Source organism: Sciurus carolinensis, chromosome 15 (assembly GCF_902686445.1).
Source record: "Sciurus carolinensis chromosome 15, mSciCar1.2, whole genome shotgun sequence".
NCBI classification, from domain to species: domain Eukaryota; kingdom Metazoa; phylum Chordata; class Mammalia; order Rodentia; family Sciuridae; genus Sciurus; species Sciurus carolinensis.
The window spans coordinates 76,128,724-76,272,902 of record NC_062227.1 but is presented as its reverse complement, the minus strand read 5'-3'; positions in this window follow the sequence as shown (position 1 = coordinate 76,272,902).

The window sequence follows — 144,179 nt, the reverse complement described above, 5'->3', positions numbered from 1 at the left end:
TATTGAAATAGGAGCAAAACCTTCCAGAAAGACAAATGTTGTTCTTCGAAATGAGTGTTCTTTTCATCTTACCGCACCTTCCCAAAGCAAGAGGACAGGATGACCATAGGAGCAGGGCTGTCAACAGAGACAGGGAAAGAGGAATACAGCATCTGGCTCTGTGCCCCTTAGCTTCCTTGGGTGACAATAACCAGGCATTGTTCGCCACATTCTTAATCAACCGAGACCCTCCTCTCTTGTACAAGCATTTTGAGGGTTGGTAACTGAAGGGAAAATATAAAAGTAATCATAAAAAATAAATGGAGATTTCCTGCTCAGACAATTTTAGTAATTTCAATTACTAATTTTTTTTGAAATAGTGATTTTGAAGCCCGAAATATATTCATTATTGTTTATCCACTGGATAGTTCACTGTAGTATACATACATATATATGTGCATTTATATATATATACACACAACCACATAAATATATGTTAGACATCCACTTATATGTATATATGAGAAATATTGGCATTAGGCAAAAATAAATATAGAAACAGTGGCAGACAGTGATGTCTTAGGATGTCTCCAACATCGTCTTCAATACTCAGATGTAATATACAACAACTAAAAACCTCGCACTGTTAATGGATATTCACTGCAATGTGGTTTTAACCTTCAAAGTATAGATCAGCTGTTGTAGCAAATATGAAACATTTATTGTTCTTATACTCAATCATGATTTTGTGAACAATGATGCTATTTTCTGGGAGAAATATGTTTTCACACATAGTTCTTAAGTGTGTCAGGCGTTCACTCAGTTTTAATAATGTACAATATTCCTTTCTATGGATATACAATAATGTATGAATCCATTCTCATTTTGATGGACATTCGGGTCATTTGATGTTCTTCCTATGTCCACTGGAGCACACACACAGATTTCCAGCGGGTATATAAGTGAGACTGGTTTAGCAGTGTCTCAGAATGAGAAAGTTTGACCATCACCCTACCTGTCAGCTCATGGAGCTGCTGCTCCCTAGGTGGGTGTAATTCTTCAGAAAGTTTCCTATCAGCATGGTAGATAGAGTCACCGAAGCCATCCCAGGGAAACCTGCAATTCATCAAATTTCGATTTTATGCCTACAGGTCTAGTTCATGAACATCTGCTTTGATGATTTAGCAGATGCAAATGATCTGTCACAGGAGACCAAAAACTAGCTGCAGGGCTTCCTCCCTTTTGCTCGGCCTTCCTGGTGCCCCCAATCCCTCGCATACAACCTTTCCTCTTCCTGCATTGCCCCCCTAAATATTTGACAGTTGTTTCCCATGTTGTCTCTCCAGGGTGTCTTCGCTGACCTCCTCAGTTCAGTTTGTTGATTACACCCCACCACTCCTGTCTTGACAGACCCTCCCAGGTCTGTTTTTCTTGAAGGTCCTCCTCTTTGCCTACCACCCCTGGTGCACGTCTTGGTGACCATCACCTGCTCTCTTGTCTCCCAGTCACAGGCAGCTGTGTTTGTGGGTGGACGGCAGATCTGAGGACTGCAAGCATTCAGTATTTGTTTATTTAATGGATGACATGCAGACTGAGCTGGGTGGTGGCCTCTGCCCCCTCGTCACAGCTTCTGACCTCCTCTCCTTACCCCAGGATCCCCCCCCTTATGCGCAGCCTGCTTCCAGTAGTTTCCAAGACGCCACAGAAAGCGGAGCTCCCTATATCAAACACCTCCTCCTCTGCCTCCTTAGCTAGGTATCCACAGCCAGGACGTTCTTCTGTTTAGTTTACCTAAGGGTTTGGTGTCACTTTGTCATTTTCTCCCTTCCATGACACACTCATTACTTACAGCACTTGTTCAACATATATTTATTGACTTAAAATTGTGTTGACCAATTTCTTGGTTATTTAAATGATTTTTTTTTCTAGACTCATTTTTCTTTATAGCCTTTCTTTTAATAAAATATTCAAGTCAAACTGTGTATCTTCATTTTCTCTAAAAATTGTTTCTATTTTTCCTTATGAAAATAAAGAATTTCATGGGATTGAATTTTGCATTGTTTTTACTTAATAAATTCTTACTATTCCATGTCATGTCCTTCTTGCTCAAAAATACAAATCCTGAGACAACCAGGTTCACCAGCAGTTGCATCTCAAAGCATCTCTCGGCATATGAGATGGATATTCAGGGCCTCGACATGTCACTTCTTAGAGTATGCTCATATTTTAAAATAACAAATCCCCAGGAACTGACATCTTAACATTAAAGAAATAGTCCAAAAATAAGAATAAGTGTGGAAAGTACAGTTGCGCTACAGAAATATAGAGAAATCTGGAGAATATGAAGTCCTAAGAATGCAGGAATAAAAATGTGACAGGAAGTTCTATTGACTTGTAGCAAGTTCAGGAAAAAACAGAGAAGTGAATGAAATGTTTAAATATGTGAATTTAGAAAATATTACCAGAATTTCTGATGAATAGATATAGAATCCTTAAGTAAAATTGGATTTTCTCACCATGATATAAAATTCCAATATTTTGTAGGGAGAAAAAGTAAATGGAATATTTTTTTTTTCAAATAAAGACTAAAAATACCTTGAAAATAATGCTTGGAACAACTAGAGGAGATTAAGCTTAATGTCTAAATATTTAATGAATATATTTAAAACAATATGAAATCAAAGAGAAAATGAAAATGTGAACATTACAAAAGGGTAGATGCTAATTGTGAATAAATGTGAACAGTTTTTAACTTTTCTCATTATCAACAAAAGTAAATGAAACATTAAAATGAGATGAGCAATACTTATAATTCAATATTTGAAAGTATATGAAGATATTAACTTAATATTTACAGGCATACAAAGTGATAGGCTTTTTGAAGAGACTTTAGAACTGTGCACCAAACATATGAAGTATTCTGAGACTTTCTGAAATTCAGTATTTAGGACTGTAGTAGAAACCTGACACGCAACTGTATAGAATACTTTTTATCACCTTACTCATTTTTTTACTTGTAGATGAATTTACCGTGGCAAAGTGAAAAGGCAAGAAGACTCTGAAAATTCAAAACATTTTATTAAATTTCCAGGGAAATATTCATCTATTGTGCCATATCTATTCGCCAATTATTTGATTAATCTATCATCTACCTAAAATGTGCACAGACCTTAAGTACTGTTATATCACGTGAGTTTTTACACAGATAGTTATAACTGGTTTTTCATTGTCAACGCTACCTTCCAGGCAGCCAACGAGGATGTGTGCAAAGCTGGGTATGCATGTCCCTTCACAGAAGTCACTCACGGTGGGGCCCAAACCCGCTCCAGCCACCTTCAGCGTTAAGAGGAACTCACACCAGGTTTGTAAGAGGGAAGAGGTTCACAAGGATGCACATTTATTGTATTTTTCCACTTTATAAAGTATTGGTGGCTATAATTTTGTTCATATACAAAATAGAATAGAATGGTATGTAGTTGTCTAACAGCATTGCGTCTGTTCTATCCAAAGTATTCTTCCCAAGTGACAGTCACCGGATGTCATTGCTACAGACCAAATATAAGTTAGCAATCTTATCTGACTGGCCTGTCCCTGACAATATCAAGACTGAACATCGTTTTATGTTCACCTATGTTTTTTTTTTCTGGTAAATAAGTTAAATATCGTTTCTATTTTGTAGCTTGTTATTCAACATTTTAATTAAAATTTTCTTATCAAAACATTTTTATATGTTTAAAAGACTCAATCAAGAATTTTCTTTTTATTGTGAGCTAAAAAAGTTTGTAAAAGTTTTAATTTGTATGTGTTGATATTGATATTCTAATAAATAATTTCTTTATATATGCATCTATACTAACATGATTATAAATAGTTATCTCAATATGAAAAGATCTGCATTTATCCAACTCCACTTACATATTTATCTATAACTATTGATTTGCACTAAATCTTAACAGTTGTAATTTTGTCCATGGTAAGTAAATGGGTAATCATTTTTGTTACTTGTATTCATATCTTCATTCCTTGTACTGGAATGATTTTAAAGCATAGTTCAGCTTCATTAAAGCGCAGGGACACTAATCAGTGGAAAGCAATAGTGAGGTCACTTAAAGAATCAGGGTAATTACTCAGTAATACGATGTATCCTCTCGAGGGCCCAGAGGGAAATGGATTTGGCAACCTGAGTACAGGGAGACTCAGAAAATTAGATTTCAAAGAATTCAACTATTACTTCGTCTTTTTACTTTTAAAGGGTCAAAATATTCACCTGCCGACAAACATCTCCACCAGTCATTTTCTGGTACACTAGTGTAGGTGAAACTTAGAAATCCGCAGGCCCAGGGCCCTCTGGCTGCAGGTGGAGGGAAGGAACACGGAGTTCACAAAACCCACAACTCTGGGGAGACAGAGCAAGGAAGGAAGTCTGCACCAGCACAGAGACCCATTTCCTGGCTCGTTGCTTTGTATTTAGACTTATGAAACTGCTACAGAGATTAATCCATTTTCTCTGAAAAGTCAGTTTTTAATATACATGTTTAACTACATTTTAAGAATGTACTTTATCTTCTAAAAGCATGCAGAGTTTAGCCCAATTGTCTGATGTGGGAATGAGAGATTGTCCTAATTCATAACCAATGAGAAGCATGCGCACACAGCCTCGCCTCCAGCCTGATTAGCTTGAAGACTGACTACATACCTGTTTTTGTCATGATGAAGTCTTGCATTTAATTTGTATAACAAAAATCACTGCTTCTAAATTTTATTACAAATTCAAAAATTTTCAATTAAATTGCACTCAATTTAAATCAACAAACCTAGTTATAGAGATAATTCTCACATTCGAGTTTCTGAGATAGGTGTACCTCAAGAAATGTGCACTTTAACTTTTCTCTGAATGTCAGTCACAATTATTTTGCTGTGTGAACCCCATCTGTAATGGTTTGGGGGTGCCAGGAGCCGTGTGGCACACTTTGCTAGGCTCCAGGCTAGACACAATCAGAGGTCTGCTGTTAGTGATAACATTCGTAAAATAAGGTTCCTTTGCTCACAGGGTCTGACTACCAAAGCTGCAGGACTTCATTTTTACATTGTTCTGCATTGCCCCAAGCCCTTCTGGGTCCAGAAATAAGGGCAATTCTGTTTCCCTCAGAGGGTCAGAAGTCAGACACGCATTGTTTTCTTAAACTTGCGTTCTTCTTTGAGTGATAATGCTCCACATTGTTTAAATTCATATCCATTACCTGATTTCAGCCTTTTTCCAATGTAACATCATAAGTACCTGTGTGACATTTAAAAGTGGGAGGGAAGGAAGAACCTGGAAAAGATATTACCAGTGGAAATGGACTGAATTGCTAATCACAGCATCTTTGGGTTTTATGTCATGTTTTCTTAGAAAGAACTGACATCTTAGAACATTCCTCAGTTCTTTCTCACCCTGATGGAACAAGACATCTTGTTATTTGTGACTCTTGTTCTGGTATAGTGGGTCCCAAAAATCACTCCTGTGAATAAAGGTTCAATATAAAAAAAAATAGTGAGACTTTTAAAAACGATTAAGAACAAAAGAATGGAGGCTCCTTATTAGAAACACCTAGTAATCATGACAACCTGATTTCCTGTCCTGGTTGGACAGTGACCATGACCTAATGGATTATAATTTGGCTTTCAGAGACCCTGTTGGGTTTCCTTCCCCCACCAGGAGACTGAGGGAGTGTTTGCACTAAACAATGTAGCTAGAAAATCATGAAGCCTCTCTTATCCTGGGTCCATAAATAAGTAGGTATCAAGAGGACCTCATGGATTCATAATGGACACGCAGAGTGAGAGAAACTTGTGTAGTACCAATGCTCTCGGCTTTGTGTTTTTATTTGTATAGTCCTTTTTATCTTTTTAAATAAAAAATGTGGCATAAGCTGGTTTATTCTGACCAATATAGTTTTTATTATTGATGGGTCTCTTTGGATGGGAATGAATTTTTCAGGACTTACAGTTGCAGACATTTTATGTCAAGTACAGAGTCATGGTAGGTCCTGTTCTAGGAAAAGACCAAGACGTGAAATCGGCTGTAGGCTTCTTTCTGTCCATCTACTACATACACCTAGATATTTGTCTACCTAGGCTGACACTTTATGTTATCTGTTTGGTAGTGTTTGTTTTCTTTTGTTTTAGTGAGAAGTAGCCATTTGTGTACTGTAATTTTTCTAAAGAATAAAGTTTACCATCTGATCCTTAAATTGCAAAAGCATGTGGTCTTACTTAACAGTGCTTTGGGGATGACTTCAAAATTAAATCCAATGGATTGCATAAAATTAACTAAGAAATCAGCAAAACAAATATTTAAGCAAATTGCAGTTTTAATATGACACGCCCTCTGTTAAACTGCAATTTCTCACTTGCTGGTACTCCATAGGACATTACACAGTATCTTCAAAGATAATGTTCCTGTAATATGTTAAGCTGCATGATATAATTAATATACAGTGTCCATGCTAATAAACTATCTTTGGGAGATAAACACTGTACTTTAAATAACCTACATGGTTTAATACTAGTATGATAGAAAAACAATTTAAGATGCACATTTTTGAAGTAATATACATATATATTTCATTAAAATAAAACATGATTTTAAAAAATTTCTATTTTAGAAAATGTGAATTAGTCAACAGTAGCATAAAATAATATAGGTTTTAATAGTGCACCCACGTATAAAATCTAATAATATTGACATATTTTTCACTTCAGGAAAATATTTGCATGCAATGCCACTTCTCAGTAAGCTAACAGTGAAAGAATTATATTCTACATGAGTAAAATCTGTTTTAGTGAAAGTAAGAGGGTTAAACCAACTCCATAGGCTAGTTATAGGATAAAATAATATGTCTGAAGTGCTAATAAAACCGTCAATCACAGTGACAAGAGCATTCTACCCAACACCATAGCATTGTTACAACTTAACTCAAACAAAAGCAAAAACAAGAATTATAATGCAGTATGAACATATTTAAAGTATATCATTACATTATCAAATATATTTAAAGCCTTTAGGTTTTAAATGAGGAATTAAAATATAGAGTATTGGAAAGTTTTCCAAACCTTAAGAAACTAGGCAATAGTTCAAATTCAAGGGTTAGACTCAAATAACTGGTTTTCAAAATATTTTTTAAGATATTGAAAATTAGAATTTGAAAATATTAAAGGAATAAACATACTAAGTATATATTTATACTACATAAATATGTGCATGTGATAAATATAGAATACATATTTTATCCATACACACTAAAATGTATGTACATGTACACTATTTTTCATAAAACATTTTAATAAAAACATTATGACCTTAAAATCAAATTTAGGATAGACACCAACCCTACAAAATTAATTTTATATAATGGTATCACGTCTAAATTCTCAACTTTGATTTTTAAATTCCCATGGATGTTGTCTACAATTCTCTTCCTTTTCTCTTCCTTAATAATGATTAGGAACAAAACCAAAATAATAACACATAATATATAAGAAGGATGGTGCTAAAAACAAACAAAAAAGTACAGTATTCAAAAACTCTTCATTAAAGAAAACCAAGTAAAATTATTTTTATGAAACCAAGTAAAGAGGCAAGATAAAGAATAAAAATAGAACCAGATTTTGATCACACTGAAGATAAAAACTAAAATAAATTAATCAGACAAGTGAGGTGGATCAGAAAATAAGTTAGACACCTGTTCTGTAATTTACCATAAAATGAGAAATAGGACATAAGAAAATATAGATCATTGAAAAAGTGCCATCTTACTTCATCAAAATTAAGAGCTTTTCCTTCTCAAAGACAAGCAAGAATATGCAGAGGACATGTCATTACACTCAATGATAAAACCAAAAATCACATTTAGAAAAGGACAAATAAAATATTTTCTGACAACAGTCCATTAAAAGGATATGGAAATGTGATAAACCCATGTAAATGTATGCAGAGTTGGGCATAAGAAAGGCAAAAATTAAACCACAATGTGATACCATTATATACACAACAAAAGAAATCGAATACTTGCATTAGCACCACCACGGAAAAAGAAAGATACCCAAAATACAGACTACAAGATATTTTACAAAAAGTAAAATTCTGGAAAATTCAGACCTGTTGTGAGAGAAAGCAACCAGATAAAACCGTGGAGGAGAAAAGACTGGCTGTTGAGGAACAAAAGGGTAGCTTTCAAGTTCTGAGAATATTCTACATTAAAATTGGGAAAGTTTCTAATGGTGTCTGTTAAATTGTCAACTTTTACCTGCTCCATGCTATTTTAAAATAAGAATCTATGGCAAATTTACACTGACTAGAATCAATATAGTGGAGGAGTTAAGAAAATTAAATAGTCCATTTATGTATTTTTTATTCACAATCAATAAGTGGATAAAAGTGCTCAACAAAGATTCACTTATACCCATTCTCTTCTACCTCCACTTAGAGAACGTTAGTTGTAACTCCTTACCCAAAGAACTGTCCCTCCTGAGAACCTAAGCTATCCTCCACTATCAGAGGCCATTACGATTTGCAGAAAAAGGAAACTGTTTAGAAGTTGCTCAATAAACAATCATAATGTGGACCAAGTTACAAATCCAGACTTAATATGGGAGGTAGACCTCTAACAAAATATCATGAGCACAGAAATTGCAACTGACATCTCATATCCTATCTTTAAATTATACCTCCCTATCCCTCAATATAATAGGAAACACTTATATAATACATATATAACTACTTACAGTATCTATTTGCATAAGTAGTGATACATAACAATTATACATACAGCAATACAATTCTATATTCATATATAATACCTATAGTTATGTAGTTTACATAACTATATATGTGTTGTATGCATGTGTTTATGCATTTATACACATGCATAAACATTGTATATATATATAAGGTATATATAACAGTTTTTTAATATATAATATCACTCCTCGGCATACACAATAAATATGGATACATGTGTGTATGCCAGTGATATTATATATATAATTGTTGAACACACAGTAATACAGGTCTACAGTATTTATAGAATACCTATGGTTATATATTTTATACAGATATACTCTTCTATGTACATGTATACACACAGTCTCATATGGGCACGTGTGTGAGGTGGTGATGGTAAAGAGACAAAGTCTCTCCATCCTTTTCCATGAGACCCCATGCAGACACTAACAATTCCACAGTGGACACAGGCCACACTCTCCCTTAGGAAGAAAAGGATTCAGGGTGAGTCAGGTAACAAATGAGAGACCACTGACCCACTGACCAGGACTTCCTTTTGTAAGTCAAATCTTCCAGCAAACACCACAATCTTAGGAACTGTTGGTTCCCCAAGAGGCAGAGAGGAACATGAAGTCATGCATGAGGGAGAAAAGAGGAGGCTGGTGACCTTCAGGGGAGAGCCATTGTGCCCGTCCTTTACCAGAGCTGCGTCATGATTCAGGAGGCCTAAACAGGGGCTCCTGAACTTGGGCTTGGAGGTCCACATTGGAATGAGTTGAACTGCTGCTGCACAAACATTGCTGTAGGCAGACTGTGGCTGCGGCTGGGCAGCTTGGGAGGCTGAGCTCCGCGGTCCAGCCTGGTCTCATTGCCCATTCGTTGCTGTTTCTAACCTTGCCTGGGAGATTCGCAGAGTCCTCCACATTCAGGCAGGCAGAAAAGGGAGAGTCGGGAAAAGGCTTGGGTAGCTGATGGCGTACGGATGGCAGGGTGGCATTAAGTATCAAGGTGAAAACAGATTCCCAGCGGGAGCCATCCTCGACGCGGACCATTCCACAGCGAGAAGTGGCGAGGTGGGTGTGCTTGGGAAGCCTGAGAGGGGGAGCGCCCTTGGAGAGCCCTGTCCACGTCGGGCCCTGTCGGTGAGGACAGCCCCAGGCCTGCGGCGGCGGCCAGGGAGGTACAGTCTTTCATCGGTGGCACCACTTCAGTACAGGGACAGTGGAGGGCAGAAATCACCGAGTCTGCGGAGCACTGACCCATGCTGCGCTCAGGACAAACAAAATCATTTGTATTTAATATTTAATCGGAAACTTGCTTGGCATAATTCCTGAAGGTTACTTTCAGGCAGATGAGTTAAGTAAGACTTTAGCTACACAGCGTGGTATGAGGAATGTTAATATGCTCACTTGTAAAAATTTCAGAGGGAAAATAAAAAATTAAACATGGTTCAAATAAAAATATTGCATTATAGTTTGTATTATAATAAAAATCTTGATTGTTACACTATATGGCATATTCTAGAATTACTTTGAACATGTTTTTCTAACTATTCTGAATTTTATTTTTTCAGTTATAGTATAATTCCACTTATAATATGTTATAATGTATTACCTAACAAAACCAATTTCGATTCATGAAAGAATTGTATATTAAGAAATTTAACTTTCTGATTATCCATGTTGCTAATATCATATTATATATTTTTTCTTTTATTTTGAATTTTCTGATTTTTTTATAGATCTTATAAATTAATTCTTAAAAATACTCTTAGAAATCACATGATAAAAGTTAAAGATTATTTCAGCATAGCCAAGTAAGTAATAAAAATACATTTGTTTCTGAATTACATCAAAACGCTTTTTGCTTTTTGTTCATGGTAAGAAATTTTATCAACATATGGCATTTAGATTGCTTATTGATAGATTCATTTCTTTATCATTTTCATGTTTGTAGATTGACAATTTAACTGGGAATCACAAATTACTCAGATATTTACTTTAAAATGCCTACAATAATTAAGTGTATTATCACTATTCTGTATTCACTATAATTACATGAGCTGTATTAGGAAGAATGGATTATAGGTAAGATGAGTAGTTAGAACTATAAAATGAATCCAAGCATGTTTAATAATCAATTACACATGACATTTTGTGGTTTTTATTCCAAGAAGTTTACAGGATATGACCATGGAGACAAATAAATTTTAAATGAAAAGAAGGAAGACTCTTTATCAAGAACCATCAGAGAAGCAGTGCCCAGAAGCATTGTTAGGAAGCTTAATAGTTTCTAGGAAAGGTCAAATACTGGCTTTTGCTGTTATTTTAAAAATATGAAGTATACTTCATAGAGGATCATTAGTTGAATAAATATATATATAATTAATATGGGATTTTACATTAGAAATTAGCATGAAACTAGTTTGAAATGTTATATTTTAGAAAACATAATCAACTGTTAATTTAATTAATAACCAATAAATTAACATTTAGCATGGGACTATATAAACTGCTTAAAATTGTATGTTCAACCAGAGAAGGAGAGGAAGAAACATACTAATCACCTACCCTTCATGGAGAATCACCTGTTAGGATTTGCAAAGTTGGAAGATGTTATAAAATTAGATATTTATATACTGTGCATGTCCTACTTTATCTCAATTTTTGATAATAGAAGCAATATAATCAAATAGCAACTAGACTTCCACATTAATGTCTAACAGCGGTACAAAATAAAGGAAGAATACTTGGTAAATGATAAACTCCTCGATTTCAGTATTTCCATTAATAATTAAATGAAAGCATATATAATTTCATACTCTTCTCTTTTTAATAGGATAAAGTTCATGTTTCCAAGTGAAAAAAACTTAATATAATTATTTAATGTAACAAATCTTATTTAAAACTATATGCCTATGTATAATATTTACTTGCCATATGAGTGTAAATTACTTGACTATGAAAATACAGATGTATAGTGTCCATGTCGAATAGTTTTTTTGGCTTTCACTATAAAGTTATTATATATACCTATTTGTGTTTTCTATTCCCTGTTATGTGCTTTACATCTTTGTTGGAAAATATAATTTTAAATCACTTATAAATGACTTAATTTATATTGATTTTTAAAAAGATGTTTTCAATGCTATTACTATTTTATGAAATAATTGTATAAAAATTAAGTTGAGGTATAATTGTTCCAGGGAATTTAGAAAGATTGCTGTCAGAAAGCAAAACAGCCATTTCATGGCAAATTATTGATTTCTAGAATATGAGTAAAAAGAAGCTATATTTAACTGATAATCTTTGAACAATAGGAAAACTTTAAAACAGCATTAGCTTTTAAGTTTTCAAAGAAATCTTAATATTTGCATAATTTTAGAATAAATGTTCTTCTGTGACCAAATAATCTATTCTCCTTTTTGCAAAGTCTTCTACCAGATGTTCTTAATGGACCACAAATAAAAGTCTCATCTAGGGAGCCAAAGCATTAATTCATTTTGTATAAGTAAATGGAAATATAATGGAATTTGGCCATAAAAAGGCCACAATTACCTGTAAGTAGTTTACAAATTATTGAAAAATATGAAAACGAGTTGGTAGATGCAGGAAATGTATTATCCTGATGAAGTGTTTGCCATGATCTTCCTGAGAGTACCTATACTTTCCAACCACCTAAGAAGAGAGAACAGAATTTTCCTGTGAGTTTCTCAAGTAGGTATTCAAATTAGCATGTATCTGACATTTAAAGATTCCACTGCCCGGGTGTTGTCTGTAGGACAGGGCAAATCATGGGCCCATAATCAGTTTATCACTTATTTTTCACTGAACACCTAACTCAGACATATCTAGCAAATCTGCACTCCTTCTCACTTGCACAATAGTGTTTTACTTTTAGGAGGATCCACTGAATTGTTATCAAATTTGTTATAATACTTCTCCCCTAAAACTGGGAATTTGGCCTTTGAGAATATTTTTCTTTCTTTTTAACTTTAAAGAGAATAGATTCATTTATATCAGTCCTCATTTCTCTAAATAAAGTGAAAGTGCCAGGAAAGGGCAAAATGAGTTTGACAGTTTTACTCATCATTCAAAATAAAAGACTTTTTTACATACTTCATCGTACTTTACCGAAAGATTAGAAACTCACATGGTTATAGTTAATAAAGAGGTGAGAATGTAATTCAACAACAGTCTGCAGTAGGTAGACAGGGGCGATGAAGCACATACGACTCCCCAAACGCGTCATTACCACGGAGTAGCTTGTTAACGAGGTGAAAATTAGAGTTCTCTAAGTGTCACTGAGACACTGCAGAGTAAGTTCACAGCAAGGCTTAAAGCAATCTGACTTCAGTGGGACAGGAGTTGGTATGCTATTGCATCTCAATAAAAGACACAAAGCCACTGAATGGTAGTTCCAAAGGGGACCTTCTGAAATCACTTTTATTTTTTCACATTTATTAGTACATTACAGCTACACATAATATTGGGGTTGATTCTGACATTATCATACAGGCACAAAATAATTGGTTCCGTTTCATCTCCAGTGCAGCCTCTTCTCCGCCTCCTCCCTCACCCTCTCTGCTCCTCTGGACTTCCATTTATTTATTTATTTATTTATTTATTTATTTATTTATTTATTCTTTATAATCTGAGTTGGTTCTGATGCAAATTTTGAAAAGAGGATTGTGGACAATGAATCAAAATGTAGTCTGTAAAAACAAAAAAATAAATTAAAAAAGGAGGATTTCCTTGGTCTTCTTCTGAAGTAATTGCCGTGCAAAGGGAAGGTAAAATAACTACATAAGGAAAATGGGAAGAGAAGGAGAGTCCATGTAAAAGCTTCTTCCACATTATTTTGAAAACATTTTGGCAGGAATTATATATATATATATATATATATATATATATATATATATGTATATATATTTTTTTTTAAATAAAAAGGAACTATGCCTCTTGTAGCAGCTATAACTAACTTTAGAAGTAATTCACAAAAGTAATAATTTGATGAGCATTGTCATTATTGATGTAACATTGGCAAAAAATGTCTATCACCATTCTCATCTCTGAACTTGATAATAGTAATAATTCCAACCTTTAAAAGTATATGTCTATGTGGAAAAATATATAATGATGTGAATATCCCCTGCAAAATTATAAACAATGAGTATGTTTTATTCATAAATAGTTAATAGTATATATAGATTACTTAACTTTGCAAGTATACACGACAGAATTAGTCAATAGGTCTAGGTGGAACTGTGGGTCTGTGAAGTTGGTGACATACCTGTCCATCTAATTGCAGATTGCTCGTTGTGGGGAACATTTAACATTTTAAATAGTAAATATTTTATGCTGTAAAATAATAGTTATAACATTTGTTTTCAAATAAACAGTGCTACATGCCTCAAATGCCTCCTCTGGAGACCGTGATAATTATCTCTTTTGTCAGAAGTCCAACAATTTTTGCTAGCATATCTCATCTATCTGGCATATATTTTCCTGCACAATTTTACATTAAAATGTAAAAGAAGGAAAGAAAATAGTATGCCATAACTAAATGTACACAATCTAATAAAATTAAACAATGCATTTGAGGTGAATTTAATCACTCTACATGGTGAAATACAAGTTAAAAATATGCATAGTAGACACACATGTAATCAAACAAGAAAATACACATGGTATAATGTATTGTTTTAGTTTCACCCCACGGTTGACACTAAGCTTTTGTAAAATCATTAGACAGTATTGTATATACGGGGAGCCTACCTGCCTAGTGAATAATGTACTGGATTTAATTGATTTAATTGCAGATGATTATAAAATTTTTGTTGTCATCCATAATTTTCTTCTTGACTTCATTTTAGTCTCTGCTCCCTGTTTTCCTTCCTGTACAATCCATCCTGAACAGCCATGGAATAGGAACAAAGCATATACTCTATTCATATATGAATGAAAAGGCATCTGCTAGGGAAGCCACAAGAGACCTAGCAAACTGTCAGAGAAATAAACACACCTATTATTCCGTTGGCTTTCAGTGTGGAACTTGAGGCAATCAACCCAGTGACTGAACTGGGTTTGTTATTTTTATTGCTGTACCTCCTCCACTTCAACATAGACTAGGGGCTGCACAGTATTGGACTGTTGTTACCTTTTCTTGTGCAATGACTGAAGTGCTGGGTCTCTCCTCCCTGGCTGCTACGTGTCTCAGCCCAGAGGGAGCTTCTTACAATCTCTTCCTTCCCTTCCTTCCAATGTAAGTGAAGTGCCACTGCACAACTATTGGAAAATTATGTATTTGCACCTTCTGGAAATAATAATAATAATGTTTGTAAATTTTTCTTATGGTGAGGTTAGAAAGCAAAAGTTCAGAGCAGCTAGCCCACTCAAAAGGAGCACAGGAAGAGTCAAATGGGGGAATACCTTCTTGAAATTCTGAAATGTATGTCAGACAATCTGCACTAGCTCAGAATTTTTCAGCAATATATCAGAGCCATGATTGAGAGGGAGTCCAAATTAGCTACCTGAGCTTAGCCTGAAAGCAACTTCTGTTCATAGAATCACAGGCTGCACAAAGTAAACAACAATAACAAATAATCTAATGTTATTCATTGTGGTTTTCTACTCAAGATATCAACTGGATGTGGTTAAGGACTGCGTCTACACTTCAAGTTTATCTCTTGTGTAAAATGCACAGAGATAACAAATTTGGTATTTTTTTCAATTAATACTAGCTAGAGAATCTTATAGGTATGTAATTTGGGATAGAAATTGGGAGGGGCATTTTTGTGTAGGAGATCAAGTGTATAGCTCATTCTGAAAAAGGGCAGTTTACAGAAAGTTTTTTTACATGAGAACAAAGACAGAATATTTTATATTTAAATTTAATTAATTAATTAAACAGATATGTACCAGATATATTTATAAGGAATAAAGAAGATTTAAAATTAGACAATTTTTCTGTCTTCATTTGGCTTATATTCTGCTGAGAAGTTTGTGTAATTGTATTTACTAATATATGATATGAAAGAAAAAATGGAGGGAGGGAATTAGATAATAGGCATTATCAAAAGTGTTTATAGTGTATATAGTATCATCATTACTGAGAAATTAGTGTGGAGAGTTGAATGTGTCAGGGAGCATTCTAGGAAGAAGAAAAAAATATTAAAGCACTTAATTCAAGAACATTCTTGAATGATGGGTAATCAGTAAGGATAAAATTACTTTGTAAGAGAAAACTAAAAGATCAAATAATCATAAACAGGGAAAGAGAAGGTAAGTCACATCAGTGACTTTGACATTTATTTATTTATTTATTTAAACCCAGGGGGACTCAACCACTAAGGCATATCCCCAGTCCTTTTTTCTTTTAATATTTTATTTGGAGATGGGATTTTGCCAATTTCTTTAGGACCTTGCTTAGTTCCTGAGGTTGACTTTGAACACACAAACCTCCTGCCTCAGCTTCCTGAGCTACTGGAATTACAGATTTGTGTCATTGACACCAGCAACTTTCTTTAATTTGTTCTAATTAATTTTACATGACAGTAGAATGCATTTATGCACTTTGATATATCATACATAGATATAGTATTATTTCTCATTTTTCTGATAGTACATGTTATAGAATCACATTGGTCATGCAGTCATACATGTACATAAGGCAATAATGTTTGTTTCATTCTACTATTTTTCCTATCCTCATATCCCCTACCCTCCCTTCACTCCTCTCTACTTTAAAGTAACTCTATACTTCCCTAGCGCCTCCCCCCTTGTGAATTAGCATCCGCACATCAGAGAAAACATTCAGCCTTTGTTCTTTTGGGACTGGCTTATTTCACTTAGAAACCCTGCAACTTTTATTCTTTTCTGAGTGAATTTGGTATGTTTTGAACCAAGATTGGTATATGGTTTAAAATGATCATTTAACTGTTGTTTTGAGAATATACTGATGGGAATTAAGTGTCAAAAGTAAGGATAATCTTTAGGAAGGATCTGCAATATTTCAGGTAAGAGTTAAGGGTGACTTAGACAAGGGCATGGACAGTGATAATAGAAACATGTTTATATTCTGAATACAGTGTAAAGGCTTATAAAAATACACTATGTGATACACAAAGTAAAAGAAGATTTAAGGATGATACCATGGTTTTTGTTTGAGAAAGATGAAGGAAGAAGGCAAGAATTTGTAAGTTGCATTTTGATGGTGGGGATGACAATCTTTCCATCCAAATGTAAATATAGATTAGGTGATGTAAGTGCTTATACCTTGGAATTCAGAGAAAACATTGAACTAGATACGTAAGAAATGCAAGAATAGAGATGGCATCCAAAAACAAAAACTTGATAACATCACCTAGAGACTGAATATAGATCAAAACTTAAAACTGTCTTTGGAGAAAATCCTGAAGATCTCCAAAATTCAGAGGTCTGGTTTATTAGAAGAAACCAACAAAGGAATTTTAAATTTAAAAAAGAACCCCTAAAGAGATAGAAAAGCAAATGTGACATCCCAGAAGCACAATCAAGAAAATGATTCAATGAGAGCATGATTAATAAAGATTTCTGATAAGTCAAATAAATGATAAATAAGAATTCAACACTGGGTCGATCCAGAGTGTGGTAGTCAATGTTGGTCTTCATAACAGCAGTTTTGGTAAATTGATGGATAAAAAGTCAGGAATGGAATTTGTTCAAGAGAAAATAAGACGATAAAGACATATGACATACAGATACTAGAGTCACTTATACCCAAATAGAGATGACCAGAAAAGAACTTGTATATTATTGTTAAATTGTCAAAAATTGAAAGCAAATTAAGAATTTTAAAAGTTGTATGAAAGAAATGTCAAGTCATTTATAAAGATGAAACTCTCAAAATAACAGATTTCACAGCAGAAAATCTAAATGCCAAGAGGACATGGAATGACATACTTCAAATCCTGAATGTAATAGTAATCAACATATATTACTATGTTTAGAAAACCTATCCTTCAGAATCAAATAAGAAACAAAGACTTTCCAAGATAAGCATAAACTATAAGAATTCATCACCAGTAAGTCAGCATTTCAGAAGATACTTAAAGAAATCCTACACACAAGAGCAAGCTAAACACAAACAAACAAGCATAGGAAAAACAAGTCTCATTAGAAGAGCAAATAAACAAATGGGAATTAGGAGTTGCGCAAACATTAGAAAAATAACAAAATGACAAAATAACAAAATAAGGAATTAGTACATACCTTCAATAATGATACTGAATGCAAATGACCTTAATTTACCAAATTTTGCCTACTAGAAGATTAAAAAACAAACCTGGTTATTTCCTGCAAGAAACACACCTAAAGGCAAAGATATACACACACTGAAAGTGAAAGCATGAAAAATGGTATTACATGCAAATGGGATCTGAAGGCAAGCAGGAGTAGCTATACCATATTTGACAAAAAGAACTTCAAACCAAATTTAATTAGAAGACTTCACATTGATAAAATTTATCAATAGAAGAATATCACATATTCATAAAGAAAACTATCCAACCAGAAGATATCATATATTATTATATGCACACATCCTGAGCATTGACCCACCTAATTTCATTAAATAAACAACACTGGACAGAAAAAGACAGATATGCCAATACAAAAAATATGGGTGTCTTCAGTAATCATACATAAGTAATGCAGATCAAAAAAATAAAAATAAAAAAATCAACAGAATTAACTACACTTAGATCAAAGAAATTTGACAGATATCTACAGAAAACTCCATCCCAAATGGCAAAATACACATTCTGTCATTAGTTCATGCAACATTCTCCAAAATAGATCATATTTCATGCTATAAAGCAAGTTGTAGTATATTAAAAAAAACCTAAAATAAATTTCTCCATCTTATCATATCATAATGGAATGAAATTAGAAACCAATAACCAAAGAAACTACAAAACCTATACAAACACATGGTGCTTGAGCAATGAATGTACTTTTTATCAATCAGTGGATATTGAAAGAAATCAGGGGATAGTTTTTTTTAAAAATTTCTAGTATCAAATGAAAATGAAACACAATATATAGGATCTGTGGGATGTAGGGAAGGGAGTTCTAGGTGGGAAGTTAATACCTACGGTTGTCTAACATTAAAAAAAAATCATTTCAAAGATTGCTTTTTGTTAAAATAAAACAACTGTCTTTTGGAGACAGAATGATCAAAACACTTCTCTGAGCAGCACATATCATATCTGTGCTGGGTCAAGGGGGAAGAAGGAAAAGAAAATGCAGAGGGCTTTATACCAATGTGTTTCCTGTGAAGCAAAATTGACAACGGTCTCTTGTGTCTGAATTTTGTTTTACAGTAGACTGTGTAAATAGTGTACATGAAGGACAAATGCCTCCTAATTGACATCTAGTCTATCTAGATGTTAAAGAGGTTTCCAGTGTGTGACAGAAGCAGAGTTGGTCAACTAACACATTGACACTGTGTGTCAAATTTATAAGAAAGACTGTTCTTAAAACCACTTTGGAGGGCTGGGGAGATAGCTCAGTCGGTAGAGTGCTTGCCTTGCAAGCACAAGGCCCTGGGTTTGATCCCCAGCACCGCAAAAAAAAAAAAAAAAAAAAAAACCACTTTGGAAGTGAAACTGTCCAAGTCATCGCTAAGCATTACAGATGTGTATATGACTCTGGGTTCTGGGCCAGCATGTTCCTGTTTGGAAGACACTTTCAAATTCTAGTCTTTAAAAAGGTGGGGGGTTTCTTCAAAGAGTAGCCTTTGTTCAGTGTGTGTTGCCCTCTATTCAGGGATACTGTGTGTATAGATGAAAACTTAAGTCCTTGTTGGAAACACCTAATGTTTCTAAATGTTTAAAAGTGCACAATACATGGCAAAAGTAGAAGGCTAAAGTAATGCCCTTTCAGTATTTTTTGTTACTACATAGGAATGATTGCCATTAGGGGAATGGGATTGTTGAACTTGATGTCTAGGAGATTATGTTGAAGATTTGCTGGGTGATTATGTGGAAGGTGGGTGGGGGAAGGGGAAACTATGAATAGAGAGGCACTCTGTGCCTCTTAGATTAGTTCAGATTGTCTAGCCATTGTTATATGTGCATTTTAGTTAATATTGCTGGGTATTAAAGGATAAATCCTTAATGCCCAAGGTTTGTTAGAAGTAACAAAATTATCCCTATATAGATATCCTTGTGTTAATTTTTAGGAAGAACTGTCTTCTGGGAATGGCCTTTGTTAATCCACCTCTTGGAGCAAGGGGTGGTCCTGAATTGAGTCACTGGAATGGCGAGGAGAGAGAAGAGGAAGGGTGAGGGGTATTCTCTTTGCTAGTATCTCCATATCTGGAAGACATGTTTAGATCATAACCATAGATTTATATGTGCATTTTTGGTAAAGTACTTGTGTTTACTGTGCACAAAATTTACTCTTTATTTCACAAGATCTAAGCTTTCTAGACATCCTGAGGTGACAATGAATCATAAAAAGTAAAGCTAGTGAATTTGCCAAAAAAATATGTTTTGGTTATAATGGAGAGAAAAGATGCATCTTGGACATGGAATTGCTTTGTCTCTGGGAGTGTGTATCAGGACTTGCTCGTTAGACTGGCAGCAGAGAAACAGGGACGCACACAGGGAGAGATGGGAGCAAGTGTTCGAGGATTGACATTTCGATGTGAGCCATTGGTGTGAGCATCCTCTGGCTGTATTGTAGGAATACTATAATTCACCGGGAACATGCATTCTTACCAATATTTTAGTAGTAGAAATCTGGTAATGAAATAAACTGGGTGTATTCTCTTGTTTTGTTTCATTTTAAATTGAGCATTAAGGGAATACATTATTTTAGTTGTAACTCTGCCAATATGTCTATCCATAGGCCTGTTGCCATTTCTGTCTTCAGTGAAATTTTTGCCCCCAAGAGAGGATAACAGATTGAGTTAGTGTATTCTTGGTTATCAAAAATGCTCATGTAACTTTGGGATTTTGAATTGGTGAATATTCACGATGTGTGGAAAAGTGTGATACACACTATGATCTCAGTCACACAAAATGGGATATTGTGTGTGTATACGCATGGCCTGGAGGGACACATCCAGCTAAGCTGCTTGTGACTGGATGGCTTTGTTCTTCGCTGTTTTTAAATTTTTCCCATAGTGCACATATTAACTTTTAAAAACTAAAAGCTATTCTAAAAATTCAGGGATATCTCAAATAAGTAATCTAATACTGCTTCTGAAGGTGTCAGAAAAACAGGAAGAAACCAAACCCCAAACCATTAGAAGGAATGATGTAATAATGCTCAAAGCTAAATAGAATGAAATAGAAAGCAAGTGAACAAAACAAAGAATCAATGTCTTAGAGTTTGTTTTTGAAAAAATAAATAAGATTGAAAGCCTCATAGACCAAAGAAAAATGATCCAAATTAATAAAATTATAGTTTTAAATGTAGATACTGTAGCAGACACCAATGAAATTAAAAGGATCATTAGAGACTTATTTGAAAACTTTTATTCCCACAAATTAGAAAATCAAGAAGAAACGGACACATTTCTAGATGCACATGATCTATCAAAATTGAATGAAAAGTATCTAAAAATCCCAAGCAAATCAATTATAAGCAATGATTTTGAAGCAGTAATGAAAGTCTCCCAACAAAGAAAAGTCCAGAACCAGACAGACTCACAGATGAATTTTACTGAAACTTTAAAGAACTAATGTCAATTCATCTCAAATTATTCCATGCAGTAGAAAGGAAAAGAACACTTCCAAACACATTCTAGTATTACCCTGTCATGTAAATCAGATAAGTACACACAAAAACAGAAAATTATATTCCAATATATTTGTTGAATTTGAGTGCAAAAATCATCAATAAAATACCAACCGAACATTATAAGGATCAGTTCCTTATAATTATAAAGATTAATACTCCATACTCAGCACCATAGTCAAGTTGGTATCATTCCTGGGATGCAAGTGTGGCTCACTGCATGTCTATAAATTCATGACTATGCCACACAAATAGAAGCAAGGATAAAGTCACCTAAAAAGATGGAGAAAAGGCCTCTGATAAAATTCAATATTCCTTCCTGATATTGGGGAAGCTAGAGACAGAGTGATCTCACCTGCACAGAACATAGGTTATGACAAACCCAAAGCCAACCATCCTAGTGAATGGGGAAATAATGGAATCATTTCCCCTAAAACCAGGGGTAACACAAGATGTCTACTCCTACCACTCCTATCCCATTTACTACTTGAAATTTTAACCAGAGCATTTAGGAAAGATCTAGAAAGAAAGGGTATACAAATCAGAGAGGAAGAAGTCCAATACTCAGTTTTCGTAACTGATATGATCCTCCAATTACATCTTGATTGTTATGAATAAAACTGCAATAAAATACGGAAGCTGAGATGTCTCTTCGACTTACATGTTTCATGTCCTTTACAAACGTACATTAGTAAGCATGTGGACATCTTAAACCTTGACATTTTCTCAAGGTACCGAGCATTCACACCCAGGGTTGGTCGACCAGTTAAGGGACAATTCCCACTTTACTGACTTAACCAGGACAAGTCCTTTTCTTCAGGCAGCTCCCAGAGATGACTATGTCAGCAGTGGTCAGTGTGTGTGAGCTCTCTGACCTGCTGGTCTCCAGGGTGGTGAAAATCGGCCACACTCTATTCCACTTCCACCACACAGTCAACTGACAGAGGATTGGAGAAAATTCCCAAGGTACTATTAGTTTTCAATAATTTCACTATTTCTTCCTCTTACTAAATCTGTGACCCAGGAATTGGTTCGATATCTACTTTCTTCAAAAACACAGTTAGCCAGGCATGCTTATAATCCCAGTCACCTGGAAACTGAGGTAGGAGGATCCCAAGTTTCCAGCCAGGCTGGGCAAATTAGAGCGAATTTTGAATATTCTTACCAAAAGAAATGATAAATGTTGGTAGACGTAAGTTAATGACTCTGATTTTATAATTTCACAGTGTTTACATGTATAAAAACTTCACTTTAGACCCTATAAATATATATTCAATTATTATTTGTCAATTAAAAATAAAATAAAACTTTAAAGAGGAGGCTGTCTGGAGAAATGAACTGATTTTCCTTAATTGAATGAGTGTTTTGACAAGCATGAATTGCTTCAAGGGCCTGAGCTGAAGTATCTATCATGGTTTTATTATACAATTGCTAATATGCCAAATGACACAGTGTAACTGACTTTTGAATCACTACTTAAAATGTGATAATGAAAAGAAATACTCATTCCGTGCAGTTTGATAACAGGTTCTAATGCAAAAAGACATGAAACTATCCTTGACAGTGACTGATATTTCAAATAATTTTACAGATTGAGAGGGTGTCAGCCTCTTCATGATTTTTGTGATTTGTCCTATTTATTAAAAATTTAATTGTCAAAATTACTATAAGTCTAAAAAAATAAGAGCAGATATTATCTTCTACTATGAATTTTTGATGGCCTATTAATTAAATCAGTTGCTTTTTATGAAGAGGCACAAATATAAATATGCAGGATATCTTCAGAGGTAGTAGGGGGGTCTTTAAAAAATTATAAATAATGATCTGTTATTATTTTAAATAGTTTTCTGATTTTTTAAGATTAAAAAAAAATGCTTTGACCAGTATTCCTCAGGGAAACTGATCATGGTCAGGGCAGAGGAGAATTAGAACCCTCCTGGGCTATTCTCCGATGCCAGGGAGCCATTGGTGCTATCTAGGCAAGGGCTGAGCCAGTGACCCAGGAGCAAGCCACATGTGCGCTCCCTGAGCAATGTGACAGATCCAGAGGCATAAACTAACAGCTGATGATAAGTCGGAAACTGTTCTTTCTAAAGCTTGATAAATAAACAAGTGATCTTTAATTAGGAACACCTAGGGATTATTACTATTATTTATTTATTTATTTTTGCAGATTGTGAGTGATCCCAAGGGAATTTGTAGGTAATTGTTTAAAAAAATTATTTTATAACACCAGAATGTTGTCTGAGGTAAGTTTGATTGGAGCGTCCCTATTGAAAAAATACTTAGCAGTTTTCAGTACAATACTTTCAATCTTAAATTGAATTTTTTATATTATGTATTGTCATTGTATTTTTTATATTATGATTCAAAATGAATTTTACCTTAATTTTTCCAGTTCCTGATTTTGATTATAATTTTAAAGGTAACTATGTATTATTTGTGCAACAAAGATATTTATTTCCAGTTGTCTTTATCACGTCATGAGTATCCACTATTTAGCTTTTAACATAACATTCAGTATTAGATTGCCTAAAGAAAGAGTTAATAAGCTATCTCTACATATACTTATGTGCAACTAATTAATAATAATTAGCTAATATGTAAATAGATAGAACATTTGCATATGTTTATGTATATAAAATTATAGGTCATAATTAATTCTATATAGTATATAGATATATATAACATAACTAAATGATACATGTAATGTATAACTATACATAATCAGCATATTAATCAATATATGTAAGTACTGGTATCATCACAGTATATGCAAAATTAATTATATATATAAATATATAGCTACTGGCTTTATCACTAGTTTTATTCTCTTCTTGTTTTCTTAGAAAAATAGATAAATTGCATTGTGTGGGTTGTGATTTCCTTATTGTTAAATAACATTATATCTGTGCAAAGCCCTCCCAAGTGATTGATTTGTTGACTGGAAAGTCCTCATCCCATTTCCATTTCCCTGTTTTCTGTAAAATCCACTAATGTATTTGGTACATATCATTAAAATTTTATTCAGTGGAAATCTTGTGGTTTTCCTCAACCAAATCTTGTTTTTGAATATCTTCTTGTACATATCTTACAGGGTATTTCTCACCACTCTGTAGTATTCCACAGAGGACGGATGAGTAGATAATTCATTTTACTTTGTTCCTCCAACAATGATGGACAGCTCAGTTGTCCTAACATGGACTAGCACCACCACAGACATGGTGAGAGCAGCTGCTCAAGTGGACCACTAAAGACCCGGGAGAGTGATCAGGGGAAGAGTTCTTTCTATCCATAAGGTGCTGAATTTAGGATCACCACTGTTTTACTTTATCTTGTGAATTAAGGTAAGCACTCAATCAAATATGTTGGCAACTAAGCGTGTGATATAAGGATAATTAAATGAGAATTGAGAACCAAAAAGGAAAATAAGAAGAATTACAAATTGTATTTGCAAAGAATTTTGCCAAAAGTTGATATCTTAATTGTTGTTAACAATGCTCAGTCATGAGAAAATCTATAAAATTAGGAGGTTAATCATTAAATCAGTTTTATGACTAAATTATCTCATCTACAAACTATCAATGGAATATAGTTTCTTGGCTGTTGATAATAATTTGTAAAAATTGTCTCCATTATTATGGTATAGTGTTGTGGTAGTATGATTTTATTGCATATTTGATTTTAATAGCAATTACATATTTAAACATATTTATTTCCATTCATAAAAAATGAACAAATATTTTTCAACATGTAGGAAATCCATTTTAATGAATATAAAATAGGTAAAGTAATTTTAAAACATATTGGAGAGGCTAGCATGCCAGCTTTAAGGATTCTTAAGAGCTAAATTTTTTGCCAGAGAGTGTGCATGTACATATACACTTTACAATTAACCATGTTTTACTACTAAGAAGTAGTTTTGTGAAAATTTAAAAATTATATTATGTTCTTTAATATGATTATGCTGAGCTGACATATTGTGTAGCATATTTGGTGATTTGAAAATAAGTCTAGTTATAGCTGTAAGGAAAAGAAAAAAAAACACATCTTCAAACTTGTCAGAAATATTTTTTGTGAGATTTATGAAAAGTGAAAACTTTGACATGTCTCCAGAAATTTTGGCAAAGGCACAAGATATTTCTTGAAAGTAAAAATTGCCTTTTGTTCTAGATGTGTGTAGCCAAAAAGAAAAAGCAATTAGGAGAGGAAACAGAGGATTTTATTTTCTTCTCTTTTATCTTAAGTAAATGTCAAATTTGGCCAAATGTCCTCTCTGATTGTGACCTTACATGTAGGAAATCGCTTTAGAAATTTTACAAATATGATTTTATAAGCTGCCAAAGTAGCACATATATGAATTATTATAACCCATAAAATGATGCTTTGGAACTTCACCAGGTTAAGCAGGGGATGCTACCACACATCAACTGGCCGGGCAACATGCTCTACTCGTGCACTCTTTCGCTCCAGAAATGATCATGATTCTCTATTTTGTGTTTATTATTCTCTTTCTTTCCCTAATGGAAAAAAAAAGAGAATAATATGTTTCTTTATGCAGTAAACTTTGAGAATTTGCCTGGTGTGTTATACTTTTAAACTTTATACAAATTTTATCTTCCATGTTTTCTTTAGGATTTGCCTTTATTTCTCCTGAATTTCTCACCACTGAAAATTTAGCACATACTTGCTAATTTTGCATGTAGAATTCAGTAGGACTTGTATGATTTGTTAAAGAAATGCATCATTTTTCTCAAATCTGTGCTTGTTCGTGAAATGGGAGTTCTTCCATGTTCATTTTTTTTAATAAAATTATTTTTAGTCATATTGATTTGTTGGAGGTGCTTATTTTAGAGCCCCAGTGGAATAAATTGCCAAGGTAGGTTCAAATGAAACATGGATCTTACGGAGCATGGCATCCCCAGTGACTTGGAGATACAAACAAGAGCCACACTCTCACCAAAGGGGCCTCCTCGAATCTGGCCTAACTCCCCAGCAATGTCAGTCCTCATGCTATGATGCCTTTGGTTTGCATGTGACAAACAGATGCCTGATCCTAGCTGTGAAATGTTTTCAGAGGAACATTGTCCCTGTTGAGGGGCTTCCTGGTTCTAGACTTCATCAGACAAAGAGGCTGAAATTATCCCTGTTAAGAATGTCCATTTCCCATACTGCCCTGGCCTCACCAAATCCACTCATTCCAGGCTTTTTACATTAGGTCGTCTACCTAGAACAGGCATTGCTTTGCAAGGCAGATTGTTTTTCATCTTTTTCTTTTTCTTCTCTTTAGGTAAAGTTTCTCATGTGATATCATTCTGGTAGCACCATATTTTCCTATTTCCTAAAATGTCTGATCCAGGTTTATCTTCCTCTCAAAGCCTCGTGAAGGAGGGAACATTTCAACAGACTAATGGACGACCAAGATGCTGACATTCATTTATGTCGAAAGTATTTTTTCAAATATTTTGGTAGTATGTTTGGAAGAACAGAAGTTCTTTCATCAATTTTTCAAATTTTCTGTTAGTGAAAACTTGACACCCATATATTTAGCACCTACGTATCCTAAAGCGTTGCAGCTTTCTTTACCCATGTCTGACTTCCGCTGCACTTGGCTTTTGTGTACTCTCGCAAAGGAGAACTGAGGAGGGTGTGAGTGCAATAAATAACGAGAGCGGCATGAGAGCAGGCGGGACGTGTGTGGAGACCCCAGGCGAGGTGCATTCCGCGGGGGACGCAGACACAGGCTCCAGCAAGTCCACTAGTGGCCTGCTGTCCAAGCAGCCTGGGAACTGCGACCCTTGAGAACCATGACCTTCATCAGGCAACCAGCGGTGCTGGCTCAGTGATGCTTCAGCAGAGAGCTGAAGCACCTTACGGGGATGATCGGCAGCGCCAGCAAAAGCCACGTGTGCTCCGTTCCAACTGCAGGACCCCCAGTTCCTACTGGAAGCCTCCAGCTTCTAAAGTTAGAGCTGGAATTGGTGTTGGTGCCACTGATGACATTACATAGTGGAAATTAAAGTGCTATTTTAATGATTATTCTTGTACTACTCAAAACAATGTACTTGAAAAATAATTGTAAGGCATTCTGCTTGTTCATTTAAGGTCCACTCATTATCACGAACAAATGCTCTGTCTCCTAATTCTTGCCAAATATTTTTGTCTCACTGAGCCTGTCCCCAACTGTGCTGCACAATAACACTTCTTTTATAATTAAATATTCTCCTGGAAACATCAGCTAAAGGCATTAATATTTAATCATTTCATGCCCTATATTTTGTGTGTTGAAAAAGAACTCTACAAGTCCAAGAGGTTTTTCTTGTGCTGGAATCTCAACTGAACTCCAAGGTTAGGTGGGTTTTTCTTGTCGCTTGATGAGTCTGTGCCTTTCTGTTATTTTGACATTCTCTTGTAAATAAGAATTGGAATCTTCCCCTTGTAGATGAACTTTCCATTAAGTCTCAGCAAACTGTTTCCCTTCTCACATTTGCCATCCCGCACACAGGCACACCTCATTTTTTCTCTTTAGACAAAATGATTCCCATCCGTCTGGTGCCGTGGATGGGCCTACCCAGGGGCACAGCGCACACTCCATCAGTGACAGGCACCATTGTACCTGCAATGAGACTGTGCTTCCTTTGGAAGACGGCAACACCAGCCTCGCCCACCTACCATCACATTCTGACATTCCAGAAAGATCTGGCAGAAGAGCTGCAATTACATTTGATTAAACACATAATTACCGGGTGGCTGGCATGTGTGAGGCATATATCTTTAATGTCTGTGCTCATGCCCACGTATGGTATTTGTTGTCCACGGGGCACATTCAAGTGATTACATTTGATATCTGTAGCCAGCATCAGGGAGCAGGATGACTCCTGCCAGCACCAGCCAGGTACTAAGAGGAGGGTACTTGGTGATTACTGTGGGTAATTATAATGAATTACCACGTCAAGAAGTGTAGACCCATCAATTTTCACTTCACAGGGAGAGTCGCATGAAAAGGAAGGTATAGTGTCAATAGACATTATAATTTAAAAATTCCAGAAATTTGTTAACTAATATGAACCAGAAGTACCTCCTAGTTCATTTTTCGTAGTTTGAGGTATTTTTCCCTAACTTTTTAGAAGACTCACCATAGTATTCTTGTAAAGGTTTTAAATGTATTCATGGCTAAGAAGTTTTGCTTAAAGTGAAAATTAGAATAATAGCAATATGTATGATGGGTAGCCCATTCTCACGTTCTCCACTATCATATACACAGTATTTTGTTCTGAATTCCTTAAAAGAAAGTCCCTTCACAAAAGGGCAATTCATATGTGCTTGCCTCTTCAGTGTATTGTACCATAACACATTTACCGATTTGTCATGGTAGTGAATCATGGATAAAAAGTTTAGTTATTTTACAAGTTTTAAACTTAAGTTTTCAATTTCTTTTATCCTATTTGTGACTTCTAGATTACTCAATAGGAATAAAGATAGAGATTAATTAATTTAAGAATAAAGATTTCTAGTTACAAGGCATAAGAATAGTGTTTCTAGGAAATCAAACTGAAATAAGAGAATTAAGTATTGTCACTCTTAATAAACTTTGTTGATACAATAGCCTTAAATTTTATACATGGAAAACACCTTATCAGCTTATTACAACTCAATTAGAAGAAGAAGTTTCTCTGAGAGAAGGGGGATAGTTGCACCTCTAAATTTAAAGTAAAGCAGCAAAATTCATTTCCTAAAAACTTAGGTGGTGTAATTTGAAAAGAATCTACAAAATGTGAAGAAACTGTGTGTGTAAAATGAAATAGATTCCTTGGTACTACATGGCAACTAAGCAATTGAGAAATTGTATATGGTCCTTTACACATTTCAGCAGAAACTGAAAACGGTAGTGTCCTAGAGACATAATTATGGGAAACATTGTAGCTGCAGAATTGTGTTGACTGAGGTAGATACAGGTGTACACATGCACACACAGAACACTGGATAGTTCACTGGAACCAAGGAGGTATTTCTGTGAGAGGAGGACATAATTATGTATGTCTTCTTTCCCATACAGTCTTCACTTTAACCAAAGACAAAGCTGAATTGAATCCATCACATCATCTAATAAGCTAGGCTGTGAGTCGAAATGCCAGAAACTATCATATCAAAGGACACCATGTAATCAAAGGTGTTCATCAATGTAGGAATATGTTTGTTGCAGAAATATAATAGTCAGCAAGAAGAGGCAGGGCCTCTGGGGTTTGCTGAGAGTGGAAGATCAACGAGCAATCCTCAAAAATTCAGAAAGAGAAAACCACTTCAACAGAGGGATGTACCTGGAGGAAGAGGAAGAGGTAGAAGTAGAGCCCATCGGTGCCAGCAGCACAAAGAAGATTAAAATATTGAGAGCACAGTAAACTACACGGAGGTAAAACACAGCACAGCCAGCACGTATGAAAGGCAACAAGATGATTCAATTGAATGCAAACAGCAAGACTAAGAAAGTAATATAGGATAAGAATTTCAAAATGAAACAAGATAAATACTGAAGGCCCAAAAGCAGTATGTGTAGTATTGACTCTAAGTGGCATAATACATTCCAATAGAAAATAGAAAATTCACAATTTTTCAAACAGGGTAGAGCAAATTTCTCAAAAAGCAGTTAAAAAGCTATATATATATATATATATTTAATAAAAGAAAAATAAAGATACACAAATAAAACAATAAAAAGCAGTGAGTGAATATCGCTACATACTAAGGACTCAAAATATTTTTAAATTGATAATTGTCCAAAATGAAACGTAACAGTGTTGACATATTATCCATGATTTCCCCCACTCCTTTATTTCTGGGAACCTGGATAGTAAATGTCTTGGAATTCTTTTTCCCCTGGAAACAAAAATTTATCTATTCTTATGCTTATCTTAGGTGTAAATGTAGGCTAATGTCCTAAGACATCAACCTTCTCAGAAAAGGAGGAAACATCCCAGATCTTCATTTTCCTGAATTCCAGCGCACAAACCACTGGCCAGTCTGCCCAGGCTCATACCTCTTCTGATACCCCAAAGGCAGCCATCCTTACTATAGAGCTCACAAAAACAGCGAGGACGAAAAAATGAATTCTTTGCAGGGGATTCATCTATAATCCAGCAGATTAAATAAGTGGCACCTACAGGCACAATTCACATTTTAGGAAAATAACCAAAGACTGTCCAGTACTCGTACGAACATTCACAAGGGGAGGCCAGCAGGGTGGGAGGGGACAAGAGAAAACTGAGGCATGGGCAAGTCACATGAAACTAATTCAGAAAAAAACGCTCTGCCCCACATGAAGCTCACTGTACATCTACCTGTTTCACAGGAAAAAGTAACTTTTGAACTTCTGAATAGCTGAGTCAAATCCAAGTCAGAGATGAGGCCAACCAACCGTAGAATTCAATGGTCACAGAATGAGGGAAACAATTCAAAATGCACAACACATAGGCACAGACGAATAGGGAAAAGTAAAACCACCAGAAACAGAAGAAAGGCGATGTCAGCCTCAACCAGGACTTAGGACTCAACACAGCCACAGTGGAATGCAAGGCCAATGGAGAGTTCTAGAGGACAGGACAGGCAGAACAGCCCGCCACAAAGGCAACGGGGGGCCCTCAGGGAGAAAACCCAACAAAGGTAATGGGTCTTCCACAGAATTTACTTTTTTCCAGAAACACAGTAAACCATATTTATATACTGAAGATCAATGAACAATACTCAAAAAAAAAAAAAAAAAAGAAAACAAACAGAAGGAGAAAACCACTTATACAATGCCTTATTAATTTATTCCAGGTGATGAGTTAAGACTTCAGACATTCTGGTTAAAAAACTTTTGTAACTTGGGTAGTAAGGGACACACAGCATGCGCTTCTCAAATTTAGCAAGAATATATAATCCAAATGAGATGAAGCAGTATGTACAGTTTTTGGAGGAACACTGAAGTTTATTTGGAAATAATATAAAGCTGTGCCATCATGATTAGCCTTTTTTTCAGTTACTGTCAACACTGGTTTGCTGTCCATCCATGTTTCCCCATCCACGAAATCAAAGGATTCCCAACATGCAAAATGAACTCTAAAAAAATTATTGTCATGTAAAGGAAGCCCCTCACAAGTCAGTTTATGAATGAGGGGATTAAAGAAAATCATGCAGTTAATTATAAAGGCCTAGTAATGCACAAAGCTTGCAGCCTGAATTCTGGGTTCAGCATTCATCCTTAAAGGGTTTATTAAGTGTGTTGAAGTAGACTAGAGATTACAGGGATCTACAAACTTTGAAGATCATGAACACTTTTGTAAAAAAAATGAAGTCAGAGGATTTGAGGGAAAGGGCTGCAGTAGAGAAGTCAAAGGGTCACTTGGAGGACCAGACAGCAGCAAAGCCTTAGAAATCTAGAAATCTGTGGAGGACCAGTTCATGCCAAGAGCCCTGGGATTGGGCAGAACAGGTAAGGTGAAATTCACAGTCACAAAAATGTTCTCACATAGTGTCCTCTGGCAATTTTTAACGCTTTAACTCTATTACCAATTCTGTGTCAATTTTTGTGTGTGGTGTGCAATAATCAGCAAGCATTAATTTTTTAAATAAATATCCAATTTTTTCAAGACATTTGCTGAAAAAATTATTCATTCCCCATTGAATAAGCCTATGTCCCATTGTTGAAAGTCAAACTGACTATACACACCATTAACTCTTTTGAAGTCTACATTCTAATTCTAGGATAAACTATAAGTTTATCATTATGCCAACTCAAAATAACTTGTTTGCTTCAGGTTTATAATCAGTTTCGAAATTAGCAAGGTAAAGGTATCCAACTTAATTTTTTTTATCAAGTGTTTTATATATTTTTTTTGGTGCACGGTTTTAATCTACTTCTCAATTTCCATAAACTGTGACTGGGTTATTCCTTAGAGTTGCATTGAACTTATAAAACATTAAATCTCCTATGTCATAAAACAAATCTATCTCCAAATGTATTTGATTTTTCTTAATTCCCTTCAATGAAATAATATCAGAAAATTTCCCAAACCTGAAGAATGAAATGGAAAATCAAGTACAAGAGGCTTACAGAACACCAAATGCACAGAATCACAACAGATCCACACCAAGGCACATTATAATGAAAATGCCTAATATTCAAAATAAAGATAGGATTTTGAAGGCTGCGAGAGAAAAGCATCAGATTACATATAGGGGGAAACCAATACAGATAGCAGCAGACTTCTCAGTCCAGACCCTAAAAGCTAGAAGGGCCTGGAACAACATATTTCAAGCTCTGAAAGAACATGGTTGCCAGCCAAGAATCGTACACCCAGCAATATTCTTTTGAGTTTTAAGCATACAAGAATTACACACACATTTGCACAAAGAATTATTTTTCATACATCCAAGAACTTTTTATTTGTCTTTGCTTTCCAATTTTTTTTTTATTGTAAACAAATGGGATACATGTTGTTTCTCTGTACATGGAGTCAAGGCATACCATTTGTGTAATCATAAATTTACATAGGGTAATGTTGTTTGATTCATTCTGTTATTTTTTTCCTTCCCCCCACCCCTCCCACCACTCTTTTCCCTCTATACAGTCCTTCCTTCCTCCATTCTTGCCCAACTCCCTAACCCTAACTCTAACCCTAACACTAACTCCTCCCACCCCCCATTATGTGTCATCATCCACTTATTAGCGATATCATTCGTCCTTTAGTTTTTTGAGATTGCCTTATCTCACTTAGCATGATATTCTCCAATTTCATCCATTTGCCTGCAAATGCCATGATTTTATCATTCTTTATGGCTAAGTAATATTCCATTGTATATATATATATACCACATTTTCTTTATCTATTCATCAATTGAAGGATATCTAGGTTGGTTCCACAATCTGGCTATTGTGAACTGAGCAGCTATGAACATTGATGTGGCTGTATCTCTGTAATATGCTGATTTTAAGTCCTTTGGGTATAGGCCAAGGAGTGGGATAGCTGGGTCAAATGGTGGTTCCATTCCAAGTTTTCTAAGGAGTCTCCACACAGCTTTCCAGAGTGGCTGCACTAATTTGCAGCCCCACCAGCAATGTATGAGTGTACCTTTTTCCCCACATCCTCGCCAACACCTGTTGTTGCCTGTATTCTTGATAATCGCCATTCTAATTGGGGTGAGATGGAATCTTAGGGTGGTTTTGATTTGCATTTCTCTTATTACTAGAGATGTTGAACATTTTTCCATATGTTTGTTGATTGCTTGTAGATCTTCTTCTGTGAAGTGTCTATTCATTTCCTTAGCCCAATTGTCGATTGGATTATTTACATTCTTGGTGTAGAGTTTTTTGAGTTCTTTATAGATTCTGGAGATTAGTGCTCTATATGAAGTATGATTGGCAAAGATTTTCTCCCACTCTGTAGGTTCTTTCTTCTCATTGCTGATAGTTTCCTTTGCTGAGAGAAAGCTTTTTAGTTTGAATCTATCCCAGTTATTGATTCTTGCTTTTATTTCTTGTGCTATGGGAGTCCTGTTGAGGAAGTCTGGTCCTAAGCTGACATATTGAAGATCTGGACCTACTTTTTCTTCTATAAGATGCAGGGTCTCTGGTCTGATTCCAAGGTCCTTAATCCATTTTGAGTTTAGTTTCGTGCATGGTGAGAGATATGGGTTTAGTTTCATTCTGTTGCATATGGATTTCCAATTCTCCCAGCACCATTTGTTGAAGAGGCTATCTTTTCTCCATTGCATAGCTTCGGCCCCTTTTTCTAGTATGAGAAAATTGTATTTATTTGGGTTTGTGTCTGTGTCCTCTATTCTGTACCATTGATCCACCTTTCTATTCTGGTACCAATACCATTTTGTTACCATTGCTTTGTAGTAGAGTTGAAGATCTGGTATTGTGATACCCCCTGCTTCACTCTTTCTGCCAAGGATTGCTTTAGCTATTCTGGGTTTTTTATTCTTCCAGATGAATTACATAATTGCTTGCTCGATTTCTGTAAGGTACGTCATTGGGATTTTAATTGGAATTGCATTGAATCTGTATAGCACTTTTGGTAGTATAGCCATTTTGACAATATTAATTCTGCCTATCCAGGAACATGGGAGATCTTTCCATCTTCTAAGGTTTTCTTTAATTTCTTTCTTTAGTGTTCTGTAGTTCTCATTGTAGAGGTCTTTCACCTCTTTTGTGAGATTGATTCCCAAGTATTTTATTTTTTTTGATGCTATTGTGAATGGGGTAGTTTTCCTAACTTCTCTTTCTGAAGATTCATCACTTATGTATAAAAATGCCTTAGATTTATGTGCATTGATCTTATATCCTGCTACTTTACTGAATTCACTAATGAGATCTAAAAGTTTTCTGGTGGAATTTCCTGGTTCCTTGAAGTATATAATCGAATCATCAGCAAATAGGGATGGTTTGAGTTCTTCTTTTCCTATTCGTATCCCTTTAATTTCTTTAGTCCGTCTAATTGCTCTGGCTAGAGTTTCAAGGACCTTATTGAAAAGAAGTGGTGAAAGAGGGCATCCCTGCCTTGTTCCAGTTTTTAGGGGGAATGCTTTCAGTTTTTCACCATTTAGAATGATATTAGCCATGGGCTTAGCATAGATGGCCTTTACAACGTTAAGGAATGTTCCCACTATCCCTATTTTTTCTAGTGTTTTGAGCATGAAGGGGTGCTGTGTTTTATCGAATGCTTTTTCTGCATCTATTGAAATAATCATGTGATTCTTGACTTTAAGTCTATTGATATGGTGAATTACATTTATTGATTTCCTGATGTTGAACCAACCTTGCATCCCTGGGATGAAACCCACTTGATCATGGTGCACTATCTTTTTCATATGTTTTTGTATGTGATTTGCTAAAATTTTGTTGAGAATTTTTGCGTCGATGTTCATTAAGGATATTGGTCTGAAATTTTCTTTCCTCGATGTGTCTCTGTCTGGTTTAGGTGTCAGGGTAATATTGGCTTCATAGAATGAGTTTGGGAGGGTTCCCTCCTCTTCTATTTCATGGAATAGTTTGAGGAGTATTGGAATGAGCTCTTCTTTAAAGGTTTTGTAGAACTCAGCTGAGAACCCATCTGGTCCTGGACTTTTCTTTGTTGGTAGGCTTTTGATGACTTCTTCTATTTCATTGCTTGAAATTGGTCTATTTAAATTGTGTATGTCCTCCTTGTTCAGTTTAAGCAATTCATATGTCTCTAGAAACCTGTTGATGTCTTCGAAATTTTCTATTTTGTTGAAGTATAGATTTTCAAAATAGCTTCTAATTATGTTTTGTATTTCAGTCGTGTCTGTTGTGATATTTCCTTGTTCATTCCAAATTTTAGTGATTTGGGTTTTCTCTCGTCTTCTCTTTGTTAGTGTGGCTAAAGGTTTATCAATTTTGTTTATTTTTTCGAAGAACCAACTATTTATTTTGTCAATTTTTTGTATTGTTTCTTTTGTTTCAATTTCATTGATTTCGGCTCTGAGTTTAACTATTTCCTGTCTTCTACTACTTTTGATGTTGGTCTGTTCTTTTTCTAGGGCTTTGAGCTGTAGTGTTAGGTTGCTGATTTGTTGAGTTTTACTTCTTTTATTAAATGCACTCCATGAAATAAATTTTCCTCTAAGTACTGCTTTCATAGTGTCCCAGAGATTTTGATATGATGTTTCTTTGTTCTCATTTACCTCTAAGAATTTTTTTAATTTCCTTCCTAATATCTTCTGTTATCCATTCATCATATAATAGCATATTGTTTAATCTCCAGGTATTGGAGTAGTTTCTCTTTTTTACTCTTCCATTTATTTCTAATTTCAATCCATTATGATCTGATAGAATACAAGGTAGTGTCTCTATCTTCTTGTATTTGCTAACATTAGCTTTGTGGCATAATATATGGTCTATTTTAGAGAAGGATCCATGTGCTGCTGAGAAGAAAGTGTATTCACTCTTCGTTGGATGGTATATTCTATATATGTCTGTTAAGTCTAAATTATTGATTGTGTTATTGAGATCTATGGTTTCTTTGTTCGGTTTTTGTTTGGAAGATCTGTCCAGTGGTGAGAGAGGCGTGTTAAAATCACCTAGCATTATTGTGTTATGGTCTATTTGGTTTCTAAAATTGAGAAGGATTTGTTTGACATACATGGATGAGCCACTGTTTGGGGCATAGATGTTTATGATTGTTATGTCTTGCTGATTTGTGCTTCCCTTAAGCAGTATGTAATGTCCTTCTTTATCCCTTCTGACTAACTTTGGCTTGAAGTCCACATTATCTGAAATGAGGATGGATACTCCAGCTTTTTTGCTGAGTCCATGTGCATGGTATGTTTTTCCCCATCTTTTCACCTGTAGTCTATGTGTATCTCTTTCTATGAGATGAGTCTCTTGCAGGCAACATATTGTTGGATCTTTCTTTTTAATCCAATCTGCCAGTCTATGTCTTTTGATTGATGAATTCAGGCCATTAACATTCAGTTATTATTGAGATATGATTTGTATTCCCAGTCATTTGGTTCATTTTTTAAATTTTATTTATTTACTTATTTTTTTGACACAACTTGGTTCCTCCTTTATTTGACAGTTCCTTTAGGATAATTTCTCCCTTTGCTGATTTGCTTCTTTGTTTTTTATCTCTTCCTCATGGAATATTTTGCTGAGAATGCTCTGTAATGCTGGCTTTCTTTTTGTAAATTCTTTTAGCTTTTGTTTATCATGGAATGATTTTATTTCATCGTCAAATTTGAAGGTAAGTTTTGTTGGGTATAAGATTCTTGGTTGGCATCCACTTTCTTTCAGAGCTTGAAAAATGTTGTTCCAGACCCTTCTAGCTTTAAGGTCTGGATTGAAAAATCTGCTGATATCCGTATTGGTTTCCCCCTTAATGTAATTTGGTTCTTTTCTCTCACAGCCTTTATAATTCTGTCTTTATTTTGTATGTTATATATTTTAATTATAATGTGCCTTGGTGTGGGTCTGTTGTAATTTTGTGTATTTGGAGACCTATAAGCCTCTTGAACTTGATTTTCCATTTCATTCTTCAGATTTGGGAAATTTTCTGATATTATTTCATTGAATAGATTGTTCATTCCTTTGGTTTGTTTCTCTAAGCCTTCCTCAATCCCAATAATTCTCAAATTTGGCCTTTTCATGATATCCCATAGTTCTTGGAGATTCTGTTCATGATTTCTTACCATCTTCTCTGTTTGTTCCACTTTGTTTTCAAGGTTAAATATTTTGTCTTTAATATCTGAGGTTCTGTCTTCCAGGTGTTCTATCCTATTGGTTATGCTTTCTATGGAGTTCTTAATTTGGTTTATTGTTTCCTTCATTTCAAGGATTTCTGTTTGGTTTTTTTCAATACCTCTAACTCTTCATTGAAATGGTCTTTTGCTTCCTGTATTTGCTCTTTTAACTGTCGATTGGTGCTGTCATTCAATACCTGCATTTGCTCTTTCATCTCATCATTCAATGCGTGCATTTGCTCTTTCATCTCATCGTTTGCTTCCCTGATCATTTTAATAATGTACATTCTGAACTCCCTTTCTGTCATTTCTTCTGCCATGCTGTTGTTGGATTTTATTGATGTAACATCTAGATTTTTGGGGGGCATTTTCTTCCCTTGTTTTCTCATATTGTTCAGGAATCAGTGGATCATTAAGATATTGCAGATTTCCTCTATTGACTTATAATGTCCCTGCAGATTGCTAGTATATCCCCTGTTATCCTTCAGTAGCCTGAAGTCTTGGAGGAAGTTGATAATGCGGTGCTCCCCAAGGAAGCTGCCTCTCTAGTGGTGGTGACCCTCAGGTGGGGTATATTCCCTGATAGTGGGCAGAGGTGCCTCCACTTGTTGACCAATGATCATCCAAAGGGGAACTAGGCTGTGGGCTGAGGCAAGGCCTGTTTATGTCTGTGTCTCTGGTTTTACCGTCCTTGAGGGAAAACCTCACCCAGGCGGAGAAGACTCACCCCGTGGGGAGGTCTCACTGGTCAGTTCCCCTCCTAGAGGTTCCCCTCAATCTACAACTACCGCCTGGGCTGGGCTGCCTTCCTCTGCAACATTCCCAGGGACCTGGACCTACCTCCTGGGCCTGGGAGCCTCACCCTTCGCAGACGAGTCTCCTTAGGCTGCCTCTCCTCAGAGAATCTGCCCGCAGTCCTAGAAACTTCGCTCCGCCCCTAGGCGTGTCTCTGTGTGGCTCTTCCACCAAGAAGATGCCTAGTTCCTGGGACCCTGCTCTGCACCTAATCGCCTGGCTATGCGGCCCCTCCTCTGAGCCACCACCTGGAGCCCCGTACAATAGCTCCGATACCTAGAGACCCGCCACACACCTCTTCCCCCGGACAACTGCCCGATGTTCAGACGCAGTCACTAGGAGTCCAAGCAACTCACTTCGCGTCTCCTCCTCCCGCCAACCGCCTGTAGCCCTAGGCAGTCACTCTGAGTCCAAGTGACCCGCCCTGTTCCTCCTCCTCCTCCTGGGGTAGCCCCCTGGGTGTTCAGGAGCGGTGGCTCCGAGACCAAGCGATCCACCGCGCTCCTCTTCCAGTTAGGCCACCGGTGTTCAAGAGCGGTCGCTTTGAGTCCAATCAACTCACCACTCGCCTCCTCCTCTGGCAACCGCCTGTAGCTCTGATGCAGTCACTCCTAGACCAAGGGACCCGTCACATTCCTCCTCTTCCTCCGGGCAGCCCCCCGGTTTTCAGGAGTGGTCATTCTGAGTCTAAACAGCTCGCCACGCAGCCCCTCCTCAGGCAGCCGCCCGGAGCCCCAGTGGTTGCTCCGAGTCCAAGCGCTGTGCTGAGCCGCCTCCTCTACGATGATCCCAGTTGTCCGTGTTTACCGCTCCAGTGGGGGGAGGGGCGTCTCGCCGAGCGACTCTACTTCATAAATTCCCTGCGTTCCGGGGCTACCGCCCCATCCGGGACGCCTCCCCAATGGGAGAGACTCACCCGGCGGCTTTGAATTGTCCCAAGTTTCTCCCTATCTCCTCTTTTGAATCCTGCCTCAAACTCAGAACTTTATGCATGATAGGCAAGAGCTATGTCATTGAGTTACACCTACATTTAATTTGAAAAAATAATTGTACCTGATTCTAAGGGAGTCTGTGGATAGATCGATCATTAAGGAGGAAACACAGAAAACTGAAGAAATTCTTGACTTGACTCCCTGATATACAATCAACAAAATCCAGACTCTGGTAAACTTTAGAGATCAAACAACCCAGATTACTTAATAAAGACATTCTATGGAAAATTTAGAGAGAGAAGAAATCTATCAGTTAACAGAGACTTACCAATAATTTATTTAAATAAATAAGAATAGAAGTTGTATATGATGTGTAATCAAATACATTTAAAATGTTAGGAAAACATGCTATGAGGGTAAGCATGGTAGTCATAAATAAATTGTTAACAAGCTGCACAAAATGAAGAAAAAAATAGACATTTTGTCCTACATGACTGAGTTTTATTTTTTAAAATGATGGTATGATTTTTATTTCTGTTTTATATATAATAATAAAATCATAGTTCTAATGATGGTGATTACAAACATTATTATTTTAATACATGGAGAAAATAAGAAAATAAAGTGTGCCAGGGTTGGTGGCTCACCTGTGATCCCACTAACTCAGGACCTGAGACAGGAGGATCATAAGTTCCAGGCCAACCCAGGCAACTCAGCAAGAGCCTGTCTCAAAATAAAATGTAAAAATACTTAAATACATAAAATAAAAAGGCTGTGGATGTAGCTTAATGGTAGAATTGCCTGGGTTCCCATACTAGGCAAAAAAGAAAATAGAAACTAAAAAATAAGGAAAGGAAAGGAAAATTTCTCAACTAAAGCTTTCAAATAATGTCAATGGAAAACTTTCATGAAAACAAATATCTGGTTTCCCTCCAGTGCAAGACAAGCCAGAATTCCTTGGACATGTGATCTGTCAAGGAAATATTAAAATGTTTTTTAAAACCTATGTTCATGTTTGTATGTGCTTTCACTTGAAAATCTTCTCTTAACCTTTGGACTTAGTACAGTGGTACTTACAATATATGAGATAGGCAAACAAAGTAGATAAAATAGAAGGAATCTTAGTTTGGTATTGTTCCTTGTAAGAGTCAAAGTATTTTGTGGTTTAAAATATAATTGAGACAATAAATTTGTAATCTATCAATTAAGTGAATATATTTACCTTTTTGTACTTTGGTACACACCACCTCCTTGTTAATATAATTACATCATTTAGGTGCCTAATCTCCCTGTCTGGTAACATCAGCATATGTACATATTCCCATAGTCAAATATGTTCATAAGTATAAGCAAACATTCATGATATTTTAAAGACACTTATCCTAACCAGAACACTCCACCTTGTCTTTGCACTGATCACAGGTGTGAACACCACTTAGCATTGCCACTCCATCAATTCCCCTCCATCTCCTGCCACCAGTTTTTTCAGTGATAAGGAAGGAGCTCAGAAGTAACATTTCCTCTTGTGCTGAATGAGTGATATTCTTCTCAATGTAGCACACCTACAGAGGGGAAAAAAAAAAACCTCACTAGTGTGCATTTCAAGTGAGCCCTCTCTTTATGTTATCACTTAAACTATTGAATTGCAAATGAAATTCGAGGCAAGATGTGATACCTCCATTTTCATTTAACAAGATTTCTTTAATACTCATGAGATTCATAAGGAATTGGATGCTATCTGAACAGCAAGGATTTGTAATAATGGCCCAGGTATTATGAGGATTAGAAGAATCTGAATGAACAATCCCTTAGCTCATAAAGAAAATGATAAAGGATAAAAGGTAGCATTAACTGTGCAGGGATGTGGGCTGCTCACGTATGTATAGCTGCATCAATTTAAAAGCACTTACTTGATTAGTTAGCTAAATAAAATAGCTTTTATTTTGCATCTATCAAAAAAACTCTGAAGTCACTAAGGGTCTATGTATTATAACAGACGAGGCAAGTTTTAAATGCAGTCAGAATCTTGACCAAAAAATAGTACTTAATATGTTTTCCTTGTGATTACATTTTAATCATTTTTAAAGAATTTTACTAAAGACTTGGAAGGTTGCTATCTCCGAAAAATCAGACCCAATGTTTGTTCAGAATTTTATTTTAGGTCATCTTTTTGATAGAAATATACACCGTCATCAATGTGCCTGTGCAGTATTTAATAGCATCCTCCATATTGTTAGTGATTTCCTCAGCAACCCTCCCACAGGAGATGCCTGTCCCTCTGAGTGGAAGTCTTAGGGAACTGTCATTATGTGTAATTTTGAACTTGAATCCTAATTCAGAATGAATCCTATTCAAAATGATCCTTTGTTTTGACTATTGACTCTGTTGAAAAATATTCATGAATTTTTAATTTAATTTTAAAATGTAGTAGAATCTTTACTCAAAATAGTATTCAATACATTTTCCTGTGGTTGCCCTCCTTACTAATTTTTAAAGAATTTTACTGAAGTCTTGGATATATGCTTATCTATAAAAAATCCAATCAAATATTTGGTCCAAATCTCAAAATATTGGCCCTGGTGTAGGAACTTACTCTGGCATTTGTAAAGTTGAAATAACCTACAACATTCAAATATGTTCTTCACTGTACTCTAAGATGGTATTATAGATTATGAAATGGCAGCTAGGAACTATTAATAATGTAAATATTAGGAGATAATTCCTGACCTTCCAAAGGATTCTGATTTAATTTGTGATGCAAAGAAAAAAATAAAAAAACAGATATTGGAAAGAAAAAAAATTTGGGGGGAATTTTTATATATTTAGGACATTTGCCCCATTCTGTAATTTCTCTTTATTTAGCACATGAACTCTTTCTATCCAACAGTGGACTGAACACACACTTTTCACATGAACCCAGTCTTAATATGTAATCAGCTTTGAATTCCATGTATTCTTGATGCCATTGTCATTATTATCCTGTGGGAAAGGTATGTGACCTCCACCAGGGGAGCAAGATGGCAGGGCACTGTGTGCTCTTGGCTGGTCCAGGACACAGCAGTTCCACCTGGGTTAGCACACTTGCCTCACTGTGTTGTGTATTTTTGTGGATTCAAGAGGAATGCAGGAAACCTCGTATGGGGAGCAATACCTGAAAGCAGAAGCCAGGATAGGATGCTCAGCACTAGTGCCGAGACACACCTCTAGGAAGCAGGGCGGGTGGTCCAGGCCTGCTGTGGGAGCCTCAGAGGCTCCAGACCTGACCACTCACACCCAGGCCTCTCAGTCCACCTCACCCGGAAGCCAGACTCACTGAGCCGGGGTCAGCTCCGGGGAGCTTCAGCTTACCTGAAACAGCCTGCATTGCTCCTGACCGACCTGGGACAGACCTGTGTCCTGCCTGGCCTGGCTGCCCCGGGCACCACCTCTAGCACTGCAGCACAGGCCAGGGGTCCCACAGAGACGAAGTCTAGCACTGGGAAGGGGGCGTCCCTGTGAGTGTCACCCTGAGCTCATCTCTACCAAAGACAAAGAGGCATCAACAGAGGCTGGACCAGGCTGACAAGGTCACCTTGTGGGTTCTGGGCTCCATCCGTGACTTTCCCTTGAGTTTTGGGATTGTTATAAAAATAAGTTTAAGAGTTTCTAACGTATGGCTAATGTCATTTACTATATATTTCCGTAATGGTGTTAAAAATCTGATAAGGATTCATAAACCAGACTGGTGTGGGTTCTGATGAGAAGGTTAGATAGATTAGATCATTTTCAATGGATGACCATTTTAATTTCAAATAATTTTATAATAAACAAAAGGAATTTGAAATGTTTATTTCTGATAGTTTCCATCATATGACTATATTTCACTCTAAGTCTTTGATCCTGTACTTTTGACTTCCTTATATGTTAATACCTCATTTCTAACTTCTGCTTTTAAATGCAGCATCAAATAGATGGGTGTGTGTCTCCCTTGGCATGTATTGAAGTTCTCCGGACACCTAGGCTCGGCCTATAGTCACTGTAAGTTTCTTATTTTATTCCTTTGCATACCCTCACCTCCAACCAAACTGCAAAGAAGTAAATAAGAGTTTTATACCTCACAGTATTCCAAAGAGTCTTCTAACAATATGTTGCCCCATTTAATCCTCATTTTAAAAAGACACTTTAGTTGGAATCAGATTTATGGACATTCTTTAGAAGAATATAAAACTTAGATAACTTGATATGATAATTTATATATAGCAGCAGGATTCCAGGGCAGATAGCCTGTTCCAAAATACTTTGCTGCACTATGTAGCTTTATTCATGGACTCAACCCCTTATTGCAAAACATATAACACTGACTTCTTAACCACTTTCTGCATTTGGTGAAGGAAAAATGACTTGTGAAGGACTGACTCCTGTTTCTGTAAAGAGACTGCATTTGTAGATAGGACCCATGAAAGAGTGCCAAGTTTAGATGAGGTTATAAAGGTGAGGCCCAAGTCCAACAGAACTGGGGTCCTTTAGAGAAGAAGATGCCCGACTCTGTGAACAGACAGCAAGACTGCAGCCCAGGGAAGAAGCTGCAGGGGAAACGAACTGACACCATGAACTTGAACTTGCAGCTGCAAAACCTGTCCTGTAAGACACTGTAGTATTTAATGATGATCATCCTAGAAAATTAATAGGAGACTGCATAAAATTTGAAGGAAAACAACAAGAGAACCAGGTAATGTTAATACCTTGCTGATAGGCCTGGAGTATAAGAGCCTTCTAAGTCTACACTGCATCCTTGGTTCTCTAGGGAAAACAGATTCTATTTCCTCACTCCATCCCTCCTTTCCTCCCTCCCTCTCACCCTTTCTTCCTTCTGTTCTCCTTTCTCTCTCTCCCTTTCACTTATTCACTGAAGGCATTCTAAAGGTATGTACACAAAAACATTGCTCTGGTTAAATTTACAAAATCCCACAGCATGTACACATCATGTCTGACCCATTCATACTATCGAGGACCAACACATGTTAGGGATCTTGAATGTAGACATCATGAGAATCACGGTAAATTCACTTTCTGTGCCTTATAATTTCCACCAGAGCATGGGCAATTACTTCTGATTCTATCAAGGTCATCCAACTCTAATCTAATTGTTTGGTTAAATTTTTGTTTCTGTGACCAAAATACCTGACAAGAACAACTTAGAGGAAGATGTGCTTATCTGAGGATCAAGGTTTCAGAGGTCTCAGTCCATAGACAGCTAACTCCATTGCTCTGGGCCCAAGGTGAGGCAGCACTCCATGGGGAAAGGGCCCAGCCAGTGACACTGCTCTGTACATGGGGGTTCAGGAAGAAGAGGGGGTGAGGGAGGGGCCACAGGGAAGATGCACACTCCTAGGACATGCCTCCAGTGGCCCACATCCTCCAGCCACACCCAACCTGCCTAGAGCTACCACTCAGTCCATTCAAACTAGGATAGACTAATTAGGTCATAGCTCCCCAGTCCAATTATTTCACCTCTGAATATTCCTGTATTAATAGGAGCTTCTGAAGAACCCCTCACATCCAAACCATAACACACCATCCAAATATTTTCTGCTAATAACGTTTTTTCATTTCATTGATTTCAACTTTGTAATTATTTCCCATCTTCTGCTTTTTTTTTTTTTTTCATTTTTCACTTTCTAGGGCTTTGAGATGTAATGTTAGGTAATTTATTTGGTGGCTTTCTATTATTTTCAGTGTGAACACAAAACACATCAGAATAACATCAAGTCACCACCTTTATAGCATTTTGCTATCCAAACCCAACTGTTCTCTCTAAAGCCATTGATTAAGGCTTTACAAATTCAAGGGGTTCAATATATCTTGACTTAGCTTGATGCTTTCTACATAGTTGTCATTATTTTGAAATGAACTGATATCCTGTAGTCTAATTACCACCTTCAGTCCTCCAGTATTTTTTTAAACACAATAATAATATTTGAGGAATCATGGAAAAAATAACATTTTCCCTATTTACCCACATGCCTTGATAATTGTAATGCTATGTTTTTAAACTTTGGATGCCCTTTTCCTGCTTCCTCCTACTTTGTTCTTTCCATGACTCAGTTAAATCTCAAGTGGTCACTGGAACTTACATTCATCATTTTAACATTCCTCTTTTTCTCATTCCCATAATCACAGTAGACTGCACAATGGTGTTTCTGACTTCTAGTCTCAGTGCCAGAACTCTGCCCTTCTCTCCTTTTTTTTCTTTTTAACAACTGGACAAAGAATTAAAAATATATATATATATTTATAGTCCTTCTCAAGTTTCACAAATTTCCCACGGAATCTAATTCACAATCAATATGCCACAGGTACTCAATGCACACTTGAGATGAAGGCTAATTGTAGCTGTTTATAGTTATAACTAATGTTTTTAAAATCAACCTTCTTGCAGTTACTAGATTATTTTTCATTAAGCATCAAGTGTCTTAAGACACTGACAATAATCAATATTGTCTACTTATTTTTACTTCCACTACTTTACATGTTAAACTGATAAGCTAAGCATGCCATCGTAGTTTTCCTTTATTTCAACAAAGAATCGATGATGCGATGAACATCTTACTTTCAGAAACACAACTAGTCAATTGTGTCATGCCATTTTCCTAGGTCAAATCAAAACCTCTTCCTCTCACTGCCTTGGATATCTTAGAGTCATCTAAGGTTCTGTATTGCAACATACAGCTACTGTTTTACCTAAAATGGTCCATTCTAGTCCAGGTTTGCTTGAGGATGACCCAACTATAATTTCCTGCTTCTTATTAGGAGACAATTTGCTGTAAGCCTCTAGTCATTTCTATGCATCTTGCTTAGAGTCACTGACTGCCTTTGGTCCCAAAGAATTTTTTCAAGTATCTATGTATGTAGGAAGCAGCCTTTGAAGAGAGAGAGTGTTTCATATCAGAGTGACGGGCAGGCTTACTTGTACCCTAGGGAGTTAAGTCAGAAGTAAGCATGATTATTGCCCAAAATAAAGGTTTCAGGTGCCGTGAACACAGGGCTTCTTTTCTGAGGGAAACCCCTACGGGATGGCAATCATTTGAGTTAATCACATTGCCCTCATGAGACTTGGATGCAAGAGAAACTGACACAACATGATTGCAGACTGCTTGCTTTTCCTTCAGCAATATGGTCTCCAATCCAGGAATCTTGTTTCTCCTGCCAGTCTGTGTCAAACTGAATGTTAACTTAGCTCACAAGTAATGTAAAACCTCAGATCCTCAAAGTTCTTAACAGAGTCTTTTCCAAATGTTGGTTTGGGTTTTAGAAAATTTCCCTTTTGCTTAGTCATGCACTGCCTCAATCCAGATGTTTCTTTTCTTTCTATGTAGCTAGGCGATAGCTGCTTTTACTAAGGCTTATGCCATATTTCTCTATGCATATGATATTTCTAGCAAAATATGAGCACTTAAAATATATATTTTAAATAATAAGCTATGGGATTGGAGTTGGGGTTCAGTGGTAGAGTGCTTGCCTAGCACATGTGAAGCACTGGGTTCAATCCTCAGCACCTCATATAAATAAATTAATTGAATAAAGGTATAAAAATAATAAACTGATTATTTTGTCTGGATTCAGGATTGAACCATTCTGTTAGCCTTAAGGAAGAACTTATATTGTCTCAGTCAATCTTGAAACAAGCTCCGGGGACAGGTTGACATGAGGAAGTTTGAGGTAGAGAACCGCTGCTTTAGAGATTGGCAGAGCTACAATACACCTAATGGCCTAGTTTGCATAGGCACTCTATGTTCAGGTGTCTTCGAACATTGTTTTGATGGCAAACAACTTCAGTGTTTCTCAAGGAACCACAAAAATCTTCACTATCCGGTGTGCCTGACGGATGATGGCCTCTCTCATGTTCTCTGGAGAAGAAAGCATCCACATGGAAAATGCACAAGTATGATAGCTTAGGCTCAGTCATTTAATTTCAATATCTGAAATTAACCAACATTTGTCTTCCTCTCCCACTTCTCTCTCCACTTGCTACAGGAGAAACTGGAGACCCAAAGAGAATATATATCTTCTCAGAGTCACAAAACTAGTCAGTGACAGAGCTGACTTATGAAGAGGAATAAGAAACAAGTCTACTGCCTGATTGACCAGGTGTGGGCCTGGGGCCTAATTGATTCATTTCATTTTGCTACAATACTAAGCAGGAGCTAAGGTACAGGAGAGAGCAGCTGAATAGGGCCTCTTCATAATTTTTTACGTTCTGTAGATTTATCTTAGATCTAACAATGGATCTTGAGCAAATATTTAAGGTTATCCTCAAAGTATATAACTGGAAGTTTCTCTAATAATTATTCATGTTGAAAATTCCTATTCATTCATTTCAAATTGGTTGAGGTTTGAGCTACCATTGGACTTTTAGAGCACATTCACTCTTTCCATTTAGTTCAAACACTGAGGTTCTATTTAGAATTCTCCATTTTCAAGGTAATATAATAAGATATTAGAAATTCTAATGTTCTCTGAAATGTTTTCCAAGGCATGAAAATCAAATCTGAAGAGAAATGGTTCTTAATTTCTTTTCTAAATCTTTTCAGTATAGGTGATAAAACTATGAACTAGTTTGCAAGTTATTGGAAGCCTGAAGAAGGTGTTGAATGGTAGTATAGCATCCAAATTAAGGCATGAAGAGGATAATAATTAACTATAAAACCACTTAGGAGAAAAACTTCCCAGCAGTAACAAAGTGTTGTATAGAAACAGCAGCACATTTTGGGCCAAACTGCAGTCATTAGCATATATTAAAAAGAAGTGTTCTCACCTGCATTCTTCTTAGTTTAATATCATTTCAGTGTATAAAGCACAGATATAAAAAAAATAACTAAATGCACAAAATCTATATCGTGCCCAAGATTTTCTTCATTTTTTAGTTCATAAACATCTCAGAGTCTAATGGATTTCAGGATAAAGAAGAAGCAAGAGTTATAAAATAAAAGGCCTGGGTATCCAGAAAACACCTAAGATAAAATCCAAGGAGATCCTGGGTTCTTCAGGAGTTTCTGGGTAGCAAGGAGGAGCAAGGTTGCCTTGGTTTGCATCCATCCGCTCAGCAGTATTTCCCATGAGACTAGCTCCCTGTTTACTTCAGGGGACTGCCTGCCTACAAGCATGTGATGGAGGGTCTTTGAACTGTAATTTCTATTTGTGGAATTGACTCAATTTATTAGTCTTCTGAATAGAGATTTTACATTGATCCCAAGAAAGGCCTTCTAGCCTTCTATCTTGGAGGAATACAGCTGTGTATCATTTCTTTCTAAAGAGATATAGACCAATAAAAGTAGCTTAAAAACACAAATCTTTTAGAATGCTTTCCCCCTGTTTTGAGATACTTTCTTGAGTGATACATTGGATAGAATTTTAAACAATATATGAACTTTATTCACATCTTTCCTAATCCACAATCAAGTAAAAATACATACTGCCCTCGGGGTTCAACTAATCCTAAAACAATTCCAACTTCACAAGGAGAACATGCATTCAAGAATACAAAGTTACTAAAAGCAGAAATATGACAGTCTTTTTATACATGCTCTATACCATAGAAGTTAAAAATATACAATAAATAAATAACAAGCAGCTTTGACTTTCTATAGCTGCCAAGATGGTCATTTCACTTAGATCAAACTTGTCCATCAATGCGGACACAATTCTGAAGGTTGATTTCACTCACAGAATGACAAATGTGCATTTCAAATCAAGAGAAATTGCTTTTTATCAGAACGTTAATTAGTTCTGCTTACTTTTTTCACTTTACCAAGTATAAACAAATTTAAACATATTTTATTTTAAATGTGATAAAGCAACCAAAGAGAATACTCTTTGGAATTAATATTGAGCAAAAGACCAAATAAGTCATGCACCATGTATATTCTTTTACTCTTTCACAGTTAATCAACTAATGATGAAATCTAACTTTGTAGCAAACACAAGCTATATTTAATTTTATTCATGTATGTGCATGAAAAAAATTTAAATTTTGTGCCAACTTATACTTGTGCACAACTATTATGTGTATGTGGTGTGTATTCATTGTGGATCTGTAGTGACAAAATAATTCAAGAATCACATACCCTGTCCTTTGCTGATCTCCAACAATTCAATTAGTGAGAAAGAATAGACAGTGCTACAAGGGAAGCAAGAGCAGTTAGTGAAGAAAGTATCAGAACATTCACCCCTGTAAATTAATCCAATGATTAACATTGAGAGAGATTCTGTTGGAAGAGAACTCATTTCTGAACTCTTCACACATGGCTTCTTGCTTTTCTTTCTTGGCATGGTCTGAATTCACTTCAGAATACACTGTCAAAAGAAAATATTTGACAACATCAATAATTTTTTTAGACCTAAGACAACTAACAGTTAAAATGAGGTGTGTTTTCTAAAACTAGAATTGTCATTGTCACAAAGCAGACCAACGCAGGTTTTATTCCGTCCTTGCATATCAGCATCACTGAGAGGATATGCACTGGGGGCAAGGTACTGTTTCAATGTGGTGTTTTCCAGTCCCTATCACGATCTCAATCAGCTGGATCTCAAAATGTAGGATACAATTGGGGACCCTTCCCAACACACACTCAAATTTAAGAACTCTGTGTGTGTACATATATATAAATATATATATACAAATAACTACATATATATCTATACACACACACATATATATATACATATACATATATATCTATACACATATATATACATATACATATATATCTATACAAACTATATATGTATAGTTTGTTAAAACTTAAAGCAATGGTAAGTCCCACAACACTTTACATCAGCAAGCACTATGACATATGCCATACAAGGCCAGCATTTCATAGCAGTGCCTGTCTGGTCATGAAGGACCCTGCTCTCAGGAAAGTCCTACACTCTGATTCACTGTCTTGTTTTAAAGGTAAGATTCGATGGAACTGTGAACATCTCCTGGGGCATGATTTGTTGACCTGCATGCACAAACGTGATGTACCCTTCTGTGATTCCCTTCAAGGGGCTCTTGCCTCTCTCTTGCTTGCCCCTTACTTCCTGATTCCCATCTGACCTCCTTTTACCAGCTCCAACCCTATTACATCTTCCACCTTTCCATACCCAGGGAGGAAACAGGCCACTTGCCTGTGTGGACTCATATCCTCTCACTACTCTGTGACAGTCCGGGCAACTTGGGCATAGTCTGCGGAGGAGAATGAAAAAGATGATGCCCATGTCTGTCCCAGGCTGTCCCTATCCAGGATGGTGGAGCCAGGAGTCATTCATGGAGGCTACTCGGTGGGTCCCTCATCCAAATTGCATATAATTTCTGAATATGTCAGAGGTGGTGGTTACAAATCCATGGAGTTTTTTATCAGCTCCGAGTTGAGAAAATGAGAAGAGAACATTGACCTCTTGGCTCTGGCTCAGATCATGAAATTTCTTTTGGCTCTAGATGACAAAAAGTATGTTTCTAGAATGGAATTAATATCAGAATAATGTGCTCTTTAAAACACAGGTATAAAAGATGCACTTCGAAGATGTGCACATTTAGAATGGAGTATGGTCTACTGAGGGTATTATCAAATATTGTACAAATAACCCAGGACAAACAACATTAAGAGTAGAGAATTTAATCTATTACTTAGGGATCTGGAGAAAACAAAATGAGTTATGTGGATAAAGAACATGAAATAGTTTAAATGAAGGTTTTCAAAAAGTGAATGAAGTTCAACTGGCAGACATGAAACAGAAAAAGGTTTTCTAAGTATTGGAAGCAAAATGTGTCTAACTAAAGAAGTGAGGAATCTGAAAAAAAGACTGTGGTGATCTGTCTCTTTAGAGTCTAGCATGCCTGAAGGTGTAATAGATAATAAGATAATGTAGATGTGGACAGATGGGAATACTGTGTCACTAGTCACTAGAAATCTATTTTGAACAACAATAGTGATCAAAACTTCATGGAGAAAAGACATGGTGACCACAATAGAAGCAAATGTTTCAAAATTGACTGTAATAGCTGGTTGGATCTCCCAACAGCATGCACATGCTCTGGGTCAAGTTGCTCTAAGCACGGATGTGCCCTGGGTCAATCTGTTTTTTGTAGGCATGAACGTGCTTCAGGTCAGGTGGTTACCAGGCCTGGAACCACGTTTAGCCCCAAATCTTCCCTCCTAAGAGCTCTAGTCTGAACAAACGCACTCTAGCACACAAATCAGAGACTTTTTCACTGGTCTTTGAAGATTTTGTCTTCAGATTTCTGTCTAAGAATGAGATATGCCAGATGCATTCATTTGGAGGAAATCTGTGTTTAATAGGAATCATTGTGTCTTTTCTTGACCAGATAAGGTTTTAAAGGTTTGAACGGTCCAAAATTGTAAGTACTTGAACCCTGACATATCCCGAGTCAGGGATTTTCACACTCAATGGTTGAAAAACAAACCTGCATTCAATAAAACGTTATGATTTTACACAGTTGTCCTATAATGGTGAATGAACAATAAGTAATGTCTATAGTAATTATTGCCTACAACACTGGATCCTTGTCATTTCTGAATTTCTGACACAGAAGTAAGCCTGTCGACTATTGCTTGGACTTTACTGGTATGTTTATGTTTCTACAGAGCTCTGGAGTAACAGCTGCATGTTCAAAAGTCATTTTCTGTTTTTATGCCTTTAGTATCCACTTATATACAACAGGAAACACCAGATTCAGAGCTATGGAAATGATTTGCTATTGGAAAGCCAAAGCACCTTTCTGGGTATACTCAGTTAAATGAACATAACTATTCCTTTGAACACAATTATGTGAGGTAAAATAAAGACAATGACAAATGCCCCATTGCTTATTTTTGTGACAATAATTAATTTCTCAAAACAGAACAAACTTCAATGTACTGGAAAATTCTAGCATACGCAATGCATCTATGCAAAATGCTGATAAAGCTACAAAATCTCAGATTCATTTAGGTTTAAAATCAAAGTCATATATTATCCAAAATCAAGAATCATCACAGTGGACATGAGAGGTGGCCTCTTGAAGTTGGAAAGTTTGTTCAGACATTTAATATGCTTAATATTTAATTAATATTCAGTATAAAAGTAAATAGGTTATATTTATATGTATAAATACATACATATATAATATAATATATATTTAAAATATATTTAACAAATGATATAATACTTATAAATACCACAGCATATTTATAAATATAAATATTTATAATATATAGAAATATAAATAATTGTGAAATAATATATCAATATTCCAAGTGGACAGTGTTTCCAGGTAGGCTTTTAGAGGTTTATTTCACACCACTTAAATGTCCTTGAGTGAATACAAATGCCAATGCTATAAACAGAATGTTCTCAGGGCTTACCAAGATTCTTCTGTGAAACTCAAGAATTCGAGTCAGTTATGGGTGGGATGGTGGTGGTTAGGACCCCGGTAGTCACAGTGCTGTCAGGGTTCACTCAACTGTGCAGACACGTTTGGGGACAAATGAACTCGAAGGCTGCTGCTGCTTTGTCCATTTCTGCATTATCTAAGTCTCTTGTGAATCCCTCCAACTGACGGTTCTGATCTAGAACTTTACTGGAAATCACACTGAGAAAAGTGCTTTCCAGATTTTCCTCTGACCAGTCCAGAAGAGTCTAAAGAGGAGTGTCAGGACAGCTCAAGCAATCACAGAAACCCCAGCTCAATCCATCCCCTGGTTGACACAGCATCTGAATATGACCACAAACAAAATTTAAGCTAGTGAACCACTATAGAGGGCATTTTTGTCCTGCTAAACAAGAAATAAGTTTTCTTTGACAACACAAATCATTATCATTACACTCTTTTGATTGAATAATCTTCACTTATTTTTCTATTTCATTTACAAAGCATGTCTTGAATATCAAGTGTCATGGTTTGGATATGAACTCTTCTCCAAAGCTTCCGTAATGGAGGAGTGTTGGGAAGTAAAGTTATTAGATTGTGAAAATTGTAACCTAGTCATCCATCCTGGTTTTAATGAACTGACTGGGTAGTGAGTGTAGGCAGGTGGACCAATGGGGCCTGCCCTGGGAGGGTGCACCTTTCCTGGGACCCCTTTGCTTCCTCATCCCACCATGACCTGAGCAGTTTTCTCCTGAGCCCTTCCCCCATGATGTTCTGCCTCATCTCAGGCCCAAAGAATGGTCTTGGCTGCCAAATGAACTTTTCCTCCTCTAACTTTTTCTTGCCAGGTCTCTTGGTCACACCAATGCAAAAAGGGACTAAAACATTTACTAACTTGAATACTGAGCTATAAGGTAAAAAATCAGCAGTGCTTCACAGAAGAGAGTAACAGGAAGAGATTTGGTTAAAATGCAAGGTACATGAAATTTCTTAAATACGCTATTTATGTGTATAAATAAAGTTTATGTTTGTGTGTGTGATTTCTCTTTTTAATCACACATCCACACTTGAGACGAGACTTGAGGTCTCCAATACTGTTTTCTGTAGCTGCTCTTAAGGCACTAGTTGGTCTCCATAGCTTTTTTTTCCCCTCCCTACAAAATCTATGTTCCCTTTAGTTTCAGCAAAATCCTCAGCTCACAATATTTGATTACCTTAAACATGGATTCCAATTTCCTGTTCCTGAGTGGACTATTATCTGTGTCCTACTGAAATTGGTGTGCTACTACCTGCTAGCAATGTTTACAAAGGAGCAAACGTTAGTGTAGGGAATGCCCTGGTTTACAGACACTTAAATCACTTTCCTCTGTGAGGCATCTGTTATTTTTCATGATAATCAGAATCTATCATCCAACTCTACAGCAATCTGGCTCATTTTTTGCTCTTGATAGACAGGTGTGGAGAGTTCTGTGTGGCTAGTTAGCAGTCTTGTCTTTGTATGCATAAACAATTTGGGGTATCCTGATGGAAGCATTTCTGCTTTGTCCCAAGGACACCTACGTCAGCAAACTCCAAAGACAGAAGCAGACTCCTGACAAGTAGGAGTCTGTTGTGGTGAAGGAGAAATCCTCCGCCCCTTGCACCCACTGGTTCGCCATCTGTGTAGAAGGGGCACTCTGCATGATCCACAAGGCGAAGACACACCACCTCGTCTGCCTCAACATCGGGCTGGCTTTCCTTCATATCACCCCATCAAGTCAGCTGCCAGAGGAGGGCACTGAATGTTGGATCTCATGATCAGAGGACGCATTCTTAATGATTGTCTTCTAAGGGAGTTCTAGCTTGTTCTTCGTAGACATAGAAACTGAGGAGATGGTAATGATCACATCAAGAAGCTATGGAGCAGGGCAGCTGCTTCTGTGTCTTATCTCCCACCTCAAAGCTCTGTTCAAACTACTTTAACTCTGCTATACAAAGCGCCAGTTCCTTCTGCTCCCAGCTGTGCCTATATTTACCCTCCTTTATTTTCTTTGGTCTTCCCAGAGTGATGTGTCTCTCACAGGCTGCACTGTCTCCTCAAGGGAATTTGATCCTCTTTGACCAAAAGGGGCTCCAAATTTGCAGCTCTTTGTGCTTAGTACATTCAGTTTTCCAACAAAACTTTATCTTAGTGTACGGCTGACCTCAAGTACAACAACTTAAAGGTCAGCGTGGAAAGCACAATTTCTCTCTCTCTCTTGCTCTTTTTTTTTTTTTCTTTCTGAGCATCCATACACTGGAGTACTGAAGATATTTTTCTTTTCGCTACTAAAAATTGGTAGTCTTTCCTAATACTACTTCTCCTCTTTAATGATACTCTCATTTTTTTTTCAAGCAATGTGATTACCACTAGTCTTAGTGAAGCTTGTTTAGGGGATTTCAAGTTTATTGAACCTCATACAAGCAATTTTAAAGTACTCACAGTTGCACCCTGATGGTGACAGTGGTGACAGCAGTCAGATCCATCTGTCATGACCGCAGGTGATTTTCTGCCACCAGGATCAAAGGACTCGCAACAGCAGCAACACGAATTAGTCTTTTCAAATTAATTCTTATGACTGATGCCACTTGTTAGCTGAAATGTATAAAATGGTCAACAACTCTTCAAGGAAAAATCCTTGTTTTCATTAACTAATTTCATTTTGTGAAACTGCTTCGCATATTTGATCATTCTGTGTGTTTGTGTGTGTGTGTGGTACACATATATACATATACATTTGCAATATGATATGCTGTTTCACCCATTTTAAGTGTGAGATTCAGTGGCATTGATTACGTTCCCAAAGCTGTGCTTCCATTATTCCTGTTCTCAAAGTTACTGATCACATTCAACAGGCATTGTGAACATTTTGAGTAGTATTTCTCCATTTCTCACACCCCTCACCACTTTCTAATCTTTCTACCTCAACAAATTTGCATACAAATGGAGTCGTTCAATACATTTTCCATTTGGTCTGGTTCCTTTCACTTAGCAGGGTGCTTTCAGTATTCATTCATGGTTCCTGCCATTGTTTCTGTGACTAAGAATCCCTTGTATGTACAGATTAGATTTTGTTTACTCATTCATCTATGGAAGATCATATGAGATATTTCTTCCTTTGGTGTTGTGAATAATGCTATTGTGAATATTGGCATACATATATTGGCTTTAATCCCTGTTTGCAGTGCTTTTAAATAGATACTAAAAATAGAATGAATGAGTTATATGGTGATTCTGTGTTTGACTTGTTGAAGAACTACCAAACTTTTCCACAATGGCTTCATTGTATTGCATTGCCATTAGCATTTGAAATAATTATGAAATGAACAAAATAAAGAACATTCCTAATATTCAATTTTTAAATGTACAATTTAAGGTTTACTCATATTGTAATACATGTACTTAGTGAAATGATTACTATTACACACAAAGAAATGAACATACTCATCATCTTGCAGTTACCATTAATTTTGTGTTGAAAAGTACCTAAATTTGCACTCAGAAAACCTCCAGGGTAGAATACAGCATAATCAGCCATGGTGTCCAGGCTGTGCACTGGATCTCTGGACTCTCCACCTGCAGACCTCCCACCCCATCTCCTCTAAATCCCCTGTAATCACTGCTCTACTCTGTTGCTCTGTGCTGGATGTTTTGTTTGATGCTCATTTGTCTTTAGGTTCCTCCTAAAGCATATGGTCTTTTTGCTTCCATGTCTAATGATCTCACTGAGCCTACAGTCTTCTAGGGACGTCTACGTGGTTGCAAGTGGCAGGCTCTCCTTGTTCTTCAAGGCTAAATAATGGTCACTGTGCCTGCACACCACATGTCCCCCGTCCATTCAGTCATCAATGGATGCTATGGTTGTCTCCCCATCTTGGTTATCATGAGGATTCAGCAATGAACATGGGATGCAGGCATCTCTGCATGGTGCTGACTTTCTGTCCTCTGGGTACATGTGCCTGGAAGAGGCATTGCTGGGTCACGTGACAGTTCTACTTTGAATTTTTTGAGGAACTTGGTTTCCATAACAGCTGTACCAATGCTGACTCACAACAGCAGCCTTTTCCCACCCTCATCAGCACTTGTTATCTCTTCTCTTCTGGGTGGTGGACAAATGGACAGTTGTGAAGTGGTATTCCATTAGGTTCTGATTTCCCCTTCCCTGGGAAACACTGTTCATACACCTGTTGGTCAGCTGTATATTCTTAGAGGAATGATCACTCATGCCCTTCGCTCATTCTCTTCATTGCATGTGTGTGTGTGTCTGCTTGGCATTGAGCAGAGTTCCTCATGTAGTTTAGTTATCAACCCTTTATCTAATACAGTCTCTGAATCCACAGGCTGCCCTTTCATTTTGTTGACTATTTTCTAAAGTAAAATATATAGAGAAATATATATGTCATGTCAAGTTTTGATGAATAGAAATAATTTGACAGAATCTATGACTTGATAATAGATTGAACCACGTGGGCATAGCTCAGTGGTGGAGCACTTGGGTAGCATGCAGGAAACCCAGGTCTGATCCCCAGTTTATCAGAAAAGATTTAATAAGAGTGAATAATGACTAGATGGAGTATATGTAGAGATGTACACAAAGGGGAACAGGAAAATAGTTCATGGAAAAATATGCAAAGAATATTGAGTAAATTAATTACTCTTATAAGTGTTGCATCAATTTTTACTAGAATAATAAATTCAATTTTACTCTATATATTGAGGGTGTGTATGTGTGTGTTTGGGAAATAGAAGTTTATAAAAAATTATTTTCAACATTTTGAAGCGTTGATTGTATAGAATGGAATACAAAAATGAATTCAACATAACCAGGGTCATGAACACTATTTAAAATCTAGTAAGATAGAGACAATGTCAGATAGGAAAAGCATGCACAATATTCATAATAATAAGACAGTATCCTAAAAGCACCGCCCCCTACACACACATTTAGCCCACAGAACCAAGTTACATTTAGAAAGTATGTTGTATGACAGACTGCATGATGCATAACTCCTCTTATGTGCCTAAATTTCAGAAGTAAAAAGATTTTCAAAATTCAACTAATTTAAAACTATAAGACAAATCCCAGTGTTAGGGAAGGGAGTCTCTTCATGATAATGCTCTCACAATGATGCGGTGGATCCTTCCTGGAAGCAGTTCAAAATTCCACGTTTGCAAACTCCTCAGGAAATCTTTATATCTGGAGCTCTTACACACATACACACACCCACATGCACACACTCTCAGGATCCTAGAAAAATAGGCTCATCCCTTGTCCCCTGCTCCCAGGGTTTTATTTCTAGTTCTAGGTGACAGAGAGATAAAGATGGTGTCCCTTGCGAACTCTTCTACCATCTTGCCAGGGCTCTGAATCCTCTGCAGATGATCTGGTCTCAGCATGCCTTGGATTAGAGGGAACTCTCCTACTCCTTGACCAAATGTGGTCTTCAGAAGCTAGAGCTGTATCTTTTCTGCTCAGGTCAATATTGAAAATTGTGAAAATATGGTGATTTTTCTCTGCTAGAGCAAATTTGGGTTCCATATTAAAAGTAAGTTTTGCATTTTATGTACCTAGTTTTAAAACAATCTCTGTATTAGCTCTACATGTGCAGTGTGTCACTTGCAGAGCATTGTCCTTTCAAATTCATGTGATTTCCATTTAATATAAGAAAATATGTCACTGCCAAATCATAAATGGGAGGCAAGTGTCCTTGACCTTCTGCACAGTATTTTCTATTTTCTCTGTCTATTGAGTTGATTCTAACTTATGACTACAGTTTTCACTGAATTCAAAAATCAATGTTCAGACCCATAATTTACCTCATAAATTTGTTTTCATCTAGTCAATAATGTATGACTCCATCAATAATTCAGAGGAATTTACAAGCTCCCTTCTTATCCCCCATTTCCTTTTTCCCAATTTTATTATCTTGTACTAAGAATTTTTTCAACCAGTGTTTTATGTTCTTAATTAGCAGTATACAAATGCTTCCACATTCTGACAATGTATGTCATTGTGTATATGCATGTATGTGTATCTGTGTGTATAAGTGTATATGCATGTGTATCTGTGTATGTGTGCATGTTTGCGTGTATGTGTTTACATCCATGTGTATATATGTATGTGTACCTGTGCGTGTGTTTATATATACGTGTTCATGTGTATGTGTGTATATGTGTACTTGTGTATATTTGTGTGTTTTGTATAAGCATGTATATTAATTTATACGCATATGTGTGCAAATGTATATGTATGTTTGCATATTTGTGTGTATGTGCATTCATTTGCATATATGTGCATGTGTGTATGCATGTGTGTGATTTGAGCTTGCATGTGTGTATTCATGTATATAAGTAATTGTATGTATATGTGTGCAAGTGTGTGTTTCTATGGGTACCCATGGGTGATTATATGTGTTTATGTGTATATATGCATGTGAAAATGTGCCTTTTTGTATGTTTAGGTGAATGTGTCAATACATATGTGTATGCATTTCTTGTGTATGTGTGTATATTTTTGTATATTTGTTTATATGTGTACACATACATGCATGTGTATGATAGTTATGTGTGTGCAAATATTTATGAGCATCTTCCTTTGTGTGTATAAATGTATATGTATGTGCATGCATATATATTTGCTTCTATGTAGGTATGTGTATGTGTGTTGTGTATATATTTGTATTGGTGTATATGTGTGCATGTGCATATCTGTTTATGTACATGTGTGTATGTGTGTGCTTATGTGTGCATACATTTGCTTGTATATATGCATACATATTTAATTTTGTTTTAGTTGTCAATGGTTCTTTTATTACATTTATTTATTTATACATGGTGCTGCATATCAAACCCAGGGTCTCCAACATGCCAGAGTGGTATTCTCTCTACCACTGCGTCACAACGCCACCTGTATATAGGCATATCTATGCATATATTTGTCTATGTGTACATATGTGTTTGCATTTGTGTGTATATAAGAATCTGTGTTTACATGTCCATTTGTGTGTATGAGTATATATGTGTGCATCTTTATGCATGTGCATACATGTGTCTCTGGGTCTTTCTGTATATATATGTATATATAAGAGTATATGTGTGTATCTGGGTATATGTATGCATACAAGTGTGGGTTTGTGTGCATATGTGTGTTAGTGTGTATATATGTATTGTGTGTGTGTCTCTCTCTATATATGCACACTTGTGCTTTTGCCTATATGTGTCCATGTGCATGCATTTGTTAGTGTGTATGTGCATATATGCACACATTTCATTTTGCATGCATGTGTTCACACATGTATGTGTGTTAGATGTGTGCATCTCAGTATGCAGCACACATTTTGTGTATATCTGTGTATATGTGTGTATGTATGTATGCATGCACGTGTATTGTAGTTATATGTCTCTATGTGTGCATGCTTGTGTGTATAAATTTGTCTATATATACATATGTCCTTTTGTGTATGTACATGTTTTTGTGTATTCATATATGTGGGTTTATCTATATAAATGCATATACATTTGTATGTGAGTGTATATGTGCGTGCATATACATAAATATACATATACATATAGATGTGGATTTCAAAATAGATTATTTTCCAGTGTCTTCTAATGTTTCAATACATAAAACCTTGTTTATTTCTCTAAAATCACTTTTATCTTTCTCTCCACCCTAGGTTGGATTTTTCCAAGTAGTTTTTGTATAATTGCTCCTAATTCCTATATCTATGTTCCTACGAGAACAATGGCATATTTGTAAACCAAAAGTAGTAATTTATTTAGTCTATATTATACAAATAATCTTCAAATTGCTGCAGAGATTTCTAAAAGGTTATTTTAAAAAATGTAAGCCAATTAACTCTATTATTCCTATTCCTCTATAGTTCTCATTTATGATCGACACGTCACACTTAGAAACCATATAAAATTTCTACTATAAGCTAAAAAATATCAAGATTAGGCATGTAGGAGGGGTTAGTAGTAGAACTCTGCTGGGCATGTAAGGCCCTGGGTTCCATCCCTGAAGTACAGAAAGGAGGCACACACACACACAAACACACACACACATACACACACACACAAGCACGAAATCCACCCAAACTCTTTATCCTACTTCATTCCACTTTATTTTCCCATGTAACTTCCCATTGCTCATCTGCAAGAAAAGTTCTTCAAATTCTTATAATATGAATCTTCTTTCCCATTACTCTGCTGATACTTTTGTATAAAGTTGAAAGTTTCTTGTTATTGAAAATCATGTTCATATGTCTCCCACTGTTGTCTGAGACTGATGGTCAAATAGTGAGCAAAAGTAGTTTGATAATGAGTCACTACAAGCATATTTATATTTGTTTATCTTATTTCCTGAACTGGATTCTAACTTCCTATGTGGTAAACAAGAAACCAAAGCAAATATCTGAGAAGATAAATCTGTGACCTACTTTTTGTAAGCTAGAATATTTCTCTTTCTGTGAAAGTTGGGGTCACATAACCCTTTAAGTAGATTTCAGGACTTGTGTGGGACAGGCATCCATGTGAATGCCTCCAGAATGTCAAAAATAGCACTCCATAATGTTCCCTTATGGATATTCTTGCAGTCTCAATGGATGCTTCTGAGTCTCTCATTACATCTGGCACATAAAAGATTCAAAAGCAGTGCAGAAATGCACTTGAAACTTTCCTTATATTAAAGCTCCTGTTCAGTATGGACTTTGAAGGTCTTGTATTAAGAACTGTATTATATTAGCTGGATACAATAATAACAAACAACAGTGCTAACACAACTTGATGAATGGGCACTAAACTTCCCATATTGCATTAAGAGTATATTAAGGGTACCATAAGAGAACAATAATGCATTGTGATGGATGAGATCCATGCTATTCTCCAGACTTTGGTGTGTAAAGGGAAAGTGCCTCTGTGTATTCCTCAGTGAGCTGAATTATTGCATATCATTGCTGGGTGCACCAAGGTGCATTTGTGGCTGTTGATTTGCCCCACACCCACTCATAATGTGTTTAACATGTTATTGCAAATGTACCTCTTGCCCTTTAGGGTGGCTGGGGCCTACTGAATACTATCAAGGATGACTTCCTGAAGTAGGTTTCAGAGACCATTCTCCAACCTAGGACTGCTTGCTCTCACTGTTCAGATTTGCTCATGATTCTGAAAACAGATCTGGGTGCTAGGAAGGTTTCTATGTAATGTAGAGGTTTCAGACTCCAAAATAACCAATTGGAGAGGAAAACATCTTAGTATATTCCATTGAATGAAACTAAATAGAGGAAGCGTCACAAAAACATTTCTATCCAACTCCAAATCAACTCTTTTCTGAGATTTTATTTCTATGAAGTTTGGCAATCTCTCCCTGGACACCTAAGTTCAAAAGCCTCATATTACTCTCTCCCATGGGCTTCATTCTGTGCCTGTGTGATAAACCCTGCTGTTTTCCAGTTGGAGGGGTAGTGCACCTCTCATGCCTGCCTCTCCCTTCCGCTCCCAGTCCAGGCTCTGGGCTTGTTGGTGAGTCCCCTGGTCCTCCCTCTTCATGGCTGTGACTTTGTGCTACTTCCCTCCACTCCAGGTCCAGTCAAGACAACATACTTTCCCGTACTACATCTTTGGCAAAATCGTATCCCAATGTTCATTTCTTAACTCTTGCTCAGACTTTTAGATCTCATTTATCACCATGTCAAGAATAAGTCTCGGCTCCCAAGACCCAGTACCCTCTACAGTGTAGAGCCTTGTCTTGAGGAGTTTGCTTTATAATCTCTTACAACATTATTCAGACACTTAAATATCTTGACCTTTTTTTCCTATTTTTGTATGGTACTTCCCACAATTTGAAAATCGACTTTCTTCTATGATTTTTGCCTATGGGAACTCTATTTATTTTTCAAGCATCACACAGATAACTAACTCCTATCTTCCCTGCTAGAAGGATTGGTGCATCAACAACAGCTCTCCTGTCCTATGTCACCCACTCTGCTCCTGCTTACAGTCTACCTGGCTGCTTCTCCTGATGAGATCACAGTATTGTCCCTGAATTTTAAGTCTATCGGGGTAAATAATACATATTAGTGAATGTTTTGGATTGGAATTCATGATGATCTGGAATAATCTAAGGACTGCTGAGTGATGCCTGTGGTATAAATACATGTCTTGTTCACATCATTATGCATAGTACCACAAAGCAAAGGTGATGTTCTCCATATATCTAAACCAATGAGGGAAGATACTGTTACCTCCTTATTAGGAAATATTTATTAACAACTGACCACACACATCCTTTCTTGATCAGAACCTCTTAATTCTCTATAAAACCTGGTTTACTATTTTGAACACAATGTCTTCAGTCTTTAGCCTTCTAAATATTCATACTTTGCATCCACATTTAATCTTTTGGGTTTTTTTTTTTGTGTGTGTATATCAATAAGTATCATACTTATGGAAAACAGTCACTTAATATTTTTGGTTATTTTGTTCAGTTTAATAATCATTAGTTATAGAAGAGCAAAGGTGCTTCTATTATCTTAAGATCAATAAGTTACAAGTCGATAGTTCAAATTTCTGAACATTTATGATTTCACAATATACTTAAATATCTGATTCTATTAGCAATTTAAAAGAAGGAATACGAATTACCAAAAACAATTCAATAGAAAATCTCACAAGTGGTAATAAAGTACATGCAAAGTAAAACTAGAAAATGATATAATTTTTCAAAACCCAATGTTGTTCCCAATAGTGTGGGAAAGTCATGTGCTCATGTTGGTGGGTGGGTATGTAAATCAGGGTGACATATTTGGTATACATTTTGGAAGTATCTATGAAATTTAAATGAGTGCTTCTTGAGTCAGCAATATCATCATTGGGCACAGATGGACGCATTAGGATGTGAGATCCGTGGATTTATGCAAGGATGCTTAGTGTAAAACTGCTTACTTTTCAAGAGAACATGCCAACAGTTAAGTTGGAATGCCATCTATTAAATGCATGCCTATACATATCCTGTATATGAAAATATAATTTCTCTGGACACATTAAAATTTTCAACCATTTGACCTGATATTGCTCAGAATGAGCCACTTGTCTATAGATGCAGGTTCCTAAAAACTCATCTCGTTTTATTTTAGTAGACTTCTAAAATGAACGCTCCTCTATTCACTGATGAACTTGAGTGATGGAATGTTCCTCTGTCTCTTGACTGAAATATCTCTATGACTATAACTTAATTGAAAATTTTTCCATTTGGGTATTCATTCTTGGGTAATTATTCACTTAATTGTGCTTAGAATAAATTGGCGGTGAATTTATTTGTGAGTTGACACCTATAGATCTGCAGTCACTGTGAGAACGTTCATTTCTCATACAGTGTCAGCCCACAAAGAGTGGGGAGAGGGTGTGTTTGCATTCCAACAAAAGTCATATGGTTTTCCTTATTCTTTAGAGTGTCATTCACTCTAGAAGGGATTTGTTAAATTGTATTTCCAAGAAATGAATTTAAAGTTTCAAATTAATATGCAAATATTACCTATATCAAATTTGAGCACTGGATAAATACCAGTTCATGTTCATACGATGACTGTCTCTTCTTTTTACTGCTTTAATAAGGCATTTACATTCAAAATCATCATTCATTATATTCAGGATTTTTTTATCCATGTGTTTGGAAAATTTTTATTTTTATGATATCACTTAAAAATTCATAAACTTCTAGATAAAATTATGTTTTGTACATTTTTCTTGAGAATTTTCAAACACTTTCCAGATAGACTCCAAATCCTCCTTCTGATGAGTAGAAGTATGACTCTTGAGATCTGAAGGAATGAGGAAACCAGCCACCAGAAAGCACCCGTGATGGGGGAGGCTGACCGGGAGTTTCTTCACTTCCGTCCCCATGACAAATGGAATCCTGTACCACCAGGGTAGTTACTGTATGGATGGATTCACTGTCTCATTGAGCCCATCACTTGAGTTCAAACTCACATGAGGAATTACTTCACTCTACTCTCCCCTTTCTGTCCCCTGTGGCCTCTCTGGGCTGACCGTCTCCTGGGAGCAGCAGGAGGAAGGAAAGGAGGAAGGGAGCCGTAGCCTTTTTTAAAACATTTTATTGATTTTTTTTATTTGTTACAGACTGCATTTTGATCCATTTTTGGCTGTTCTAACATGCATGTTATGTTTCTTCATTTACATCAAATTGTCAATCGTTTTCAACCAACCAAATTACTTTGTCTACTTCAATTTTTTAAGATCAACAAACATTCAAGAAACATTTTTGAAAACCATAAATAGTTCAAATAATAGTAGGATAGTGATCAAAGCAAATTATCAGATAAAATTACTTGGTTAAGAAAACTAAATACTTGAGGGTAGAATATTGTAGTAGATAATTAATATATTGAAAAAGTGTTGTTTAAATAAATTGCTCAAATTATGTTTATATTACCATTATTACCAAAATACCCCACAAGCAAATTAAAAACTAAACTACTCCTTTTTGTAATTTGTGATCCTTAGACTGGGAATACACTGTTTGGTGATTCCAGTTATCTACTTCACACAACAGAGTAATTTCTAGATCAATTACTAGAATTAGTGAATAATTTTAGCAAGATCTCTGGTTTTAAATTAGATGTATGAAAATCAATTTTATTTTATAATTATAACACAAGGATAGAAAATTACATTTAAAACACATTTTGTATATAAGTACAAAAAAATAGCAAAGGGTAAACCTCAAAGGAAATATATCTCCACACTATTAACTACAAATCATTTCTGAAAAGGAAATCCATACATTCAAGGATGTTTTATGATGTTAATGAATCAAACACATTATATTGTAAGGATATCAATTTTCATTAACTAGGTTTATAGATTAAATATAATTTCAATTACTAACCCCACTGTTTTTCATGGAACTTAAGAAACTAATTCAAATTTTATGTGGAAATCTATGAGAGTAGAAAAGCCAACTCAACCCTTATGAGAATAAACAGAGTCTCTGTATCAGCAGATATCAAGAGTTACTTTGAGGCTGGCAGTGAAGATGGTATGGTGTTTGTGTTTCTGAGGGAACGAGACACTCACCTACATGCATGTGTGGCTATGGACTACCTAAGAAAGCCCAGGCCTGGATGGATCCTGGACCTACATATAAATGCAAAGATAATGAGGCTTTTAAAAGAAACTGCAGTGAGTATCTTTATGACTCTTAGTCAGAAAAGTTTTCTTACAAAAGATACAATACTGGGATGAATAACTATAAAATATTAATAAGGTGAATCACATTAATATCAGAATTTCCACTGGAGAAGTACACTATGAAGAGATTAAATTTCCCCGGTGAAGACAGTGGCCTAATAATACTCATATAAAGATAATAAAGCAAGGCTACCAAACAATGAGAAGACAGACAATCAAATAAAATGTGCAACAGAATAGACCTTCGACGAGGAGGTTATGCCCAGAGAGGCTAAATTAAAATAACTGATGGTAAAAAGTCCTATAAAAAATATGTGTGGGGATGTAACTCAGTCATAGAGCACTTGTACAGAGTGGGCAAGGCCCTGGGTTCAATCCCTGCACTGAAAAAAAAATTATTTTTCAAAGAATTCTGTGTAGTGATTGAAGCTTTCATAATTCACTGGTTGAAATTTAGGTGAAAGAAGCACTTCAAAAAACACTTCCATTATCTAACAAAGGTAAGTTCTATATGAAAACTTTTGAGTATCAGATGTACCTCATTAGTAGAACATATAAGTAATGTATAATAAAATGATAGAGACCAAAACCACAGAGCAGCGGAAAGAGCCGACCACTGGATAGATACAGTAGCTTGGATGAAGTTCATATTCAAAATGTTGAGTGAAAACAATGAGGATAAAAAGTAGTATACACTGCATGACCACATTTCTATGAATTTCAAAACTAGGGAAAATAATATATCATTTTCAAAAAATACAAAAGTTATTAGAACATTATCCAGAATGAGGACCTGAGCATGCTGGTTGAGGTACTAAAATATAAAGCCCATGTTTCTAGGATGGTTCACTGAAAGTAAACATTAATGCAATTAAGATTTACCTGCTAAATTATATGTAAGCTTTACTTCAGTAAAAGAAAAAAAATTGTTAGCAAACAAATTTTGAAAAATTAGAGCAGAATTTTAGATAAAAGTGGTTTCAAGAAGTTTTGACTCAATACAGTGGTCACCTTATTAGATGAGTATTTCTTTGCATTGCAGGAGCTGACTATGGGGTATTTCTAAGACTGCTAGTGAAAATGCAATATGCATAGCTAATCATCCCTATGTACACAAGACCACACTCAGATTTGTTCCACAGTAGTTCACTTGGACTCTGTTCCTGTTTTTAGCACTACGTCAGCAATGCACTTAAGAACATACCAGGGACAATTCTTCAGTGTCCATCCCAAAGACTCATGGAAACTACAGGGGATGGAAAGCAACACCCTATCATCAGAGTCCACAAGCTTCCTGGGTTAGTTCAGGACTGGTCCTCAGACCTCAGATAGGGAAAACGTCGAACCAGTGGGGTTGTTCTTGGAAGGCATAAGACTCACTGTGTGGTGAGTAAGATGGAGAATATTTATAAGCACTTATATTTACAAACATTCCTGACTTTAACAAAAGAAGGTAGCTTTCAAATCTCATAGGGCACTCTACAGTCTCACCAAATTAGCAAGTGGTATTGTAATATTGTCACACTATGCACTAGAGTTCAGCAGGTTTGGTGTCTACATGAAGATCTTGGGGGAGGAGAGAGAGAGATCAAGCAGCAATATTTTGTATCACTTTGTCTCTGATGTTCGTTTTGATTGCCACCCTGGGATTTTCCTCCTACTCTCTTGTAATACAGCAAAATTATGCTTAAATATATCAACTAACATTATTATTTATCTTCTTTTTTTCAACTCATACTTAAAATTAAGGACCCCAGATGACTAGCTCTGCCATTTTCTGATGATGGTTTCTGGAAACATTTGTAGACTTGTATAAACAACCCACCCCGATCCTCATCAGTCTGTTGACCAAGTGAGTCGTCTATAATAGCTCATGTGTGTTCTTACCTGTCTGTGCTCATAAATGCCTTGTTAAGCCGTTCATTGACATGGTGCCCTCTCCCAATGTGTTCATGAGCATCTGAGAGGAAGCTAGCGGGAATGTCCTCTTGGTGGAGAGAAGCAGAGGCTCTGTTGCAACACACGCTGCTGCTGGGATCCGGGGGTGGCACTCATTTCCAGATCTCAGTGGTGAAGTCAGATGGCTTCACTGTCTTCCAAAGGGCAGTTCCCTGTCTTTCCACAGTCTAGGGAAGGCTTCCTTAGATTTCTCCTTAATTTTTCCTTCAGAGAAATTTTAAAAATCATGTTTTCATTAAAACATGATGATTTCCTGAGAACATGCTATCTTTTGGGTACTTTGCTGTAGTACAGTACAAAGAAGTCAAAGAAAATTAAGAACACCACAGAGTGCTTCAGGTGTGTAAAAATGGCCCCAAAACAGTTAATTTCTGCCTATGAAAGTTTTACTCTCCAACAGGAAGAAATAAGTTGTACTTTCCTTTTATTGACTACTGGAAATATAATAAATCTTCAAATCACGCAAAAAATATGCATTCATGTGTACAGTTGTGTAGATGTACACAATACTATTCTGTCTTTTGTAGCATCCTTAAAAAAGATGAAAGAAAACTAGGAAAGACAAAAGGATTTCAAGATATAATAATCTATTCTTCTTATTAGTAATGAAACAATTAGCTCTAATTTTCACATAATTGCTTTTTACAGCAGATGATAGATTTGTGTACCCCTCTGTCTCTATTTGTATATTTAAAATAAAAATTTATATTTAAAAATAAAATAAACATGATTATTGGAATTAACTTTCATTTGTCTTCACATTAATAAGCTACTTTTGCAGGTAGCATTTACATTGAATAGTAATTATTAATATTCAGGAAAGAAAAATTGAAAATTCCTTTCCTTTCACTTTTTGGTGAGGGGACACTGACAGTATAAAATTTGGCACCATGAACTGAAGCTGAAGTGGCCGTGCGATGGGAGATAGGCAGAGCCAGGCTAACAGAAGGGAGGACCTCCAGTGTTCCTTCCCAATGGACAGTCGGTCCTACTAATCATGAGGTTGCAAAATGGTTGGGAAATTTAAATCACGTCCACCTTGATTACTAATAAGCCTGAGGACATGCTTTATAAATGGAGATGAAAAGAAAAATCGGGGGATCCCTTGGGTAGTTTTTGGCTGTCTTCTGTTGCTTTCAGTAAGGTTTTCCTTGAACACTTGGTCTGTCTAAATGTGACATGGTAAATTGAGCAAAAACAGGCTACAAGATTGGGAGAAATCAAACTCTTTTTTCTCTGAGCACCTTCTATTTGGCATTCTCTAACAGCTAAATGATCGGGTCAGAGGAAGTGGGTGCATGACAAAAGAAGGGAGAACTTCCTGACTCCAACTGCCATTGCTCGCTCTCAACAGGTGATTCTGCTGAGGAGCTGGAGAGTGAGCAAACACCTGCCAGCATCGTGGATTCCTGGAAAAAAAATAATACCTGTGTTTGAATACACATTTGTTTCGGGTAGGCTCACTAGCAAGTGATGGAGGCAAACAGAACTGAAATATTTGAAGTGTTTTTTGAAAATGTTCTAAGTGTTTATGAAGAAGATGTTACTTGACCTGTGTGAAGACAGCTCCTCACTAGCATGGAATCCCACGTTGCTTCATTTCCAGGGACAAGAACTGAATTCCTCAAGTGTTTTAGTCTGATCAACATAGATCTCAGATTTCACCAGTTTGGACAATAGACCAAAAAAATAAATACATAAAAAAAAAAAAATCCCCAACCACCACTGAGCTCAGAACTATAGAAAGGCAGAGAATAATAAGATTCCAGCTGAAATCAGAAGTTACACATACATATTGGTGAGGAAAACAAAAGAAAACAAAATAGAGAAATGAACCCTTATACTCTTTCCAAAGAAATTTCACTCTTCCAGTCCATTAGGGGTTGCTCCTAATCCCATGATTTATGCTCTACATCAGGAAGGGGTTGGGACAGTATGACCCATGGACCAAACATGGTCTGACTCCTATTTTTGTAAATAAAGTTTTCTTGGAACACAGCTAGGTACTTGAATTCACTCAGTGGGTATGGCTGCTTTTCTGCTCTGAGAGCAAATTAATATATAGTGAAGCAGATTGCATAGCCACAAGCCTAAAAATAGTAATGATTCCATTATTTATTGAAAATAGTATGCATAGTTCTGTAGGACCATGGATTTTATGCAATATTTTCCTTCTATTGTCGGAATAAAAATTTCTATCATAATTGAATTGGCAACTTCTATAACACAAACCACCTAAAACTTCATGGCTTAAAACAGTACCCTATTATTGTTCATGAATTTACATTTCATTTAACATTCTTTCTATTTTCAGAACTTACTTGTACACATACAGTCAATAAGGGTTGGGTGTCTGGATCTTTTTCTCTAAAAGTTTGAGTATCAACAATTTTGCTACAGGGTCCAGTTAGTAACTATTTTGGGCTTTGCTTTTCCCATATATGCTGCATATTCTCCTTTTGTTTTCTAACCACAATTTACAAATGTAAACACATTCATAACTTTAGGGATTTTACCAAAACAACTGTGAGCAGGATTGGGTTCACGCACCATGGATGGCGTACCTTTGTTCTACGCTGTCTTTCTCATAGATGTGAGAATTGCTTGTTTGTAGTCTGGGTCATCTGAATTATCTCCCATAGGACCTTTCAGTTTCTATAGGATTCATCTAGCTTTGCCAAATGTTAGCTATAAGATAAAGCAGAAATGTCCAGTGTCCTATGGTCTAGGTTCATATAAGGAATCCAAAAATTCTACCATGTCCTTTGATCAAAGCAGGTTTTAAAGGCAGCCCATATGTGAGAGTTGGGAAAGCAGCCTCCTGCTCCTAGCAAGAGGAACTACCAAGACCCTTGCAGGTTAGATATACATGGAGTTTTAAAAAGCATGGCTACTTTAGCAAGCTGTATAGTTTCATTTTTCTCCTATGCCTACATTTATTTTCTCAGGGATGAATAGCGTGTCATTTAGCAAAATACCTCTATTTAATGAGGAGGACTTGAACATAGGCTGGATCATGATATGGTAGAAGGGAGAAGCTTTTCCCAGTGGAGCTGAGTGAGTACCTTCTCTGCATGTGTAAGTGTTATCCATATGAAGAAGTGCTTTAGTCCCCCGTTTCACTGCTGTGACTGAAGGACTGGACCAGAACAATTTTAGAGGAGGAAAGGTTTATTTGAGGGCTCATGGTTTCAGAGGTCTTGGTCCCTCCATTCCTCAGGGCTCCAGGTGAGGCTGAACATCACGGTGGAAGAGTGTGACAGAGGGAAGCAGTTCACCCGGTGACCAGGAACAGAGTCTCCACTCAGCAAATACAAATACATACCTCAAAGCCCCCAATCCCCCACCTCCTCCAGTTACCACTCAGTTAATACCATCAGGATTTATGTCACTGATTGGATTAAGACTCTCACAGCCAAGTCCTTTCTTATCTGAACTTTCTTGCATTGTCTCACATGTGAGTTTTTGGGGGACCCTCCCATAACCCTTGGGGTGTGAGGGGTGTTTAGAATACACTAGGGCATTTTCTGCATGTCTGTCCTAGTGATGTAATACTCCAGCTCAACTAGTCAAGGGGTTTTCAGCGTTCTAACTAGCAATCTGTTAACTTCAAGGAACATGGAGCTATCGTGGGTAGGGAATCAGGCCTGCTGCTTATGGGGGCCACTGTGAACTATCCTGATGAGGAAAAGAGAAAGAGAGAAAGGTGATTTCTTTCTTCTATGTTCTGCTATGTCTGCACATGGTGCCTGGGCCACTGCAGGTACTTTGCCATCCTGTGTAAATTTAAACCAAGGGCATTGGCAACAATCACAGTGTAGCTGGAAGATTAGGAAGTCGTCTGTAGTATGCTAATTCTAGGTCCATTAGGTATAAACCGAGGAATGGTATAATCGAGTCAACAGGTGAGTTCTTTCCAAGTTTTCTTAGGATTCTCCACACTGCTTTCCAGAGTGGCTGCACCAATTTGCAACTCCACCAGCAATGTAAAAGTGTGCCTTTTTACCCACATCCACACCAACATCTATTATTATTTGTGTTCTTGATAATAGCCATTCTAATTGAAGTAAGATGGAGTCTTAGAGTTGCTTTAATTTGCATTTCTCTAATTACTAGAGATGTTGAACATTTTTTCATATATTGATTAATCACCTGTATATCTTCTTCTGTAAAGTGTCTGTCCAGTTCCTTGACCCATTTATTGATTGGGTTCTTTCTATTTTTGGAGTAAAGTTTTGTAAGTTCTTTATAAATTTTGGAGATAAGTGCTCTATCTGAAATGTGTGTGGAAAAGATTTTCTCCCACGCTGTGGACTCTCTTCACATTATTGATTATATCCTTTGCTGAGAAAATCTTTTTAGTTTGAATCCATCCCATTTATTGATTCTTGCTTTAATTTCTTGTGCTTTGGGAGTCTTGTTAAGGAAGTTTGGTCCTAAGCCAACACGATGAAGATTCGGGTCTATTTTGTCTTCTATTTGGTGCAGGGTCTCTGTCTAATTCCTAAGTCCTTTATCCATTTTGAGTTGAGTTTTGTGCAAGGTGAGAGATAGAGGTTTAATTTCATTTTACTGCATATGGATTTACACCCAAAGACTTAAAATTAGCATACTACAGTAATGCAGCCACGTCAATGTTTATAGCAGCTCAATTCACAATAACTAGAGTGTGGAACCATCCTAGATGTGCTTCAGCAGATGAATGGATAAAGAAACTGAGGTATATATACACAATGGAATATTATTTGGCCATAAGGAAGAATAATATTATGGCATTTGCAGATAAATGGATGGAACTGGAGAATATCATGCTAAGTGAAATAAGTCAATCCCAACAAACCTAAGGCCAAATATTTCCCCTGATAAGTGGATGATGATATATAATGGGGTGGGGTTTGGGAGTGAGAGAAGAATGGAGGAACTTTAGATTATGTAGAGGGAAATGAAATGGAGTGGGGTATGAAAAATGGTGGAATGAGACAGACATCATTACCCTATGTACATGTATGATTACACAAATGGTATGAATCTACGTCATGCACAACCATAGAAACAAAATGATGCACCCCATTTGTGTACAATGAATCAAAATGCAGTCTGTAAAAATAAAAAAAAAATTAAAAAAAAGAAATACTCTGAGTCTCAGTGGTGTCACTGACAATGCAAGTGTCCAGGTGTACCTCTGCCCTTCTGTGGAGTACATAATGATGCATTCTCTGATAATTTAATGTCATTGGTTTTCTCATACACAAAGTCAAAGTCACTGTATCATCTTACTCAGAGTAGAAAGAGAAACAACAACAAAATCAAAAATTGGAATGGGTTTAAATGAACTCACATCTCTGAATATCAGGTATGGTAGAAAAATGCATGGTAAAAAGAGATGGAGTGTGTGGATTACATCCCTTCCTGGGTTGACACTGTGGCATGTTGGATGAAGAAATACAAAGAAGGGACTAGAAAATGTGGTATATATGTGTGTGTGTGGTATATATGTATATATACATATATATATATATTTGATGTAATATTATGCATCTCTGAAGAAGAATGAAATTCTGGAATTGCTGGTAAATGGATGGAGTTAGAGAATATCATCCTCAATGAAATAAGCAAAACCCCCCAAAAAAAGACCAAATGATTTCTCTGATATGTGAAGCTAATTTACAATAAGGGTGGTGGATAAGGAAGAATAGAGTTACTTTGCATTAGGTAGAGTGGAGTGAAAGGAGAGGAAGAGGTATGGGGGAATGAAATGACAGTAGAGTGAAACGGACATTACCTTATATACAGGTATGGCTGCATGACCCATGTGATCATGCAATATGCACAATCAGAAAAATGAGAGATTACCCTCCATTTATGTATGATCTACCAAAATGTAGGAATGCATTCTACTGTCAGGTACAACTAATTAGAACAAATAAAATAAAATATGAGACTAGAAAGAATTCTGATTCATGATAACAAGTCTATGATAGTCAAGCCAAAATACAAATTTCTCCTAAGGCATATTGATGGAAAGAAAGGGCAGTAACAGAGATGTTCATGAACAAGTTTCATGGAAGAAGAAAGGTACAGAATTTCAAACAAAGTGAAAGTTCCTTGTCCCAAAGGTGCACAAATGTGCAGAGTGTAGGTATAATGCAGCCACTACCACTGCGGCAAAATTTCAGTCAAAACCTCTCCATTCTAAAAGGTTGGAATGATGAATTCATTGGATGATTCCAAAATGGGTGAGACTCCCTAGTTCTTTACTCTGCAAGTCTGGGTTCAAAGTTTGGCTAAGGCTTCAGGGCAAAGTCTAGCATCCCTAGTTGGCAAGAGAGGAAGGATGCAGAATTTGTAAACCGTGACAAGCCTTAATATCAGCTCTGATACGGCATCCTTAGCAGAGAACCACTCTGTGTACTGGTGAATGCCAACATCTCACTCTCTAAACGAGCAACCTTTTAAAGACTGATTAATGATGGAGGTTTGCCACAAATATATGAGAAAACCCCTTCAGCATGTTATCACTCTGTAATCACCATGAAATACTTCCATGAGGAATTGAAAGTACTCCTTTACTCTAAATCCCCTATTTGTTATACTTTTCAATATTTTGGAAATTACTACTGAGACTATGCAATTTTTTGGTCATTTATGTCTTGTCCAATTTCTGCACTAAACCATATCTTCTAGAAGCGAAGAAAACCTATTTTTCTTACAAGAAAAGGAAACTATTGGCTTCTAAGGAATCTCTTTTTGAGTGTGCAAATGTTCCCATTATTTCCTAAGGGAGAAGGGAAAACTCAATTTCATATAGAACTTGTTCACTAAAAGTGTGAAACTAATGATAAGTAAATTACTTGGTGGAGCGATGTTTTATTTTAGGAAAGATTAGTAGGTCACAAAATTAGTAGATCACAAAAACTAATAAAAAGAAAAGGCAAAAGAATATTATTTAATTCCAGAAGCCCAGTGGCATCTAGCAGGTGTAAAGCAGTCTAAAAATGAAAAATGTAGAAACCGTGGAGCACCAGGAAAGGGTAACATGGAAAATCAATAAGCTCTTGCCACACTCTAACGAGAGTACTTCATTGATTTTTTTAAAACCTTAGTCGGTTTTCTTTGGAAACTTGCCTCTTGGTGTGTAACTGGAGAGGTTTATTAACATACAGGTGTTATATAATATGCAGCTGTCCACCTGCCCAATAAAATGGTGTTAAATTGTGACTCTCAGACACACGCCAACCTCAGGTGACATGTAACAGCGTTCCCTGGGACATCTCCTGAGTGGTGTGTGTGCCCTGCTGTGTCTTGTCACCAGCAGCACATGCACATGCACACACACACAGGAGACACTTCCCAGAATATCAACGCACCATCAGGTTTTGTTTTCAAAGAAATGTTGGTATCAACACAAACAACAACCAAAAAATAGCAAGGGTTACTTAACCTCTTACCTGCTATCTGAATGTATTGTTCACATTTAGGAGGCTATTTGGAGATATCTTTGTCCATTTGACTGGTTATATAAATCAGAATTTTCTTTAAAGAGCTGACAGCATGACTATGAAAGAAATAAATTTATTTAAATTATATGAACCATCGCACCACATTGAAAATAATTCCACCCACATAATTTGGCTTAGAAATCAGTTTTCCATAAAATTGAGAATATCAGTAGTGATTCTTGTGTGGTAATATAGATTATTATTATATTACTATGCAAAATAGCCACGTAGATTTCAATAGTTACAAAACATTCAAAATAATTTTTATCTTTTTAATTATGTCATATATAATATTATAAAAATTTGGATAACAAATTGTTATCATCTATTACATGAACATGAACTAAAATCTTACAATCCAGAAAAAATGCATTATCTAATCAATGTTTTCATACATATAACTTTAAATTTGAATGATAAAATATAATTCCAAAACCAATAAACTTATTTGTGCAACCTACATTTTCAATTGCATAAATTGAGAGATAAACCACACTTTTGTGGTTTTCATATTATAAAATTTCCTGTAAGTTAGAAAGAAGAGTAATATTATTAAATTATTTTATTTATTATCTACTTTTTGAGAATATTTCATCATTTTCCTTATTCTGTATTTACGATGACAGATTACTTAAACTTAATTGTAATTGTTATTGGACCTTGATTCTTTAAAAACTGTATGACTCCCTATAATTTATTCTGACTAAACTCTTAGAACTGAGTCTTCAAAAATGTGCAGCACCTTGTATCTAAGTAGGTGTGAACTCAATAAATAACTCTAGTCATCAACTGAGGCACATATTCTTGGAAATTTTATTCTGTTGAAGATTATAGAACAATATTTCTCCATGCAACCATCCATAGATAACTTGGAATTGCATACATGTTTTTATTTATTTGAATCTTTGACTATATATGTATATATATTATATATAGATAATAATTTATAAAATTATACATATATATTAATAATATACATATATATTATTTTTCTAGAAAAACTGTATCTGCATTCTTTTCTCACACTTGCCTGGCAATCAGGAATTTTCTTCAGGTTGTAAATCAAAGAATCTTTCTCTCCTTATATTATTGTCAGTTATTATATTTTACCCTACAACATTCTTTCTATGTTTGGGCCTTGATACTGAAAGACACAACCTCAAATGCCATAATCTAAATGTTGAAATCTGAGGATAGATGTCCCCAAAGTTTAAAATCTCAAAAGATCAAAATTCCAAAACTTTATTTCTGAAAAATAATTGAGATTTCTTTAAATGAGATCTAACTTATTTTTAAAGGAGATTTATATGGCAAATGCATAAAATATGACAGATCATTTAATGGACTACTTTACACAATAGAGTAAGTAAGATAACATGCATATGTGTGCATGTGTCAGCACCCAGGTATGGTAACAACAGTCTCATTGGTATAACAGTTGTGAGTAGAACACCCATAAAGAAATAGGTTAAGAGGCAAAATGCAATACACACCATTCTGGTTGGTACTTGTGTTCACCAAGCTTTATAACTGTAGTCATCTGAAATACTGTGATGGGCAACCTAAGCCACTTGATGAAAGAGACCCAACATGTTGGGTGGGCCACCACCTCATATGCAGCTTGTTCCCAGATCGCTGATGTCTTGAGAAATTCCATCTTTCACAAGAGCAGGTATATGAAAACTACGCATCTGCATTTAGAGGAAGTTTTGACATTTGCATACAATGCTTACGCACAGCATTCATATTGTGAAACAATTTCATGAAGCCAAATTCATACCCAAAACATACAAAGCACTTAGAAATCTCTGTTTCTATACAATTATGCTTTCAGTATTGAAAATGATTCAAATATGGAAAACACAGCAAATGGCAAATAATAATTAATAATAATAACAATAATATGCTGACAATGTGAAATAGCAAAAACAATAAACTTTTAAAAATTCTGAACCAAAAATCTGACTACTAGAAAAGGTGATTACAATGTTAGACAATGGGCAATGCATAGATGTCGTTGTAAATGTGGAACGTGGGGCTACTCTCATGGTCTTCAGCTGTTTTGCACCAAAATGGATAGCTTCTTTAATTTTTTTTTTCTTTTAGGGCATTGGTCTCTTCCAAATATATTCTCCTTTTAAATTTTTACATAGCACTGGTCATTTTGAAATTCTTCCATGATTTGATACACACTGACATGAGCGTTCCAATTAAATCTGGTGTGTGTGTGTGTACGCATGTGTACATGCACACATGCGCATGGTATTTTGGAAACATGTAAAGTCAACTTACATGCACTCATATATGGAGCACAGTATGGCAGAAACAATAAGGGTTATACAACTGCAGCACAATGGCTATGTCTCTTTATCCTACCATGCACATAATGATTTTATAAACAGCCATTAACTTCATTGATTCCTTAAGGCAAAAGTCAATTTAATTAATTATACGATTCTGAAATTTGGTGATAAAATTGTTGCTAAGTTATAGCCAGAAGTGAAAGAGAAGTTCTGACATTGTATTGTCTGAAAGCATGACTATAGATATGTTGTGTGTGTGTGTGTATGTGTAATTTTTTAAGCTATAAGAAAGGATGTTGAAATTTTTCACCACAAAGGTAAGATAAATGGTTGAAAGGATGGGTATGTTTGTTTAAACTGATTTAAACTTTATGCAACATATATACAGGAATCCATTAATATGTACATTTTTATGTTTTTATGTTTCAGTCAGAAACAAATTTAAAATATAACCACAGAAAACCCTTGATTGCATATAATTCCAAATCTGTCATTATACTTCTGGGGAAGACATTTCAGAAAGGTTTTACTTTTTACATCATTACTACATAAATGAGTGGATGAGTTCTAGAATTTTCAGATCCAACAGAGTTAAAATTGTATATATTTGATTTTTTTTAATGGGGATAGTTTGAAAGTGGCATGCATCAACCAAAGAGCATGCACTAGCCTTTTTTAATGTTAGATTTGATGGTAGATATGTCTATTCTCTTTGACGGTCAAATTCCAAATCATTTACCATTAGATATTCTGCAACAATGGAGTACCCTCCATATTGGCAAGTGCCTTTGATCCAGGAGGTCACTGAGCTCCCTGAATTATTTTTATTCTCTTATGAAGGACTTTTTCTGAAGGCATGTACTGTGCTGTATTAAGGGCAAAAGTAATACATGACTGAATAAATTGGCTACTATGCTGTGTACAAAGAAAATCACACTAATTCCTTCCCCAGAATTCAACTTTTTACCCACCATATCATATAGCTCCCTCTGCCTCTAATGGGAATTGCAATTTTCTGAATTTCAGCATTCAGGATTTCAACATGCAAAATTTAAGATTTTTTGAATCGTGATTTTGGGGAATTTAGATTTTTGGTATTTTGATTTTTCAGGATTTCAGTATTTGGAATTATGGTGTTGGGGACTGTGTCTTTGTGAGTTATGATCTGTACATGTGTTTTTCTTCAGAATAGCAGTCACAGGTAGCAAGGTACTAGTACTGTGTCACTCATGGATTTTAGTTCACACTGAGGTCACTGAATCTCACCCGAGAAATGTCTCTTCTACACTTGCTCCTTTGCTGGTCTGCAGCCTCTGAGTGCACCAAGGAGAACCTGGACCCCCACCTTCCGCCTTCCTCTTCCTTGGTTCTTTGATTCCACTGTGCATGTGTGCAGAATCAGAATTCCTGCAGGGCACTGTACTTATGAACACTTCCTCTTCCCTTCAACCTTGCAAACGCCATCATTACCAATTTTCTCAGTTACCTGGGTAGACAATGTTTTTTCTCATCACTTTCCATGAGGGTATTTCATACAGTTCTGAAAAGATGAAACTCTTTATAGTCAGTGTTACATTTTTTTTTAATTTACTGTCCTCTAAAACATGTTTGATTGCCTATCTTGATTCATTTATTTTTATTAATTTTTTATTCATTCTAATTAATTTTACATGACAGAATGCATTTATACATTTTGATAAATCATACATCAATGAAGTGCAATTTCTCATTTTTCTGACTGTACATATTATAGGTTCACATCAGTCATGCAGTCATTTATGTACATGAGGTAATAATGTCTGTTTCATTCTTTAGGTTGTAAAGTTTATGATTTTTGAAGAATTCTTAAATTTCATCAATTGAAAAATAACAATAAAAGTAAACACAAAACCTTATTTCTATTATCCAAATTGTTTTCATAAGTAGAAATTTAAAATAAAAACATGCAAATTGTTATTTGCCTTAATAGATCTACAGGGGGATACACTGTTGTGTACTTTATGTAAATCACAATTAATATGTAAGTGTAAAAATTAATTTTAAAAATTGTTAAAATTACAAGTGTGGTGATGCACACCTGTAGTTCCAGACACAAGTGAGGCTGAGACTGAATGATCACAAGTTCAAGGTCAATCTTGGCAATTTAGCAAGACTTTGCCTCAAAAAAAAAAAGTAATAATAAATGTGTACTCTTGGGAAAAACCACTAAAAAATTATTTGTTTACTATCTCTGAATTTGCCTTTGAGTCCAAAACATAAGAGTTTATAACATTGAATCAGATACACTTTGCATGATTTGCTAAATTCTATACAAATGGAAATCCCACATTTGATATTGTAGCAGCTTTATGATTATATGCTGATTATTAGTAACATCTCAAGAGTAAAAAATCATTGTGCAACAAAGTAATTATTTCTTCTACTACATCACAGATGAAATTGTTAATTGTTATATCAATTAAAATTAATCTAGTAAATGTATAACTAAAAGTGATTGTTTCATATTACCTTTCTGTTCAAATAATTTTTTAGGAAAAAAATTGATTTTGGCATTTGTATTCAGAGTTTTTGGCATTAAGTCATAGAATAACATTGCCTTAAAAGATGAATCACAGGCCGTTTTTCTGCTCTGTTTATTGATTATCCTTCAGCTTATAAAGAGCTTGTAAGGTTAAAAAGCATTTAAAGATTTATTACCAGTATTGATCTATTTTTTGCAGTGTTGAAAGAAAATATTAATCTGGTTCCAGCAAAATATACAGTAAATATCACTGTTTAAATGCCAGAATTTAACAATTTCAGGAATATTTTCACTATGTAATAAGATAGACAACTTGTCTACTTGTTACATATATAAATTAATTCTTATTTCATTGTCAAGAGTGGTCATTTCCTTGGTTTTTAATTTATTACCGATAAATCTAGCTAAAACTGTATAAATTTCAACTGCACTCCATAGAATGCCGTTTTGATTATGGGTATGTTTTCCTTAATTGGACCCAACTTCCCTGAATCCTGTTAGAGATAATATTTAGCAAAAGTATGAAACACCATCTCTGCCTCTATTTCTCTATCTCTGTCTCTATTGCTAATTTCTTTCTCTCCATAGATAAATATAGATACAGATAATCTATCTACGTGTCTCTGGGGTTTGCGTTTGTGTGCCTTCCCTGTTCTTTTTCAGGTTTTTATTTATTGCTGTTTGTTAGTTTGGTTTTTGGTACAGGGTGTGATCTTGTTGCTCAGGCTGTCCTTGAATTGGAGGCCCTTAGGTCTCAGCCTCACTACTAGCAGAGATTACAGCTGTGTGCCCTTGCACCTGGCTTTGTTTGTTCTCTTTCTCTTCTCAGTCACTATACCCAAAGGATTCTTTCTTAAAAATGCATCCACATCTCTACTTGCATCACATGTGTCTTTAGGTATGTACATGTACTATATGCCTCTATATATATATATATATATATATATATATATATATATACATATATGCATGTTTAAAAGATATATATGCATAAAACACATCTCACATGTGCTGCTAGAGTGATATAGATTTTAATATGTCTTGAAATATAGCTTTATTACCTTCCTAGTTTATATCTTTATTTGATCTTATAAATTGAGACAGAAATCATTACTTGAAATTTGTAAAATAAAGAAATCTCAAATTTTCTCATCATTTTCATAAGTATTTGTTTAGAGGTATAATTTTAAATCTAATTCTTTCACGTATTGATATGTTCTCTAGTTTTTGCAGGATCATTTTATATATCATCTCCCAGACCAAAGTTTTAAAATAGAATTTGTCACCCTGCATGCCCTTTTGCATGCCACCTGAGCTAATTCATCAAGGACAGGGTCAAGTGCACACTTGACATGTAAATCTTGGCACATGGCTTCCACTCCCCAAGGCAGGTGAGGATATTGCCGAGGAGGCATGTACCTCCATTACTCTCTAATTCCTCTATGCCCAGGATGTCTGTGTGTGTTTGTGTTTTTCATCTTCATCAATTAACACTGCAATTTAAACAATTGTCTGTGTTTTCAATCATACTCAATGTAATCCTGTCCTGTTCGCCACCTAAATTTTATTTGTTTGGATTAATTTAATTAAAACACTCAAAACAATTGCAAAAATAAACCAAATATACACACATCTAGAATAATATATTTATTGTTCTTAGCTGATGGCATATTAGACAGGGAATGTAACTGTCTAATTTAAGGATGCAAAAATCCTGATCGAAATTTAAATTCTATCCAATTCATATATCTTCCTATAATTATAATCTGATGGCTCTCTTAATCTTGAGATTATACATTTTACAAAACAAAATAAGAATCATAAAATGACAAAATACATTAAGGAACATTGGGAATACAAGGGTAATTTTGAGAAAGATATACACACACAAAATATATAAAATATGTTAACTCTTTGAGGCTTTCTAAAATGACAATTTCATGATGTAAGATGTGGTCACTTGCAGTCTCTGGCCTTATGCTCACTTTCATATTTTTGATTTTCCAGTTCTATAATATTTTACTCAAGTATGTATCTTTTTTAGTCAAAACTGCAGGCTTCATATGTAGGAGTTTCTTTGGAATAATTGCCTTATTGGCTCTGTGCTGTTAAGAGACTTCAGTGAGGAGAGTAACAGAGATCCCTGGTGGCTGTGCTGAGTCAGCCAGGCGCAGTATAATTATTGCTTCTCTGAGCTGCAGGAACCTGGGGAAGTTAAATTATTTGAGGCTTAGCGTCTTTGTCTTTACTTTTAAATGGAAACATCATGGGTTCTGCCGCACACATAAAAATGTAAATGGATTTAATGGATTACATACATATGTGTACTAGATCAGAGCAAACATATCCACAAACACCCATGTACAGAATATACATTATAAAGCACAGAAAAACAAACTATGGATATAGAATAAATAATATTATTTTATGAATAAAATGCAGCTGTTCTTCATTATATATATATACACATATATATATGCATGTGTAATGGATTGTAGACAGTGCATTAATAAGGAGTATGAAATTAAAAATAACTTTATAAGCACATATGCACATTAACACAGCATATGTAATCTACTCATGCAAATCTCAAGTTATGCATGATAAAAATTTTGTACAGATTTGATATAATGCAATAAGTAAATAGATGAAATAAAACAACTTTTCTGCTGATGAATATTATTCCAAATTACCCTAGTTTTAGGGAGATAATATAGATTTATATTGGTATGGGCTATTTTGAGGTGACATATAAAAGATACAAAAGACATAGTAGTTGAAATAATGGGAGAGTGCTATATATATTTTTGAAGGATATCTCAGATTTGTTACATACTTTCTCTTATCATCTACAACCTTATGATTGAAGGTCTTTAATTGTTAAATGTGTACAAGTTAGAATTATATATCATATAATCACATATATACATGTATATATACCTGTGTATATATATTCAAAGTTGAAAATATTTTTTATTTCCTGGGATAATCTGATTTATACTGTTTAAAAATTTCATACTGAACATATTGTGATTTATCTTTCATATTTTTCTTAGTATTGTCTGATGTATGAGAGAATTTATTCTGGTTTATTATAGCACATTGCTAAAAATATATTTTTATTATAGATCTTTAATTATTTCAGCAGTGTCAAAGTACCCTTTGGTATATCTCAATGTCTTAAGATGTACTTATATTACTGGATGTTGAAATTATTCCTCCAAAACCTGGAACACAACAAGGTTGTACAGTCTCAGCACTTATTCATAGGGCTGGAAGTCCTAGTCAGAGCATTTTGGCAAGAATAAAAATAAAGGACATCCAAATTAAAGAACAGGAAGTTAAATTTTCCTTGTTTGTGAACAGTATAATCTTATACACAGAAACCTCTAATCCACTGAAAATATCTTAGAGCTGATAAATGAATTTAGTAAAGCTAAAGGGAAAAAATGAACTTACAAAAACTAGTGATATTTGTATATGTCAATAGTAAAGTAGCTGAAAAAGAAATCAGTAAAGAAATTTCATGTAAAATAGCTATAAAAACACTATCTAGAAATAAATCTAATTAAGGAGATGAAATATCTTTTCACTGAAAACTGTTAAACATTGACAGAAAACCAACAGGAGGATACAGGTAGGTGGAAGATATCCTGGGTTCATGATTTTGGAAGAAAAATTATTTTAAAAAAAATGCACATACTGCCCAGAGTGCTCAGATTCAGTATGGTGCTCAGCATAGCACCAATGCTGTTCTTCATGGAAATGGATTAAAAATATCCAATTTATTTGAAATCACAAAAGACTCTAAATAGCTAAAGTAATGTTGAGCCAAAAGAACAAAATTGGAACCTAACTTCAAAACACTGTAATATTATAGACATCAAAAAAATAGTATTGACATAAAATACACACACAGACCATTGCAACAGAACAGAGATCCCTGAAATAAACCCAAGCTTATAGCCAAATGAATGGTTTCATCAACACACAGAACTGGAAAAAATGGACATTCACATGCACAAAATTAAAACTAGATCCCACAACTTTCACCTTACAAAAGTCACCTCAAAGTGAATTGAAGACTTAAGTATTAGACCTGAAACTATTTAACTGCTAGAAGAAAGGCATAAGCTTCAGGATTTTGTTCTGAACAAGGTAATTTTGGGATAGGAACTCAGAAGCACAGGATATCAAAGCAAAAGTAGGAAAATGAGATTAAATCTAATTCAAAAGCTTCCATACAGCAAAAGAAATAGTCAACAGAGTAGAGAGACAAAACACACAATGGCAGAATACTATTGGCAAACTACATCTGACAAGGGATTATTATCCATAAAGAACTGAAACATTTCAATTGAAAGTATACAACCTGATTTTAAAAATGAACAAAATAATTGAACAGAAGTTTCTTAAAGGAAAAGTATATAATAACCAATGCTTATGTGAGAAGATGCTCACCATCTTGATAATCAGGGAAACGTAAATCAAAACCAAAACAACTTATCATCTCACCACGATTACAATGGATATTTTCAAAAAAGATAAGCATATTAATGCTGATAAAAGAAACTCAAACACTCTTAGCAGGAATGTAAATTAGTGTACCATTATAGAAATCAGTACTGGAGGTTACTTAACAAACTAAAATTAGAATGAAGATATGAACCAGCAAGTCCCTTACTGGTATATACCCAAAGGGAAATGAAATCAGTATGTCAAAGAGATATGCACGCTTCCATATATGTTGCAGTACTGTTCACCACAGCCAAGATTTCAATTCACTTACTTGCCTACAAATGGATGAATAAATAAAGAAATTGTGGTATATGAACTGTTATCCCATAATAGAAAGATGAAATCCTGTCATTCTTGACGACATGGATAGATCTGAAGATATTCCAGTGAGCAAAACAAGTCTGATACAGGAAATCAATTATTATGAGATCTTATCAATATAGGGAATCTAAAAAAGTGGACTTCACAGAAATAGATAACGGAATAGTGCTTACCAGAGACTGAGCAGGTGGTGGGGGAAAATGAGGAGAGGGTAGTCAAGTGCACAAATTACAGGTAGACAGGAGAAATGACTGTTCTGTGGCACTCTAGAGTCACTACCCTTAGCAATAATATGTTATATATTTCTAAATAGCTAGAAGAGAGGTCTCTGCTCTGATTTCAGGAAATGATAAATATACTAGGTGATAGGATAATTATCCTCATTTTACATATATTAATATATATAAATTTCAAAACACAACATAGCACCTCATGAGATGCAAAAATATTATTTCAATTAAAAATAATAAGAAATGTAAAAAATCAAGCTTTATTGACTATCCCCAGCAGTTATATTCCTAGGAAAAGTCATATATAAATGTTTTACTCATCTTAATAATTACTTATCATGGTAATAAGAGATTCCAGACAGTAAAGAGAAATAGAGGGCTTTATAATAATACTATTTGAATTTTCATTAAGATTTGAGATAATCAGTTCTAACTTTACCAGAAACCATCTGTAAAATTACAGAATTGTCAGACTATGGCTTCCAAGGTGCCATAGAGGACTTTTAGTTCTATCCCCTAATTTGACAAACCAGCAATACAAAATGAAAAAGAAGGATTAAAGTCGTACAAATGATTATATTTAAAGTAACACTAGAACTGTGAGTTGGACTTGATTCATGACTTCTAATATCTATCTTCCCTCTTTTCCATCATGAATCTGGATCATCTCCCTGGATTTAGGTCATGCTGAAAATGTAACATATGTTAAAATTCATATAAATTTATTAATAAGAACAATTTTCTTTACTTAAAGAAATTTTACTTAAAGAAATTTTCTTTAAGTAAAGAAAATTGTTCTATGATCAAGAAAATGTCACTCTATCACTTATGTTATATAAAACTCCATGTCATATTTGTTAATGAATTTAGCAAATTGCATATTGAAGACTCTTCCTTCCCTATTTCTCTAGTAACTCAAACTTTGGATGGTGCTCAGAAGGGAACAACTTTGAATTAAAACATTTCATTTATTTACACACACATTTTTTTAAAAGTAAATTATTTTGTTTTTCTGCAACACAATATTTAAATATTTATGAAAAATTTTAAAAATTATTTTTGTTATCACAGTATATTATTTTTTATTACTAATAATTTCTCTCATTTCTACAAATAGCATGTTTTTATTTTTATGTTTATGAGAATGTACAAAAGTTGTATCCTCATTAGTTGCTAAGATATGGACTGAGATTGCTAACCATTTACAATAGAATCAAGACTAATGAAATTAATATTTTTAAACAATGAATAGATATTTTCTTCTCCAAATTATTCTTCCATAACTTTGGATTAAAGGTGATTGTCAATTATTACTGCCACTTTATGAATTCCCACTAGGAAAGTTCAAAAAATTGAAAAGGCCATATTCATTATTGAATTGCTGTTTTTCTTCTTTGTATGATAAATAACTCAACCTTGTTTTTTCCCTAATACAGTAATACCCAAAGGTAGTGTTATTTGAAGGCTAGAATTTTTATCTGATCTCAAATCTCTTATAATTTTTATGAGATTAGACATGCAGTTGAAAATACCTAATCACATGCAAAGATTCCACATTCAATTTCATCAAGAAAATAGTGTCCTTAAGTATTTCAATTTTCTTATGAGGGGGAAAAAATAAGTTACACTACTGGGATCAATGCTCACAATGAAAATGTGGAATACCAACCAGTACACAGGGTATTCTACCACAACACCTCTGTGTGACATGCCCAGGTGTAGTCCACACAACACATCTCCTCTCCAGCCACTCCACTCCACTCAAATGTGGTCCCAAGGCCCACACCATCTGGAGTGGAGGTATTTCATATGTATTTTGCCTTGTGTATATGTGTGTATATGTCACTTATAGTCAAATCATTATTCTTTAGTCAAGCACCCTTTTTCTTTCACAAAGGGTTTCCCATATTGTCCTTTTCTTTAGAATGAGATTCTTCAGTATCATCTATTAAGTTTCCCAATTAGTATCATTTATTTGTAAGAACGGGTAAGTTGAGTTGGTTTAGGGACACCTCAGTCAAGGAATCACTCATTCAGGACCTCAAAACCTCTTCCCAGTGATTTACATTTTGTTATTTTTTTTACAATTAAAATAACACAACTTATAACTTCTGAATTTTTGTTTTTATTCACCAGCTACGCATCAGGGCACATCACTATAATGTTATTGGAGATGAAAAGATGTATAAGGACAAAAGCCCATGTGTACAAAGACATCTGGCAGTCATTCCACATTTGTGCTACCTAGTACACTAAATGTCAATGTTCATGAAAGAAATTCAGGTTCCTTATAACATAGGGGTTACCATACAATGTAGTCTTCATGCTGTGTTAAATCGAAGTACAAAATTTGTGTATATTTCATGCTTTACCTTATTTTCTATTTTAATATTGTACATTTTAAAGATAGAATTTCGTTTTTTGTCCAAAATTCATCAATTGCACATGGATTTTGTCCATGGGTAATGTTTATTATATACTTTCCCATTATCAATATGTGATGTGTACAAAGAAGAAAAATGTTCAAAAATATCTAAACTAAACAGCAAGACATATTTTTTTCCAATGTTTTAATGTAAACATACACCCAAGAGAATAAAAGGAATATTGTTAAAGAGCAACCATAACATGCCATTTGAAAGAATTACAAATCAAAAGACGTTTACCTCGTCAGAAATCAACATATGTATAGAGTACCAGCGTTTCAAGATTATTTTTTTAAAAATATCACGCCATATAAGATCACTACCATTTCAACTCTGAAAATAGTCCCTCCAACTCTGACATTTTCTATATTCTTTAAAAGGTCAGATAAATGTCATTTCGTGTTTCAGAACCCACTTCAGAGCACCAGTTGTATCAAAAGAAGATTTCATTACTTCCGACTTATCAGCTGCTCACCCGACTCCTCCTAGCCATGCTCTGCGTGCTCCCAGATGTGCAGTCTTCAGGTGGCTCTCTGCCTCTCTTCTTTGTTTAAGCTTTAATCTATCATACCATTCCTCAGCCCAGACGGTTTCAGTCAACCTATTTAAAAGACCATCCCCAGTTGCTCTGCCTCACCTGGCTCCAGGTCCTGACTACAGGTGAGCTCATTTCCACTTCTGCTGTTTCTGGTCCCCAAATCCCAGATTTGTGAACACAGTGTTTGTCACAGTGGCAGGCTCCTCTAACTCAGTGAGCAGTATCGATTGAGCACATGATATGCTATACTATGTTCCTTTCTCAGCCATTCCCACTCACATTTTCCAGAGCCTCAAGCCAAACCTTTCACACAGCTAATTCTAAATCCCATCAGTCTTGCTAAACCTTGAATCCTATGTCCACATTTTCCTACAAGATCAAGATCATTCAACATCCATTACATTAGGTGTCTGTGGTTTTATTCTTCTTTCATCCTCCTCCCTCCCTCCCTCCCTCCCTCCCTCCCTCCCTCCCTTCCTTCCTTCCTTCCTTCCTTCCTTCCTTCCTTCCTTCCTTCCTTCCTTCCTTCCTTCCTTCCTTCCTTCTTTCCGTCCTTCCTTCCCTTCTTTGATGCTGGGGATTGAACAGGAGACCTCCTATATGCTAAGCACATGCTCTACTCTGAGCTGACCCCATCTCTTTCATTCTTTTTAGGTTACAGCCAGAAGAAAGGAAAGGAGAAGGACAGAGAGGAGGAGGAGGAAGTAAAGAGGAGGGTGGGGTAGGGCAGGGGAGGAGGAGAGAGAGGAGGGGAGTGTAACGGAAGGACACGTGATGTATGTGGAGAGACAGCCACTGCACGCACGCAGGTAACTTGCCTTCCAGAGGGATGTCCTTCACTTAAGCATTTTATCACCTCTCAAATAAACTAAAGCAGTGCTAATTGTTTATGCTTTCTCACATTTACTACTTTTATAAAAAACTGACCCCAATCTCACAAAATTCCTAGTGCTTAAAAAAAAAAAATTAAAATTCCTAAACCTTCCAAATCTAATGTCACCCTGTCTCACTGGCTTAGATATCACACTCCCAAAAGGAATATTCCATACAATTCTGCCCATTTAATTGTGACTCCCAGTAATTGTCTTTCTCCTCACCGTGTTGTGCAGAATGATGTGAGTGTGATCATCCACTTCAGGTTAATGCTTGTCCGCAATGTTGTCTTTGCCATTTTTGTGACATTGAATATCACCAACTACCCCGTCCACCACACGACTTCCTTGGCTGCTGTGACTATGGACTGGTTTTGTTGACGTACTGATATTTCTATTCTGATTCTTCTCCCACTCCCCTTTTCACTCTTTTTCTCTAAATTTATAACAAATTTTACAGATCACATGCTGTAGCGTATTGGGAAACTCTAGATGGCACCTACAGATTCTCTAGCCTTGGCATGGATCTAAGGCATCAGAAACTGCAGCTGTAACTCAGACTGGGTGTCTAGCCTGCACTATTAGAGGTCGATCTACCTGCCACAGAGAGAGTTGCTATCTCCTTGGTGATTACAATTAACTCTGTTCTTCACTGCATCATTGCTACAAGGACATCTCAGGAATCCTCTCCACAGTCTGGATCTTGCTTCTGAACCCTGCTCCCTTACTCCTGCTTTCTGCTGGGTATCAGCATATTTGGTCTCTGCCAAAAATATAGTGATGATATATATACACTTAAATCAATTTCCCCATTAGAGATTGCCATGTAAACTGTATTTCAGGTGTGTGTGTGTGTGTGTGTGTGTGTGTGTGTGTGTAACGATAGCAGCAGGGTCACTTTGGTTTCTAAGCAAAGGAAGAGTGAAGTTAGTTTTATGCAATCTTGTCATTAATGTGAATAAGACTCTTTTGACTTTGTGATCATAATCTCTTCTCATCTGCTTTAATATAATCTATTTACTTTTAAACATGAAAATACATGGATATTGGACTTCTCTAGATTTACTACACATTCTGATAAATAATTAAACCTCACACAGCTCTTGAGTTCTAGGTTAAGCATTCCTGTGTGTCTGAGTGCACAGGAAATTTCTATTTGATTTTTAGGATTAGACATTTTTTTTATAATTCATAAAGTAGTAATATTATTTGAAATGGTGACTTATCCAAATAAATCCCTTGATCACTTAGATAAAAACCTATTTACATGTTACTATGCTTTGGATTTTCTTAATATAATGCTCAAGCATCACCTATATTCTATTAAATAGCTACCTGTCCCAAGACACAGTGTTAGATTTGTATCCTTGTTTATTTCCTATTAAGTTTGAAGATAACCTAACAGTTTTATAAAGCTTAACTACATGCAATTGTTTGGTAGATAAGAGAGTTATTTAAATTACCATAACTAAGAATGGATATACTTTGAACATCACTATCTAAATTTTATAAATAGATGTGACATTCAACTGTCCATTGTATTAAAGAAATTTAAATCTAAGATTTTTTTGCATAAAAATCACATCCTAAAATTATATATGGTAAAAAATAACCTTTAAACAGGCTCAAAATACATAAGACTAATTTTAATTTTCTATTGCAAGGTCATTACACTGGAAATTAATTAGAATTCAAAGGACAGCACATACCTTTTTTTTCTAACATACCATACTCTGATGAAGAACACATCAAAATTGACTAAGCAGGGAGAATATTGTATGTCATATCTCTGTCCTTTAAGTTGTTCAGTAAGTCTTCTCATAAGTCATGAGAATTTTGTACTATTTCCATGCACACAGAAATTATGCACAAACAGCAGAGTACTTGTTTGTTTTGCAGTAAGATTCCACTCAAAAACTGATCGGTGCACTATAGAGAAATTTATGTTGGTCTTTTTGCAATGATATGTCTCTCAAATGTACGTGAAAACATTCTGAAGTCCTAAATATCTTGTTATCTAATTAAGCATTAAGTATAAAATACACATTCATTTCATTAAATCGTTACTTCATTTTACTGAAGAACATTATAACTCTTTTTAACAAATGTCTTTTCTATCTATGTTATATTATTATGTTTGGAATAATAAATTCACAAACATTAATATAATTCAATTAATTACTTCCATTTAAATAGAGACTCAGTGATAATCTGATATATTTATGTAAGGGGGTATGTGTATATTCTGTCCTTTTTTCTGATATACATAAAAAAATATACCTTGCTTAGGTGCTGTTGATAAAATTAATATCCTAATGAGAGAGAGAAAGAGGGAGAGAGAGAGAGACAGCTTGAGATTGATTTAATTTCATTCTGGAATTTAACTATAAGGAATTGTAAATAAATAAATGAATAAATAAAAGTAATTTCTACTTAGAAGCAAATGCCATTGGGGAATAGGCTCACGAGATTCCATGTAACCATATTACTATTCTTATGTTCCAAATCTGATAACTTCTTTTTATAATTCTTGGTGCACTGTAATTATATATAACACCGGGATTCATTGTGCCACGTTCACATGTGGACATGGGGGAAAAAGCTAAACTTATACATTGTTGGTTGCATTGCAAATTAGTACAATGACTGTGCATCACATTGTGGAGATTCCCCTAAAGACTAGGAAAGCAACCATCGGATAGAGTGTTATACCCAGTTGTGTGGTATGTTAACACAATGGAGTGTCCCTCAACCATAAAGAAGAATGGTGCCTTCTTTTATAAAATAAATACAGTGTATATATTTGAGTTATATAGCGTGATGTTTTGATATATGTAATATTGTAAAATGATTAATATAGTGAAACTAACACATCGATCACTTCACATGACTTTTGGGGTGGGATGGCATTATTTAAGATGCATTTTCTGAGAAAATTTCAAGAATTCAGGACAGTATGATTCACTGTAGTTACTGCTGCACGTTTGATCACCAGAGCTCATTCATTCTAAGTCACCAAAACGCTGAATCCTTTGATCTCAAGCTTCCAATTTCCCCCTTACCCTGATCCCTGGTATCCGCCGTTCTGCTCTCTGATTCTGTGATCTAAAGACTTTAGAATCTGCATGTAAGTGAAATCATGCAGCATTTTCTTCCTGTGCTTGTCTTATTCCAGTTAGCCTAATGTCCTCCAGGTTCATTTCCTTTGTCACAAAGAGAAGGATTTCCTTATTTGTAAAATCTGTATAGTACGCCCTTGAGTGGTGTGTGTGTGTGTGTGTGTGTGTGTGTGTGTTTGATGCACTCATCAACCACAGGACCTTTAGCTGTTTGCAGGTCTCAGCAGCTATGGATCATGCTCGAAGGAACATGGAAATGCAGATGCTCTTCAGGATACAGAGTTTTCTCCCAGTTTGTAGTTTGATTTTGTTGAGTATTTCCTTTGCTGTGAAGGAAGTTTTTAGTCTTGCTGGCATAGTCTCACTAGTTTTTATTTTTCTTTTCTTTTTGTGTTCTATCAAAATATTATTGCGACAGTCACCATTGAGAAACTTTTCTAGTACCGTTTGTTTTAGAAAACTTTAAATTATTCTTCACATATTTAATACATTTTGATTGATTTTTGTGTATCTGTCAGACATGGGTAAAATTTTGTTCTCACGTGTAGACATAAGTGTTCCTCGCATTAATGAAGAAACTCCACTCTCTCCATTTCATAACCTTGGTTCTGTCATCAAAGTTTGGAGGACTGTGTATCTGTGACTTTGTCTCTTCGGTTTCTATTTTTCTGTTCCATCGTTCTGAGGATCTGTTTTTATACTAGTCCCACATGACTACTTAGAAAGCTTTAAAATATAATTTGAAATCTGATAGTATGCTGTCTCTAACTTTGTTCTCTTTGCTTAAGACTATTTTGGCTATTCAGGGTCATTTGTGATTCCATTTGAATTTTAGAATAATTTTCTGTGAAAAACACCTCCAGAATTTTGATACAGATTACATGGAATCTGTAAATGATATTAGGTTGTATGAGCATTTTTTTTATTGTAAACAAATGGAATACATGTCATTTCTCTGTTTGTACGTGGAGTAAAGGCATACCATCTGTGTAATCATAAATTTACATAGGGTAATGTTGGTTGATTCTTTCTGTTATTTTTTCCCTTCCCCCAACCCCTCCCACCCCTCTTTTCCCTCTATACAGTCCTTACTTCCTCCATTCTTGCCCCCCTCCCTAACCCTAACTCTAACCCTAAAACTAACCCCTCCCACACCCCATTATGTTTCATCATCCACTTACCAGCGATATAATTCTTCCTTTGTTTTTTTAAGATTGGCTTATCTCACTTAGCATGATATTCTCCAATTTCATCCATTTCCCAGCAAATGCCATAATTTTATCATTCTTTATGGTTGAGTAATATTCCATTGTATATATATGCCACAGTTTCTTTATCCATTCATCAACTGAAGGACATCTAGGTTGGTTCCACAATTTGGCTATGGTGAATTGAGCAGCAATGAACATTGATGTGGCTGTATCTCTGTAGTATGCTGATTGTAAGTCCTTTGGGTATAGGCCAAGGAGTGGGATAGCTGGGTCAAATGGTGGTTCCATTCCAAGTATTCTAAGGAATCTCCCTACAGCTTTCCAGAGTGGCTGCACTAATTTGCAACCCCACCAACAATGTAGGAGTGTACCTTTTTCCCCACATCCTCGCCAACACCTGTTGTTGCCTGTATTCTTGATAATCACCATTCTAATTGGGGTGAGATGGAATCTTAGGGTGGTTTTGATTTGCATTTCTCTTATTACTAGAGATGTTGAACATTTTTCCATACGTTTGTTGATTGCTTGTAGGTCTTCTTCTGTGAAGTGTCTGTTCATTTCCTTGGACCATTTGTCAATTGGGTTATTTGTAATCTTGGTGTAGAGTTTTTTGAGTTCTTTATAGATTCTGGAGATTAGTGCTCTATCTGAAGTATGATTGGCAAAGATTTTCTCCCACTTTGTAGGCTCTTTCTTCGCACTGCTGATAGTTTCCTTTGCTGAGAGAAAGCTTTTTAGTTTGAATCTATTCCAATTATTGATTCTTGCTTTTATTTCTTGTGCTGTGGGAGTCCTGTTGAGGAAGTCTGGTCCTAAGCCGACATGTTGAAGTTCTGGACCTACTCTTTCTTCTATAACATGCAGGGTCTCTGGTCTGATTCCGAGGTCCTTAATCCATTTTGAGTTTAGTATTGTGCACGGTGAGAGATATGGGTTTAGTTTCATCCTGTTGCATATGGATTTTCAATTTTCCCAGCACCATTTGTTGAAGAGGCTATCTTGTCTCCATTGCATATTTTTGGCACCTTTGTCTAGTATGAGAAAATTGTATTTACTTGGGTTTGTGTCCATGTCCTCTATTCTGTACCATTGATCTACCTGTCTGTTTTGGTACCAATACCATGCCGTTTTTGTTACTATTGCTTTGTAGTATAGTTGAAGTTCTGGTATTGCGATACCCCCAGCTTCATTTTTCCTGCGAAGGATTGCTTTAGCTATTCTGGGTTTCTTATTCTTCCAGATGAATTTCATGATTGCTTGTTCTATTTCTTTAAGGTACGTCATTGGGATTTTAATTGGAATTGCACTGAATCTGTATAGCACTTTTGGTAGTATGGCCATTTTGACAATATTAATTCTTCCTATCCAAGAACATGGGAGATCTTTCCATCTACTAAGGTGTTCTTTAATTTCTTTCTTTAGTGTTCTGTAGTTCTCATTGTAGAGGTTTTTCACCTCTTTTGTGAGATTGATTCCCAAGTATTTTATTTTTTTCAATGCTATTGTGAATGGGGTAGTTTTCCTAACTTCTCTTTCTGAAGATTCATCACTTATGTATAAAAATGCATTAGATTTATGAGCATTGATCTTATATCCTGCTACTTTACTGAATTCACTTATGAGTTCTAAAAGTTTTCTGGTGGAATTTCCTGGTTCCTCTAAATATATAATCATATCATCAGCAAATAGGGATAGTTTGAGTTCTTCTTTTCCTATTCGAATCCCTTTAATTACTTTGGTCTATGTAATTGCTCTGGGTAGAGTTTCAAGGACTATATTGAATAGGAGTGGTGAAAGAGGGCACCCCTGCCTTGTTCCAGATTTTAGGGGGAATGCTTTCAGTTTTTCACCTTTTAGAATGATATTAGCCATGGGCTTAGCGTAGATGGCCTTTACAATGTTAAGGAATGTTGCCACTATCCCTATTTTTTCTAGTGTTTTGAGCATGAAGGGATGCTGTATTTTATCAAATGCTTTTTCTGCATCTATCGAAATAATCATGTGATTCTTGACTTTAAGTCTGTTGATATGGTGAATTATATTTATTGATTTCCTGATGTTGAACCAACCTTGCATCCCTGGGATGAAACCCACTTCATCATGGTGCACTATCTTTTTAATATGTTTTTGTATGCAATTTGCTAAAATTTTGTTGAGAATTTTTGCGTCAATGTTCATTAAGGATATTGGTCTGAAATTTTCTTTCCTCGATGTGTCTCTGTCTAGTTTAGGTATCAGGGTGATATTGGCTTCATAGAATGAGTTTGGAAGGGTTCCCTCCTCTTCTATTTCATGGAATAGTTTGAGGAGTATTGGAATGAGCTCTTCTTTAAAGGTTTTGTAGAACTCGGCTGGGAAACCATCAGGTCCTGGACTTTTCTTTGTTGGTAGGCTTTTGATGACTTCTTCTATTTCATTACTTGAAATTGGTCTATTTAAATTGTGTATGTCCTCTTCATTTAGTTTAGGCAATTCACATGTCTCTAGAAACTTGTTGATATCTTTGAAATTTTCTATTTTGTTGGAGTATAGATTTTCAAAATAACTTCTAATTATGTTTTGTATTTCAATCGTGTCTGTTGTGATATTTCCTTGTTCATTCCGAATTTTGGTGATTTGGATTTTCTCTTGTCTTCTGTTTGTTAGTGTGGCCAAGGTTTTATCAATTTTGTTTATTTTTTCGAAGAACCAACTATTTATTTTGTCAATTTTTTGTATTGTTTCTTTTGTTTCAATTTCATTGATTTCGGCTCTGAGTTTAACTATTTCCTGTCTTCTACTACTTTTGGTGTTGGTCTCTTCTTATTCTAGGGCTTTGAGCTGTAGTGTTAGGTCGTTTATTTGTTGAGTTTTACTTCTTTTATTGAATGCACTCCATGAAATAAATTTTCCTCTAAGTATGCTTTCATAGTGTCCCAGATATTTTGATATGATGTTTCTTTGTTCTCATTTACCTCTAAGAATTTTTTAATTTCCTTCCTAATATCTTCTGTTATTCATTCATCATATAATAGCATATTGTTTAATCTCCAGGTGTTGGAGTAATTTCTGTTTTTTACTCTTTCATTTATTTCTAATTTCAATCCATTATGATCTGATAGAATACAAGGTAGTGTCTCTATCTTCTTGTATTTGCTAACATTAGCTTTGTGGCATAATATATGGTCTATTTTAGAGAAGGATCCATGTGTTGCTGAGAAGAAAGTGTATTCACTCTTCATTGGATGGTATATTCTATAAATGTCTGTTAAGTCTAAATTATTGATTGTGTTATTGAGTTTCTATGGTTTCTTTGTTCAATTTTTGTTTGGAAGATCTGTCCAGTGGTGAGAGAGGTGTGATAAAATCACCTAGTATTATTGTATTATGGTCTATTTGGTTTCTGAGATTGAGAAGGATTTGTTTGACATACATGGATGAGCCACTGTTTGGGGCATAGATATTTATGATTGTTATGTCTTGCTGATTTATGCTTCCCTTAAGCAGTATGAAATGTCCTTCTTTATCCTTTCTGACTAACTTTGGCTTGAAGTCCACATTATCTGAAATGAGGATGGATACCCCAGCTTTTTTGCTGAGTCCATGTGCATGGTATGTTTTTCCCATCCTTTCACCTTTAGTCTGTGGGTATCTCTTTCTCTGAGATGAGTCTCTTACAGGCAACATATTGTTGGATCTTTCTTTTTAATCCAATCTGCCAGTCTATGTCTTTTGATTGATGAATTCAGGCCATTCATATTCAGGGTTATTATTAAGATATGATTTGTATTCCCGGTCATTTGACTCATTTTATTTATTTGTTTACTTTTGACACGACTTGGTTCCTCTTTATTTGAGATTTCCTTTAGGATAGCTCCTCCCTTTGCTGATTTACATCATTGTTTTTCATCTCTTCCTCATGGAATATTTTGCTGAGAATGTTCTGTAATGCTGGCTTTCTTTTTGTAAATTCCTTTAGCTTTTGTTTATCATGGAAGGATTTTATTTCATCTTCAAATCTGAAGGTAAGTTTTGCTGGGTATAAGATTCTCGGTTGGCATCCATTTTCTTTCAGGGCTTGAGAAATGTTGTTCCATGCCTTTCTAGCTTTTAGGGTCTGGATTGAAAATTCTGCTGATATCCATATTGGTTTCCCCCTGAATGTAATTTGCTTCTTTTCTCTCACAGCCTTTAAAATTCTGTCTTTATTTTGTATGTTAGGTATTTTCATTATAATGTGTCTTGGTGTGGGTCTGTTGTGATTTTGTATATTTGGAGTCCTATAAGCCTCTTGAACTTGATTTTCCATTTCATTCTTCCGATTTGGGAAATTTTATGAAATTATTTCATTGAATAGATTGTTCATTCCTTTGGTTTGTTTCTCTAAGCCTTCCTCAATCCCAATAATTCTTAAATTTGGCCTTTTCATGATATCCCATAGTTCTTGGAGATTCTGTTCATGATTTCTTACCATCGTCTCTGTTTTTTCAACTTTGTTTTCAAGGTTAAATATTTTGTCTTCAATATCTGAGGTTCTGTCTTCCAGGTGTTCTATCCTTTTGGTTGTGCTTTCTATGCAGTTCTTAATTTGGTTTATTGTTTCCTTCATTTCAAGGATTTCTGTTTGGTTTTTTTTCAATATCTCTAACTCTTTATTTAAATGATCTTTTGCTTCCTGTATTTGCTCTTTTAACTGTCGATTGGTGCTATCATTCAATGCCTGCATTTGCTCTTTCATTTCATCGTTTGCTTCCCTTATCATGTTAATTATGTACATTCTGAACTCCCTTTCTGACATTTCTTCTGCCATGCTGCCATTGGATTTTATTGATGTAACATCTAGATTTGTTTGGGGCATTTTATTCCCTTGTTTTCTCATGTCGTTCAGGTATCGGTGGACTGCCTAAATGTTGCAGATTTTCACTATTGACTTATAATGTCCCTGAAGATTGCTAGTGTATCCCCTCTTATCCTTCAGTAGCCTGAAGTCTTGGAGGAAGTTGATAATGCTGTGCTCCCCAAGGAAGCTGCCTCTCTAGGGGTAGTGGCCTTCAGGTGGGGTATATTCCCTGCTAGTGGGCAGAGGTGCCTCCACTTGTTGACCAATGGTCAACCAAAGAGGAACTAGTCTGCGGGCTGAGGCAAGGCCTGTTTGTGCCTGTGTCTCTGGTTTTACCGTCCTTGTGGGAAAACCTCACCCAGCAGGGAAGACTCTCCCAGTGGGGAGGTCTCGCTGGTCAGTTCCCCTCCTGGAGGTTCCCCTCAATCTACAACTACCACCTGGGCAGGGCAGCCTTCCCAGGCAATGTTCCCAGGGGCCCAGACCTACCTTCTGGGTCTGGGAGCCCTGCCCTTCACAGACGAGTGTCCTTAGGCTGCCCCTCCTCAGAGAAGTTGCCCGCAGTCCTGGAATCTTCGCTCTGCCCCTCAGCTTGTCTCTGTGCAGCTGTTCCACCAAGAAGCCGCCTAGGTCCCCGGACCGTGCTTTGCACCTAATCGCCTGGCTATGCGACCCCTCCTCTGAGCAGCCACCTGGAGCCTCGTACAGATGCTCCGAGCCCCAGCGACCTGCCGCACGCCTCTTCCTCCAGGCAGCCACCCGGTGCTCTGTGTCGTCGCTTGGTGACCAAGCAACTCACTGTGCACATCCTCCTCCTCAGGGCAGCCCGCCCCCTGTTGTTCAGGAGGTTGCTCTGAGTCCAAACAGCTCGCCGCCCAGCTCTTCCTCTGGCAGCCGCCGGAGCCCCGGTGGGTTGCTCCAAAACCAAGCGTTGTGCTGCGCGGCCTCCTCAAAGTTCCCGGCTGTCCGTGTTCACTGCTCCAGTGGGGGGAAGGGTATCTTGTCACCAGGGCAGTCTTCCCAGGCAACGTTCCCAGGGGCCCGGACCTACCTCCTGGGCCTGGGAGCCTCACCCTTCGCAGACGAGCCCTCCTCAGAGAATCTTCCCGCAGTCCTGGAACCTTCGCTCCGCCCCTCAGCTTGTCTCTGCAGCTCTTCCACCAAGAAGCCGCCTAGGTCCTGGGACCCTGCTCTGCACCTAATAGCCTGCCTATGTGGCCCCTCCTCTGGGCAGCCGCCGGAGCCCCAGCGGGTTACTCTGAAACCAAGCGCTCTGCTGAGCGGCTTCCTCTGCAAAGTTCCCAGTTGTCCGTGTTCACTGCTCCAGCGGGGGGAGGGGTGTTTTGCCGGGCAACTCTACTTCACAAAGTTCCCTGCGTTCCGGGGCTACTGCCCCATCCGGGACGCCTCCCCCATGGGAGAGACTCATCCGGCGGCTTTGAGTTGGTCCCAAGTCGCTCACTATCTCCTCTTTTGAATCCTGAGTCCTGGAGCAACATGAAATACAGCCACCCTCTAGTCCACCATCTTGAAACCTCCTGTATGAGCATTTTAACAATACTAATTCTTATAATCCTTACAGAATAACTTTTCATTTATCTTCATCTTCTTAATTTCTTTCATTAATGTATTGGTGAACAAATTTTTCATCTCTAATTACTAAGCAGTCTTTTTGATGGTATTGTTAATGGATGGTTTCTTGATCTACTTGGATCATTCGCTGGTGGAGCCAAAGTCCTTGGAGTGGTATTCTGGGGAGTGGTGGAGACGAGGAGGCGGCCCTGAGGAAGGACTTCCTTCACTGCGGGTATGCCAAAGGGAGCAGGAGGACCCTGCCCTCCTCTTCCCCTCCCTCCTCCCCCTCCTCCTCTTCCTCCTCATTCCCCTTCCCTTCTTCCTTACTCCCTTTCTCTCTCTCCATTTGAAAGTTACAATACTTGAGCTAAATGTCCAGCTCTCACATATTCACCAGACTTTGTCTTTGTGCTCTCTCAGGTGAGGAAAGACTCACTGAGAAATCAAAGGCTGGCTCTGCTCTCAGAGGTGGTTAGGGCAAATCCAGCTCTGAGGGATGATTAGGGTAAGTGAACCATGTAAACAGTGGTGACAGGGAAGGGAAAGGTTTGAGGGGACCTCTAAGACCAGGAGCCTCCGTGGAGACCCATGAGGAGAGACAAGGTGTCCCCTTCAGGAGCTGGAGTTGGTCACCTTGGGAGGGAGATAGAGAGTGTTGGAGGCAGAAAACTGGAATGGAATAGTAAACACGTAGTTGAGAAAATAATACAAATAAACCTGTTTTTAATACACAATGCCAGGTGTTCTCTTCAGCTGAGACCCTGCCATTTCTCTTCAGCATGTGTTCTGATAATTCACAGTGTGTGTGTGCTCATGAATTCACTGTGTTTGTGCTTGTGAATTCACTGTGAGTGTGCTTGTGAATTCACTGTGTGTGTGTGTGTGTGTGTGTGTGTGTGTGTGAGTGCATGCATCCTCAACTTTTCAGAGAATTTAAAATACTAATATTTAGTGTTTTCCATTCTGGTTCATATTCAATCAAGAAAATACTATCAAAAATTATCTGTATACAATAGAATATAAATTTAAAATTGTGTAAGTTGGAATAGATTTATCTGTAAATATTCTCTATGAAGCTTGGTAAGTTAGTGAATCAAATGGTTTAACAAGACAGTGATTCCTATTTTGAGAAAAATAATTAACAATACTATTAGGTTTACCTGAAGCTTAGAGAAAATGAGAACATACAATTTTGTAAAATTATACACTTGCCTTTCTTATCCTTAAAAGAACAACTCTAAAAGTACCATTTATTGCTCATTAATAGTATTCAGAAGTGCCAGATAAACTGTGCACACATTCTCCAAAAGGATTTTTCCTTTTTGTGATAAATGTTTAAAGTTGATTATTTGTGCACTGAAATTCCACACAACACCATTTGCTGCAGGAGAAAAAAGAAGTTTTCTTCATTCGGTCTTCATTTTTTCAAAATGAAAACCAGTATTTTCCCGTTAATATTTTAGTAATGCATGACTTTCTTTTTTGGGAGACGGGGGTGATACAGAGGATTGAACACAGGGGCACTCAACCACTGAGTCACATCCCCGGCCCTATTCTGGATTTTATTTAGAGACAGGGTCTCAGTGAGTTGCTTAGTGCCACCCTTTTGCTGAGGCTCGCTTCGAACTCAAGATCCTCCTACTTCAGCCTCCCAAGCCACTGGCATTACATAATGCATGGCATTTTGTAACACATTTCATAAGGGACATTTATGCTGTATCATATAAAAATATCTGATTTAAGATATTGATTATCATGCCTAGCCAAGATACAGACGTAAATGTATTTGTGATTTACATATAAGCACTGCCTGTATGAACACTCACCTTGAATCACAACATAGGCATAAATGTGTGTGTGAATTAGGACATGGTAGCCAGCAGCGTGTCCCCACAGGCTTCCAGCCATTAGCTTCTGTGTTTCTGTGACTGCCTGCTCACCTTGGTGGCTATGCCAGGGAGCTCACACCCTGGGGACTGTCGACAAGCAATGCCAGGAAGCCTTTGTACAAGTACCCCAGCCTCCTTGGGGGCTTATCCCTTGAGTAAAATACTTCAGAGATATCTCTTTAAACGTGTCTCAGTGTTCCCTCAGATCACTCACTTCCCCACGTCCACCTGGTGCCTGGCTTCATAAGGGGTTCAACGCTCACTCCCTGCATCACCTCCTCAACCTTGCAGTGACCGACCCCTGCAACACAGGCCACTCAGAGGCTCAGGGTAAGGTACTGGTGGGCACAAATGCAGGACCTCCTGTGTGTCTTTCTGCCTTCCTTGTGCATGGTAGACACCCCATCAATCCAGGTTAGTGCTTGTCTATACCATGTCCATGAACAGACAAGGGTCTTGGAGGTGCTCATGAATCTCCCAACCTGCCCATCGATGGGATCTCCCTCTTGCCCTCCCTTTCATCCTCACAGATTTACATTTCCACATGCCTGTCATCAAGCTTCCCTCCTCTTACCCAGCAGAAAAGATGTGCAAAAACAGGAAAACACACAGTGCACACAGTATAAATCTGCATCTGTAATCATATGCATGTATTTATTGTATTTAAATAGCTCTGTGTAATAATATCAATATCCATCAATAGAGTTACATAAAGTGCTTCTTGCCATTCAAGCCTGACAAGGTGATTGTGAATTTTTGTTATATGAAGTTATCCCTCTCAAGGTCCACCCAGTTATTCCCAAAACATTGGAAAATAAAAGTTGTATAAACAAAAATTGCATTGTTCACACATTTTGAAAGGCATGGTAGGTAACACTTTGTGAACCTGATCGCAGTCTATGAAGGAACAAATTTGGGTTTCAAATATAAGGGAATCATCTTTTCTAAAAGTAGATTCATTTTAAAGTAGATGTATTTCCATGGAGTTTGAACATTCCTTGGAGAAAAAGTATACTTTTTATTTCTTTCTCAAATTAATTTGGTATAAAAGACCTCAAAGTTTTCATAAAACATTTGTTTGTTATTTTATAACATAAGTTGGCTGATTAACATATTTACATTATTTCTTAGTTTTCAAATGTAAGCTTTTTTTGTTTTATTTTAATTTTGTTTTTTATCTTTTTTTTATTCGTTTTACACAAATAGTGTAAAACTTTTCATTTCTCAGGTTGTACATGATGTAGAGTCACACCATTTGTGTAATCATACATGTATGAAGGATAATGATGATTTCTCATTTCATTATCTTTCCTTACCCCCCACTTCTCCCCACCCCTCATTGCTCTCTACACAATCTATCCTTTCTCCATTCCTCCCTTAACTCCCCTTACTATGTATCACCAGCCACTTATCGGAGAAAACATTCAGCCTTTGTTTTTGTGGGAATGGCTTATTTCACACAGAATGATATTCTCTAATTACACGCATTTACCTGCAAGTGCCATAATTTTATTCTTCTTTAACACTAATATTATACCACATCTTTATCCATTTATCTGTTGAAGGGCATCTACTTTGTTTACACAATCTAGCTATTGTGAATTGAGCTGCTATAAACATTGAAGTGGCTGCATCATTGTAGTATGCTGATTTTAAGTCCTTTGGGTATAGGCCAAGGAGTGGGATAGCTGGGTCAATGGTGTTCCATTCCAACTTTTCTAAGGAGTCTCCATAGTGCTTTCCAGAGTGGCTTCACCAATTTGCAACCCCACCAGCAGTGTATGAGTGTACCTTTTTCCCCACGTCCTCACCAACACCTATTGTTGCTTGTATTCTTGATGATAGACATTCTTATTGGGGTGAGATGAAATCTTTGAGTAGTTTTGATTTGCATTTCTCTTTTTAATAGAGATGTTGAACTTTTTTTCATATATTTGTTGATCACTTGTAGATCTGTGAATTATCTGTTGATTTCCTTAGCCCATTTATTGATTGGGTTGTTTGTATTCTTGGTGTAAAGTTTTTTTGAGTTCTTTATAAATTATGGAGATTAGTGCTCTATCCAAAGTGGGGAGAGTAAAGACTCTCTCCCTCTCTGTAGGCTCTCTCTTCATATTGTTGATTGTTTCCTTTGCTGAGAAAAATCATTTTAGTTTGGATCCATCCCATTTACTGATTCTTACTTTCATTTCCAGCACTTTGGGAGTCAGGTTAAGGAAGTCTGGTCCTAAATTGACATGATGAAGATTTGGACCTACAGTTTCTTCTATTAGGCATAGGGTCTCTGGTCTAATTCCTAGGTCTTTGATCCATTTTGAGTTGAGTTTTGTCTAGGGTGAGAGATAGGGGTTTCATTTCATTTTGCTACATGTGGGTTTCCAGTTTTCCCAGCACCATTTGTTGAACACGTTATCTTTTATCCATTGTATGTTTTTGGCACCTTTGTGCAGTATGTGATACCTGTATTTATGTGGGTTTGTCTCTGTGTCCTCTGTTCTGTATCACTGGTCTACTGTCTATTTTGGTGCCAATACCATGCCATTTTTGTTACTATTGCTCTCTAGTATAGTTTAAGATCTGGTATTGTGATACTTCCTGCTTCAATCTTCCTGTTCAGTATTGCTTTGGCTGTTCTGAGTCTCTTATTCTTCCAAATGTATTTCATAATTGCTTTCTCCATTCTATGACATACATCATTGAAATTATAACTGGAATTGCATTGAATGGTGCTTTTTGTAGTATGGCAATTTTGACAATATGAATTCTGCCTATCCAAGAACATGGGAGGTCTTTTCATCTTCTATGGTTTTCTTTAATTTCTTTCTTTAATGTTCTGTAGTTTTCATTATAAAGGTCTTTCACCTCCTTTGTTAGATTGATTCCCAAGTATTGTTTTTTCTGAAGCTATTGTGAATGCGGTAGTTTTCTTAATTTCTCTTTCAGAGGATTCATCACTTATGAATAGAAATGCATTAGATTCATGAGTGTTGATTTTATATCCTGCTACTTTGCAGAATTCATTTATTAATTCTAGATGTTTTCTAGTGAAGTTTTTTGGATCCTCTAATAGAGTCATGTCACTGGCAAATAGTGATAGCTTGATTTCTTCTCTTCCTATTCATATCGCTTTAAATTATTTGGTCTGTCTGATCCCTCTGGTTTCAAGGACAAAGTTGAATAGAGGTGGTGAAAGAGGGCATCCCTGCCTTGTTACAGTTTTTAGAGGGAATGCATTCAGTTTTTCTCCATTTAGAATGACATTGGTGATGGGCTTAGCATAGAGAGCCGTTACAATATTGAGGTATGTTTCTACTATCCCTATTTTTTTCTAGTGTTTTGAGCATGAAGGGGTGCTGTATTTTATCGCATGCTTTTTCTGCATCTATTGAAATAATCATATGATTCTTAACTTAAGTCTGTTGATGTGGTGAATTATATTTATTGATTTCTGGATGTTGAACCAACTTTGCACCCCTGGGATGAAATCCACTTGATCATGGTGCAGTATCTTTTTATTATGTTTTTGTATGTCATTTGCCAGAATCTTGTTAAGGATTTTTGCACCAATGTTCATCAGGGATAGTGGTCTGAAGTTTTCTTTTCTTGATGTGTTTTTGATTTTGGCATCAGGGTGATACTAGCTACATAGAATGAATTTGGAAGAGTTCCCTCCCTTTCTATTTCATGGACTACTTTGAGGAGTATTCATGTTAGTTTTTCTTTGAAGGTCTGAGAATCCTTCTGATCCCAGGCTTTTCTTGGTTGGTTGGCTTTTGATGACTTCTTCTATTTCATTGCTTGAAAATTGATGTGTTTAAATTTTGTATGTCCTACTGATTCAGTTTGGGAGGACCATATGTCTCTAGGAATCTGCCAATGTCTTCAAGATTTTCTATTTTGTTCGATTATAGATTTTCAAAGTAGCTTCTAATTGTTATGTATTTCAATGATGTCTGTCATGTATTTCCTTTTTCATCTCGAATTTTTAGTAATTTGAGTTTTCTCTCTCCTTCTCTTTGTTAATGTAAAAATCAATTTTGTTTATTGTTCCAAAGAACCAACTTTTTGTTTGGTCAATTTTTTGAATTGTTTCTTTTGCTTCAATTTCTTTGATTTTGGCTCTGATTTTAATTATTTCCTGTCTTCTAGTACTTTTGCTGTTGATATGTTCTTCCTTTTGTAGGACTTTGAGTTGTAATGTTAGGTCATTTATTTGTTGACTTTTTATTCTTTCTTTGAATGCCCTCTATAGAATGGGTTTTCCTGTTAGTACTGCTTTCATAGTATCCAAGAGATTTTGATCTGTTGAATTGTTGTTCTCGTTTACCTCTAAGAATTTTTTTTTTTATCTCCTCCCTTGTGTCTTCTGCTATCCATGCATCATTCAATTGCATATTATTTGGTCTTCAGGTATCCGAATAGTTTCTACTTTTTGTTTTATAATTGATTTCTAATTTCATTCCATTATGATCTGATAGAATACAAGATAGTATCTCTATTTTTTTGTATTTGCTAAGTGCTGCTTTGTTGCACAACATATGGTCTATTTTAGTGAAGAATCCATGTGCTGCTGAGAAGAAAGTGTATTCTCTTGTTGATGGATGGAATATTCTATATATGTCCGTTAAGTCTAAATTATTGATTGTGTTACTGAGTTCTATGGTTTCTTTGTTCAGTTTTTGTTTGGAAGATCTATCCAGTGGTGAGAGAGGTGTTCTAAAGTCACCCAGTATTTTTTTGTTGTGGTCTATTTAATTTCTGAAATTGAGAAGGGTTTGTTTGATGTACATAGATGCTCCACTGTTTGGGGCATAAATATTTATAATTGTTATGTCTTGTTGATTTATGTCTCCCGTAAGCAGTATGAAATGTCCTTCCTTTTCCCTTCTAATTGTGGCTTAAAGTTCACTTTATCTGTTATGATAATAGAAACCCCTTCTTCTTTTACTTAGTCTCTGTGCATGGTATTCAAATATAAGCTTCTGAATACTCAAGTTAAGCAGGAAAAAAAAGTCTTTGCTCCAAGAGATGTTAATTGATTATAACCAAACACTGGTTGCTCTTTTTCAGGAATATCTTATGTTTATATAGATTTACATGAAGTAATTTTTATACTGTAACCTTATTTGTTGCTACTTTAAATGTTGAAATCAATTCTCACATAAAATACACAGAGCTTGGCATATTATACAACCTGCTGTGTAAGATTTCAGCCATTTAAGAATTTAGGAAGCAGGGAAGAATATAGAATAAATATAACATTTTTAAAGAAACTGTGGAGAATCATTGCATTTTATATCAGTTTTCAGCTTTCATGGCTACTTATTTTTACAAGGCACAATTTTAAGAATTCTGGTAATTGATATTCTTATATTCAGGCTTATCACAAAACATTTTGAAATCTCTTGCTCAAACCCAAAACATACACCATCCTTAAAATGATGAGTTTATAAGGATATAAGAAAAATGTGTAAAATAGACCTGTTGATTGGATCTTCTCTCCCTTTTTTTCTGTTTACTCATGAGATTAAGTGTGGAAGAAAAAAAAATGCTTACTCCACTTTCCAGACACAAATTTTGTTGGGATGCTTGGACCAGGCAGCAATGTTTCAGAAACAAAAGTCTCTGTCTATAGAACCACATTCTGTTACTTTAATACCATTTACTTTATGCAAAATCATGTGAAGAATTATCCAAAATGTTTGCAAATGTTTGAAATAGTCCTTTGCCAGATTTTAAGGCTTTGAAATCTTTATACACATACCTTCCAAATTTTGCAAGACTCTTGAGTTTGCACAGGCCTGGAAGAACATTTAATCTCTTTAAAAAACAGGAAATGAACTGTCAAGAAAAGAGAATGAATCACTTTTCCTGCATTTGTAGGAAATGAGCTATTCAGCCCTTCCTGGGGACTTAAAGTGAGTGATGCCAATCTCCAAATGTTTTAGCTTATTACACCCATCACTATCCTGGTAAAATCATGAGGAAATGGACTATGGTCATTTTTATGTTCATTCAGAGTTTGGTGATGATGGGTGAGTTTGGGGAAAGTATTACTCAAAAAAGCTTAATAAAACTGTTTTTTAACCTGACCATAGGCTGCATTTGTTAATATGTGCTTTTCAGTCTAGAAACTTTTAAAGGGGCAGAACTTTTAAAGGCAAAGGGACAGAGAGGTGACAGGAGGCAGGGAGGTGACAGGAGACAGGGAGGTGACAGGAGGCAGGGAGTATACCTGTGTACATGGAGTTTGCCTGGACAGACTAAGTGACAGTCTCCACCCCTGTCCTCTGTGGTGCCCCTCAGGAGTCCCAACCCCTCCAGCTTCCTTCTCTCAGCAGGACAAACATGCTCCTATTCAGAGGGAGAGAGACCCCCACATTCATTCTGTTTCGCTATAATGATTCCCACCACACTTCTGCTATTAAGACTGCAGATATTTAAAGTTAGTTTAATTGTCTTAATAGATTAGTTGATTTGTTGAACACATGCTAAGTTCAACATATCAATCATTCAAATGAATTGTTGGCATTATGAAAAGACAACTTGATTCTTTGTTCCAATCAAACTTATTGGGAAAAATAAGTCTATTAGGAGAGAATTCAAAGCCCAATTTTGTCAAATACCTACAACTTGCTTACATGTTTAACGTCTCATGTAGTTTATTTTTTAGAGACAGACTTCAACATGAGTTTAAGACTTGTTTTAAATCCATGATTGGTAAAGACTCAAATTGATTTCTTTATTTCATTTTGTCAACTTTTTTTTCCCTATAGTTATTACTTAAAGAAAAATTATCAGAAATAGTTGAGCAGGGGAAAGTCAAATGACTGTAACAGGCATCAACTTCAATCTATTTAATCTCTTTTAATTCAGTGATTCAAAATGTAGAAAAGCCTCATGTATTTTTATTAGAAACCTAAAGCTTTTATTCAGAGTTGCAGATGATAATATGATATAATAGCTAGATATAATAAATATTGTTATTCTAAATAAAGTATGGACACAGTTTTCTCATTTTATGTAACAGAATCCTTCACAGACCATAGCAATCACTGGCCACCACCATTCATCACACACACATGCATGGCTTCCCCCACCACCCCCCGTGATCCACGGTTTCTCTTTTGAGGTTTTGGTGTTTTGAAAATAGTAGTGGAAAATTCCAGAAACAAGCAATGCATAAGTTTTCAGTAGTTTGTGTGGTTGTGAGTGGTATGGTGAATCTCAGCCACCCTGCCCCGACTGGTGAAGGGTGAGTTGTCCTGTAGGGGCAGAGACTGCCTGCTCTTGAGTCCCTGGCACCCTCCCGGCCACCCGAGGGGCTGGAACAGCTCGGCAGGGCTCCTGTCCCCATCGCTTATTTTACTTAATAGCACTCCCAGAGCTCAGGTGCCGTGATTCTGGTATGGGAAAATGCGAAGGAGGAACCATAAAGTACTTCCTTTAATTGAGAAGAAGAAAGTACAATGAGATATGTTGAGAGATAAAGACAACACATTTACAGAGCTTTTATTGCAGCATGTTGTTACAGTGTTCTATTTTATTATTCTTTGTGTTAATTCCTTACTGTGACTGAAGTATAAATTAACTGCATCTTAGATATGTATGTGTAGGAAAAATCATCCTATATGGAATTTAGTCCTATCCCTGACTTCTCAGGCCTCACTAGAGTCTTAGAATACATCCTCCGTGGTAAGGGTTCTTTATAACTCTATTTACATTTTTAGATTATTTCACATTATCATTGAATTTCTATTTCCACTTAATATCTTCTACAAAATATATGTTACACATGCTGATAAGCAACTCTGAAACACAAAAGAGAACTTATATTTGAAATGCATCCCTTAATAAGGCAGATGGTATTCCCCACTCATTTTGTTTATTTCTGTATCAATGAACAGGTCTCCATCTTGATTCTACCCCTGACTTTGTTATGCTGTTCCATAGTTGAGAAAATTTATTTTCACAAAGTACTTATATCAAAATTGAAAGACTATTTATAGTAATAGTATTTTATTGTTTAAATTCTGTCTACTTTATATGCCAAAAAATCATCTGGTGATATATGACTGCAGATGAATCAATTCATCACTTCTTTATTTTTATTGAAAGTTAAAGTATCTCATTTGCAATAGAATTAGATACCTAGTTATCATGTTTTTTTTTAATTTCTAGGAAGCATTTTGAAAATATTTCACAAATAATTATCAAATTATTATTGATTAATTTTGCCTGTCCTCTTTTAATTATAATCACTCATTTAATATACTCAGAACTGGTTGAAGCAAATAGGTATGTTATTAATTTACATATTCACAAAATGTTTATGTTTTACCATGAGCTGTACATTTATTTCCATTTAACTCTGAAGGCTTATCTCCTTCCATTCATGAATTAGAGGGCTTCGAGGAGGTGAGCATCTCCAGTTATTATTCTGTCTGATTCTGTCTGATGCAGTTTATACCCTGTGTCAATGCACCATAATTTGAGTCAGAATGGATAAAGAGACAGCCTGTCTACTTTGAAGCAGGGGAAACCCATCGCTCCAGGGTTGGGAGGACAGGTCTGCACAGAAGTCTGCAGTCACAAGCTAGCAGCAGCAGAACCAATGGAAGCAACGGGTACTCAAGTCAAATGAGTCCTTGGCCCAGAGCAGGCAGAGTGACCTGTGCAGTGAACACCAGTACCCCTCAGTTTATGAACTCCCTGGTTCGTATCCGGTCATTAAGCATCATTGTAGTTTGCATATCTGTCAGATTTGGAAGAATATTCCAGTGTGAAGCACATTTTAAAAATTCACATCTAAGCACACTTTCTCTCATGTGTAATAATTTTCAAATTTATCTCCACAACCCTAATTTCCTTCTAAACTCTTGATGTTGACAGACTTCTATAGCTTTTATAAATGTTTACTAAATATTTTAAGTTGAAAATAAAAATTCTGAATAGTGGTACCCTCTCCTCTACTTTGAATCTTACCCATTAGCTATTTTCTGTCCTCTACTTTTAATCTTACCTGTTGCATAGCAAATGTGTTCTTCCATTTGCTCTGGAAAACGTTTTGGAATGATCTCATTTTTTTTCTTTCACTCAACAACCAGTCCAACAACAAATCCCGGTGTCTCTACCACCACATTATACCCAGAATCTCCTTAACTACTCAGTTCTGTCCAGGGCCTCCCTGGTTCACATCCTAATACACCTTAGTTGGCCTGTTTCAACAGCTCCTTGGTGAGAATTCAGGCTTCTCATTTTCCTTTTCCTCTTTCCAGTCAACTGAAGAATGAGAAACTCTACTGAGAAATAAGATTCAAATTATTAGAAAGGAATCACAGTCTCCTTAGAGGAAAAGGCAGTCCACTCCACGGCCTTTATAGGTCCTTCACTTCCCTTCTTGCTCTGCTGCAGGGTCCACTCCTCAGCCCACCTGCTCTGTCCTGAGCTCTAGCCACACCCACCTGCCTCCCAGGCCTATGGCACATCCAGGGTTCTCTTGCCTCCTCCACTCTACTCCCTCTTCTCTAGCTCTCCAGAATATTCTAACACTTAGATGAATATGCATCTTAGAACTTGTTTCATTTATTTTCTTATTTCTTTGTCATGAACTAGATTTCCTCCGATTATTCTCCATAAGACACCTAACATCCACTACCGCAGGATTCTCATTCCCTTTTGCCGTGTTCTCCATACTATTTATTACTCACATAGGACATTTTTACACTTTCATTGTTTGCTGTTTTCTACTATGAGAAAGTAAGTATCATGAAGGAAGTAAACTCTGTTCTCTGTCATATTGCCAGCACTTACTGTAATACCTAGTTTGTTTATAATACATTTTTATACATTTTGTGAAAACAAGTGGAATGTATCCCATGCTATTATAGTTCTCTTCATAGTGCTTGTAGCTCCCTAGTCATTCATTTATGTTTTCAATATAATTTCCTATTTACTCATCAATCGTTGACTATCTGCAATATGTTCTAATTTATTTTTCATAAGTCATTATCTACATTGTTCTGATTACATCACTTACTTTTCTATGATTTCCTCTTGGGTATACATTTCTCAGGCTCCCATTACTTTCCTGAAAGTTTGGACTCATTTATTGGACCTATTTATTGGAACATCCTCCAAGATCCTCATTACTACCACATCTCGTCTCTAAGAAAGATCCCCCATATTAGTGAATAGCAGAACCACTGAACTAATTGCCTAAAGAGTCTTAGCCCTAAACTTGTCATCTTTCCCTCTCTTCTACACTAATTCTACATATTTATGAAGAGTTTTCATCAACTCAGCACTGTGCTGGAGAATGGGACAGGTAATGGGCATAGAAAGCTGTTTCCATCCCACAGGGGTTACACTGCAGAGGATGAGACAGTACACAGTAGTTACAAAATCTCACTAATTACTGAATCATTGCCCTTGGTAATAATACCCCACGCATCCACCCACTGCTCTTCACCCCTGACTCCTCTGCACACTGTGCAATGTTGTCCTGAGCCTGTCTCAGTCCAGTGAATGCCCACATCTTAGCCCTGATTCTTCTTTGATGGTTTTCTCACATACCACTATGCTATCTATCTGAAATAAAAATTCATCTGGAACTACCAATGGCAGATCCTTCGATGGTTTCTTATTATTCTGAGGAAACTCCCTGTTTCCTGGCCTCAGACCTGGGCCTTCATGACCACCTTTTCAAGGCTCAGACCCCACTTGCTGCCCATCCTCTATTCTCTGATTATACTTAATGAGTCCTTAGTAGACAAGGCCTTGCATACTGAAACTTGTTCCTTCTTCCTGAACTTATCCTTGTTCCTTCTTACCACCAGGGTCGTGATAGGAACACACTGCATGCTGAGAGAACACCTTACATAACCATCTATCCAAATAGCTTTTCCGTCTTTCCCTTGTTGATGTAGCTCTTATGAGGGTAAAATGTGTCACATACACTGATATTTTCTGACAGATTTCCATGTAGTGCCTAGGCTAAAGAGTCCCATTATTTCCCTTTAGACATGAAAGAGTGAATGTTTTAATCATAATAATCATTTGCATTCACTGTAAGTCAAGGGAATTTATCAGCCATTTTTAATCTTCACATTCAACTGCAGTTCTCTTCTCAAAATTATTTGTGATTTTGTGTTGCTTTTCAGCACTTGGTAGTGCTATTTTACGACAGAGAGGAAAACAGCTCCAAGTTTTCACTTTAAGCATACCCTAAAGTATTTGTAGCTCTAAACCATTTTAGCTCTTGTTCTCTAAGAATATAGTTTACTCTGTTAGCACTAAATATTTTATCCCTGGAAAAACAGAAAACAAAAGTATGAAATGTATGCTTCCCTTGACTATAAACAAAAATCTTTTTCAGGAAAACTGTTGACATCTTTATTCAGTATTTTTTCTTAGGTACTTGTCAGAGTTCAATATTTTACAACTTTCTGCAGTTGGAAGGTGGAGTGATCTACAATAAGTACAGGATTTTATGACTTTTAATAAAAGACTCATTTAATGAACAAATTACTCATTAAAAAATTCTTCACTTACTGCACAAAATATCACTGGATGTTAAAATAAATGAAGTATACAAACCATATCCTGTTTTTACATTGCACCTTGTAATTTATGAGTAGTGAATCGATATTATTCACAGCAAAATATGCTTCAATTTAGCATTTTCAGACTTTTAAATTCTGAAAGTAAGTGGAGAAATCATTTACTTTAATTCTTGCCAAAGTCTGTATTTTAGCTTACAAGATAGAGGGCAAAGGTGAGTATCTTCCTACAACCCACTGAAGGGTGTGCATGCCCCATGGGGAAGCTAATTCTTCAGTCCACAATATTCTTTGTTATATGCCTAAAACCAGTTCTGCAGTCACTGGACATTGAAGATATTATGTTCACTGATTTTTTTGTTGTTGTTGTTCGATTGCCCTTGCTCATAACTACTAAAAAGTCCTGCACACATATTCACACAAGCACCTAGATGCACACCTACCCTGGTGATCCTGTTTACATATGCATCTATTCTCTTTCTCATTCAATTATTCCATATCAAGTCTGTGACAAACTCCTGTAAATTCACCCCTAAAACTCTGTTTTCAATTCATTAACAAGAAATCAAAGTGTCATGATCCTAATTCCTACCTTGTAATTTCTGGGATTCAGTACAGCCTAATTTGCCATGGATCTAACCTTGTGCCATTCACCATAACACCTGTCCTACCACCAGGCACATCTTCCTAACATGTAGCCCTCTCATGTCAGACCTGGACGCTTTGAAATTCCCTTGTTAGTTTCCCACCATGTTCTGGGTAAAATTTTAAAGGTCTTAAAAATGCAGAGAATTTTTCATTCTCAATCTACACTGAAATGAAAGGTTTTTAATGCCCCACTACCCAGGATCAGGACTCACGTTTATTAAAAAAAAAAAAAAAAAAAAAAAAAAAGCTGAAGAAGGATGTGGACTACAGAGATGCTGAAGAGTTCCCAAGGGGGTTCATGAGTGGAGACCCCCTGCCTCAGGCCTACATAAGGATCTCTTCACTCTTGCATCCTCATGCCTGGGAACTAGGAGGAATCAACACTCCTTGTCTTAGGCAGACATGACTTTCTTCTGTCCTTAGTGAGCTCCCTCATGTCGTTTTTCTGGAAAACCCCTCTCTCCTGCTTACCCCAGTGTGATTTTTCCTGGGAAGATTCATGTCCAACTTGCTGTCCTTTGACTAGATTCCTCTCCTGCATCCTTTCCAATCCCTTGAGACCAACCCTTTGAGACCCTGTGATACCAGAGAGACACAGTGGTTCTCGTTCCTTGTGCTCAGAGAACCTAGAGCTTCCTCTTTTCCTGTGCATCTCATGATAGTATAAGAAAAAATTATATATAGGTGTTTCGAGATGACTGAATAGAGAAAGGTACTTTTCTAGCTGCTTCAAGGTGTGAAACCAAGAAAACAGGTAGCTTCCCAGCAAGGTGGGTGAACACAAAAATTGGGGAGATTTCCTGGAATTTAGTACTGGACATTCCAAGCAGATCAGGGCCTCAGGATATTGGATATGATAAAATAAGGAAGAAATTCAGCACCATAGCTGCTGCCAGGTGCACCAGCCAGAGCAACCCCTCCACAAGCAAAGTGGAGGGACACGGAAATTCAAGGAATCTCTATTTTAGGAAGTCTGAGGCATGTCTGGGCATGGAGAGTTCAGATCTCAAAGACACTGCCTGACTAAGCTGAAAGGAGTGCTACACAATATTCTTTCGCAGGAAAGAAGCCACCATTTCACCAGGCAGCATGTGGAGGACAGAGGAAGGAGTCATTTTGCAGCCCCAATGCAGAGACCAGCAGCTGGGAGAGCTAATTCCTGGCAAACAGAGTTTGGCCTGAAATACATACCTGGCAAACACGCACTATATAACATAGAGTGTGCCTAAGTGATCACCAGAAAATTAAACATGGAGAGAGGTTTACTCAGGGGAATGTTGGTCATGAAAACCAACCAGTTCTCCCCATCCCCACTCCAACCCAGCTGCTTGCAGGACCAGCTGAGAGAGACATGCCTGGCTGGGAATTTGAAAGGGCAGAGGGGGAGAGAATGAATTTGGAGACAGAACCCAAGATCAAGAAATGTGGGGTCAGCAGATGACTTAATGGACTAAGAATTGGATTCTGAAGCACATGAGTAGAACCTAGGGGAGATCCCTGGGGTATAGTCTTCCAGTGTGGACAGGCAATTGCTGGACCCTGGAGGTGCATTGATCTATAGTCTTAAGACCAACTGGCATTCAGTTAAGAATCTGGAACCTACCTAAGTCTAACCACAACCCCCCAGTAGTTCCACATATGGGATTACTTCTCTTACTCCACTGACCCCAACTAACACTGCTGAGAAGGGAAGCTAAGAATCTTTTAAATTCCAACAGACACAATTCTTTAACTTTTCATCAAGGGCTTGCTTTTGTTTAATTTTGTTTTGTTTTGTTTTGTTTTCCTTTTCTCTGTTTAGTTGTGACCTAAATAGTCCATGGACATATGTACATATTCATATGTGTTTTTTCCTTATTTCTAGCATTTTGAAGCCAGTTATTTTTCATGAATCAGTATTTTGAGGACTAGAATATATGATTAGTATATTTCAGTTTTGTTTTGTATTCTTTTATTTCTTAAAAATTTTAATATATATATATAGTTTTCCTCTCACTTATCTGGTTCCCTTGATATACTCTCTCTCTTTTCTTCTGTTAACAGTCAATCTCTATTGCACTCTCTGTCACTCTTTAATTTTTTACTTTTATCTGCTTTCCTCCTCTCTCATAATAATCAAATCCTACATTACTTCTGTTCTCTCCAAGTACACCATTTGGAATTGTCAACACTTTTGAAAAATTACTGTTTTCCACTGTGGGCAATAACTGATCATATCATTTATGTTTATTGTGAAATTATCATTGTAGATGCCAAAGCAGGGACTATTTGGTTTAATGCTCCATATTCTTTGCATTGGTTGTTGTTATTGTTTGTTTCCTCCTCAATGGTGGAAACCTTCAGGGTCACAACAAGTTCACAGGGTAGAAACTACTACCTCAGATCCATACTACTAGATAGGTAGATACAAAAATATCAGGAAAAGCAAGAGAACAAATCAACCCAAACAAATCAAGAAAAATTAATAACATAATCCATTGACCCCACAGTGGAAGAAATGTCAGAAAAAGAATTTAGAATGTACATAGTCAAACTGATATGTGAGGAACATATCACAAAGGACAATAAAATGAGTGAAATTAGAAAGAAAATACTGGAGGTGAAAGATCAATTCATTAAAGAGATAGAGATTCTGAAAAAAAAATCAAGCAGAAAGTCTCAAAATGGAAGAATCAGTAAACCCAATAAAACTTCAATGGAAAGTGTCACCAACAGACTAGACAAGATGGAAGACAGAATTTCAGGAAATGAAGACAAAACATATAACCTTGAAAATATATTTGACCATAGGGAAAAGATGCTAAGAGACCATGAACTGAACTTCCAAGAAATATGTGATTCCCTGAAAAGACCAAATTTAAGATTTATTGGAATAGATGCAGGCTCAGAGACAAACCAAAATATCGCACAATCTTTTCAATGAAATAATATTAGAAAATTTTCCAAATGTAAAAAACAAAATGTAAAATCAGATTCAGGAGGTTACACGACCCCAAATATACAAAATACAGCAGACCACAAGGCACATTATTATGAAAATGCCTAACGTACAGAACAAGGATAGAATTTTAAAGGCTGCCAGAGAAAAACAACAAGTAACAATTAGAGGGAATCCAATTTGAATCTCAGCTGATTTCTCAACATGGACTCTCAAAGTTAGAACGTCTTGAAGTAATATATAGCAAACTCTGAAATAAAACAGATGCCAGTCAAGAATATAATACCCAGCAAAATTGATGATGAAATAAACCCTCCATGATAAACAAAATTTGAAAGAATTCACAACTAGAAAGTCTGCACTACAAAACATTCTTTAAAATATTTCATGAAGAAGAAATGAGAAATAAAGTAAAACTATCAAATGTAGTAATTACATTAGAAAAATATTCAATAAGGAAGAAAATAATCCCAACACAAATGAGAAATAAATCAAAATGACAGGGAATTTTAATCATTTCCTAGTAATATCATTGAAGGTAAATAGTCTAAATTCATCAATCAAAAGACATTGACTGGCAATTAGTTTAAAAAACAAGACCCAACAATATATCGTCTTCAAGAGACTCACCACATAGGAAAAGATATCCACTGACTGAAGGTAAAAGGATGGGAGAAAACATATCTTTCACATAGATCTCTTAAACAAGCAGGGGTTTCTATTCTCATATCAGATAAAGTGGACTTCAAGTCAAAGTTAACTAGAAGGGACAAAGAAGACCATTTCATACTGCTTAAGGGAATCCTACATCAACAAGACATAACAATGGTTAACATTTATGGTCCAAACAATTGAGTATCTATGTATATCAAACAAACCCTTCTCAATTTCAAGAACTAAAAAGACCACAACACAATAATACTGGGTAACTTTTTTTTTTTTTTTTTTTTTGTGGTGCTGGGGATCGAACCCAGGGCCTTGTGCTTGCAAGGCAAACAGTCTATCGACTGAGCTATCTCCCCAGCCCAAGGGTAACTTTTTTTAATAAAACTATGCAAAAAATAAATAAAGTCTATATTCCCCTCAAAAAAATAGTATATTTTATTATAATAACAATAAAACTTCTCATGTTACTATAATAAGATATTTTCTCCACAGGCGTTGGAAGTCCTCTGAGGTGAGCAGACACTTGTCTTATTCCATTCAGTAATACGACACCACACACATAGTAGGTTACTGTGGTAGATAAAATAATAATGCTCTTCTGATAGACGTCCATATGTACTAGGACCTGGGAACGTTGACTCATACAGGGAAAGTTACTTTACGTCTGTGATTGAGAACCTTGAGGTACAGGTTAATTCTGGATTTTCTAGAGCAGCTCAGTGTAATCAGAAGTGTCCTGATAAGAGGGAGGCAGAAGGTTGGAGTCAGTATTAAGAATTGGGAGGGAGGAGTGGTGTGAGGAATGAGGCTCTTTCCAAGCTGAGGAGGTGAGGAGAGGGAAGGACCAGCCCTGTGGACACTGTCAGCCCTTAATATTTGACTTTGTCCCAAAAGGCAAATTTGGGACCACTAAGCTCCAGTACTATGAGATAACAAATTTATGTTATTTTAAAATGCTAACTTTGTACTTATTTGATACAGAAACAAAAAGAAATTAATACAGTTGCTCAAACATTTATTGAATTAGTGAACTGATTGCTATTTTGTCATAATAACACTCGTTTCTGTAAGAGTTAATATACGTCATTTGCTGTCACAGAATCTTGATTTATAGTTACATCTTCAAGCTGAAATCAAGTTTTCAAACATGAGTTCAAACAAAGTTGAGTGATTGTGGCTCAACTTTTGAAACAGTGTATTATTGCGTTAAAGATGGCTCTGTGGGTTCCATGACCTGAGGTATGGTCCATCTTCATTTCCAAGGACAATAGTCATCATTCCTTTGCTGTTGCCTTTATCTTTGATTTTCAAGCTTTCTAAAAAATAACAATTGAGATCAGCTTCTGCTTGCCTCTTGCCTTTGATCTTCAGTTAAGCCCTTGCTTGACTTTCCCTGGAACCCCTTTCTTCTGACAGTGCTTGCGTTAAACAAGATGATCCTATCTAAGATGCATCCTGTTAGTTCAACTATGTGATTAGGAACTGAAGTAGGAAACCAATGCTGCAAAACAGAAGAAAGCAAAAGACAAACAATGTTTCTAAAAGCCATAAGATTCAGAAATGCTTGGGATTGAGGAATAGGTGCCTTACTGTGAGCCTGGAAACACCTTTGAATTTAGAAATACTCAGCTATCTAAAATTCTAAAAAGTTAGGAATTCTATGACCGCTTAATTTTTTTTACTTTGCATTTCGCATTTTTCTGAAAAATTAAATTTGCTGAGAAAAAATTGTTATAGCATCAATTAAATGGATTTCAAAAGTGTGTCCCTTATCTGTAGAAGAAGATCCTGTAAAATCTATTACACATCACTTACCTGTGTCTTCTAACCCTCGCATATTCATTCAATCTGCTGTTAAGCACATGCAATTTCCATAGCCCAGACATTGCAGTAAATACTGTGGAAAGTCTGTTTTCTCACCAACTCATTGAGCTCCCTTTGTGATTTATGCTCACAATGAAGCCCCCCCAGGAATGGAGATAACAAAAACCTACGCCTAATAATCCCATTGCCCTGACAGATTCCATGCTGCGTTGGGCTCTCTTTTGTAACCACATCTGCATGAAGAATCTGAGACTCCTGTAAAAATTTAAAGTGAGAGTTTTCTCCACATTTCACTAATTTTGGAGCTATTTTTGGGATAAGTCTTAGGAGATTTTTGCTTTATTTTGTTTTGTTTTTGTTTTTGTTTTGTCCCTGGATCACTTAGTTATTTCACATGTAGATTTGGGGGAAAAAAATAATATTGGGAAAAACGGAAGCTACTGCTCCGCATCTTGTCCTGTCCGTCTCCTGATACTTCAGCCTAGCGGCGTTCACAGACATCACACACCTCTTACACGTTTATGGAAATGAGGGCAAAGCATGTTCTTTAGATATATTCCAAAGAAACATATTCCTTTTCAAGTGCACTTTCATAATGAACGCAACTATTTCTGAGTTGATTTCAAGAGATATCACGTTCTTGCTCCTCTTAACTGGATCTTGACCGACCAACTCAATGGCAGCATAAAACCTTTCATGACTCTGTGATTGACACTGTGGACGTGTGTACCCTTCCCCTCTGCCAGGTCCTCAGGGTCACACAGAGGCAGACACAGTCACACACACACACTCTAGAAGGACGACTGGCATCTCTTATTCACTACAGATGAAGGTAGAACACTTCAGAGTCCTCAAAGCTGTTGTGCTACCTCTGTGCCGCCACCATGCCTTTGCCAGCTGCTTCTAGTTCAGTGATCCTCTCTCTAGGGGGTGGAATTCTCCCACAGAGCTCCACATTTGTCTCTGATTCAGTGATGGAACACTTTATGCATAGAACAGAGCCGTGCTCTAAGACTGCAGGATGAAGAGGGGAAACTCTTCATTCTCCCTCTCTCCAGGGAGGGGCACATAACATTTTATCATTTGCAAATAGCCTTTAATATAGATATTTGGAAATTGAACCACTGTGCGCATGCATGTGTGTGCATGTGTATGTGTGTGTTCCCTCTGGTAGTTGCTATGGAAGAAGCAGATGTTTTGTACTGCATCTGAGTGAAAACTACTTTACCCTATAAGCAGAATATAGAACCTAAAACTTAGGGAAAATTAAAAAATATTGTGTTAGTTATATTTTTGAACAGAAATGTATCCAAATTAGGTAGAAAAACTATGGAAGTTGGATAAATCAGTGCTCAAGTGAAATATAATATTTCAGTATCTAAATTAGAGAAAATAATAATGTCTTGTAAAAAATTGAAGTAAGTATTGTGAATTAAATGGAAATAAAATTTGATTTCCTTACTGCTGTGTGTAAGAATATGTACATTGAAACATACAAACTAATATAAAACTCACCAGTAGTCACCAATGAAAGGAAGTGAGTTAATGCACTAACCGTCATATTCTCATTAGTGTGAGTCCAGTGCTGGACACTGTTCTGAGCACGTCTATGGACTGTTTCATTTAGTCCTCAGAATACCCTCAGAGGTTGGGAGGTGCTGTTGCCCCATTTCACAGCTAAGTTCATTGGAGCAGAAAAGGTCTTATGCAATGATTATAAAAATTAAAATTCTACCCTTAAGAGTGTGTAAATGTAACAAGAGAAATTTTATTCTAGTGGGGATTAAATTAATTCTAAATCACTGAATTACCCTGAACAATATAAGACAGTCTATAGAAACTAGCCCCATTATTGTACGATAATTTCATATATGATGTCAGTATATATGTGATTAAATCATAGTTTAATAACTATTAAAGAGGAATATGACTATTAGTAGCATATGTAACTTCAGAGCACATATCAAAATAAAATTTAAGTGTCATAGGATAAAAATAATTTCAACTGTAGAAAGTGTCTTTAAGCAAGATAGGAAACCAATAATTAACAAAAAATGATGAATTTGTAGCTTTAAACATTACATTTTTCAGTTGATAAAAGATACATATTCAAAATTGAGTGATATATTTAGAACAGGTGAAATGTTGAAGAAAAACTGATAAACAAAATGTTTGCTAATTATATATGTACACACACACACACACACACACACATATATATATATAATTCAACCTATTGACAGGATTCAATAAAGGCAGAAAGCAAGAAGGAAGAAAAAAATTTATAAAATAAGCAAAAAAAGAAAGAAAGAATATTAAGAGCCTAGACAAAATGGACATTACAAATGATCCATTAACTTAGAAAAGCTACTAACTTCACTGAGAGTCAATAAGATGCAGATTTAAACCACAGTAAATTATTGTTTTCAGCTGTCATATTCTGGTGATGACTTGGGGGATGGGAGTAAATAGAGCAATAGGAAAAAAGGAGAGAATGTGCATTTTTTCCTTTGTAAATTGTTGATGAAAATATAAATAAATACCTGTTTTCTAAAGTACCTGGTTGAATTTTATCAAACTTGTGAATTCCTGTTTGTTTCATAAATGCCGCCTTGGCTCAATCTCACAGAAATCATAGCACCCCTGTGGGAGGATGTGCCTCCTGAGTTCTGCAAACCTTGTCCTGGTGGACAGCTTAGCTCCCCTTGCTGAACAGGGAGGGGAAGTTAGCCCACTAAATGCAGGACATTTTTGGCCCCAAAAGCATATTGTGTAGCTGTGACAAACTGTGCAGGTGAAAGTACAATTTGATGCAACAAAGGCCAACCATTAGTGAGAATCTTAGAATTTTTTTTTTTTTTGGAAAAAGATATATTGAAAATAATGGTCAAGTATAAATATGAGGCAATATCAAAGCATTTTAAGTAATTTTGAAAGAATGAGGATCACAATAAAAGTCTTACTCTGTGGACTTATTCTGAAACATCCTTAAAGATATTCACTTTGATAAGTAATCAAATGATTCTTGGTCCCTCCCCTGGGGTGCCAAGGATTGGATTTGATTTATCAGGCAAAACCTGGTGTCTATTAATTCATTGTTTTTCTGACTGTTTCATTTTGTAATTGTGTTTTAGTCACCCGATCTACCTGTTTTGACAACCATACTCTGCTTGAATATTTCCAGACCCATTACTTAAATGAGCCCAAATTACTGTGGAAGTGCTTTAATTAAGTAATTTTTAAAAAATAATTGCCAATAATTATTGGACATTTGTTATGGACGTGGGATTACTGTGAGCACTTTACATATATGAATTTTAATTCTACAAACAACCTTTGGAAATATGTGTCTGAGCATCATTCTCATTTTATGAAAGAGAACAAACAAGACACAGAGAACTTGGACTAGGTCAAGTTCTACCCTCTACCTACCTTCTGTTAGAATAGGATGAGCCTAGGACATTTGTCCCCAAACATGCACAGTTATTCTGGCAGCATATTCACTTTATTCAGATGCCATCCCCACCCGTACAAGTGACGCAGACATCACTGTGGGTGCCCGACACTGAATGCCCAAGAGCCCGGCACTCCAGGATGTGGGCTGCAGGAAGCATTTGAACCATGTATTCAGGTCCCTTTTCCATCACATAGTACTCACATAACACTCCAGTGAGGTTAAGCAAAATGCAAGAATGTTATATTTCTTTTTTCTTTTCTTTTCAAAGTAAATGAACAATATCAATGCCACAGAAAATGTGAGAATTGAATGAATTAATGCACAAGAAAGAAACATTTTCTAAAGCAAATCAGTACATGAAGAATTGGAGATACACTGTCAGGTACCTCCCAGTACCATTATAGCACTGTATTATTACAGTTACTTATAATGCCTAACAGACCACCGTGGATACATTGTTATTAACTAACATCCATATTAGGTTCAGGTTTCCATGGTTCTTATCAAATGTCACTTCTTTGTTTCAGGAACCCAAAAACATACCAGATTCCACTCAGACACTGTCTTCAGGATGAGAGTTTCTTAAACCTCCTTGTTTCTGAAGACTTTGTTTTCAGGGATAATGGTCAGTTATTTTATTGACGTGACGTCAGAATTCACCTGATGTGTGGTTTAGGATTAGATCTAGATTAGGGATTTGACAAAGACCAGAAGAACCACCCTCTTCACATCTACAAGACATTCCTGCTGTCCTCCCCAAAGGACTGGACTGGTTATCCTGATGTGGAACCTGACCCCTCTGTGCTGGCCAGCTTTCTCCATCGAGACATTACTCCTCTCTTCTCCTTCCCATGCTGGCCTCTTTGGATGGAGGCCCTGCACATACATAAGGACTCATCCTTAAGGGCAAACACCCACAGGAGCTCTTGGCGATTCTTCTGAAGAGAGGATTTTCCTATTTGCCCTACTTATTTATTTGTTCCATGATGCATTTTTATTGGTACTCACTCAACACTATTTCAGGCTTGAATTTGTCATTCAATAATATTTTGTAACAGTTTTTATTAGTTTAAGTATCTTTAGTGTTGGCCACTGGGAAACCTTCCATTGGTCCCTTTACCCTGAGGAATTCTCCCATTTTAATCAACCTTAACTGGCTTGAAAATAATTTATCAATTTGCATTAAAATTAAGTATAAGATTATCATCATTTGTTGAGGGCAGTGGATTGTTCTCCTTTTGTTATTTTTTTTTAAATCCTTAAAGGAATTTAACATTGTATCTATAGTCCAAAGAACAGACGATCAAATGATGTGCTCAAATGTGTATAGAATACATATGTGCTTAAATATATTAGAAGAGTCTAACCAATACATTAAATGTACAGAGAAATTATTACCTACACTCAAAAATAAAACTTCGTATGTAAAACATCTGAATTGTTATGTGAAAAAATCAGTGAAAAAATATATCAATTCAAATATACGCAAGTTATAGATACAAAACTATGACATACAATTCATAATTACGGACATTTTTCAATAATTTTATTTGTACTCAACATGTTTTTCTGGTAAGTTATGTTGATTGGAACTAAAAAAATATTTCAAGATAAGGTATTTTTTTAAAAGATGGCAAATGTAAATTAATTTCTATTGAAAGGATATCACCTAATTATTAAATTATAAATCAGTATTGTTTTATTGAACATAAAAACTGCCAGAATTTCTCGTGCACCTGCAGATGATAGGAAACTACAGATATATTTTTAATGAGAAGGAAGGAAGTGCTTTATGAGACCAATTAAAGTGATACATATGCTGCTAACCCTTGTTAGAATAAGCATGCATACTCGAAAGAAAGGAAAAGAAGCTCATGTATAAATATCTCCTTATCTCCATAAACTTATCACAGTATATGATACAGCCATACAAACTACAAGTAAGCTGTGAATTACAAATTAAGTAACTTCATTTTTGCTATTTTTATTAATATGACATTGAACTTTCATATGTACAATTTAATATTGACCTATTTTATAAAGTTACTTACATTGAAGTTTTAATTGCACCAAGATAGAATGATCTGCCACTGGAGTCATGGCTATTAGCTTGCTGGGGAAATTCCAGGGTGGATTCATTTTACTTTTGCAGCTGAAGAAACCTCATGCTGAGCAGAGAGGCATCGGATTTGCTCATCATCTCTGCTGGAAGCTGCTTTCTTCTGTTAGCCTTGACCCTTATGACCCTGAAAGAAAATGCTAATATTTTACAATTAATAACACAACAGAAGAAAAAAAAACTGCGAATGGGATATATGACTGTGGAAACTCATGTTAAACCATGATTATCTAATTCATTCAGCGCTTCAGAATTGATAGATTTGCTTGATCATGCACTGGCAATGTGTACTGGGTGGGAAAATTTTAACTTTTGATATAAGATTATTAAACACACGTATTAGCAGTAATGTTCAGAAGAGAGGAAAATGCAATGTTAACTAGCTTTTTTTGCTTTTAGACTTTGATAACACAAAATATGCATGCATTTTTATTTCGGTGAAACACAAGATTTATAGACATGCTATTTATCAGCAAGAGAAACATTCAAAAAATGAATTCCTAACAACTAGGGACTGTACCTCTGTGCAATTCTTCCCTCACTTGCTAGCTGAAATATATTTTCTATTTCTATCTCGATTGTCTTAACTCTAGTTTTTTCTCCTCCCTTTTTCAGTTTGAGAGAAGAAAAGCAAAATGAAGTAATAACAAAGCCCAGATAAGTAGAAAAAAGCATTACAGGAAAATTTCAGGAAACAACTGGCCGATTATAATACAATCATCTCTTCCTTCCCATGTATCTTATTCACACATATGATTTAATCTCAGTTTGTCTAATTTATTTCTTCCAGATAGACTAAAATAATACTATATAATTGCAGAAAGAGTTGAAAAAGCCATTTCAAGTTGAGGTAGAAAGAGACTATACAGTAAAGGAAAAAGCTAAATGAAACATTTATTTTAATTTACCAAGAACCCTGTCAATAATTTACCTAACACAAACCAAATTCATGCTTTTGTATTTGAAGTATCCATAAAAACAAAGCAAAGCATATATCAGTTAATCGGTGCTATATAAAATCCATATCCCCAAAATTTCACCTATTATTTCCTATAATTCTCTATGTTGACATGCAGGTGTTTTGTTTTTGTTTCATGGTTCCTGTTGTTTCGGTTAGAATTTTACTGGAAATGAAACCAGGTAAAATGGCTGATGGCTCATTGTGGGTGGACCTGGCAGCAGCTGTGGGCAGAGATGGTCCTCCCGTCTGTCCTCCACAGGTAGCTCTTCCACGCTGGGGCACCATGCCTTCACTGCAGGGCAGAGCTCCCAGACCAAAGTGGAAGGAAGAGCAGGCTGAGCCAAGGTCTGGAGCTCACCAACTATGGTCTATTTTACTGGTGAAAACAAGATCCACCTATTATCTAGGAAAACTAAAATATTTCGATCATTTTTCAAAACACAGGGGAAATGAAGCTATCCAAGCACATAAATCCTGAGGGAATCAAAACAGATGTGGTTGAAATAAATGCTGAAAAATGTTTTAATGGCTGATGGAAATTTATTCAGACTGAAACACCATAATTCACAAAGACACAAGAAGTAAAGATGAGCCTAAGTAGGTGGAATTTTTTTTTTTTCTAGCATACTGGGGTAGAAAGTGCTCAAAAAAATTTAAATCCATGTTGACAATAATGCAAAACACTCTGGTCTAATGTGCATTCCGAGGTCTTTCCCTTCCATAAATTCACATTTTCCCTCCAATTATACTTTAAGGCTATTTAATATGTTTTCTGCATATACAATTTTTTTTATGTTGAAACGTAGTATGCATACATTTATGTATGCACATCACAAGACTATAGATGAGGAATTTACACACACCAAGTTCCTCGTGTATTCTGCTGTTAGATCAAGAAACAGAAACCTCAAAGCACCACAGACCCTGCTTGGTCTCTCTTCCAGTGACTGACCCCACCCTGAGAGGAACACTGAGTGTAGTAAATTACATAGATGGAATCTGGAGTGTTAACACCCTTGAATATCTATAAAAGGTTCAAGTTATTTGGCATATAATGATTTTTTTTATATTTACTGGCCGTTTTACTAATACTTCATTTAGAATGTTTACATCAGTATTCATCGGTCTATAACTGACTGGTGGATTTCATTCAGATAAATCCTTTGTCATGACTTCTATAAGATTCATAAAATCTATGATATTCTCCTCTTTTTCTATTCTTGGGAAAATGATGTGAAACACTGTTATTTTTCTTCCCTTTGATATATTTGATAATATATTGATTATTTGTAGAATTCATCATTTAATCTATAAGCCCTTGAGTTTTCCTGTGCTGAAAATTTTTCATAAGACACAGTTTTTTTCAATAAATATCACACTATACAGATTTAGATTTCATTGCAAACATATTGAAGACCGTTGTGTCTATGTTTATGAAAGATGTTGGTCTGATATTTTCATTTCCTGTGCTGACATCATGTGATTCTCCAATGAATTGGGGCGATGTTGGTATCATTGATTGAGGTAGAAAGTATTTCTTCATTTACTATTTTCTGCAATAAAAGTAGATGTTTGTTAAAACTTTCCAATGAAGTGTTCTGAGCCAGGTGGTTCTCTTCCCTTTCTTCATTCTTCTCTCTCTCTCCCTCTCTTTTTCAAATCTATCTATATCTATATCTTTCTATATCTATATCTATATCTATATCTATGTATATATATCTGTGTAATATATGTATATATTATATGTATATATATTATATATTTTTTTAACTCTGTTTTTCTTGTTGGACCATATTTGAGACTCACTTTCTTTTCCTTCCTTTATTGGGAATGATTTTAAAACCATTGTTTTCCTATTTTTTTCTGAGGCAAATGCATTTGCTTACTTGGTCTATGTTATTTTATATATTTTATTTTAAATAGTAATCATAGTTATTTTAAGTATTTGTTCACTAACTTTAAAATGTGCACTTTTTCTGCTCTGTCTCTGGTTCTTTTTCCATTTATTTCTGCAAGTCTTCTTGATTATAGTCTTTCTATGTCAAATAGATTTTAATTATATGAAAAGCACTAAATATAAAAGCAGTTGAGTACCTTCAAGTGCTGATGTCACCACCTGGAATGTCCTTCATCCTTTGTGGGGTAAGCAGCGTTAGAGAAGGAGCACCTCTACCCTGTGTCCAGAGTCTACTGAGGTGAGTAAGATTCAGTTGTTTTGTTTTGCCCAGTTCCTCAACCACTGTGTCAGTGGGCATTGGACTAAAAGCTTGGAAGATGTCCTTCTCTTCAGTCATAAAGTCCTGCCTGTCATTTATTTTTTTTCATTCAAAATTTTCGAACCTCCCAGTCTCTTGCTGGAAGGATTCAAAATCTGGTCAAAATGCAATGAGGGACTTGAAGTACGCTTGAGTGTGGTCACTCTTGTTCTCCTCTGCGTGTGTGTGAGCACTGAAATACTTTTGAATGTAAAATAGCCTCAGCACTGGACTTCACATGAAGCCCTGACACTCAAAAGTCCAGGAGCGGAACCAACTGTGGCTGCTCTGCATCCTTGTAAAATCCCCAGTGGCTCCTCTGGTCTGTCTGTCCATTACAGACAGTCTGCGTCTCTGGTAGATCTGATATTTGCCTGTGCCCAAATTTTAACCCTCTGGAAGAGGGCCAGGAATGGTGAGTTATACTATAAATCTACTCATTCTAATTTAATTCTGTCCTCCTGGAACTTTAGATTATTTGCTAATATGAGCAATAGAAAATAATATGACTATTTTGATAATTTTGTTAATTTATAAATACTTAAAGAAACTATGATTCATAGTTTTATTTATTATTTACTGAATTATGATATTTGCTTTGCTCCACGTCCATGGTGGAGTCCAGAATGACCACTCTATATCCAGTCTCATGTACTCATCTTCTGTGACTCATGTACTCATTGCTTCTGTCTGTGACGTCCTCCACCTCAGGGTCCTCGAGGGGCTGGTCCCTCAGGTCTGGCATGTTTACACCATGTCATTTTGTGCTGTTTTGATTTTGCTTTTGCTGCTCTATTTTTGACAGACTTCTATCTCTGAAGACACCTGAATGATACTGACTCACTGATTATGGAAAGATCTGCAATTTGGCTTCTTGTTCAATCGACTTGAACTCAGGGGTTCAAGGGCATCTAGGTCACTGCCTCTGACCTTCTGCAATTGCTAAATCATCCTCTAGTGCAGTGTGTGGCCATGGCAGCAGCTAATCACTGGGAGACATCCAGCAAACGTGGTCTGGTGGTCTCCCCTCATTCTGACATACTGAGAAGTGATAACTCAATCTGAAGGATGTGTCAGGAAAAATCACAAAGGGGAGGTGGTCACGAGCCAGTTGCAACTATATGCTTTTATTTCATTTTTATAGATGAAAAGATAAGAATAAAAAGTAGTATGTCTTACAGACACTAAAATATGAAATTTAACTTGATTAGCACAGGAGAGGATAGGCCATTTAAAATCCTCTTAGTTTCTTCTGAATACCATCTAATTACTCTAATTGACTCAAAGTTATTAGTTTTCCCTTTTTGATTTGTTTAAGACATGTTCTTTTTATTACTGAATGAATTTTAATATAACTACTAAATACTAATGTTTCTTTCTCTACCTGTAACATTCCCAAGTTAATTCAAAGATTACTGCTGAGGTATTATTGGATTTCTGGCTAAATTATTTTTCTTTTTGTAATTGTATTCTTATGTCTGTCATATAGTGAATTTCTCCTGAGTATATAAATTCATATCTTTATCCTAAAATTTGTGGTAAGCTGTTGATGTTTACATATAGAGTGAATACAGACAGATCTTGATTAGGACCAAGCAAAAACAACTATTAGTAAATCAGTTATATTTATGCTGAGAGATTTTTTTCTATTAAGAATTATCTGAATCATTAAGTAAGCTAATAAATTTCTGAATAATTATATCTTATTAAACCATATATTTATATTGAGTATCATAAATATAAGCATATGCTAGCAAATTCATTAAGTCACATTGATAAATACTGTCAGCATTATACCTTTATCTGAGTGATTTTTTATTACCTTTAGCAAGAATTTATTTTGTCCTCCATTTGTATCTAGATTCTAGCACCTAATCTGGCACATGACATAATGAATAATGGAATTGAAAAATCAAGGACTTTCTCAATGCAATAAATTATTGTGATACTATTATTTAGTAAATCACATTTCATAATAAACTGTGTTGAAAATATAGCAAACAGTGTTCTTGAATTTTTAATCTGTTTAAGGTGTTACATGCACAAGAAAAATAATGATGAAAACTGTGGCAACTACCAACAAACATGCAAATCATAATTGCTATGGTATTTTGAAAAGTATGATCTTCACTGAGGCTGTGGATGGCAGATAAGGATTTAAGGAATATCAGGACTGAGCTGAAGCTGGGGTGAAATTCCCCCCAACATAAATGTGTAAGCCCGATAAAGAGAACGGGACCAACCAAGGTACAGATGGAACATGTTGTAGCTTACTTAGGAACACAGAGAAGGCACAAGTATGAATGATAAGGGTAAAGGAAACACAGGTGACAATGTCACACGGGTCTTGCTTGTGAACTTATTTGTATGTGGTAACAATCATTTACGGGGTTGTGCAGTAGGTAACAGACCGTCTATGATATTCTTAGGATGTAAATCCTGTCCATTTAATGTAAGAATATACATCATATGTATATTTATGTATAATATATTACATATTATACATAATATATAAAAATATATGAATATGTATATATAATCACATTGTAATCTGTGTAATCATTGCTATGGTTTTAATAAGTGTCCCCAGCAGGTCCCTATGTTAAAGGCGAAGTCCCTAGGGTGATGATATTGGAAGATCTAGCCTTGTGGAAGGTCAACAGATCATTAGGTGTATGCCCTCCATGGGATGATGTGAGCTTGACTCATCCTCCTCCTTTGCTTTCCTCTTGGCTGACGAGGTGGGCAGTTTTGCTCTTCTAAGGGCTTCCACCATGATGTGCTGCCTCACTACAGGTCCAAATTCACAGGACTGGAAGTTCCAAAAATCTGAGCCCAAAATAAATATTTTTCCTTGCAACTTTTCTCATGTATTTTGTCAGAGTAACACAAACCTAACTCAAATATACACAAAAATAAACTCTTCAAGTTTTTATTCTTAATCTATTACTTTAAAAAGATCTTGCTTGAAGGCTATGGGTATAGTTCACTGGTAGAGAACTTGTGCATGAAACCTTGGGTTAGGGGCCCAGAACTGAAAAAGAAAAAAAATATATACATATATATGTATATAAAATATACATATATATACATATACATATATATATATAAAATATATATATACATATATATATATTTGTATGTATATATATATACACACTCACACACATGCATATAACATAAATACAATATATATACATAATTTGAATTTACCAAGCACCTATTACTTCATGAAGTATATTTTTTTGTTTTCTTATTTGTTTTTTTAAAAACATCAGTTTCCTCTCTAGGATTAAAGGTTTATCCTTCTTATTTATATACCTTATTTTTGCTCATTTTTATATAACCATTAGCCATGGAAAAATATAAAATTTGTGACCTTATTTAATAGCACACAAAATAAGATTGTATATTAACTACAAGTCTTCATTTCCATGGTACATAGTCATCATAATAGTATGAAATATTGAAATTTCAATGGGATGTCCCCTTGAGCACATCTTACTGTGATACTGAGAACCTGAGTACTCCTCTGACCTTAATGTTCCTCTGAGCAATCTTCAATGCAGAAATCGCTTTATAAAGTGCATTTATAAGTTATTCTTTTTCTCTCACCCATCCATTCCCATTGGAGTATTATCCTTCAGGTAGCATTACTGCAAAGCTTTTAACTCTAGTCCTCTAATTGACAATGTTTTCCTTTAAATTCTAAACACTACTCTTGTTTCCCTTCTCTGATGTGTTTTCTCTTTTCCCCGTTGGTTTCTGTAGTCTCTCACTGACAGCAGCACACACTGAATTGTGCTCACTGTACAGGCACTGTTAACACTCATGAAACACCTGGATCATCCTACATAAAATAGAGTTGGGAACTGTGGTTTATTTCTTAACTTCCATTCCTCTGAATGATCTTCATATGAATCATTTTAAGCATCCTTCCACTGCATTAGGATTTGTAAACCACCATGTTTAGTTCTGCTCCAAATCATTGGGATAAAAGAAATTTTTAAGTCTAAGAAGCTTGCTGTCAGCCTGAATTTAGGAGTTATCCACTCCACTGGGAAGAATACCATTGAAAGAGTCTGTTTAAGCCTGTTGAAGTTGTTCATTGTACAGAATTTTAAGCATTTCACAGGGCAGTATGATTTTAGATATAATGTTTGCACAATATTCTGTTTTACCTAAGCATGCTGATTTATTAAGTCATCATCTCCCTATACCAGCTCCTTTCTTGATTTTGTTTTTGTAAATGGCACAGTCATAGTTTGTCTATGAATACCCTTACAGTCATCCTGTTCTATTAGTTCTCTAATGATGGATTCTTGGAAAATGGCTTGTGGATGGAGAGCTATGTTATTTGTCCATAAATAAGATTTAATTCAAATGAATTAAAATAGCATACATTTTAAATAAAAATATATTTATTCTCTGATCTTGCCTTATATAAAAATATATTTATTCTCTGAATCTTTCCCTGGTCTATGTTCCTTTGTAAAAGGAAATAGAGGGTACCATAACTGCCTGGCACACAAATAAGCCAGATACAAAAACTGACTATTGATGTGGGTTTCCTTGTCATCTGTGTTAAAATGTGTAATAATAGCACAAAGTTTTCAAAAAACCAATTCCATACTTAACTCCAAGTATCACTGGTTATTTCCTTTTAAAACATGTTTATTCCACAGAATTGAATTCTGCACATCCTTCCTGTGGTCTCATCTGTTAGCCAGGTGTAGGTTGTCCTCGCTTCTGTGTCCATGTGTCTCCATCTATAGGTGCTACATAAAGCAATTTCCTTGATTAAGATGGTGGTACCATTGATTTTGGGACACAAAGATGGATAGGAGGTGCTGTTCTAACTTCCTGTTTAACCATATGAATGGGCAAGTGCTGGCAGAATTTGATAAAGAGGGTTTTAGGCTCTATCATACAGTTTAAATATTTTATATGCTCTGAGTAGATGACACAAAATGATGTGAAGTACTTTCATTTGATCCTATGAATGATGAAAGAGTTTTTGGTTTCCCTGAGATTTTAGGTGAGATCTAAGAATGTTTGCCAAGATGTGCCTTGTAAATAAATCAGTTCTTTATAAAACAGAAGTATTTTAGACAGTTGGTCATTTAGAATTCAGTGTTTCACTGGGAAAAGGAAAGAACTTAAGAGAAAAAGAAAGAATAAAATACCATGTTAGTGCACAGTAAAATCATTGAAAAAGAAAACCACAAGTAGACCCAATTTACATTTAATGGAGAATTACACATATCTTTTGTGTTTATAATTGAAAAATGTGCATTAATTTAACTTTACCTGAAATATGTATATTAATCTAGCACAATATTAAATTGTGTTTTACTTTAATATTTAAATCTAATAGAAAATATTTCAAGAAAAATCAAATAGATAATTTAAAACATTCATTAGCCAGGCACAGTGGTGCACACCTGTAATCCCAGTGGCTTGGGAGGCTGAGGCAGGAGAATCGTGAGTTCAGCAAAAGCAAGGGGCTAAGCAACCCAGTGAGTCCCTGTCTCTAAATAAAATATAAATTAAGGCTGGGATATGGTTCAGTGGTTGAGTGTCTCTGAGTTCAATCCTCAGTACCTCTCCAAAAAAGCAAATTTAAAAAAAAATAAAATAAAATATTCATTAAATAAAAATAACATTCTTAAATTATGTAGCTCAACACATATTCTTAATTTAATTCAATGATAAATAATATTTAAAAATGTTTGCATATATGCATATAATCGCATTGAAAATACTATATTATCTGACTTTTTTTAAATTACAGAGAAGTAATAGTTATTGTGATAAACAATTTCAACATTAATCAAGCAATATGCTGACCTATGTTCTGCATATTTCAAGTACGTTTCATTTAATCATCATAGATGAAAGACATAGATATTATTCTGTTTCCACAGAAATGACACTGATATTCTGGGAGAATAATAAATTTTCTATGGCCATGTACCTAGTAAAAGGATAGGACCTTGTTGCAACTAGGATTGAATACCCTCTAATTTCATTCTCTGGATAGCTCTTTGCAATGATTTGAAGATAAGTAGAGTAATATCTTTGGAAGCTCAAAATTGTAAACTCACTAGCGTAGATACACAAGATAAATATAATTATATATGAAGGGTTTTACAATGTAAATTCAACCATGACATTTCTGAAATTCTGAAGGTTAATCCTTATTGTTCAAAACCTTATCCTTTCTGACAGCTTCTATTAAAAATATAAATCACTTATGAAATATAATGTAAATAAGTGGTAGGTGAAGAACAAATTCTAGCATTTATCCTATTACTTGCCTTCTTTTATTTTCATATTTTTTTAGCATTCATGGTGTTCAATAATCCAAAACGTAATTGAAAGTTTTGCTATCATTTTCTAGGTATACCTCAATAAGTATAAAAAGTCACCAATGGGTAATTTATAAGGAAACTGAGAATTAGTCTGGGTCCCAAACTATTAGTTCTATAAGAGAAACCAGGCAATTTTACACCAAGAAGTTAGAGGAGACAAGTACCAATTATGTTTGTTTAACCTAGACATTTTTTACTTATTAAAATATTCCTCTAATTAAATATGCAATAGATGTGTTACAAAGTAGCATTTAGGCTTATTTTTGTACACTCACTCATCAGACCCTATGGGATATGAAGATAAGTAAATTAGAAATAAACCTTACTTCAAGGAGATGGCAGTCTGGCTGGTATGCAGTGCGAGTGTTCACAGTACAAGTGTCCAGAACTTCAAGTGAGTTTCCTTGTCTCAACTATACGAGGTGAAATCTGGCTCTTCAGACCACAGACACAACAATGCCAGAAGGTCAAAATCATCCCAGGGTGTTCTGAAAGGATTGCAAATCCCTCACTTGCAAGCCTAAGTTCATTAAGACAGGGAATACAGTCCTAACTCCATAAAGGCAGGGAATACAGGGAGGACAGCTAGACAATATTCACAGGGTAACAACTGCCAGCACATGAATGGCAGATTGCAGGCATGGCAGTCAATGCTTTTCACTCCAAACATGCAGCAGTGCTGGGACAACTCGATGGCCGTCCTTGCACATCTACTCATGCCGCTCTACAACCCAGACAAATGATTGAACAATAAAGGAAAAGATACTTTGTATCTAACTTTTAAAAATGTTTTCTCAATTAAATACACTGAGGTTTATTTTATTTCCTCTGTACACATTTCTAATTATTTATATACCATCTTCATTTTTTTACAGAACTGATACACCAATGAAAGATGTAAAATCATCATTGGAACTACAAGCTTGGTGATGAGTTTTTGCTAAATTGTGCACCTTCTAATTCTTGAGAGGAAAAATTTTGTTGTTTGTTTGCTGAATCAACTCAATTTCTTTGGTCAAAAACACATGCACACCTTTTCAAACACAGGTTTCCAACAATCCAAATAGACTTAGAATCTCAATTTTATTTTAAACCTCTCAAAATCAGTCTTGTGTTATCACCTTAAATTTCTTAGCTCAAATGATGAATTCTACTAATGCAATCAAGAATCAAAGATTTCTTTTTTCCTTACAATAGGAATTTTATTACATTAACAAATTTTATCATATTTGTTTGCTTTCAAAGATATCTTTTTCACTGTACATTTTGGTATATTACCCACAGTCTATTAAAAAAAAAACTTTAATGGCCCATTAAACTTCTTTAATTTATTCATTCTCAAATAATTATTTTATCTGAAGATAATGACAAATACATGCCATGCTGTCAAGAAAATAGTTGGTTTTGTATTTCTAAGCATGCTGTCTGGCAGATAAGGACATAGAAATAGGGATGACTCTAGCTTTAAATTTTGCTAGGAGGCTTAATCATCTGGGCAGGATGTGAAGACTAAGCACACGAATATGGTGGCTGCTCACCCAGAGATTTACTCAACCTATGAGCATCAGCACTTTATGACATTTACCGAAATAAAATACACCACCGATTTCCATTTGTGCACTGCCTAAGAGACACAGAGAAGAAACTCATTCGCCTAAATTGTGCATGAAATACATAACTGTGACTATAGAGACCATTTACTCTTGATTCTATTATTGTATTTTGTGATTCCCAGTTTGCTTGCTTGTTTATAAAATCTGAATGTTTTAATACACAGAGTCACGCCTCAAGATACTGTTAAGGTAGAGTAATGTACAATACTATTCCTTTCCTCCTCATTTATCTTACTTGTGAGCATAATTTCTTTTTAAAAGATGCGGTAGGCACGATGATGCTCCTTTTCTCTACTGCCCCAAAGAGACCCATGTGCGCCCAGAAAACTGAATATAGTTCGATGTATTATGTGATTAAGAAACTGACCAGGAGAGGTTAGCATGAATTAACCAGATGGACCAATTCAATCATAGGCCTATTAGAAGAGGCTGTCCCAGCCGAGGTCTGGAGAGTGGAGGGTCCAGCCATGAAGAATAAACGGAAGGATGCGGCGTCAGGGCTTGGAGTGGAGAAGAGCGGCCCGACCCCCCAGGAAGGAAAAGCGAGGAGGCAGGTGGGCGCGCAGCTCCAGCAGGAACTCAGCCGTGGGCTGCAGCCCGCTGACCTGCGGAGCTGCGTTTGGACTGCTGCTCTCACGGCACTGTCCTTCCAGGTCTGCGGGGACGTCTTGGGCTGGCATTTCCCAGAGTCGGCCCACTCTTCTCCAGGGGCTTCCCTGGCATAGCTCAGCTCCTCTGTTTCTTCTCACTCCAAAAACCAACGAATCAGCAGGTCTGCCAGCCACACCAGAAAACCTCACAGGCGGCTGGGGCCAGATCTCCTAGGTGTGGGTGTAAGGATGCTGTTTACCCCTGTATTTCGCTCCCTGTCTTTTCTTCTGACTTCCCCTGGTTTCCCTTCCTCGGTGTCCTGGGTTAGTGCTCAGCAGACTTTCACCTCCTCCCTGTGGCCCCACGGACACTGCAGGAGTCACCACGCTCTGAAATCCACTGGCGGCAGCCTTCTGTTCCCACCGGGGTCCCCTCATACCCAGCCTCCCTGGAACTCTCCACTCTCCTCCTTTAGCCGTGGAACTTGTCTCCATTTTCCCCCAGCCGTGTGGGGATCCGACAGCCAGGAAACCCGCCTGCTCCTTCCCCTCCCATCCTGGGCGTTTCTGTGCTCTTTTCTCATCTGCAGCTGGTGAGGCCGCGGCCTCCTCTCCCACAGCCAGGCAGCTCAAGGCGGTAGGGTGCTCTCCCGGCTCCAGGCCTCCATCAGCAAGCTTCAGGAAATTCACTGCGCACGCCCGCGGGGAACCAGCCCCTGTGCCTAATTCACGTCAATGCTCTGAACTTCCAGAAAGAGAGAGAGAACCCGAAGTAAATTCTCAGCCTCCCATTGCGTGGAAAGCTCAACCCTGAGCGCTCCTAGCACATCCGGGTTCTGGCTTGAGATCATTTCATTGCAACAGCACCCAGGTGGTTTGCTAGCGGAGTTAGGTCATATTTTAAAAGCACATTTCAAAAACACTGAACCTTAATTTAGAGTTGTTAGTGCTCTTGGTGCCAGGTCCTAGAAGGAAAACAAGTGACATCCACGTCATTATTCTCATTGACAACCGTGCCTTGTTTTTACTTGACTTAAATCCTGGACTCCACACTTCGTCAGCCTCTCATTTGCCCAAACGCTGTAGGAAACTTGATTTCCTCATCCTGGTTTTTCAGCCTGTTTCCATACTTTTCCACTTCATGTGGATGAGCTTATCCTCCTTCCTGGGCCCGCCCTCCCTTGCCTGTCCTTGGTATCAGCATCACCCAATGAGTCAGCACCTGGCTCAGACGAACAGGTCTCTTGGTCACTGAAGGAGTCTGAGTGACGGGCCGCAGTTTGGAGTGTGAGGGGCAGATCTAAAATCCTAACAGGACACTTCCCCAGGCACTGCGGAAACCTGGCAGGAGCCGGTAGAAGAGAGGGGAGATAGAGGCCGGCTCTTCACCCATGGTCACTTCCAAGGACCCAGAGGTCGAATCTGAAACCATCTCATTCTACTTTACTCATGAATAACTTCAACTGCCAGCCACCTGGCAGTGAAGGATCAAATCCAGGCACGATCCTTAACAGAACCAGTTAGGTTGTCATACCAAGGCATCCAGCGTGGGCCCCAGGAACGTTCTAGTTGCGACTTCTCTCCATCTCCTCAGTTTAAAACTTGCTACTACAACAATCCCTACATTGTCATAAATCATTCTTTCCATTCTTCCGATTTCAAAAATTTTCTTTCGAAATACTTATTAAAACCCCATATCAAAACTATTTATCTTTTTTCCTGCCTCCAAGAGCATAGTACTCATCTGTATACTAGATGGTCACCAGGGCCTAGATGGCAACTTGTCTTCCCACACGACTTGTCTTTTCTTGTTGCAGCAAAGGGAAAAGCTTGCACTGACATGATAGGGACAAGAACGTCAAGAACCCCTTTTTCACAAGAAAAATCTGGGGCCTGGGCCTTATTATTTTTCCAGTGATGCTTCTGTGAAGCTGAGTCAAATACTGGCTGTGGGACAGAGCACCCCCAAACTTCCAGGTCCCTCACTCTGATTGTCAGGTATGCCATGCTTTGTTTGCTTGTTTGTTTTTTGGGGGTGCTGCTTTATTCCTGAATAGCCACTGTCAGATCAATTAGTTACCTAAGAGTCACCAATTGCCACCAATAGAAATAGAGTTCATCAAGAAGCTTAGACCCAAGTAAGTAACATATAATGTTTTCCATCCCAAAGTAGTAGATACATTGAAATAAAAGTTGATATCATTTGAAGCAAAACAACAACTATGTACAAATTTCCATGAAGAAGGAAAATATTCAGACATTCTGCAGACAAAGCAATGTGGTTATTCCCAGATTGTATCCTGCCAGAAATTAGAAAAGATAATGATATCATGAAATAGAAATAAGAAGACATTTATGGTCTGTAAAAAAGAGAAATAGAGATTATTACAGGGGGTATTTTTAATTCTTATTCTTGACTTTTTAGAAATGACAATTATGGAATGTTCATCAATAGGAATTTCAAATGAGCCTACCCAGTATTTATGTGAATATTGTTTGATTGAAATGTTTTCTGTTTAATGTTTGTATGACTGGGTACTTCTGACATTTCTCAATAAGAAGGGGGAAAAGTCACAACAGCAAAGAATAATGGCTTCCATCTTAGAGGTTACCATCCTCACAGGGACTGGAAGGCCTTCAGATTGATCCATCACCAGGGCTGTGGAGGAGCCAAAGCATCTTTCTTCAGTCTTTGGGGTGCTGTTCATCAAAAGGAAACCTTTTGAAAGAGCCCGAGTCTTCATTGACTTAGGGGGTTTTGAGAAATGTAGTCATAGCAGAAAGAATACTTACTTAGATTGTTTACTACAATTTTTGTTTGTCTCTCCCATATGTTAAAAGTGAAATGGAATCAAGCTAAAAAGTAATTTGCCAAGTCTCTCCATGCCTCATATGAAAAGCTGGGAATGCTGTATTGTTGAATATTTTTTAAAAATCAGTTTGCATAAATATATAGTTATTATTAATTTAATTTTGTAAAATGTGTGTATGCACACGTGTTAGAAAAGATCTGAAAAGGTTATTGTGGATTACCCAAGAAGAGTTGGAGTTTGTAATTTTATTTCAGTTTGCATTGTTCTATTTTTACAGCAAAGATGAGCCTTTAAAAATAAACTCAATAATGTAAAAAAACCAAGTAATTCTAGTTTATATTTACATCATAATACATTATTTTGTCCTTTCAATTTTCTCAGAATTTAGTCAAGATAAAGAATACATGTAGTATATATATCCATCTATACAAATAAATTCAACATCTAACTTTGTACGGGTCATGTTTAGACTCCCTTGGAAAATAGCAATCTTTATTGCGGTGGCAGGGGAATTCTCCAAGTAGCAATAATTTTGTCTGGTGGAGAAGCAGGCAAGAGTCAAAGTTGGGAAAAGAAGAACTCATGACATCCAAAGTACATTTTAGTTCATTAAATTTGTCAGAATGCATTGTAAATGTGTCAGAGCACAGACAGAAATAATTTAGCATAAAATATCTCTAAAATGTTGGGAAATTCTGGTCTAATGCACAGCTAGCTGCTATCTTATGCTGATGATCAGATTCTACTGCAAAGAGCGGACAAGACGCGGAGCCGAGGCTGTTCCCATGCCCCATGCCCCTAGCCAGCAAGGCTAGGGTCGGCTGAAGTTTGGTGCTGAAATAGGCCTGGCACTGCCGTGGCAGGTCACTCTGTGGGCTGCAGAAAGTGGCTGTGCAAATGGCCACTTTCCATCCCAGGTGGAGCAGCAGGATTCAGCACCTGGATTGATTCTTTTTTTTTTTTTTTTTTTTTTTCTCAACTGCTTTTTAGACTTTAAATCCCTGAGAGCTTGGCCTTTGCCCCTCGTGCCACGTGCTCCTTCTCCTGGTGGTGACAGAAGAGCCTGCAGCACACAGAGTCATGTGTTTGGTTTCTTTCTTTTTTTCTTTCTTTTGTAATTTTGTCAGCTTCTTTATTTACATATTTTCTCTCAGAGATAAGCAACTGTTGCTCCTGATACAAAAAGTAACAGCACAGAGGAGAGCAGGGAAATCCTGAACCAGGATCAGAGGACGAGGGGACTCTCAGCTCCACTTTGACCCTTCCAGTGCTGCCCCACCCGCCCCATCTCCCTCTCAGTTCTCCTACAGTGCTTAATGCTTCCTCACTCATTTATACCACGACTGCCAGCTTTTCTAAACCCTTAGAATCACAAAAGAAAAAGAGCTTCCTTCTTAGGTGAGGAAAGACCCAAAGCCCTCCCAACAGTGCTTAGATTGTTGACTAATTTCGGACACCTGAAAAGGGTGTCCGAGTTTACCTAGTCCAACCTGCTCACTTTATGCATTTGTGGGTCTTTGTCCTGATAAGAAACTCAGCCCGCACAGTTCAGTAGTTCAACGAACCTGTCGCTACAAGCACTGGTGAAGGCCACCAGATGGGAGGTGCCAGCCTGTGACCTCAGCACCAAGAAAGGAGGTGACCACCCCAAGACTCTCATGGACAGAGATGTCCTGACTCAGCTGGAAGCCTCCAGGTGGCAGGCGCGGTCCTTGGGGAAGGCTTTGTGGGTGGGAGGGAGCCGTGCAAGCAGAGAGGACTTGCTGGCGGTTGGAGACCCAGGCACTCCCAGCGCTAGGTGACAACTCCTAGCTATCGGGTCTTGTGACCAAGAGAGATACCATGGCATTTCTGGTAAGAATCTGAGATAAGGAAGGAAGGGGAGCTTTGAGGGGATGTGAGGGAAAATTCCAGGCCTTTCTATTCTGGATTAGAAATCAGAGATAGAATTAATTCCTCTCATCTACCGAAACTGGGAACCATTTCATCAACAACTCATCATTTCCCCTTCCTCGCCCCGTCCCTAGCAACTCCTGCTTTCTTTTCTATGACTTCAGATTTTTAGTTTCCACTTATAAAGAAACTCATGCAGTAATTTCTAGGCCTGGGTTATCGTACTTGGTATAATGCCTTCTAGTTACATCCATGTTTTTGTAAATGACATGTTCTTTTTAAAGACTGAATAATATTCCAATGTGTATTATATATAATATTAATTATACATATTAATTATTGTTATGATTTAGATATGAGGTGTCCCCAAGAACTCATGTGAAAGAATACAAGAGGCTTTAGAGGAGAAATGACTGGGTTATGAGAGCCTTAACCCAATAAGTGGATTAAGCCTCTGATGGAATTACCTGAATGGTAACTAAGCCAGGTAGAGTGTGGCGGGAGGAGGTGGGTCACTGGGGGGCGTGCCTTTGGGTTATATATATGTTTCTGGTGAGTGGAGTCTCTTCCTCTGCTTCCTGATCATCATGTGAGCCACTTTCTACTGCCACACTCTTCCACCATGATGTTCTACCTCACTTGGAACCCCAAGGAATGGAGCCAGCCGACTACGGACTGAGACCTCTGAGACGTGAACCCTCAAATAAACTTTTCAACCTCTAAAATTGTGTTGGTCGGGTTTTTGAGTCACAGTTCTGAAAAAGATAACTAAAACAATTATGTTATATTTTATAATACAAAACACATTATATATTATACACACACATGCACCTCAGTTTCCTAATTCCTTTTCCATTCATCTATTGATGGATACATACGTTGATTTCATAACTTGGCTATCACGAATAGTGCTACAATGAATAAAAATCTGTTGCACAGCAAAGTGACTGTAGTTAATAGTAATACACAATATCCTTGCAAATTGCTCAGAGAATAGATTTTTTTTCTTTTTTTTTTTATTGTATACAAATGGGATACATGTTGTTTCTCTATTTGTACATGGAGTCAAGGCATACCATTTGTGTAATCATACGTTTACATAGGGCAGTGATGTTTATTTCCCCCCCCCACCCCTCCCACCCCTCCCACCCCTCTTTTCCCTCTATACAGTCCTTCTTTCCTTCATTCTTACCACTCTCCTTATCCCTAACCCTAAACCTAATCCTAAACCTAATGCTAACCCCTCCCACTCCCCATTATATGTCCTCATCTGCTTATCAGCAAGATCATTCGTCCTTTAGTTTTTTGAGATTGGCTTATCTCACTTAGCATGATATTCTCCAATTTCATCCATTTGCCTACAAATGCCATAATTTTATCATTCTTCATTGTGGAGTAATATTCCATTGTATATATATGCCACAGTTTCTTTATCCATTCATCAACTGAAGGGCATCTAGGTTGGTTCCACAATCTGGCTATGGTGAATTGAGCAGCTATGAACATTGATGTGGCTGTATCTCTGTAGTATGCTGATTTTAAGTCCTTTGGGTATAGGCCAAGGAGTGGGATAGCTGGGTCAAATGGTGTTTCCATTCCAAGCTTTCTGAGGAATCTCCACACTGCTTTCCAGAGTGGCTGCACTAATTTGCAACCCCACCAGCAATGTATGAGTGTTCCTTTTTCACCACATCCTCGCCAACACCTATTGTTGCTTGTAGGCTTGATAATCGCCATTCTAATTGGGGTGAGATGAAATCTTAGGGTAGTTTTGATTTGCATTTCCCTTATTACTAGGGATGTTGAACATTTTTTCATATATCTGTTGATTACTTGTACATCTTCTTCTGTGAAGTGTCTGTTCATTTCCTTAGCCCATTTGTTGATTGGATTATTTGTATTCTTCATGTAGAGTTTTTTGAGTTCTTTATAGATTCTGGAAATTAGCGCTGTATCTGAGGTATGGTTGGCAAAGATATTCTCCCACTCTGTAGGCTCTCTCTTCACATTTCTGATAGTTTCCTTTGCTGAGAGAAAGCTTTTTAGTTTGAATCTATCCCAGTTGTTGATTCTTGCTTTTATTTCTTGTGCGATGGGAGTCCTGTTAAGGAAGTCTGATCCTAAGCCAACAAGTTGAAGATTTGGACCTACTTTTTCTTCTATAAGATGCAGGGTCTCTGGTCTGATTCCGAGGTCCTTGATCCATTTTGAGTTGAGTTTTGTGTAGGGTGAGAGATAGGGGTTTAATTTAATTCTATTGCATATGGTTTTCCAGTTTTCCCAGCACCATTTGTTGAAGAGGCTATCTTTTCTCCATTGCATATTTTTGGAAACTTTGTCTAGTATGAGAAAATTGTATTTATTTGGGTTTGTGTCCATGTCCTCTATTCTGTACTATTGATCTACCTGTGTATTTTGGTACCAATACCATGCCGTTTTTGTTACTATTGCTTTGTAGTAGAGTTGAAGATCTGGTATTGCAATACCCCCTGCCTCGCTCTTGCTACTGAGGATTGCTTTAGCTATTCTAGGTTTTTTATTCTTCCAGA